Source organism: Ranitomeya imitator, chromosome 3, assembly GCF_032444005.1.
Source record: "Ranitomeya imitator isolate aRanImi1 chromosome 3, aRanImi1.pri, whole genome shotgun sequence".
NCBI classification, from domain to species: Eukaryota; Metazoa; Chordata; class Amphibia; order Anura; family Dendrobatidae; genus Ranitomeya; species Ranitomeya imitator.
Genome location: NC_091284.1, coordinates 28871091 through 29015269, shown reverse-complemented (window position 1 = coordinate 29015269; position 144179 = coordinate 28871091). Strand labels below are relative to the sequence as shown.

Here is a 144179-nt window from a genome sequence, read left to right as displayed (position 1 = left end):
GCCATTAGTCTGAGGATGAAACGCCGAAGAAAAAGATAAATCAATGCCCATCCTAGCACAAAAGGCCCACCAAAACCTAGAGACAAACTGAGAACCTCTGTCAGACACAATATTCTCCGGAATGCCATGCAAACAAACCACATGCTGAAAAAACAATGGAACCAGATCTGAGGAGGATGGCAACTTAGGCAAAGGTACCAGATGGACCATTTTAGAGAACCGGTCACAAACAACCCAGATAACAGACATCTTCTGGGAAACAGGAAGATCCGAAATAAAATCCATGGAAATATGCGTCCAGGGCCTCTCAGGGACCGGCAAAGGCAAAAGCAACCCACTAGCGCGGGAACAGCAAGGCTTGGCCCGGGCGCAAGTCCCACAGGACTGCACAAAAGCACGCACATCGCGAGACAAGGAAGGCCACCAAAAGGACCTAGCAACCAAATCTCTGGTACCAAAAATCCCAGGATGACCAGCCAACACTGAACAATGAACCTCAGAAATTACCTTACTTGTCCATCTATCTGGAACAAACAGCTTCCCCACTGGACAGCGGTCAGGCCTATCAGCCTGAAATTCCTGAAGCACCCGCCGCAAATCAGGGGAGATAGCAGAAAGAATCACCCCTTCCCTAAGAATGCCAACCGGCTCAAGGACTCCAGGAGAATCAGGCGAAAAACTCCTAGAGAGGGCATCAGCCTTAACATTCTTAGATCCCGGAAGATACGAGACCACAAAATCAAAACGGGAGAAAAACAGGGACCATCGAGCCTGTCTAGGATTCAGCCGCTTGGCCGACTCGAGGTAAACCAGATTCTTATGATCGGTCAGGACCACAACACGGTGTTTAGCTCCCTCAAGCCAATGTCGCCACTCCTCAAATGCCCACTTCATAGCCAACAACTCACGATTGCCGACATCATAATTGAGTTCCGCAGGCGAAAACTTTCTGGAAAAAAAAGCACACGGTTTCATCAAAGAACCATCAGACTCCCTCTGAGACAAAACGGCCCCTGCCCCAATCTCAGAAGCGTCGACCTCAACCTGAAAAAGAAGAGAAACATCCGGTTGACGCAACACAGGGGCAGAAGTAAATCGGCGTTTAAGCTCCTGAAAGGCCTCAACAGCCTCAGAGGACCAATTTGTCACATCAGCGCCTTTCTTCGTCAAATCAGTAAGGGGCTTAACCACACTGAAAAAGTTGGCAATGAAACGGCGATAGAAATTAGCAAAGCCCAAAAATTTTTAAAGTCCCTTCACAGATGTGGGTTGGATCCAGTCATGAATAGTTTGGACCTTAACAGGATCCATTTCTATAGACGAAGGAGAAAAAATAAAACCCAAAAAAGAGACCTTCTGAACTCCGAATAGGCACTTAGACCCCTTCACAAACAAAGCATTATCACGAAGGATCTGGAACACCATCCTGACCTGCTTCACATGAGACTACCAATCATTGGAAAAAATCAAAATATCATCCAAATATACGACCATGAATTTATCAGGATAATTGCGGAAAATATCATGCATGAAAGACTGGAACACAGATGGAGCATTAGAGAGCCCAAATGGCAACACAAGGTATTCAAAATGGCCTTCGGGCGTATTAAATGCAGTTTTCCATTCGTCACCCTGTTTAATACGAACAAGATTATATGCCCCTCGGAGGACAATCTTAGTAAACCAACTAGCCCCCTTAATCTGAGCAAACAAATCAGTAAGCAAAGGCAAGGGGTATTGGAATTTGACCGTGATCTTATTAAGAAGACGATAATCAATACAGGGTCTCAAGGAGCCATCCTTCTTAGCAACAAAAAAGAAACCCGCTCCCAATGGTGACGAAGAGGGCCGAATATGCCCTTTCTCCAAAGATTCCTTAACATAGCTCCGCATGGCGGCATGCTCTGGCACAGACAGATTGAAAAGTCGGCCCTTAGGGATCTTACAACCAGGAATCAAGTTAATAGCACAATCACAGTCCCTATGTGGAGGAAGGGAACTGGACTTGGGCTCATCAAATACATCCTGGAAATCCGACAAAAACTCAGGGACCTCAGAAGAGGGGGAAGAGGAAATTGACATCAAAGGAACGTCACTATGTACTCCTCGACAACCCCAACTAGTCACCGACATAGTTTTCCAATCCAGCACCGGATTATGTTCCTGTAACCATGGAAATCCCAGTACAACAACATCATGCAGGTTATGCAACACCAGAAAACGGCAATCTTCCTGATGTGCTGGAGCCATGTACATAGTCATCTGCGTCCAGTACTGAGGTTTATTCTTGGCCAGGGGTGTAGCATCAATGCCCCTCAAAGGAATAGGGCTCTGCAAAGGCTGCAAGGAAAAACCACAGCGCCTGGCGAATTCTAAGTCCATTAAGTTCAGGGCAGCGCCTGAATCCACAAATGCCATGACAGAAAAGGACGACAATGAGCAAATCAGGGTCACAGATAAGAGAAATTTAGGCTGTATAGTACTAATGGTAACAGACCTAGCGACTCTCTTAGTACGCTTAGGGCAATCAGAGATAACATGAGCCGAATCACCACAGTAAAAACACAGCCTTTTCTGACGTCTGAATTCCTGCCGTTCTATTCTAGTCAAAATCCTATCACATTGCATAGGTTCAGGACTATGCTCAGAGGATACTGCCATATGGTGCACAGCTTTGCGCTCGCGCAGACCCCGATCAATCTGAATAGCTAGAGACATAGATTCTCTCAAACCGGCAGGCGTAGGAAAGCCCACCATAACATCTTTAAGGGTTTCAGAAAGACCTTTTCTGAAAATAGCAGCCAGAGCCTCTTCATTCCATTTAGTGAGCACAGACCATTTTCTAAATTTCCTGCAGTATAACTCTGCCGCTTCCTGACCTTGACAAAAGGCCAACAGGGTTTTTTCTGCATGATCTACAGAATTAGGTTCGTCATACAATAATCCGAGCGCTTGAAAAAATGCATCTACATTCAATAATGCCGGATCCCCTGTTTCAAGAGAAAAAGCCCAGTCTTGAGGGTCACCAAGCAGCAAGGATATGATGATTTTCACCTGCTGAATGGGATCACCAGAAGAACGGGGTTTCAAAGCAAAAAACAATTTGCAGTTATTTTTAAAGTTCAAAAACTTGGATCTGTCCCCAAAAAACAAATCAGGAGTAGGAATTCTGGACTCTAAAGCCGGAGTCTGGACAACATAGTCCTGGATATTCTGTACTCTTGCAGCAAGTTGATCCACACGAGAAAACAAACCCTGAACATCCATGCCAAAACATATATCCTGAACCACCCAGATATCAAGAGGAAAAAAAAAGACAAACCAGGGCACAGAAAAAAAATGGCTCAGAACTTTCTTTTCCTTCTTTTGAGATACATTTAATTCATTTTTGGCCACATGTACTGTTATGATCTGGTGGTTTAGGAACAACATGAGACAAGCTCTGAAGGAGGTGGTATCTGTACTGACCGCAGACCCTGAACCTAGCAGCGCAACTAGAAATAGCCGTGGGGGGTACCTGACGCTCCCTAGACCCCTCGGCACAGCCTAAGATCTAACTTCCCCTAAAGATGGAAACAGGAAACCTATCTTGCCTCAGAGAAAATCCCCAAAGGAAAGATAGCCCCCCACAAATATTGACGGTGAGAGGAGGGGAAAAATAACATACGCAGAAATGAAATCAGAATTTAGCATAGGAGGCCAGTCTAGCTTGATAGATAGGACAGGAAAGGATACTGTGTGGCCAGTATAAAAACTACAAAACAATCCACACAGAGTTTACAAAATCTCCACACCTGACTAAAGGTGTGGAGGGTAAATCTGCTTCCCAGAGCTACCAGCTAACAGAAAAAATCCATACTGACAAGCTGGACAAATATAGAATGCACAGAACAATAAGTCCACAACATGTGAACTGAAATGAGCAAAGCCAGAACTTATCTTTGCAGAACTGGTCAGGAAACCAGGAGAATCCAAGCAGAGGTGTGAGTCCAGCCAGGAAACATTGACAAGTGGCACAGGCTGAAGAAAGAGCCAGACTTAAATAGCGGACGATAAGTGGAGGCAGCTGATGACAGCTAACTCCAAGGAGCAGCCATACCACTAGAAACCACAAGAGGGAGCCCAAGAGCAGAACTCACAAAAGTGCCACTTACAACCACCGGAGGGAGCCCAAGAGCGGAATTCACAACACCCTGTGCTTGATGCTCTAATACATGTACATGTTGTGTTTGTACTCCATACTGATATATATGCAAAAAAGTTAATATACTGTATAAATAAATTGGTACTTTACTTTATTATGCAAATTGATGCAAATTTTTAGGCAGAACAATACCACATACCTCCCTTTTATCTGTTATCTGTTGTATGTAACAGTATTTAGCTGATAGGTGTTCTTAACTCCTGAACTGCTTTCTTATCTGCACCTGCGCTAATGGGTGGCAAGATAACCCAGTCTCACTGCCGTCCCTTTAAGACATCAGTAAAGCATTGTAATGAATTGTTATGTTGTTAATCACGGTGATGTTTCATCTATTTCTGCCCATTGATCCCAATTAACAGTTCTGTCTGTTGACTTAATTATTTATTTTACTTGTAAAGATGAAACTGAAGGAGAGATGGAAATCCAATGAAGCCCTGTAGGGAAGCTGCCACGCAGTGAATCCACATAATCAATGCTTTATATACGGAATTAAAATGATGTATCTGCTCTTCTGTTGTTGTTGGGGCATAAAATAAGTCTGTGCAAACAAGAAATGCAGTCTAATCTATAGTACATATAACATCCTATGATCAGCTCGTAGCTACAGTCACCTGCTTGTCACCCAGATGGGTAATCTGACACATCAAACAACATGAGGAAAAGGTCAAATTAAAGAATAAGTAGCAACTAGTACAGGATGTGAGCATAAAACTACTGTAAGGCTATGTGCACACGTTCAGGTTTTTTTGCGTTTTTTTTCGTGGTAAAAACGCTATAAAAACTCATTTAAAAGGCATACATTATGCATCCTATCATTTAGAATGCATTCTGCATGCTTTGTGCACATGCGGAAAAAAAACACATCGCGGTAAAAAAAAGCAGCATGTTGATTAAATTTGCGGATTTTCTGCGTTTTTCCCGCTGTTCTATGCATTTGGGAAAAAACGTACAAAAAAAGCACCATAAATGCGTCAAAAACGCGGTAAAATCGCGGTAAAAACGCATGCGGATTTCTGGCAGAAATGTCCGGTTTTTGTCAGGAAAATTTCTGCAAGAAATCCTGACGTGTGCACATGCCCTACTGCTCCTATATACAACAATATAACTACCATAATACTGCTCCTGTGTACAAGAATATAACTACTATAATACTGCTTCTATATACAAGAATATAACTACTATAATACTGCCCCTATATACAAGAATATAACTACTATAATACTACCCCTATGTACAAGAATATAACTACTATAATACTACCCCTATATACAAGAATATAACTACTATAATACTGTTCCTATGTACAAGAATATAACTACTATAATACTGTTCCTATGTACAAGAATATAACTACTATAATACTGCCCCTATATACAACAATATAACTACTATAATACTGCTCCTATGTACAAGAATATAACTACTATAATACTGTCCCTAGGTACAAGAATATAACTACTATAATACTGCCTCTATGTACAAGAATATAACTACTATAATACTACCCCTCTGTACAAGAATATAACTACTATAATACTGCTTCTATATACAAGAATATAACTACTATAATACTGCCCCTATATACAAGAATATAACTACTATAATACTACCCCTATGTACAAGAATATAACTACTATAATACTGCCCCTATATACAAGAATATAACTACTATAATCCTGCTCCTATATACAAGAATATAACTACTATAATACTGCTTCTATATACAAGAATATAACTACTATAATACTGCCCCTATATACAAGAATATAACTACTATAATACTACCCCTATGTACAAGAATATAACTACTATAATACTGCCCCTATATACAAGAATATAACTACTATAATACTGCCCCTATATACAAGAATATAACTACTATAATACTGCCCCTATATACAAGAATATAACTACTATAATACTGTTCCTATGTACAAGAATATAACTACTATAATACTGCCCCTATGTACAGGAATATAATTACTATAATACTGCCCCTATGTACAAGAATATAACTACTATAATACTGCCCCTACATACAAGAATATAACTACTATAATACTGCCCCTATATACAAGAATATAACTACTATAATACTGCTCCTATGTACAAGAATATAACTACTATAATACTACTCATATGTACAAGAATATAACTACTATAATACTGCTCCTATGTACAAGAATATAACTACTATAATAAGCTCCCTATGTACAAGAATATAACTACTATAATACTGCCCCTATGTACAGGAATATAATTACTATAATACTGCCCCTATGTACAAGAATATAACTACTATAATACTGTTCCTATGTACAAGAATATAACTACTATAATACTGCCCCTATGTACAGGAATATAATTACTATAATACTGCCCCTATGTACAAGAATATAACTACTATAATACTGTTCCTATGTACAAGAATATAACTACTATAATACTGCTCCTATGTATAAGAATATAACTACTATAATACTGCCCCTATGTACAGGAATATAATTACTATAATACTGCCCCTATGTACAAGAATATAACTACTATAATACTGCCCCTACATACAAGAATATAACTACTATACTACTGCTCCTATGTACAAGAATATAACTACTATAATAAGCTCCCTATGTACAAGAATATAACCACTATAATAAGCTCCCTATGTACAAGAATATAACTACTATAATACTGCCCTATGTACAAGAATATAACTACTATAATACTGCCCCTATGTACAGGAATATAATTACTATAATACTGCCCCTATGTACAAGAATATAACTACTATAATACTGTTCCTATGTACAAGAATATAACTACTATAATACTGTTCCTATGTACAAGAATATAACTACTATAATACTGTTCCTATGTACAAGAATATAACTACTATAATACTGTTCCTATGTACAAGAATATAACTACTATAATACTGCTCCTATGTATAAGAATATAACTACTATAATACTGCCCCTATGTACAGGAATATAATTACTATAATACTGCCCCTATGTACAAGAATATAACTACTATAATACTGCCCCTACATACAAGAATATAACTACTATACTACTGCTCCTATGTACAAGAATATAACTACTATAATAAGCTCCCTATGTACAAGAATATAACTACTATAATACTGCCCTATGTACAAGAATATAACTACTATAATACTGCCCCTATGTACAGGAATATAATTACTATAATACTGCCCCTATGTACAAGAATATAACTACTATAATACTGTTCCTATGTACAAGAATATAACTACTATAATACTGTTCCTATGTACAAGAATATAACTACTATAATACTGTTCCTATGTACAAGAATATAACTACTATAATACTGTTCCTATGTACAAGAATATAGCTATTATAATACTGCCCCTATGTACAAGAATATAACTACTATAATACTGCCTCCTAGCTGTGAGGTTGTGTGTTGGTAGCTCTCCTGATGTCTGGAGCAAGCCCAGGGAGGGGCCACCCTGGGCGGGGAAGCTCCCCAGGCAAGGCCCAGGCTTCTCGGCCTACACTGGGACAAGGCTCCCAGACCTCTCTGAATGGGAATGCTAATCCCAAAGCCACTGTGAGACCGGTGAATGCAGCGGCCAAAGCTGCAGTAGTTCTGTGAAGGAAGAAAAACTTGCATGTAAAGTTTTGGGAGGAAAATCTACTCCAAGTCCAGCAAAGAAGCCAGAAGGTAAAGTGTTGGTGAGTGATGTTCCACAGCACAGTATGAAGTCCTGTAACTCCCCGGTCAGTCAGCAGCCCCTGCCTGAGGCACAGGTGAGATCGGTCTCAGCTGTACCAATCACCTCTGCTGCTTCCAGGCAGAGACGGACAAGACAGACCATCCAGGAGAACTTGCAGCAACATGGCAGTGTGGCGCTGTCAGGACGCACCCGGTCACAGTCAGGTGGCAGCGATAAACCTGCTGCGGAGCCGGCATCCAGCCGAGGAGCCACAAAGCCATCTGTGGTGGAACCGCACAAGACAGTGTTCAAAACCCCTGTACCCGTGGTGAAGACAAAACCTGAGCAGCCGGCGCGTGCACCCGAGCTGCAGCTAGCGGACGAGATACCGGGACTTGTCAGAAAACTGGGTGAGTTACAGCAGCAAAAAAAAGCGCTGCAAATGGAGGTAGACTTTATCTATAGTCTAAAGACCACTAATCCTGCCAGTAATGATGTGTATGACCTGAGACTGAACACACTGGGGGTGCAGCTGGCAAGTGTGGTGCAGGACATTGAGTCTGTGCTGGAGGGCATGGGGCCCCTGGCAGAGACCTACAGGAACCGTGAGCGGTTCGCCTCCTATAAGCAGGACTGTGCTGTAGAGACCGAGACCCCCCAGCAGCGGACACGGCCAGTGTTACAGGCTGCCCGCTTCTGCTTCCAGGAAGGAAAAAAACTGCAGCAGCAAGCAGCTGAATGTGAACAGGAGCTTGCACTTCAGACTCCAACAGAGGCACCACAGGTCCCAGAATGCCCCACGCAGGAGCCGGACAGTATATGTGAGACTGTTTGTGCTGCTGAGGCAGCTGAGTGTGAACAAGATCATACACTTCAGACTCCAGCAGAGGCACCACAGGTCCCAGAATGTCCCATGCAGGTGCAGGACATTATATATGAGACTGTTTGTGCTGATGAGGCTGAGGCACAGACTGGGGCTGGTGATGTTGTGCCCATGGGGTCAGGGGTTGGAGGGGTTTCACTTTCTGTCATGGACGTGGCACTGTCTGATAATGATGCTGCTAATGATAATGTGCATGATATGTGTGACTATCCCCCATTACCATCTAGTCCACAAGGTATTGCAGCCCCCCCTGCTTCAGACCCCTTCCCTGTCAGTCGGCCCAGTGTGACCCGGCAAGTGCCCCCCAGGAATGCCTGGAGCCGCGGCGCCCCATCCTTCACTTCCAGCGCCAGGTATACCGGCCAGACATTTAAGCGCATTAATGTGGTGCGGTTTAAGTACATAGGTGCCAAGGAGGATCTGCCACAGCGCAGGTATGTGGTGAGATAGCTGCTATGCGGCCAGATGGGGTTTGTGGCAAACGAGATACTGGCGGTGTCCAATCTTCTGGACAGACAGGGCTACGAGGTCAGCTTCAAGCTGCAGTGTGACCTGGACAGGTTCTGGGCCAATTACCCCAGGTTCAGAGATGCTGAAGGCTGGAATAAATTTATATTGGTTCCTATCTCCAGGCCGGACACTGTCACGGTAAATATCACCTTCTGGAATGAGGCCGTTCCCCCACAGGACATCGAGATGTGGCTCCGGAGACACTGTGACCTCGCCTCTGGACTCTCCAAGGTCAGAGGTGAGGATGGTATCTGGACAATGGGGTGGAAAGCTGTGGTGAAACTTCGGCAATTTAATAACATTACTGCCCATTTACCCAACTCCTTCATTGGGAGGGAGAAGGGAAGATGTTATTACCCCGGGCAGCCCAGGAAATGCTTCAAATGTGGTGAGAAAGGTCATTTGGCCAACGCCTGTACTGTGGTGAAGTGCAGCTTGTGTGGGGATATCGGCCATGTCGCTGTGGATTGCCGGGATGTTAGGTGCAACCTCTGCGGTAAGATGGGCCACCCTCACAGGGACTGTCCAGACGCCTGGCATAATATCTGCAGAGTCTTCCCTGATGAGGCTGTACTGGCAGGGGCAGAGGCTCAGGAGGATGAGGATGTGGTGGCAGGGGCACATGAGAGGGAGGATTTAATGTCAGGAGAGATGGTGACCAGCCCAGATGCCCAACAGGAGTCCACTCATAAGCAGGGTATAGAGGGTGCAGAGGGGAACTTGGAGGTCGCTCCTCGGGTCCAGCGGCCTCAGGTAGCCCCCCTTCAGCATCACTGTCTGAATCTGATGACTGGAGCATTAATCACAATAAAAGGAAGAAAAAGAGCACGTCTTCCCGTAAACCTGAGGCAGAATATGACACCGGTCAGAGTGCTACCAGGAAGGTTCAGAATTCTGCAGGAGTGATGGTTGTGTCCAACAAGTATGGAGTTTTATCGGAGTCTAATGATGATGATTATGAGACAGAGTTGAGGAAAGTTGATGCAGAGTGTGACAGGGACATAGAGGACCACCCTCCGTCAAAGCGGAAGCCTTTATCTGTGGACCCTCAGGTAGAGTCTGACATGGACACCGGTGGTGGACAGGACATCCCTGACTCATGATGATGGCAGTTACTGTGCTCCTTCTCTATTGTGTTGTGATGGCGGGGTTCTCATTAACACTGACCTCAAGTAATGTCAATAGTATTAAGGCAAGGAGGACGAGACATGTGGTGTATGAACATCTCACACATCTGGACACCGATGTCATTTTCCTGCAGGAGACACGACTGACATCTCTGGGGCTTATGAGAGAGGCTGAGAGGGAATGGCGGTGCGGTCCTTCTTTCTGGTCACTGGCTGTGGAGCCTTACGCCGGAGTCGCTGTCCTGTTTAACACCAATGATGTGACTGTGCATAGGATGACGGAGGTGGTCATGGGAAGATGTTTGGTCCTGGAAGTCACTATTTATGGTAGGCGACTCCGGCTTATTAACATCTATGGGCCACAGACAGTGACTGACAGGATTCAGCTATTTAATAACGTTAAGCCTTACCTCTTCACTTCTCCTCCGGTGGTGATGGCAGGTGACTTTAATGCCATACTGACATCGGGTGACAGTTCCTCGGGCAGGACAGTGACCAGGGACGGTAAGGTCCTACATAACATTATAATGCAGGCTGGACTGACTGACGTTTTCGCACAGGGAGGTCGACAGCCAAAATTCACATATTCATGTTCCAACAGGAGCAGTAGGATAGATTTTGCTTTTGTGAGTCCTACTGAGGCTGTTGACACCGTGAGTGAGAAGGTCGTCCCTTACTCTGATCACCTTGCCTTGTGCTTCTGTCTGGGGACCTCTAACCGTCCAGACATCGGTAGAGGGTTGTGGAAGCTCAATTCCAGTCTCCTGGATGATGCTTATGTTCAGAGTCGTGTCTACTCCCTTATCCAGCTTCATCTAGATAGGGTTGACTTCTATGATAACATGACCGACTGGTGGGAGGACGTCAAGGAGGATATCAGATCCCTCTTAAAGAGACTGTCAGTTAATAAAGGGAGGAATAAGTACAGCCAGTACCTAAAGCTGCGTAAAGAATTGGAGTCACTATATTCGGCGGGCGGGGATGACAAAGTGAAGATCGACCGACTGAAATCTGAGATAAGGCAGTATCAGTATAGTAGGTATACCTCCCTGGTTCTTGAACGGGATTATGGGTCCTTGGGGGCCCCTGATCCCTTTGAGAATTGCAGGGAGAGGGTAGTCAAAAAAATGGTCACGGGTCTCACTGACTTCCAGGGTGTATTGCAGGATTCACGGGAGGGTATCCTGGAGGTGGTGAGATCTTACTATGCTGACTTGTTTCAGAGGAAAGTTTTGGATAAAGATAAGATGGCTCAATTCTTGGAGGCAACTCCTGCGCCTGATACTAATGATCTGGACTTTTCTCCTTTGACAGCAGAGTTAACGGTGGAGGAAGTTAAGGAGGCTATTGATAAATTACATCTGAAGAAGGCACCAGGTCCAGATGGCATAACAGCAGAATTTTATAGGAAATTCAGAGACCTCCTGGCTCCAATCCTAGTGGATGTGTATAAAAGTTGTCTAGAAAATCACCTGATGCCTCCATCCATGAGAGTGTCCTCGTTGATTCTGCTGTCTAAAGGTAAAGAGCCGAGCGACATCAAGAACTGGAGGCCGATTGCCCTCTTGAATGTGGACAGGAAGATTCTAGCAAAGATCCTGTTTTCTAGATTAGTCTGTTTGTCCCCAGCACTGTTGGCAGGCTCTCAGTTTGGCACAGTAAAAGGGCGGAACATCTCTGGAGCAGTCATCTCGATACGGGAGATGTTTGAGAGATGTAAAGCTCTGCGGTGTGGGAAATATATTGTTAGTCTGGACCAGGCTAAAGCCTTTGACAGGGTTGATCATGACTATCTGTGGGCCACTTTGTCAAAGTACGGTATTCCGGGACAATTTGTGGATTGGCTGAAGACATTGTACAGAGAGGCGGTGAGCTTTCCTCTGATTAATGGTTGGCAGGGTGACACTTTTGGAGTTGAGGCAGGGGTGAGACAGGGTTGCCCACTGAGTCCCCTCCTGTACGTTTTTGCCCTAGACCCGTTTCTGAGGTCACTGCAGGAGTGTGATTTTCAGGGGGTACCGGTCCCCCATTGCCTGCCTCTGAATGTTGTTGCCTATGCGGATGATGTGACGTTGGTGATCTCTAATCCTCGAGAGGTGCAGATGTTATCTGCGTCTATCAGAAGTTACTCAGAGGCCTCCGGGTCTCTGGTCAACCTTGAGAAGAGTCAAGCTCTGTGGACATTAGATACTGATCCCAGCTATGATCTGCGACAGTTTGCCAAAGCCTCCACCCATATTAAGATCCTCGGGGTTAAATTTGGGAGGGATGATAATGAGAAATTGGAAGCCGGAAATGCAAAGGTTCTGCGATGGAAGAACTGGAGGCTGACCTATAGAGAAAGGGTCGCAATGTTGAAGACTTATCTGGTCCCTGTTTTCTTGTATGTCTCTGTCATTTTCCCTTTGCCAGAATCTTTCTCAGCGAGGCTCTTCAGCCTGTTCTTCCAGCTCTTGTGGGGGAATAGGTTGAACCTAATAAAGAGGGGAATAACGTACCTACGGCGGAGAGAGGGTGGGCTGGATATGTTGAATCCAAGGGTTTTCTTTGACTCCTTGTTTCTAAGGGTAAATTTTGGGAACATGGACTCAAACAGTAGCTCCCTGTGGGTAAATAGTATCAGGTACTGGATATTGCCTTTTGCAGAATCTTGGGTGCGAGGCGGCAGTCTCAAGAGGAGGAGATGGACAGGTGACCACCTCCCCCAGTATCTGGACTTTGGTCTGAAGTGTGTTAGGAGGTGGGGACTGGAGAAGTCTTACATTGAGAGCAGTACGAGAAGAGACCTGTATGCTCATGTATGTAGGACTTTCTTTTACTCTCCACTGGCCCTGAGAGATTGTGTCACCACCACCCTGCAGGAAAGCCTTAGGTTCCTAAACGGGAAAAGACTTCCTCCTAAACTGTTTGACGTCACTTGGCTTTTGCTGCATAGTCAGCTCTTTGTCAGGGGGAACCTGAAACACTTGAGTGTCTCCGATCGGAATTGTCCCCTTGGTTGTCAGCAGGAGGAGACTATGGAGCACTTTATATGTGATTGCTGGGGAGGGAGGAAGATCTGGGAGGAAGTGTCAGATAATCTTAAAATCCCCAGACTGCGGACTCTAAAGTATCCTGACATTATCTATGGTGTCCCCTCCACTGTTAGTAACATCGACAGAGAGACGATGTACATCATAATAAGCGTCGTCAAATACTATCATTGGCACATGAGAACCCGGGTGTCACTGCACAATGAGCTGTTTGATCACACCGCTGCGGCTGGTCAGGTTATGTCAGAACTCCGGTGGATAAAATCGCTAGAAGTTGGAAAGAGTCAGAGAAATAATAAGTTATGGAGGAATGTAAAATTCAGTTAAGAAATAAGATTTTTTTTTTTTTTTTTTGCTTAATTTTTCTTCTTCCTCCAGGGGTGGACACTTTAATTTATGTATGAATATGATCTGATTATTTAGTACTTGTGTATATATAACCTAAGTGAATTGTGTTTTGTAATTCTGGGTGATTTTTGTTTTTATTTGTATTTATGTTTGGTTTTTATAATAAAAATTGCCCCTATGTACAGGAATATAATTACTATAATACTGCCCCTATGTACAAGAATATAACTACTATAATACTTCTCCTATGTACAAGAATATAACTACTATAATACTGCCCCTATGTACAGGAATATAATTACTATAATACTGCCCCTATGTACAAGAATATAACTACTATAATACTGCCCCTACATACAAGAATATAACTACTATAATACTGCCCCTATATACAAGAATATAACTACTATAATACTGCTCCTATGTACAAGAATATAACTACTATAATACCACTCCTATGTACATGAATATAACTACTATAATACTGCCCCTATGTACTAGAATATAACTACTATAATACTGCCCCTATGTACAAGAATATAACTACTATAATACTGCTCCTATGTACAAGGATATAACTACTATAATACTGTTCCTATGTACAAGGATATAACTACTATAATACTGCTCCTATGTACAAGAATATAACTACTATAATACTGCTCCTATGTACAAGGATATAACTACTATAATACTGCCCCTATGTACAAGAATATAACTACTATAATACTGCTCCTATGTACAAGAATATAACTACTATAATACTGCCCCCTATGGACAAGAATATAGATACTATAATACTGCTCCCTATGTACAAGAATATAACTACTATAATACTGCCCCTATGTACAAGAATATAACTACTATAATACTGCCCCTATGTACAAGAATATAACTACTATAATACTGCCCCTATGTACAATAATATAACTACTATAATACTGCTCCTATGTACAAGAATATAACTACTATAATACTGCCCCTATGTACAATAATATAACTACTATAATACTGCCCCTATGTACAATAATATAACTACTATAATACTGCCCCTATGTACAAGAATATAACTACTATAATACTGCTCCCTATATACAAGAATATAACTACTATAATACTGCTCCTATGTACAAGAATAGAACTACTATAATACTGCTCCTATGTACAAGAATAGAACTACTATAATATTGCCCCCTATGTACAAGAAGATAACTACTATAATACTGTTATCTACAACAATATGATCACAATAATACTGCCTCACAGATATAATATTGAACCTCACATTCTTAATAACCAAAGATAATATCAGTTTTCATTAAAGTGAAGGATCAGACTGAGTGGAATTATCTCTATGTGTAAAAATGTGTGAAAATGTGTATGGAGATTATATGTTCTTTTCAAGTTTTCCCGAGTTTCTTCTCACAATACAAAAAAACGTGCTCATATGTAATTTAGACTATGAGCCCCAATGGGGACAGTAAGTGATGCCAATGTCTGTAATGTGAGGCAGTATAATAAATAATACATTTCAAAGAAAACCAAGTCTCTCCATAGTTTGCATTACATCTGTTTGGCGCCATACTTTCCATGCCCGTTCCTTCTTCAGGCCCCAACCCTGTAGCCAGCAGGTGGCAGCAGAGCTGTATAAATGAAACCATCACCTTGATAGTTATTTTCCTGCTGATGGAAAACATATTTCTTCATGTTACTCTTTTCGGAATCTGATAATATAGAACATTGAATCACTAAATAAAAGTCCACATTTGTCAAGATACAAAATGCCACCTAAGGCATCGACACTAAATTATAACCATTGCTGGGAGAAAAAAAAAAAGTTTTGATAAAGTTCTGATAAAGGGAAAATGTTATGGTTGTTTATTAGTTCACTACTTTCTCAGATCTCAGATATTACATGAGAAGTCTATAATACTCCATGCAGATACCACTGACACAGGTAACAGCAGGCGCAAAAACTGTGAGTGCAGTGTGCACTTATTACGCTTCAACCACTGAAAAGACACCTTCTTCATGGCCGCCTAAGAGGAGCAACATTGGTGGCAGGAGGAGTCGGGTGGAGGCTCTCATGTAGTCAAAAGAAAAAAAAAATTTTCATTAGCTAGGTAAAAAAAAAAGAGCAGAATTCTGGCATGGCATCATAAATGGACATTTAAAAAAACAAATAAAAACACAAACAGAACAGCTCACCCCATCTGCATCATTAACAATCCGGGTGCTCGGCAGTCTGAGCAGGCATGAAGATAATGTGACTGAAGAAAAAGCCGTCACTCCTTACATGTTTCAGAATGAAATTCCTTAATCATAGCTACCCTGTAGGACATAGTGAAGATTTTTTCCTCTTTTCTCCTCAAGATGCTAGAACAGATGAAATCTTGCAGAACTTTGGGAGTTTTTAGCAAAGGTGTGGAAATTTGTCAACTCTTCTAGATCAAATTAGATCAGATAGATATGGTGGACAGCAGTGTGAGCAGTCTCTTCTTAACTCAGTACCTCCAGTATTATGAGCATTAGATCCGATAGACACGGTGGACAGCGGTGTGAGCAGCCTCTTCTTACCTCAGCACCCCTGGTATCTCCAGTATTAGATCAGATAGACATGGTGGACAGCAGTGTGAGCAGCCTCTTCTTACCTCAGCACCCCTGGTATATCCAGTATTAGATCAGATAGACATGGTGGACAGCAGTGTGAGCAGCCTCTTCATACCTGATGACCATTGGTATCTTCAGTATTAGATCAGAAAGATGGGGATGACAACATTGTGAACATACTCTTCTTATCTCAGCACTTCTAGCATTATCAGCATTAGATTAGCTACACATGGTGAACAGCAGTGTGAGCAGCCTCTTTTTAGCTCAGCACCCCTAGTATCTCCAGTATTAGTTCAGATACACACAGTGGACAGCAGTGTGAGCAGCCTCTTCTTACCTCAGCACCCCTGGTATCTCCAGTATTAGTTCAGATAGACAGAGTGGACAGCAGTGTAAGAAGTCTCTTCTTAACTAAGTACTTCTTAGATCAGATAGACACAGTGGACAGCAGTGTGAGCAGCTTCTTCTTACCTCAGCACCCCTGGTATCTCCAGCATTAGATCAGCTAGACAGGGAGGACAGCAGTGTGAACAGTCTCCTCTTACCTTAGCATCCCTGGTATCCCCAATATTAGATCAGCTAGACAGGGTGGACAGCAGTGTGAGCAGCCTCTTCTTAACTCAGTATCCCTGGTAACTCCAGTATTAGATCAGATAGGCAGGATGGACAGCATGTGAGCAGCATATTCTTACCACAGTACCCCTGGTATCTCCAGTATTAGATAAGATAGGCAGTGTGGCAGCAGTGTGAGCAGCCTCTTCTTACATCAACACCTCTGCTATCTCCAGTATTACATCAGCAAGACACAGTGATCTGCAGTGTGAGCAGCCTCTTCTTTCCTCAGCACCCCTGGCAACTGCAGCATTAGATCAGCTGGACAGAGTGGACAGCAGTGTGAACAGATTCTTCTTACTTCAGCAACCCTGATATCTCCAGTATTAGATCAGCTTGACAGAGTGGAGGCTTTTTGTATCAGTGGCTTTTTCTTACCTCTGCACCCCTGGTATTTCCAGTATTAGATCAGATAGGCAGGGAGGACAGCAGTGTCAACAGTCTCTTCTTACCTCAACACTCGTGGTTGCTCCAGTATTAAATTTGGCGGACAGAGTGGACAGCAGTGTGAGCAGTCTCATCTTTTATCAATATACAAAAAAAGGTTGCACTCTATTGTGCCAAGGCATGTCAAATAATAAATACATGAAATATGAATAGCAAAATGGCTTTTGAACATTAGGAAAATTATTTATGAGACACTTTGCACAAAATTTAGCCAAATAGTGTGAGCCCATCAACCATCGTCAAGGTGGCCTCATTAATCTGATGGGTCCCTGACCTCCCAGTCCAAATGTGAACACTTACCTAAGGCTAATGTCTGTATGCATGGGTGAATGTGGACAACTCTCTCAGTAAAGCCTACATATATGGGTTGGTCAGAACGAAGTGTGATTAGATGTAATTAAAAACCAGATGGTGAAGGGACTGCTCAATCAGTAAGTAGTGTTGAGCGATACCGTCCGATACTTGAAAGTATCGGTATCGGATAGTATCGGCCGATACCCGAAAAGTATCGGATATCGCCGATACCCGATACCAATACAAGTCAATGGGACACCAAGTATCGGAAGGTGCATACCAGGAGCAGCTACCTCCATATACAATATACAAGAAAAGAAAACACAAAAAAGCACAGTAAAACCAAAAACACTCTGTTGCAAAAAAATGACAGTGGACAGCAAGTGCTAGTAAAAAGATGGAAAAAACCCGTAGACACATGTTCACACCACCAAGAGACTTGAAAACACAAAAAAGCACAGTAAAACAAAAAACACTCTATATGATTTTCAATAAAAATAATTTTATACGCTGTCCTTTTTGCACTTTTTATTTGGGATAATTTATGGATTAAGAACGTGCAAAGTTTGAATTTGCCTGCTTGTATAGATTTTCCAGGGAAATTTGATTTATAGAGAAAATATTTTTCACAATTTTACTGTATTTTATTATGGTCTGGGGTCTCTCCAGACATGAGAGCAGAATTAATGTAAGGTGCAAAAAATAAACAAAATACTTATGCTGACTTCACCAATCTTATCTTCAGCATCTCTGGTCCTCACCGTCAGCCGCACCAGTCCTTGTCATATCTTCTTATCACCACCTCAAGTGCTGAATCTCCAGGCCTCATAGGAGGTGAAAGTGCACAAAAAGTCACAACATCATGGCATAATGATGTGCGCCTGTACTGTAACACCCCAGGTTCCTGGTTGTTACAGTGGCATTGCTTTCCTCATGGGGAGAGTGATGTCACGCTTGGAAGCGAGGAAGGATTCCTTTTATCAGGTATTCACATACATGCAACAGAGTTCTGACTCCAGGCCAGAAGGGGGAGCTCTGAACCCAGTTTCAGAGGAGCTTCCCTACATATAGATATATATTCTGGTCTGGAAGAGGAGTTAGACAGTCTGTCAGAGGGATGAAATGGAGAGGAAGCAGACGGTGAGAGTCTGAGAGAGAAAAAGGGGGCCGTGCAGCCAAGAGAGGTGCTGCAGCTCCTAGAAAGAAAGAGAACAGAACAGTTTTGTAGAGACAGTGAAGGAGGGAAAGGAGCAAATGAGAGTTGAGAGCTGGAGAGAGAAGCTGCGACTGGGCTTCCTCCACGCTGAGAGCAGATACCGGTAGCTGGAAGACTGAGGTTGCGGGGGTAACTCTATGCCCCACGGCAGAAACTGGTGGACAGCAGATTGCAAGTCACCTGTCCACAATTGACACCCGAGGACACAGTAGCAGAATAGAGCCCAGGTCGCGATAGAGATCCCGTAAAAAGGCCCAAGCTACCTGTCGTATGGGCAGAGGCGTAGCTAGAGCTTTTGCCGCCCGGGGCTGTTCCCGAGTTTGGCGCCCCCCCCCCCCCGGCTCAATACACACAAAGGTTACCAAAAATGGTTTTCCTGTTTTGTAGAACTTAAACTGGGCCTAATGGTGTCACCCCCACATGCCAAACCTGTGACTTAATACCACCACACCATGACCAGACCACATAGTGACCGAATAATACTACATACAAGGGACAAATACCACAACACCATTTCCAGACCACATATTACCACTACATAGTGACTGAATACTACAATACTGATCAGTAATACAAAAAAAACACAATACTATCACCATAAGTGCCAGTATTCACAGGAGATCTGTAATTAGTAAGCAGTGTCTGTGTAGAGGTAATACAGAGATCACTGGTGGTATTATACACAGGAGCTCTGTATATAATGTATAGGTAATACAGTGATCACTGGTGACATTGTACACATGACCGCTGTATATAGTATACAGTGTATAGTGTCAGTGTATAGGTAACAATGACTCACCAGTGACGTCTCTAGGTGAAGTCCTTCATCTTTCATCCAGCACAGACCGCCATCATTCCTTCCAGCCAGGACTCGTTTCTGCAGGAAATAACACAGTTATCTCGAGCTCCGCTTGCAGAACACATTACTTAATTTTTCACAACTTCTACATTACAACACGAAGAAAAAGGCGATATAGTGTCACTCTGCACAGTAACAGGACCGCCCCCCCATTTAAAACAGTATACTCAAAAAATAAAATAAATACATCACTGCAGTAATAATATCCCTTAATTAGCCCTTATGGTAATAATATTCCCCATCTTGGCCCCGTTTATCTCATTCCTGGCTCCAGCCATATGTTCTCCCATCCTGCCCTCATGAGTATCCATTCTACCCCATATGATCTCCCCATCCTGCCCCACCAGCCTCCATCGTATCCGTCCTGCCCCATGATCCAATCCTGCCCCATGATCCAATCCTGCCCCATGATCCAATCATGCCCCATATCTACATTCTGCCCATGCCTCAAGTCCTGCCCCCAGTGTGTCCAGCAATCTGCCCCAGTGTGTCCAGCATATTACCCCCATGTTGTCCAGCAATCTGCCCCAGTGTGTCCAGCATATTACCCCCAGTGTGTCCAGCAACCTGCCCCAGTATGTCCAGCATATTGCCCCAGTGTGTCCAGTATTGCCCCTGGACAGTGTGTCCAGCAATCTGCCCCAGTGTGTCCAGCATATTACCCCCAGTGTGTCCAGCAATCTGCCCCAGTATGTCCAGCACTGCCCCCAGTGTGTCCAGCAATCTGCCCCAGTGTCCAGCATTGCCCCAGTGTGTCCAGAAATCTGCCCCAGGGTCTCCAGCATTGCCCCCAGTGTGCACAGCAATCTGCCCCAGTGTGCACAGCAATCTGCCCCAGTGTGCACAGCAATCTGCCCCAGTGTCCAGCATTGCCCCAGCGTGTCCAGCAATCTGCCCCAGTGTCCAGAAATCTGCCCCAGAGTCTCCAGCATTGCCCCAGTATATCCAGAAATCTGCCCCAGTGTGTCCAGCATTGCCTCAATGTGTCCAGCATTGCCCCCAGTGTGTCCAGCATTGCCCCCAGTGTGTCCAGCAATCTGCCCCAGTGTGTCCAGCATTGCCCCAGTGTGTCCAGCAATCTGCCCCAGAGTCTCCAGCATTGCCCCAGTATATCCAGAAATCTGCCCCAGTGTGTCCAGAAATCTGCCCCAGAGTCTCCAGCATTGCCTCAATGTGTCCAGAAATCTGCCACAGGGTCTCCAGTATTGCCCCCAGTGTGTCCAGCATTGCCCCCAGTGTGTCCAGCATTGCCCCCAGTGTGTCCAGCAATCTGCCCCAGTGTGTCCAGAAGTCTGCCCCAGTGTCTCCAGCATTGCCTCAATGTGTCCAGCAATCTGCCCCATGGTCTCCTGTATTGCCCCAGTGTGTCCAGCATTCTGCCCCATGGTCTCCAGTACTGCCCCAGTGTGTCCAGCATTCTGCCCCATGGTCTCCAGTACTGCCCCAGTGTGTCCAGCATTCTGCCCCATGGTCTCCAGTATTGCCCCAGTGTGTCCAGCAATCTGCCCAATGGTCTCCTGTATTGCCCCAGTGTGTCTAGCATTCTGCCCCATGGTCTCCAGCACTGCCCCAGTGTGTCCAGCAATCTGCCCCATGGTCTCCAGTATTGCCCCAGTGTGTCCAGCAATCTGCCCCATGGTCTCCAGTATTGCCCCAGTGTGTCCAGCATTGCCCCCAGACAGAGTCAGACATAAAGAAAAAAAAAAAAACATAAAATCCTCACCTCTCCCGTTCCCAGCGCAGGTCTGGTGCACTCGGCGTCCCTCCAGCTCTGCAGCGCTCAGGACAGAGAGGCTGAGCGGCGCGCACAGTGATGACGTCATCGCGCCCTCTGCCCTGAGACGTCGCAGAGTCAGAGGGCGCTGAAGATGCTGCAGCTGCCGCAGGAACCAAGAGAGGTGAGTATTAGAGCGGGGGCCGGGGGAGCCTGGTCGTGGCGGCGGACGGCGCCGCCCGAAGATTTAAAGGGCCCGCGTCTTTTTTTTTTTTTTTGTCTTTCTCCTCCTGCAGCGCCGGCCGCCCCCCGCATTGTGCCGCCCGGGGCGGCCCGCCCCCCCCGCACCCCCCTTCCTACGCCACTGCGTATGGGTAGTGTCCTACCTACAAGGGGGACAGAGAAGAAACGTGAGGACCTTGTGTGAGGCCTAAGGCAGCAAGGGACTACACCACAGCGCTACAGGGAAGGCTTCTAACTTCACCTGGTAAAGGGGACTCCCAACTCGCTTCCCAGCCGGCCGGATCATACCTGGACCTGTGATCTGGTATCCTGGACTGTGGCTGCCTGAATTCATCAGTAAACCAGGTAAAGAGACTGCAAACCCGTGTCCTCCGTTTCTTGCTACACAACCCACTATCTTTATCTATACACCGGGAGCCCTGGGGACCCAGCTTCACCTGTGGGAAGCCATACCATCTTAGCTGCCATAACATCACCCCAGTAGCCCCCTTTAAGCAGCGTCGGTCACCTCTGACTGAGAACCACAGGTGGCATCACGAACACAAACTTTATTCAAAACCCCTTTAAGGACATTCCCTTTTACTTGGACACCTAGGGCCATGGACCAGGTCGCTGCCACCATGACATCTCCTCTAAATACCGGACCCGGTACCGAGTGCCCCACGGCCCTGGCGGGTGTTTCATTACTATGTACGGAAACATCACGTGCCTCATCAGTGCCAAAAGTCCTGGCCTAGAATGAAGAAACCTGAATATTCAACACTTGCAGCAGTCATAAGATGATGAGACAAGAACCGGACAGGTGCTGGTTTACAACGAAGGTAAGCGGTAAAGATCCTTTAAGGTTCAGCTGAATCCATGTGGAAGTAAATTACCAAAAATTCATATTTTGGTTATTGCTGAATTTTGTAATATTCCAATATATTTCAACTGCACTGGGATATATTTGCTCATCTCTACTTAAAACAGTTGTGCAATGAAATATGTAGAAAAACTGATAGATTAATTACTTATGCTCTTTTTATTTCTGCTTTGTTCTTCCTTGTGTAGTAATGTATTATGCAATAACCTACTACTTTTAGAATCCGCACCAAGTAATAAGTTTCTATTGTATCTCCTTTTTAAAATAGTCTATTTAGAATGATGGTGCACGTTTCATTAAAAAGTTCTGTATTAGAGCTAATACGTTTTGCTCTATATATTCAGCATACAGAATGGAACTTAATTAATCATATGTACAAGAAGCAAATCGTCAATGAAGCAATAGTAATTAGACAACCTGCTTCAAAAAGGGTGAATGGAGTATGAGAAAAATAGATAAGTTTTCCCACCAACGATGCCCAATACAACACAGCCAATAAAGGGGAGAATTTAGACCCCATAGGGGTACCACTGGTCTGTAAAATTACAAATCATCAAACATAAAAAAATGATGACCAAAATGAAAGAAATTAATTGACATCAATAAGAATTGCTGGAGTTGTAAATTATATGTGTTGTACATGGCAAGACAATGCTTCAAATTATGTGGGATGCATGAACATAAGTCACCAACATTACATGAAAAAAAATCATTTTTTTAACTAGGAAAAGTTCTCAAAAGCAGTTTATACATCCAAACTGTCTCTAAGAAGAACATAACTCTACAGCCTAGAGGTTGTAAGTGACTATACACCCAGACGCTGGTCCTTTTCACACTCAATCCTCCTACAAAGGTTTTTTTTTACATTTTAAATTTGACCCGATACTTTTTTCACTTTTTACTTCTACAGAGATAGGAAAGGTTTTATGCTTTGAAAGTAAGAGCTTTAACCTCCTGTGGCTACATTAATAAAAAAACATTTAATGAAGTTCACTTCCCGGTACTGTAGGGTTCACTGTGACAGATAACAGATCATATTTCCCGCGATTCACACTGAGCACCATGTTGGAATCGTCTCCCTACTATAAACTCTATTAATATTTTAACTGGATCTTCATCTGTGATACAGCAATTTTATTTCTCAATGACATTTCCTTTACTGTGAAGATCATTATCTTTACTCTCATTCCAGACCTGATATATTAATGATACAGTGCATGTGTGGAGTGTAAATGTAAATGCTAATATAAAAACAACATTCCCAAACAATGGGGCAATTTTCACCTGCAATATGTAAAATTTTACCTTTATGTCATATGATAATTACTATATTACTGCCACACACAAATATATAACTTTTATAATACTGCCTCTAAGTAAAAGAATTTGTAACTACTATAATACTGCCCCTATGACCAAAAAAATAACTACTATAGTACTGCCTCCTATGTACAAGACTATAACTACTATGATACTGCCCCTATGTACAAGAATATAACTACTATAATACTGCTCCTATATACAAGAATATAACTACTATAATACTGCTCCTATATACAAGAATATAACTACTATAATACTGCCTCCTATGTGCAAGAATATAACCACTATAATACTGCCCCATGTACAAAAAAATAACTACTATAGTACTGCCTCCTATGTGCAAGACTATAACTACTATAATACTGCCCCTATGTACAAGTAAATAACTACTATAATACTGCCCCTATATGCAAGAATATAACTACTATAATACTGCTCCTATGTGCAAAAATATAACTGCTATAATACTGCCCCTATGTACAAGAATATAACCACTATAATACAGCCCCTATGTGCAAGAATATAACTACTATAATACTGCCCCTATGTACAAGAATATAACTACAATAATACTGCTACTATGTACAAGAATATAACTAATATAATACTGTCCCCTATGTACAAGAATATAACTACTATAATACTGCTCACATGTACAAGAATATAACTACTATAATACTGTCCCCTATGTACAAGAATATAACTACTATAATAATGCTCACATGTACAAGAATGTGAGTTCGGTTTTGTCTACATTGAGTTTAAGGAAGCGAGAGGTGAAGAAGGAGGATATGGCTGACAGACACTCTGGGATTCTGGACAGCAGGGAGGTGACATCTGGGCCAGAGAGGTAGATCTGAGTGTCGTCCGCATACAGGTGGTACTGGAAGCCATGGGACTTTATGAGTTGTCCTAGGCCAAGGGTATAGATGGAAAAAAGTAGGGCCCTAGGACAGAGCCTTGAGGGTCTCCAACAGAGAGAGGGCGGGATGAGGAGGTAGTGTGGGATTTGGAAACGCTAAATGTGCGGTTGGACAGGTATGAGGCAATCCAGGACAGGGCAAGGTCTTTGATGCCAAGGGAAGAGAGAATCTGTAGCAGTAGGCAGTGATCGACTGTGTCGAAAGCAGAGGACAGGTCAAGAAGGAGGAGGATGGAGAACTGTCTGTTAGCTCTGGCTGTGACTAAGTCATTAGTAATTTTTGTCAGGGCAGTTTCGGTGGAGTGATGGGGCGGAAGCCAGATTGGAGGTTGTCAAGGAGAGAGTTAGATGAGAGGTGGGAGGAAAGTTGACCATGGACATGCTGCTCAAGGAGTTTTGAAGCAAACGGGAGCAGTGTTATGGGGCGATAGCTGGGCATAGCAGTTGGGTCAAGGTTAGCTTTTTTGAGGATGGGTGTGATGGTGGCATGTTTGAAAGGCAGAGGGGAAGGTACTGGAAGAGAGCGATAGGTTGAAGAGATGGGTTAGAGCTGGAATAAGCATGTTAGTGAGGTTGGTGAGCAGGTGGGAAGGGATGGGGTCAAGTGCACAGGTGGTGAGGTGCGATTTGGAAAGGAGGCGAGTAAGCTCTCCTTCAGTGATGTTGGAGAGGGAGGTTATTAGGGAAGGGCAGAGGTCTGGTATATGGAGTGGTTGGGGTGGTGGACAAGTAAAGGTTTGCCTTGTTTGGTCGATCTTGGTTTTTGAAGTACGTGGCAAAGTCCTCGGAAGAGATGAGGGGAGTTGGAGGTGGCAGTGGTGGGCGGAGGAGAGAGTTAAAGGTGCTGAACAGTTGTTTTGGGTTGTGGGATAGTGAAGATACAAGGTTAGTGAAACAGGTCTGTTTAGCGGAGGTGAGGACTAATTTGAAGTCAAGTGTAGCGTGTTTGAAAGCAGTAAAGTCGTCTGGCAGGCGTGTTTTCTTCCAACGCCGCTCCGCAACCCTGGATGCTTGTCGAAGTTTTTTGGTGAGATTGTTATGCCAAGGATGCCTATTGGTTCGTCACACTCCGCCATGCATGAGAGGGGCGACTGAGTCGATGGGTGATGTGAGGGTGGTGTTATAGAATGCGGTGGCGCTGTCCGTGTCGTGGAGTGAAGATATGGAGGACAGGGGTAGGAGAGAGTCTGATAGTCTGTGTATGTCTAGGTTTGCGAGGATTCTGCGAGGATATGGTAATGGCTGGACCTGGGGGGCAGGTGAAGAGGAGAAGGATGACGTGAGTAGATGGTGGTCAGATAGGGGGAAGGGAGAGGTTGTGAGATTAGATAAGGAACAGAGGCGGATGAATATGAGCTACAAGATGTATAACTATGTACAAGAATACAACTACTATAATACTGCCCCCTATGTACAAGAATATAACTACTATAATACTGCCCCTATGTACAAGAATATAACTACTATAATACTGCCCCTATGTACAAGAATATGACTACTATAATACTGCCCCTATGTACAAGAATATAACTACTATAATACTGCCCCCTATGTACAAGAATATAACTACTATAATACTGCCCCTATCTACAAGAATATGACTACTATAATACTGCCCCTATGTACAAGAATATAACTACTATAATACTGCCCCTATGTACAAGAATATAACTACTATAATACTGCCCCTATGTACAAGAATATAACTAATATAATACTGCCCCTATGTACAAGAATATAACTACTATAATCCTGCCCCTATGTACAAGAATATAACTAATATAATACTGCCCCTATGTACAAGAATATAACTATTATAATACTGCTCCTATGTACAAGAATATAACTACTATAATACTGCCCCCTATGTACAAGAATATAACTACTATAATACTGCTGTCTATAAGAAAGGATATGGAATTCTTTAGATTAGAGTTATGTTAGATGAATCATTTATACCGGTATGTATACCTTTTTGGAGAATTATTGACTATTATTATATTACTACTTGCATCAATCACTTTATTGTCCTTCATCAACTACTCTCATCATCCACGTATTGGCGCATTAGAGGTGGAGAATGCTCGTCTTACCTCAGTACCGGTATCGCCTGATCGATACAACTAGTGATTTTGGACTTCTTGGTCACCATAGTGACTGCCCCGACTATCAGATGTCAGTGACGAGGCTCAGTTACACTGTATCGCTTGCACCGTCCTCCAGTGGAGGCGACTTCCAATACTTTGCAGTGGCAAGGAAGCAGAACGGCTGCCATATGTTATAATGAGTGGAGAAAGTGTTACAAACAGCAACCATGAGCACTGAGAAGGTAAGTGTCTGCGGATGGGATGAGCTGATGTAGCAGAGCTGGATTTATCATGTATTTCTCTGGCAGCACATAGTTTTTGCATCTGAACTACAATAACATGGGAAGCGTACCTGAGCTCTGCTACATCTGTATATTATATATGAATGACAGATTGTAACAAATCCTTGTATAAAACGACAGAGGCATCAACGTGAATCAACATTGAAGGGCCCGAAACAAGCTCCGTGATGTTTCCGTCAGTCCCAATAAAAGTGCTGGTATTGTTTGAAAGAAGAATTTGTGATTTTTTTTTTATCTTGTCGCTCCAGAAATTTATCATTTCAATGTGTTTTTTTTCTTCTCTTCTTACAATTTTTTTTGCTTTTTTTAATTTAAATATTTCAGGATTCTTTTGGGCCTTGAGACCCAAAGTGAATTGTATCACAGTCCTCTAAATTCTTCCCCTGCAGAGCTGCCACATACAAAGCTATAGAAGGTGCAAAGACAGCAGTTGTATCTGGACCTGATGGCTCAAGGGGCCCAAAGACCCCTCTGTCACATACGAGGATTTCAGTATGATGTCACTGTGGCATTGTATGCCATGATTAAGACCTTATCAGGTCGAAACGCGTCGGTTGTACCTGGAACTCTGCCATTTGTTGTATGACCATGAATTTTGAATTTTAATCAAATTGTTTGAATAAACTGGACTTTTAATCCAAGTCTTCACGCTGGAGATCTTCCTTCTTCCTCCATTTTTTTCCACTGTAGCATTGTGTCATCATTTTAGTTCTACCTGTATCTCCCTTCCCCATCTTTACATGTATCCTACCTCACTAGTTTTTTATATATCCTCCCAAATTTACATATATTCTCTCCAGCTTCCCATGTATCCACGATCCCCAGCTTTATATGTATCCTCCCTCCCCAGCTTTACATGTATCAACCCTCCGCAGATTTATATGTATCCTCCCTCCCCAGCTTTACATGTATCCTCCCTCCTCAGCTTTACATGTATCCTCCCTCCCCAGCTTTACATGTATCCTCCCTCCCCAGCTTTACACGTATCCTCTCTCCCCAGCTTTACATGTATGTTCCCTCCCCAACTTTACATGTATGTTCCATCCCCTGTTTTAAATGTATCCTCCCTCCCCTGCTTTACATGTATCCTCCCTCCACAGCTTTACACGTATCCTCCCTCCTCAGCTTTACACGTATCCTCCCTCCCCAGCTTTATATGTATCCTCCCTCCGCAGATTTATATGTATCCTGCCTCCCCAGCTTTACATGTATCCTCCCTCCCCAGCTTTATATGTATCCTCCCTCCGCAGATTAATATGTATCCTCCCTCCCCAGCTTTACATGTATCCTCCCTCCTCAGCTTTACATGTATCCTCCCTCCCCAGCTTTATATATATCCTTCATCCCCAGCTTTATATGTATGCTCCCTCCGCAGATTTATATGTATCCTCCCTCCCCAGCTTTACATGTATCCTCCCTCCTCAGCTTTACATGTATCCTCCCTCCCCAGCTTTACATGTATCCTCCCTCCCCAGCTTTACATGTATCCTCCCTCCCCAGCTTTACATGTATCCTCCCTCCTCAGCTTTACATGTATCCTCCCTCCCCAGCTTTACATGTATCCTCCCTCCCCAGCTTTACATGTATCCTCCCTCCCCAGCTTTACATGTATCCTCCCTCCCCTGCTTTACATGTATGCTCCCTCCACAGCTTTACATGTATCCTCCCTCCACAGCTTTACATGTATCCTCCCTCCCCTGCTTTACATGTATGCTCCCTCCCCTGCTTTATATGTATCTTCCCTCCCCAGCTTTACATGTATCCTCCCTCCTCATCTTTACATGTATCCTCCCTCCCCTGCTTTACATGTATGCTCCCTCCCCAGCTTTAAATGTATCCTCCCTCCCCAGCTTTACATGTATCCTCTCTCCCCAGCTTTACATGTATCCTCCCTCCTCATCTTTACATGTATCCTCCCTCCCCTGCTTTACATGTATCCTCCCTCCCCAGCTTTACATGTATCCTCCCTCCTCAGCTTTACATGTATCCTCCCTCCCCAGCTTTACATGTATCCTCCCTCCCCAACTTTACATGTATCCTCTCTCCCCAGCTTTACATGTATCCTCCCTCCCCAGCTTTACACGTATCCTCTCTCCCCAGCTTTACATGTATGTTCCCTCCCCAACTTTACATGTATGTTCCATCCCCTGTTTTAAATGTATCCTCCCTCCCCTGCTTTACATGTATCCTCCCTCCACAGCTTTACACGTATCCTCCCTCCTCAGCTTTACACGTATCCTCCCTCCCCAGCTTTATATGTATCCTCCCTCCGCAGATTTATATGTATCCTGCCTCCCCAGCTTTACATGTATCCTCCCTCCCCAGCTTTACATGTATCCTCCCTCCGCAGATTTATATGTATCCAGCCTCCCCAGCTTTACATGTATCCTCCCTCCTCAGCTTTACATGTATCAACCCTCCGCAGATTAATATGTATCCTCCCTCCCCAGCTTTACATGTATCCTCCCTCCCCAGCTTTACATGTATCCTCCCTCCTCAGCTTTACATGTATCCTCCCTCCCCAGCTTTATATATATCCTTCATCCCCAGCTTTATATGTATGCTCCCTCCGCAGATTTATATGTATCCTGCCTCCCCAGCTTTACATGTATCCTCCCTCCCCAGCTTTACATGTATCCTCCCTCCGCAGATTTATATGTATCCAGCCTCCCCAGCTTTACATGTATCCTCCCTCCTCAGCTTTACATGTATCAACCCTCCGCAGATTAATATGTATCCTCCCTCCCCAGCTTTACATGTATCCTCCCTCCCCAGCTTTACATGTATCCTCCCTCCTCAGCTTTACATGTATCCTCCCTCCCCAGCTTTATATATATCCTTCATCCCCAGCTTTATATGTATGCTCCCTCCGCAGATTTATATGTATCCTCCCTCCCCAGCTTTACATGTATCCTCCCTCCTCAGCTTTACATTTATCCTCCCTCCCCAGCTTTATATATATCCTTCATCCCCAGCTTTATATGTATGCTCCCTCCGCAGATTTATATGTATCCTCCCTCCCCAGCTTTACATGTATCCTCCCTCCCCAGCTTTACATGTATCCTCCCTCCCCAGCTTTACATGTATCCTCCCTCCTCAGCTTTACATGTATCCTCCCTCCCCAGCTTTACATGTATCCTCCCTCCCCAGCTTTACATGTATCCTCCCTCCCCAGCTTTACATGTATCCTCCCTCCTCAGCTTTACATTTATCCTCCCTCCCCAGCTTTATATATATCCTTCATCCCCAGCTTTATATGTATGCTCCCTCCTCAGCTTTACATGTATCCTCCCTCCCCAGCTTTACATGTATCCTCCCTCCCCAGCTTTACATGTATCCTCCCTCCCCAGCTTTACATGTATCCTCCCTCCTCAGCTTTACATTTATCCTCCCTCCCCAGCTTTATATATATCCTTCATCCCCAGCTTTATATGTATGCTCCCTCCGCAGATTTATATGTATCCTCCCTCCCCAGCTTTACATGTATCCTCCCTCCCCAGCTTTACATGTATCCTCCCTCCCCAGCTTTACATGTATCCTCTCTCCCCAGCTTTACATGTATCCTCCCTCCCCAGCTTTACATGTATCCTCCCTCCTCAGCTTTACATGTATCCTCCCTCCCCAGCTTTACATGTATCCTCCCTCCCCAGCTTTACATGTATCCTCCCTCCCCAGCTTTACATGTATCCTCTCTCCCCAGCTTTACATGTATCCTCCCTCCCCTGCTTTACATGTATGCTCCCTCCACAGCTTTACATGTATCCTCCCTCCCCAGCTTTACATGTATCCTCCCTCCCCAGCTTTACATGTATCCTCCCTCCCCTGCTTTACATGTATGCTCCCTCCACAGCTTTACATGTATCCTCCCTCCACAGCTTTACATGTATCCTCCCTCCCCTGCTTTACATGTATGCTCCCTCCCCTGCTTTATATGTATCTTCCCTCCCCAGCTTTACATGTATCCTCCCTCCTCATCTTTACATGTATCCTCCCTCCCCTGCTTTACATGTATGCTCCCTCCCCAGCTTTAAATGTATCCTCCCTCCCCAGCTTTACATGTATCCTCTCTCCCCAGCTTTACATGTATCCTCCCTCCTCATCTTTACATGTATCCTCCCTCCCCTGCTTTACATGTATCCTCCCTCCCCAGCTTTACATGTATCCTCCCTCCCCAGCTTTACATGTATCCTCTCTCCCCAGCTTTACATGTATCCTCCCTCCCCAGCTTTACATGTATCCTCCCTCCTCAGCTTTACATGTATCCTCCCTCCCCAGCTTTACATGTATCCTCCCTCCCCAACTTTACATGTATCCTCTCTCCCCAGCTTTACATGTATCCTCCCTCCCCAGCTTTACACGTATCCTCTCTCCCCAGCTTTACATGTATGTTCCCTCCCCAACTTTACATGTATGTTCCATCCCCTGTTTTAAATGTATCCTCCCTCCCCTGCTTTACATGTATCCTCCCTCCACAGCTTTACACGTATCCTCCCTCCTCAGCTTTACACGTATCCTCCCTCCCCAGCTTTACATGTATCCTCCCTCCCCAGCTTTACACGTATCCTACCTCCCCTGCTTTACATGTATCCTCCCTCAGCTTTATATGTATCCTCCCTCCCCAGCTTTACATGTATCCTCCCTCCCCAGCTTTACATGTATCCTCCCTCCCCTGCTTTACATGTATCCTCCCTCTCCAGCTTTACATGTATCCTACCTCCCCTGCTTTACATGTATCCTCCCTCAGCTTTATATGTATCCTCCTCCCCAGCTTTACATGTATGTTCCCTCCCCTGCTTTAAATGTATCCTCCCTCCCCAGCTTTACATGTATCCTCCCTCCCCAGCTTTACATGTATCCTCCCTCCCCAGCTTTACATGTATCCTCCCTCCCCAGCTTTACATGTATCCTCCCTCCCCAGCTTTACATGTATCCTCTCTCCCCAGCTTTACATGTATCCTCCCTCCCCTGCTTTACATATATGCTCCCTCCACAGCTTTACATGTATCCTCCCTCCCCTGCTTTATATGTATCCTCCCTCCCCAGCTTTACATGTATCCTCCCTCCCCATCTTTACATGTATCCTCCCTCCCCAGCTTTACATGTATCCTCCCTCCCCAGCTTTACATGTATCCTCCCTCCCCAGCTTTACATGTATCCTCCCTCCCCAGCTTTACATGTATCCTCTCTCCCCAGCTTTACATGTATCCTCCCTCCCCTGCTTTACATGTATGCTCCCTCCACAGCTTTACATGTATCCTCCCTCCCCTGCTTTATATGTATCCTCCCTCCCCAGCTTTACATGTATCCTCCCTCCTCATCTTTACATGTATCCTCCCTCCCCAGCTTTACATGTATCCTCTCTCCCCTGCTTTACATGTATCCTCCCTCCCCAGCTTTACATGTATCCTCCCTCCCCAGCTTTACATGTATCCTCCCTCCCCTGCTTTACATGTATCCTCCCTCCCCAGCTTTACATGTATCCTCCCTCCTCATCTTTACATGTATCCTCCCTCCCCAGCTTTACATGTATCCTCCCTCCTCATCTTTACATGTATCCTCCGCCCCCGCTTTACATGTATCCTCCCTCCTCATCTTTACATGTATCCTCCCTCCCCAGCTTTATATGTATCTTTATATATATCCTCCCTCCCCAGCATTATATGCATCCTCTCTTCCTAGCTTTACATGTAGCCTCCCTTCTCCATTTTTTCATATACAGGTCCTTCTCAAAAAATTAGCATATAGTGTTAAATTTCATTATTTACCATAATGTAATGATTACAATTAAACTTTCATATATTATAGATTCATTATCCACCAACTGAAATTTGTCAGGTCTTTTATTGTTTTAATACTGATGATTTTGGCATACAACTCCTGATAACCCAAAAAACCTGTCTCAATAAATTAGCATATCAAGAAAAGGTTCTCTAAACGACCTATTACCCTAATCTTCTGAATCAACTAATTAACTCTAAACACATGCAAAAGATACCTGAGGCTTTTATAAACTCCCTGCCTGGTTCATTACTCAAAACCCCCATCATGGGTAAGACTAGCGACCTGACAGATGTCAAGAAGGCCATCATTGACACCCTCAAGCAAGAGGGTAAGACCCAGAAAGAAATTTCTCAACAAATAGGCTGTTCCCAGAGTGCTGTATCAAGGCACCTCAATGGTAAGTCTGTTGGAAGGAAACAATGTGGCAGAAAACGCTGTACAACGAGAAGAGGAGACCGGACCCTGAGGAAGATTGTGGAGAAGGACCGATTCCAGACCTTGGGGAACCTGAGGAAGCAGTGGACTGAGTCTGGTGTGGAAACATCCAGAGCCACCGTGCCCAGGCGTGTGCAGGAAATGGGCTACAGGTGCCGCATTCCCCAGGTAAAGCCACTTTTGAACCATAAACAGCGGCAGAGGCGCCTGACCTGGGCTACAGAGAAGCAGCACTGGACTGTTGCTAAGTGGTCCCAAGTACTTTTTTCTGATGAAAGCAAATTTTGCATGTCATTCGGAAATCAAGGTGCCAGAGTCTGGAGGAAGACTGGGGAGAAGGAAATGCCAAAATGCCTGAAGTCCAGTGTCAAGTACCCACAGTCAGTGATGGTGTGGGGTGCCATGTCAGCTGCTGGTGTTGGTCCACTGTGTTTCATCAAGGGCATGGTCAATGCAGCTAGCTATCAGGAGATTTTGGAGCACTTCATGCTTCCATCGGCTGAAAGGCTTTATGGAGATGAAGATTTCATTTTTCAGCACGACCTGGCACCTGCTCACAGTGCCAAAACCACTGGTAAATGGTTTACTGACCATGGTATTACTGTGCTCAATTGGCCTGCCAACTCTCCTGACCTGAACCCCATAGAGAATCTGTGGGATATTGTGAAGAGAAAGTTGAGAGACGCAAGACCCAACACTCTGGATGAGCTTAAGGCCGCTATTGAAGCATCCTGGGCCTCCATAACATCTCAGCAGTGTCACAGGCTGATTGCCTCCATGCCACGCCGCATTGAAGCAGTCATTTCTGCCAAAGGATTCCCGACCAAGTATTGAGTGCATAACTGAACATTATTATTTGATGGTTTTTTTGTTTGTTATTAAAAAACACTTTTATTTGATTGGATGGGTGAAATATGCTAATTTATTGAGACAGGTTTTTTGGGTTATCAGGAGTTGTATGCCAAAATCATCAGTATTAAAACAATAAAAGACCTGACAAATTTCAGTTGGTGGATAATGAATCTATAATATATGAAAGTTTAATTGTAATCATTACATTATGGTAAATAATGAAATTTAAAACTATATGCTAATTTTTTGAGAAGGACCTGTACAGTGGGTACGGAAAGTATTCAGACTACTTTAAATTTTTCACTCTTTGTTTCATTGCAGCCTTTTGGTAAATTCAAAAAAGTTCATTTTTTTCTCAGTAATGTACGCTATGCACCCCATCTTGAGAAAAAAATGAACTTTTTTGAATTTATCAAATGGCTGCAATGAAACAAAGAGTGAAAAATTTTAAGGGGTCTGAATACTTTCCGTACCCACTGTATATTCCCTCCCCTGCTTTACATGTATTCTCCCTTCCCCGCTTTACATATCTCCTCTCGCCCTGTCTTTAAATGTCTCCTCTCATGGGCGGGAGCAGAATAAGTTCACTTCTGGAAAAGTTGATTTTCAGATAGAGAAAGGACATGATGTTGGAAACTTTATATTTTTTACTGTTCACTTTCCACGCCAACAAACCTATGGAGTGAATTCACCAAAGTATTTTGGCTGTGTGGATGTGTAATATGTGTGTTTTTTGTAATATATATCTACCTATTGTAGCGTTTCCCTTACTTCGGGTCTTGGGGGACACTCGCTTTGCACGGGAATAACGCATACAGGCAAGTTTTTTCCACAAAAACAGTCTATTCCGGTTTATTAAACGTCATAAACCATAACACAAACAGTTCATTATTTACATCAACGGAACACATTAACCACCGATAGTCTGTTCCAATGGCAGATCTATGTCTGCCCGTAACCCTTTGTTACCTGGAGTTACCTTACACGAGCATGGTCTCCACACACTGACTCCTGCCAGTGCTGGTTTACAGGGAAACTGCCTCACTGGGGTCACCGTCCTTGTGACCAGGGCACCTCGACAGTAGGAAATGTAGCTTCCCCAACACAGAAACCGTCTCAGGCTCTGTAGATGCAGCCTCTCCATGCGCTTCCAGGAAGACCAGTCACAGGCACTTCCAACACACAGGCCATCAGTCCATGATCTTACCAAGTGCTTACAGGACTCCAGTCCATCCGCGGACAATCCAACACTCTGACCATTCCAGGACTCACACTCTTACCAGGTGCTTGCAGGACTCCAGCCCATCCCAGGACAATCCAACACCCTTGAGCATTCAGTCCATAGCCTCAGCAGTGCTTCCCGGACTCCAGCCCACTTCAGGACAATCCAACACTCAGGCTAATGCAGGACTCACGGTTTCAGTGCTTCCAGGACTTCAGCCCATACCAGGACAATCCAACACCCTCGAGCATTCAGTCCATAGCCTCAGCAGTGCTTCCCGGACTCCAGCCCACTTCAGGACAATCCAACACCCAGGCTATTGCAGGACTCACGGATATCAGTGCTTCCAGGACTTCAGCCCATCCCAGGACAATCCAACACCCTCGAGCATTCAGTCCATAGCCTCAGCAGTGCTTCCCGGACTCCAGCCCACTTCAGGACAATCCAACACTCAGGCTAATGCAGGACTCACGGTTTCAGTGCTTCCAGGACTCCAGCCCATACCAGGACAATCCAACACTGACCGTTCATCAGGTCCACGGTCTCAGTACTTGCAGGACTTCTCCAATGCCAGGAGACTCCAACACCGACCATCCAGGACCTTGCACATGGAACAAACAGATCCATACACAGGAACATGTGATCCACACCCTGGTCACATTACATACCTGTAACCACTCCCCTGGGTGGGAGTGTGGGTGTGTGTGGCTAGTCTGACCCTCCCATCTCTCATGACTAGCCCTGCCAATCTCCCATTAGAACTTACACATTTACTTGTGGGACTACAGGTCCCAGACCACAACATAACTTTAGACTGACAGCGCAGAGTATCCTCCTCTGCAACACACCCACCGGCCATTTACACTCCTGCCGGACTTTGTCTCATCACATTTATGCCTCCAAAAGCATCTTGAAGTGCACACACAGCGCCCCCTGGCTGTAACGTGGGTCACCGCACCACACTATATAATTGTCTAAGGGGTACTTCCGTCTGTTTGTCTGTAACGGAAATCCCGCGTTGCTGATTCAGCCGCGACCAATCAGCGACAGGCTTATTTCGGCCGCGAATTGGCCCCTCCCTACTCTCCTCCAATCAGTGCCCCCTCCCTACTCCCCTCCAGTCAGGGGCAGTGTGTCGCCCAATCCTGGACCAACTTTTTAATTTGATGCAGCATCAATAGTAAAAAGATATAATGTTAAAAATAATTTAAAAAAATAAAAAATTGTGCTATTCTCACCTTCCGACGTCCACCGATGCGGTCTCGACCGCTAAGTCATCTGGGTAATTTCACAATGCATCACTGGGAACGGAAGCTGGCGGCAGCATCGCGCACATCGGCACAGCTTAGCTGGATGCCGGAGGGTGAGTATATAACTTTTTAATTTTATTTTTTTTTCTAACAGGGATACGGTGCCTACACTGCTGTATACTACGTGGGCCGCATTATATACTGCATGGGCTGTGTTATATTCTGCTTGGGGCTGTGTTATATACTACGTGGGCTGTGTTATATACTGCGTGGGCTGTGTTATATATTACATGGGCTTTGCTATATATTACGTGGGCTGTGATATATACTACATGGCTGCTATATACTACCTGGCTGCTATATACTACGTGGCTGTGCTATATACTACGTGGCTGTCTGTGTTACGTGGGCTGTGCTATATACTGCGTGGGCTGTGTTATATACTGCTTGGGCTGTGTTATATACTGCGTGTGCAGTGTTATATACTACGTTGGCTGGGCTATATATTACGTGGGCTGTGTTATATACTACGTGGCTGCTATATACTACGCGGCTGCTATATACTACGCGGCTGTGCTATATACTACATGGGCTGTGTTATATACTGCGTGGGCTGTGTTATATACTACGTGTGCTGTGCTATATACTACATGGCTGTGTTATATACTGCGTGGGCTGTGTTATATACTGCGTGGGCTGTGCTATATACTGCATGGGCTGTGTTATATACTATGTGGGCAGTGTTATATACTGCGTGGGCTGTTATATACTGCATGGGCTGTGTTATGTACTGCGTGGGCTGTGTTATATACTGCGTGGGCAGTGTTATATACTACGTGGCCTGTGTTATATACTGCATGGGCTGTGCTATATATTACATGGGCTGTGCTATACATTACGTGGGCTGTGTTATATACTACGTGGCTGCTATATACTACTTGGCTGTGCTATATACTACGTGGCTGTTTGTGTTACCTGGGCTGTGTTATATACTATGTGGCTGTTATAGACTATGTGGCTGCTATATACTACGTGTCTGTGCTATATACTACGTGGCTGTGTTATATACTACATGGCTGTGCTGTATACTACGTGGCCTGTGCTGTATACTATGTGGCTGTGCTATATACTACGTGGCCTGTGTTATATACTATGTGGCTGTGTTATATACTACGTGGCTGTGCTATATACTACGTGGCCTGTGCTATATACTATGTGGCTGTGTTATATACTACATGGCTGTGCTACATACTACGTGGCCTGTGTTATATACTACGTGGCTGTGCTATATACTACGTGGCTGTGCTAAGCGTGACATACATACATAGTCTAGAATACCCGATGCGTTAGAATCGGGCCACCATCCAGTATATATATTTCATATTTTTGTTGTGGGGGCTTTTTTTTGCAGATATTTCATCTTTATCTTTCTGTTTCATATATACTGTATGCATATACTGGGGATGTGAGAACCACAAAAAATGACCACAACTGGTAATATACATAAAACTACTTTTATTTAGAACATATACACAGTAAAAAACAGACAAAGATGAAACAAAAGTGAACACATGGTGTGAACCACCACACCGAGCCGTCACTATGCAAAAAACATACCGACTGTATGACCTAAGTCCCCAAATCAAAGATGTATCTATAGGGGGATACAGCAACCAAAGAGAGGGTATACCTATGGCAAGTATGCAACTATAAAGGTGTAACAGTATCCAGTATAACTCCGGGGATTAAGGGTAATGTCCATACCATTGTATACAAATATTCCCCACTGGGTTCTAACTGAACGACCCCAGCCCCAATATAGGCAAAAGATGCCCCAGAATACACATAGTTAACAGAGATCCGGTGCACCACACCAAAGTGCACCATCCTCATGCTACCGCCATCAGAGGCATAAGGTCAAAATTACCATGTATCTCCACTAGTCGCAAACAGCACCCGCTTAGCACAATAATATTGTTACCTCTGGTAGAGGACCCTCGGTTGCAGCCCGGTCACAGACAGTACGTCGCCCGACGCGCGTTTCGGAGAGCCTACTCCTTCGTCAAGGGGCGTGTCGAAATACACAGGAAGCAGGGTTTAAATAGCCGGCCAATGATACCAGCGGCGGCGCCAACCGGAAGTGACGCAGGTGTCACTACGGCAACCCGCGGCTCAAAGGCGGCGGTGGAGTCATGCAGGAGCGTCGCCATAACCATGGCGACCGCTCAAGCATAAGGACGCCACAGGCCGCCCGGAGCAGCGGGGCCGAGCGCGCCTGCGTACAGGCAGCGACGGCGGTGGTATCAACAGGCCCGCACTATAAAAATACCAATACAAAAAACATATATACCCCAAATAGTGGGGAGGAGGGAAAAGCCAATAAGTACCAGCTTAATATACTTCTATAGAGGCATAACACCTCCAACCATTGCCTGAAGGACACAATCCGGTCACACTACTAAACGGTACATAAATGCAACTCACTACCCTCAGGTGTGAGAAGTCCCCTAAACAAATCAAAAGAACTACCTCCCCCGCCATAATATCAAAACCCATAAAAACCTGCATAAGCATTAGATGAAAAGATCTTAAAAGTACAGGTGCGCATCACCCATAGCAACCACCCACCCATATATCGATACAACAAGAGACACCACACATAACGCATAGTAACTACAGAGAGAAGTATAACAAATAACAAGAATTACATAAATATCAATATAAATGATCCACCGCTATGGTGGTGTAATCTTGATGGGAATCTTCCAGATGTTGTTGTTCGTGGTACTTGTGTCACGTGCACCCAGGTGAGCATAGATCACATGCTCTGATCATCCAACACCTCACACTTTCCATAGTATCTAAGACAAAATAAAAACAGTAATTAAAAACAAGCACAGTGGCACCTCAATATAGGGGACCACACCACATGTACCCCCACCACAATCACAGGAATGACGCATAATTAATAGTTTCATTGAGTCCATTGGGGTGGACTGTATTTAACGTCCACATCCACCTTGTCTCAAGCTGTGCCAACCGTTGAGAGACTCTGCCCCCTCTAATATCCAATTCTAGCATATCAATCCCTTTAACTCGTAAGGCCCTGCTATCACAGTTATGGTGTAATCTAAAATGTCTCGGTATCGTTTTTAGAGTTTGTATGTCTGATACCTGTGCTGCTGCCTCAATCCCAAGGACGTGTTCTCTCACTCTTATCTTCAACTGTCGTGTTGTTAAGCCCACGTAAATCAATGGGCATGGGCAGGACGCATAATATATTACATTTTTCGATGTACATGTAATGGATTTCATTATTCTAAATGTTCTTTGCCCAGAGGAGTCCACAAACGTGTCCTCCCTCACAATATTACTGCAGGCCACGCAATGGCCACAGGCCTGACAGCCACCCCTAGGTTTATTCCTTGGGTCATCAAGAAAAGTCCTTGATGGATTGCCACTATAATGACTGCGTACCAAGTGGTCGCGTATGTTCCTAGCCCTGCGGTAAGTAATCAATGGTCGGTTGGGTAATAATTTGGCCAGCATGGGGTCGGTTCTTAGGATAGGCCACGCATTCTCCAACACATTACGAATTGACCCAACCCGAGAGTTGAAATTCGTTACGAATCTAATAACTTCCGAACCATCACTCCTCATATAATTCCCATATAGTGGAGCATTTCTGTCGCTATATTTCGCTCGTACATATGCCCGTTTAATTGCTCGGTTACTGTATCCCCGTTCTTTAAAGCGGGATTTAAGATCCTTGGCTTGGGTCTCAAATTCCTCATTAGTAGAGCATATGCGGCGAATGCGCAGAAATTGCCCTATGGGAACAGCATGTACCATATGGGTTGGATGAGAGGAGGATGCATGGAGGAGGCTATTAGTGGCTGTTGGTTTTCTATAGATTGTGGTTTGGATGGTGTCCCCACAATCCCTCGTTAACTTGACATCCAAGAATTCAATGTTGGAAGAATCAAATGTAGCAGTCAGTCTGATATTCTTATCATTGTCATTAAGACTAGTCACAAACTCAGAAAAATCCTCACCCTCACCCTGCCAGATAACCAGAATGTCGTCTATGTAGCGCGCCCATAAAAGGACGCGCTCCATAGACAACAGACCATCTGACTGTAGGAGGTCCCTTTCCCACAGCCCCAGGAACAGATTGGCATAGGCAGGCGCGAATGCTGCCCCCATGGCTGTTCCCTGGAGCTGCAGGAAAAAGGACCCCCTAAACGTGAAAAAGTTATGGGTAAGGGTAAATTGGAGAACCTCCAAAACAAATACCGCAAACTCATGGGAACAATTGGAGGTGGATAAAAAGAATTGTGTGGCCGCCAGACCATCACTGTGGCGGATACTGGTGTACAACGATTCCACATCCATTGCCCCCATGATAGTATCCTTACCCAACTTCAAATCATCAACCCTGTGTAGGAGCTGGTTCGTGTCTTTCAAAAACGAGGGGAGTTCCTCAACGAGTGGTTGCAGGATCGAATCGATCCATTTATTCACTGCCTCCAAAAATTTCCCTCTCCCCGACACAATCGGGCGTCCAGGAGGTATGGACGCATTTTTGTGCATCTTGGGGAGGAGATAAAAAGTTGCTATTGTTGGCTCTGTGACAATGAGTGCAGTACATAGTTCCTTTGTGATGATGCCCCTATCTGTGGCCCTATCGAGGATCTCCCTGAGTTGCGCGCAGTAGGCGGACAAGGGGTTATATGTCAGTTTTTTGTAGCATGTGGAGTTAGATAACTGCCGTATGGCCTCCTTCTCATACATAGACTTCGGCCATATAACAATATTACTATGGATAGTGTGAGGTGTTGGATGATCAGAGCATGTGATCTATGCTCACCTGGGTGCACGTGACACAAGTACCACAAACAACGACATCTGGAAGATTCCCATCAAAATTACACCACCATAGCGGTGGATCATTTATATTGATATTTATGTAATTCTTGTTATTTGTTATACTTCTCTCTGTAGTTACTATGCGTTATGTGTGGTGTCTCTTGTTGTATCGATATATGGGTGGGTGGTTGCTATGGGTGATGCGCACCTGTACTTTTAAGATCTTTTCATCTAATGCTTATGCAGGTTTTTATGGGTTTTGATATTATGGCGGGGGAGGTAGTTCTTTTGATTTGTTTAGGGGACTTCTCACACCTGAGGGTAGTGAGTTGCATTTATGTACCGTTTAGTAGTGTGACCGGATTGTGTCCTTCAGGCAATGGTTGGAGGTGTTATGCCTCTATAGAAGTATATTAAGCTGGTACTTATTGGCTTTTCCCTCCTCCCCACTATTTGGGGTATATATGTTTTTTGTATTGGTATTTTTATAGTGCGGGCCTGTTGATACCACCGCCGTCGCTGCCTGTACGCAGGCGCGCTCGGCCCCGCTGCTCCGGGCGGCCTGTGGCGTCTTTATGCTTGAGCGGTCGCCATGGTTATGGCGACGCTCCTGCATGCCGCTGCCGCCGCCTGTGAGCCGCGGGTTACCGTAGTGACGCCTGCGTCACTTCCGGTTGGCGCCGCCGCTGGTATCATTGGCCGGCTATTTAAACCCTGCTTCCTGTGTATTTCGACACGCCCCCTGACGAAGGAGTAGGCTCTCCGAAACGCGCGTCGGGCGACGTACTGTCTGTGACCGGGCTGCAACCGATGGTCTTCTACCAGAGGTAACAATATTATTGTGCTAAGCGGGTGCTGTTTGCGACTAGTGGAGATACATGGTCATTTTGACCTTATGCCTCTGATGGCGGTAGCATGAGGATGGTGCACTTTGGTGTGGTGCACCGGATCTCTGTTAACTATGTGTATTCTGGGGCATCTTTTGCCTATATTAGGGCTGGGGTCGTTCAGTTAGAACCCAGTGGGGAATATTTGTATACAATGGTATGGACATTACCCTTCATCCCCGGAGTTATACTGGATACTGTTACACCTTTATAGTTGCATACTTGCCATAGGTATACCCTCTCTTTGGTTGCTGTATCCCCCTATAGATACATCTTTGATTTGGGGACTTAGGTCATACAGTCGGTATGTTTTTTGCATAGTGACGGCTCGGTGTGGTGGTTCACACCATGTGTTCACTTTTGTTTCATCTTTGTCTGTTTTTTACTGTGTATATGTTCTAAATAAAAGTAGTTTTATGTATATTACCAGTTGTGGTCGTTTTTTGTGGTTCTCACATCCCCAGTTTTGTTGTCTTTCTAACGACTTGGTGTATTATATATATCCGATATAGACGCAACATTTTGAGTACTGTTACGTAATGTTGCTAAATAATACCTTTCCTTTTGTATTGTATGTATATACTGTATACTCGTATGTGATTGCCAGGTCCTACAGAAGGATCAGCAGATCCGATGAGGCAATGGGTTGACAGAGGGAGCCCATTTTCTCTGTCTAACCACTTTGATGCTGCACTCTTTGCTCACTGTGGCATCTTAGGGGTTAAACTGGGAGAAACGGTAGTCTCAGAAATCCCCACAGTTTCTGCAGGGTAGAGGCAGTGACAGGATGGTCAGCATGACATATACACAGCATCTGGCTGTCCTTACTTTTCAGTAATACAGACAAGTTTAGTAAAACTTTTTAACCATGTGTCCCACCATATCTATCTTTCTACCAGGCTCCAGAAGAAGCTCCGGCTGCCGGTATTCTAGAAGTTGTGTCTGTTTCAGAGGAAGAATTGCCGGTTGTGGAAATCGCCTTCTCTTACTTTAGGTTTTTCCTAACAAAAACCAAAGTGGATCCAGGAGAAAAATCGGGTAAGGCATGGTCGCAAGTCACAACCTCGTAAAAATTGCTAATAAACTTGGCGTCATGGCTGAAGAAAATGGATGGAAGTTTAGGTAACATTCATTGTCGGCAATGATCCATGGTAGCTACCGCCACTGGTGAAGGACTAGGAGAAATAGTCCAGGACAAAATATAGGATACAAAACAGCCAACATTTTTTACTGTGTTGGAAAAAGGCAGAGAATAGAAGCTGTTCAAAAAGTCCAAGCACATCTTTGGGGGGCTCCTTTCTGGGCCCTAAAGTAAACTTATGGAGGGTCAGATGGATGAAAGTCATGGGGCAGGGAGGTAAGGTCATAAATTAGACAGTCTACAGGAGTGTTATGATGCAGTGGTCTAGGGGCAACATGGAACGAGCTCTGAGGGAAGTGGTAACTGTACTGACCGCAGACCCTAAGCTCAACACAACACTAGAAGTAGCCGTGGAATGCTCCTAACTCTCCCTAGGCATCTCGTCACAGCCTAAGAGCTAACTACCCCTGAAGACAGAAGCAGGAAAACTATCTTGCCTCAGAGAAAATCCCCAAAGGATAGATTAGCCCCCCACAAATAATGACTGTGAGTGGAGAGGAAAAAGACATACACAGAATGAAACCAGGATGAGCACAGGAGGCCAGTCTAGCTTGATAGATAGGACAGGATGGAAAACTGTGCGGTCAGTATAAAACACTACAAAAATCCACGCAGAGTAAACAAAAAATCTCCACACCTGACTAAAGGTGTGGAGGGTCACTCTGCTTCCCAGAGCTTCCAGCAAGACAGAAAATAATTCAAACTGATAACGCTGGACAAACAAAGAAAGCACAGAATGGATAAGTCCACAAACTATGGACAGAAAAAGTAAGCAAAAACTTAGCTTTGCTGAACTGGTCAGGATAACAGGGAACTCCAAAGAGATGTGAATCCAACCAGGAACCATTTACAAGTGGCACTGGCTGAAGGAACAGCCAGGCTTAAATAGGCGAGAGAGGAGATGATAAGTGGAGGCAGCTGACAACAGCTAACTCCAAGGAGCAGCCATACCACTTGAAACCACAAGAGGGAGCCCAAGAGCAGAACTCACAAAAGTGCCACTTACAACCACCGGAGGGAGCCCAAGAGCAGAATTCACAACAGTACCCCCCCCCCTTGAGGAGGGGTCACCGAACCCTCACCAGAGCCCCCAGGCCGATCAGGACGAGCCAAATGAAAAGCACGAACCAAATCGGTGGCATGGACATCGGAGGCAACAACCCAAGAATTATCCTCCTGGCCATAACCCTTCTACTTGACAAGATACTGAAGCCTCCGCCTCGAAAAACGAGAATCCAAAATCTTCTCAACCTCATATTCCAACTCTCCCTCAACCAACACCAGGGCAGGAGGGTCAACCGAGGGAACAACGGGCACCACATATCTCCGTAACAAAGATCTATGGAAAACATTATGAATGGCAAAAGAGGCTGGAAGAGCCAAACAAAAAGACACCGGATTAATAATTTCAGAAATTTTATAAGGACCAATAAACCGAGGCTTAAACTTAGGGGAGGAAACCTTCATAGGAACATGACGAGAAGACAACCAAACCAAATCCCCTACACGAAGCCGGGGACCAACACACCGATGGCGGTTAGCAAAACGTTGAGCCCTTTCCTGAGACAACGTCAAATTGTCCACCACATGAGTCCAAATCTGCTGCAGCCTGTCCACCACAGAATCAACACCAGGACAATCAGAAGACTCAACCTGCCCAGAAGAAAAACGAGGATGAAAACCAAAATTACAAAAGAAAGGTGAAACCAAAGTAGCCGATCTAGCCCGATTATTAAGGGCAAACTCGGCCAACGGCAAGAAAGCCACCTAATCATCCTGATCAGCAGACACAAAGCATCTCAAATAGGTCTCCAAGGTCTGATAAGTTCGCTCAGTTTGGCCATTAGTCTGAGGATGAAACGCCGAAGAAAAAGACAAATCAATGCCCACCCCAGCACAAAAGGCCCGCCAAAATCTAGAGACAAACTGAGAACCTCTGTCAGAGACAATATTCTCCGGAATGCCATGCAACTGAACCACATGCTGAAAAAATAATGGAACCAGATCCGAGGAGGAAGGCAACTTAGGCAAAGGTACCTGTTCTGTCCTCACTAGCTGAGGCAGGCTCATACGTAGCTATACAGTCAGCTAAACCGCTATACCGGGGTCCAATAAGGAGACTGTGGTTGAGTCTGTGCTTTATTAAACGTAGTGGTATATTGATGCGGTGAAACTGTGAACAATGATATACATAGAATCAGTGCATGGCATAGAACAGATACATATAACACATGATATACATTATGCATAACATTTAGAAAGCTAGTGACTAAACTGGGAGTACAACTGGTTAAACTAAGCTAATATAGAGCAGGAATATCTATATGAAGCATAAAGACATACCGGCAATGCAATCGCAAGGGGGATGAAGTGAAGCGTCTTTCCTTGAAGGCAAACTGAAGAAAGTGAAAGGAAAAATGGAGGGAAATGGAGGCTGAGCTACCATAATGCATTGCAAAGGAGGAGGAGAATCAGACATGGATAATACAAAAACAAGGTTGAACTGCCAACATAACTCTGACCGCTAGAGGGAGCCAAAGCATCACAGATGAATAAAGGCATGAATATATCAATACTGTATACTGAGGAAACTGCAATTATGCAAGCAAATAATCAGGGTAACAATATTAGATGGCGGAGACAGAACACTCCCCGTCTGGCATCAACGGATGTCACTACTCCTTTCTTCCGAAGGCAACAATAGGACCAGTTCAGATACCGGTCTGGAAAATGTCTTAGGTTCATTCCCTTTGGTCATCCTTAGCTCAACTTTGCGGACGTTGCCGTCCTTGCTCGGGAACGTTGCGGTAACTAGACCAAGTGGCCACTGGTTCCGGTGAATCTGACAGTCTTTCACAAGAACAAGGTCACCTACAGTTAGATTAGGTTTAGTAGATTGCCACTTCGTCCGTGGCTGCAGGGTAGACAAATATTGTTTGCGCCACCTGTCCCAGAAAGTATTTGCAAGACTTTGTACCTGTCTCCATTGGCGCTTGTAGAGGTCCTTCGCGTCGAATCCTCCTGGAGGGGCACTGGACAGTCCCGTTTTCTGGGTAAGTAGAGTAGCTGGAGTCAATAACAAAGGCTCCTCAGGGTCGTTAGGAACTGGAACCAGGGGTCTTGCATTGATTATAGCTGCAGCTTCAGCCATGAAGGTGATTAGGCTTTCGTGAGTGAGCCTTGCTGCTCCTTTACATTTTTCCATGTCACGAGTTCTGGTGGTCCTGAATGAGCGAGCTATATGAGTCAGGCAGGTAATGGTTCGAGTAAGTGACTTCCAACTTGAAAATCTGTCGAACCTGCAAGATCCAAGCTGGATAACAGAGGTCATTGTATGTAGTGTAGACACCTGAGGGCAGATTTCAGCATCTGAGTCCTCTCCTACTAGTTCGAAGGTGTCTGGAAAACATTCCTCAATGTACAATAGTTTTGGTCCAGAGAGCCACGTTGTGCTTCCTAGTCGACTTGCGTCAACTGCTCTAGTTGCATGATCTGCGGGATTCTGGTCTGTAGGTATGTAATGCCACTGCTGTGGGTGAACTGATCTCCTGATTCGTAGCACTCTGTTATTGACATAAACGTAGAATCGCCTGGTTTCGTTGTGGATATATCCCAGGACTACTTTGCTGTCTGAGTAGAACTTGGCTTGTGTCAGGTCGATATCCATTTCGGATGCGATGAACTCCGCTAACTCAACGGCTAAGACTGCGGCACAAAGCTCTAACCTGGGTATAGTGTGCTCTGGTTGTGGTGCGAGTTTGGCCTTTCCCATGACGAAACCAATGTGGCACTGACATTTGGAGTCTACAGTTTTGAGGTAGGCAACAGCGGCAATTGCTTTGACAGAAGCATCTGTAAATACGTACAGTCTTTGGCTCTGTATCTCAGTAGATGGCACAGGGGTGTATGGTCTTGGCACATGCAGGTTGGAGAGTGCCGCTAACGAGTTCTTCCACTCTTCCCACTGGATCCTCTTATCAGGTGGCAGAGGTGCATCCCAGTCAGATGTTTCCCTAGTTAAGTCTCTTAGTAGGGCCTTGCCTTGTATAGTAACAGGAGCTGCGAAACCCAAGGGGTCGTACAGACTGTTGATGGTAGACAGGACGCCTCTACGTGTAAAAGGCCTTTCTTCCTGGCTGACCTGAAAGGTGAAAGTGTCTGATTGTAGATTCCAGAGAAGCCCGAGGCTGCGTTGCATTGGTGCGGGGTCTGACCCCAGGTCCAGGTCTCTGAGACCATTACATAGGTCTTGAGAAGGGAACGCTTCCATGAGTTCTTGGCTGTTTGAGGCTATTTTATGAAGCCTAAGGTTTGAGCAGGCAAGCATGTCCTGAGCTCTCCTGAGAAGTCTGATGGCAGTCTCATTTGAAGGCATGGCTTTTAGACAGTCGTCGACATAAAAGTCCTTTTCTATGAATTGTCTGACATCTGCTCCGTATTCTGGTTCTCCTTCCTGAGCTGACCTTTTGAGTCCGTAAATGGCGACTGCAGGTGAAGGACTGTTGCCAAAGATGTGCACTCTCATGCGATACTCTGTGACTTCTTTAGTAGGATCATTGTCTCTGTACCAGAAGAATCTTAGGAAGTTCCTGTCTCTCTCTCTCACAAGGAAACAATGGAACATTTGCCGGATGTCAGCGATGAAGGCAATGGAATCCTTACGGAAGCGCATAAGTACACCCAGTAGTTTGTTATTGAGGTCTGGTCCTGTCAGTAGAACGTCATTCAGGGAGACATCATTAAACTTAGCACTGGAATCAAACACGACTCTGATCTGGCCTGGTTTTTTAGGGTGGTAAACTCCGAACATGGGTAGGAACCAGCATTCTTCAGAGTCTTTGAGAGTGGGAGCTAGTTCTGCGTGACGGTTTTCAAAAATCTTTGACATGAAGGAGAAAAAGTGATCTTTCATCTCTGGTTTCTTTTGCAGATTACGAATGAGAGAGGAGAAACGTTGTAATGCCTGATTTCTGTTGTTCAGTAGACGTGGTCTGTGGGTTTTAAAGGGAAGAGGTGCGACCCAGCTGTTGGTCTCATCTTTAACGAGTCCCTTGTCCATTACCTCTAAGAACAACTTGTCCTCTACTGACATTGCCACTTGGTTGTCCTGTTTAGTTCTCTGGAAGACTGTGCACCCTAACTGATCCTCATAGCTTCCCGACACTATACTGCTGTCGTGAGTAAAATCTATTAGATGGTCGGGCAGTTGGATGCTGTGTGGCAGTTCCCTGACATGGAACTCATTGTTACAAGGTTGAAACAGAGATGGACGTCCTTTCTCCAATGTATTTGTCAGCATGCTTGTCACAGAAGATGGGGCGTGCATGCGTCCCAAGCATACGTTGCCAATTATGACCCATCCTAGGTCTAGTTTTTGGGCATAGGGAGCATTGTGGAGTCCGTTGATATGACGTCTCACTTTATGAACCTGTAGGATATCTCTCCCCAACAGCAGAATTATCTGGGCCTGATGGTTGAGTTCCGGTATGAGGTGTGCTATTTGTTTTAAGTGAGCGTGATGGATTGCTACATCTGGCGTAGGGATTTCAGATCTGTTGTCTGGGATCTGGTTACATTCGATGATCGTAGGTAGCGGTAGGCAGAATTGTCCGTCTAAAGACTCGATCTGGTAGTCAGTAGCTTTCCTGCCTGCTGTTGTCACAGTACCTGCACACGTCTTTAAGGAGTAGGGAGTGCTTGGCCCTTTGATGTTGAATAGGTCAAAGAACGTTGATCTAGCCAAGGATCGATTACTTTGGTCATCTAAGATAGCATACAGTCTTACAGCTTGGTCTCTATGGCCCTTCGGGTATACTTTGACGAGGCATATTTTTGAACAGGACCTACTGTCTATTGTCCCTTTGCAGACCTCGGTACATTGTGAAGTGATCTCTGGCGTAGCTGTATCAGTGCTCCTTTCCTCCCCGCCATGCTCACTGTCAGCTGGCGTGTTTTGTGTACTCCATGGAGCTGGGCCAGGGTGTAGAGCGGTGTTATGATCTGTGGTGCCACATTCTGTGCATTTTACACTGACCTTGCAATCCTTGGCGAGATGAGCTGTGGACGAGCAGCACTTGTAGCAGATACCGTTTTCTTTCAGGAAGCTTCTGCGATCTGGCATAGATTTTCCTCTGAAGGCTCTGCATTTCAGGAGAGGATGAGGCTTCTGATGAAGTGGGCACTGCTTGTCAGGGTCCTTCACCTTTGTCTCTGATTGGGAGCAGCCAGCAGACCTGTAATTAGAACCTGGAGAAGAAACATAAGTCTTGTGTACTTCCACAGATGTTCTGCGTGGATTTGCAGGTGGTGACGGTGTGGCATATGGTATTGCAAAGTCAAAGCTGGGATCGTTTCTAATTCTCGCTTGTTGGTGTAAGAAGTCTACAAAAATGGAGAAGGGAGGGAATGGAACGCTGTGTTTGTATTTGTACGTGGAACCATGTGTGAGCCACCTCTCCTGTAGATTGTAGGGCAACTTCTGGACTATAGGGTTAACACCTCTGGCTGTGTCGAGAAATGCAAGTCCCTGTAGGTCGTCCTCGTATTTGGCAACTTGGACTTCCTTTAGCAAGTCGCTTAGCTCTCTAAGTTTCTGGAGACCTTTGTTAGATATTTTAGGAAAGTCATCGATTCTTTTGAACAAGGCTCTTTCTATTACTTCTGCTGAGCCGTAACACTCATCCAGCCTTTTCCAGATCTCTTTGAGGCCAGTCTCAGGGCGGTTTATATTAATGTCTCTGATCCTTACTGCGTGTTTGACTGACTCTTCTCCCAGGTATTTGACTAACAGGTCTATCTCTTCCCTGTGTCGTAGCCCCAAGTCTCTAATGACATTTTGGAAGGAAGCTTTCCAAGCTCTGTAACCTTCAGCTCGGTCAGTGAATTTCATGAGTCCCTTGGCAACCAGTTCACGTCGTGTGAAGAACTTGGCAAATTCTGTCGTGAACCGGTTGTCAGCAGAGTATACTGGTGATGGGTCGCCCTGATAGTGATGTGAGGTGCGTTCATACCTGTTAGTGTCCTCAGGGTGGCGCCAGCCGGTGTCGTATTGCTTCGGCCTGATGTACGGTGTGTCAGCAGGGTGATTCATGTTGGTTACCTGGTGAGGGGCAAGGTAGTCATTGGCAGAGTTGTTTTGCCTCACATTTTCGAGTTTGTTTCTGTCCTGCGCCTCGTGACGACTCTCGCTCACTTCGCTGGAGGTGTCGTATTCTGGTTTTGGTACTGGTTCAGGGTTATAGTTTGGATCAGGAAGGTCATTAACATACTGAGATGTGCGTTGTGGTGAGTCTTGCAGTTGAAACTCCAGACTCGATGTACTGCTTTGGCTATGCAGCTTGGGATTTTGCGCGGCTTCTAGCGATTCTGCTTCGGCGAGGGCTGCGGCAGCTTCCCTTTTTGCTGCTAGGCTTTCTAAGGCGGCATCCACACGTGCCTTCTCTAACTGCGTTCTTCTCTCTTGGTCGGCTCTCTCTAACTGCATTCTTCTCTCTTGGTCGGCTCTCTCTAACTGCATTCTTCTCTCTTCGTCATCTAGGCGTGCTTTTTCTAATTTAAGTTGCATCTCTTGGTCAGCAAAGCTCGCTCGTATTTTGGCGGCTTCAGCATTTGCGCAGGCAATGGCGACCGCGCTGCTGATGGATGTTGTCTTTGAGGAGACGGAAGTAACAGATCTTGTCCTATGTGATTTGTGAGACATGGTGTCTTGGGAAAGTGCTTGGCTGTGCAGAGATTGCTGTAGCTGTATTTAGTCTCTGAGTAGCCGGTGACTTGAATCCCACTAGTTGGATGGCTGCCGTTTCACTGTTCTGTCCTCACTAGCTGAGGCAGGCTCATACGTAGCTATACAGTCAGCTAAACCGCTATACCGGGGTCCAATAAGGAGACTGTGGTTGAGTCTGTGCTTTATTAAACGTAGTGGTATATTGATGCGGTGAAACTGTGAACAATGATATACATAGAATCAGTGCATGGCATAGAACAGATACATAATACACATGATATACATTATGCATAACATTTAGAAAGCTAGTGACTAAACTGGGAGTACAACTGGTTAAACTAAGCTAATATAGAGCAGGAATATCTATATGAAGCATAAAGACATACCGGCAATGCAATCGCAAGGGGGATGAAGTGAAGCGTCTTTCCTTGAAGGCAAACTGAAGAAAGTGAAAGGAAAAATGGAGGGAAATGGAGGCTGAGCTACCATAATGCATTGCAAAGGAGGAGGAGAATCAGACATGGATAATACAAAAACAAGGTTGAACTGCCAACATAACTCTGACCGCTAGAGGGAGCCAAAGCATCACAGATGAATAAAGGCATGAATATATCAATACTGTATACTGAGGAAACTGCAATTATGCAAGCAAATAATCAGGGTAACAATATTAGATGGCGGAGACAGAACAGTACCAGATGGACCATTTTAGAGAACCGGTCACAAACAACCCAGATAACAGACATCTTCTGGGAAACAGGAAGATCCAAAATAAAATCCATGGAAATATGCATCCAGGGCCTCTCAGGGACCGGCAAAGGCAAAAGCAACCCACTAGCGCGGGAACAGCAAGGCTTGGCCCGGGCGCAAGTCCCACAGGACTGCACAAAAGCCCGCACATCGCGTGACAAGGAAGGCCACCAAAAGGACCTAGCAACCAAATCTCTGGTACCAAAAATCTCAGGATGACCAGCCAACACTGAACAATGAACCTCAGAAATAACCTTACTTGTCCATCTATCAGGAACGAACAGCTTCCCCACTGGACAGCGGTCAGGCCTATCAGCCTGAAATTCCTGAAGCACCCGCCGCAAATCAGGGAAGATAGCAGAAAGAATCACCCCCTCCTTAAGAATGCCAACCGGCTCAAGGACTCCAGGAGAATCAGGCGAAAAACTCCTAGAGAGAGCATCAGCCTTAACATTCTTAGATCCCGGAAGATACGAGACCACAAAATCAAAACGGGAGAAAAACAGGGACCATCGAGCCTGTCTAGGATTCAGCCGCTTGGCCGACTCGAGGTAAATCAGATTCTTATGATCGGTCAGGACCACAACGCGGTGTTTAGCACCCTCAAGCCAATGTCCCCACTCCTCAAACGCCCACTTCATAGCCAACAACTCCCGATTGCCGACATCATAATTGCGTTCCGCAGGCGAAAACTTTCTGGAAAAAAAAGCACATGGTTTCATCAAAGAACCATCAGATTCCCTCTGAGACAAAACAGCCTCTGCCCCAATCTCAGAAGCGTCGACCTCAACCTGAAAAGGAAGAGAAACATCCGGCTGACGCAACACAGGGGCAGAAGTAAATCGGCGTTTAAGCTCCTGAAAGGCCTCAACAGCCTCTGAGGACCAATTCGTTACATCAGCGCCTTTCTTCGTCAAATCAGTAAGGGGCTTAACCACACTGGAAAAGTTGGCAATGAAACGGCGATAGAAATTAGCAAAGCCCAAAAATTTTTGAAGGCCCTTCACAGATGTGGGTTTGATCCAGTCATGAATAGCTTAGACCTTAACAGGATCCATTTCTATAGACGAGGGAGAAAAAATAAAACCCAAAAAAGAGACCTTCTGAACTCCGAATAAGCTCTTAGACCCCTTCACAAATAAAGCATTATCACGAAGGATCTGGAACACCATCCTAACCTGCTTCACATGAGACTCCCAATCATCGGAAAAAATCAAAATATCATCCAAATATACGACCATGAATTTATCAAGATAATTGCGAAAAATATCATGCATGAAAGACTGGAACACAGATGGAGCATTAGAAAGCCCAAATGGCATCACAAGATATTCAAAATGGCCTTCGGGCGTATTAAATGCAGTTTTCCATTCGTCACCCTGTTTAATACGAACAAGATTATATGCCCCTCGGAGGTCAATCTTAGTAAACCAACTAGCCCCCTTAATCTGAGCAAACAAATCCGTAAGCAAGGGCAAGGGGTATTGGAATTTGACCGTGATTTTATTAAGAAGACGATAATCAATACAGGGTCTCAAGGAGCCATCCTTCTTAGCAACAAAAAAGAAACCCGCTCCCAAAGGTGACGAAGACGGCCGAATATGCCCCTTCTCCAAGGACTCCTTAACATAACTCCGCATGGCGGCATGCTCCGGCACAGACAGATTGAAAAGTCGGCCCTTAGGGAACTTGCAACCAGGAATCAAGTTAATAGCACAATCACAGTTCCTGTGCGGAGGAAGGGAACTGGACTTGGGCTCATCAAATACATCCAGGAAATCTGACAAAAACTCAGGAACCTCAGGAGAGGGGGAAGAGGAAATTGACATCAAAGGAACGTCACTATGTACCCCTTGACAACCCCAACTAGTCACCGACATAGTTTTCCAATCCAGCAACGGATTATGTTCCTGTAACCATGGGAAACCTAGTACAACAACATCATGCAGGTTATGCAACACCAGAAAACGGCAATCTTCCTGATGTGCTAGAGCCATGTACATAGCCATCTGTGTCCAGTACTGAGGTTTATTCTTGGCCAGGGGTGTAGCATCAATACCCCTCAAAGGAATAGGGCTTTGCAAAGGCTGTAAGGAAAAACCACAGCGCCTGGCGAATTCTAAGTCCATTAAGTTCAGGGCAGCGCCTGAATCCACAAATGCCATGACAGAAAAGGACGACAATGAGCAAATCAGGGTTACAGATAAGAGAAATTTAGGCTGTATAGTACTAATGGTAACAGACCTAGCGACTCTCTTAGTACGCTTAGGGCAATCAGAGATAACATGAGCAGAATCACCACAGTAGAAACACAGCCTATTCTGACGTCTGAATTCCTGCCATTCCATTCTAGTTAAAATCCTTTCACACTGCATAGGTTCTGGACTCTGCTCAGAGGATACTGCCATATGGTGCACAGCTTTGCGCTCGCGCAGACGCTGATCGATCTGAATGGCTAGAGACATAGATTCGCTCAAACCGGCACGCGTAGGAAAGCCCACCATAACATCTTTAAGGGCTTCAGAAAGACCCTTTCTGAAAATAGCAGCCAGAGCCTCTTCATTCCATTTAGTAAGCACAGACCATTTTCTAAATTTCTGGCAGTATAACTCTGCCTCTTCCTGACCTTGACACAAGGCCAACATGGTTTTTTCTGCATGATCCACAGAATTAGGTTCGTCGTACAATAATCCGAGCGCTTGAAAAAATGCATCAACATTCAATAATGCCGGATCCCCTGCTTCAAGAGAAAAAGCCCAGTCTTGAGGGTCACCCCGCAGCAAGGATATGATGATTTTTACTTGCTGAATGGGATCACCAGAAGAACGGGGTTTCAAAGCAAAAAACAATCTGCAGTTATTTTTAAAGTTCAAAAACTTGGATCTGTCCCCAAAAAACAAATCAGGAGTAGGAATTCTAGGCTCTAAAGCTGGAGTCTGGACAACATAGTCCTGGATGCTCTGTACTCTTGCAGCAAGTTGATCCACACGAGAAAACAAACCCTGAACATTCATACCAAAGCATATATCCTGAACCACCCAGATATCAAGAGGAAAAAAAAAAGACAGACCAGAGCACAGAAAAAAAAATGGTTCAGAACTTTCTTTTCCTTCTTTTGAGATGCAATTAATTCATTTTTGGCCACTTGTACTGTTATGATGCGGTGGTCTAGGAGCAACATGGAACGAGCTCTGAGGGAAGTGGTAACTGTACTGACCGCAGACCCTGAGCTCAACACAACACTAGAAGTAGCCGTGGAATGCTCCTAGCTCTCCTTAGGCATCTCGTCACAGCCTAAGAGCTAACTACCCCTGAAGACAGAAGCAGGAAAACTATCTTGCCTCAGAGAAAATCCCCAAAGGATAGATTAGCCCCCCACAAATAATGACTGTGAGTGGAGAGGAAAAAGACATACACAGAATGAAACCAGGATGAGCACAGGAGGCCAGTCTAGCTTGATAGATAGAACAGGATGGAACACTGTGCGGTCAGTATAAAACACTACAAAAATCCACGCAGAGTAAACAAAAAATCTCCACACCTGACTAAAGGTGTGGAGGGTCACTCTGCTTCCCAGAGCTTCCAGCAAGACAGAAAATAATTCAAACTGATAACGCTGGACAAACAAAGAAAGCACAGAATGGATAAGTCCACAAACTATGGACAGAAAAAGTAAGCAAAAACTTAGCTTTGCTGAACTGGTCAGGATAACAGGGAACTCCAAAGAGATGTGAATCCAACCAGGAACCATTTACAAGTGGCACTGGCTGAAGGAACAGCCAGGCTTAAATAGGCGAGAGAGGAGATGATAAGTGGAGGCAGCTGACAACAGCTACAGTAACTCCAAGGAGCAGCCATACCACTTGAAACCACAAGAGGGAGTCCAAGAGCAGAACTCACAAAAGTGCCACTTACAACCACCGGACGGAGCCCAAGAGCAGAATTCACAACACAGGAGATCAAATGCTCTTTGCATGTTTCCTCACTTGCAAAGTGCAGGTGCTTATTTATGCAGGGGAAGATAATTTCGCCTAGGTAGACTGGACCTCTCTAATCCACACCAGGGGCATCACATCCTTCTGATGGACCGATGCAGACAGGAGAGAGCCCTTGGGCAAGGACAGTATATGGGCCCTTTGTATTCCAATAGCTCATCCTAATACCCAATTTCACCTATTTTGGAGGAGGTAGTGGCACCCTTATCTCTTAGGTCCCATGCAGCTGCAGAGGTTTAAACAATGGTATGTCCACATGGGACAATGGAAATGGAACCATGCCATATGTATCTGATGCGTCACAATCCATTTTTGGATTCGCGGCAGGTCTGGTTCCACTATGTTTTAAATGTAGCTTTTTTCCTTTCAGGCCAGCGGGGGTTAATTATAGAACCAGAAACAGACTTGTTCAATGTGCAAATAGCCCATGTGTTTCTGGTTCTATAATTGTTCTCTTGTTTCTACAAGACTAGGGAGTCCACCACTCCTTATGGGTCATATGCATCAAAGCTGTTCCATCCAGCATGTCCACATGGATATTCCGTCTCTGAACCCTGCTTATACAGGTACTATACAGATGATCAGGTTTTTAAATACATCAGATAGGGATTATATACATTAGGTAGGACTGCTCTATATGGGAATACCTTGACGATTGGTGGAGCAGCTTAGTATACATTTTTTTGCAAAAAAAGTATAAACTAAATACTCTGTTTTTTCCATCTTTTGACTAACACTTGCTTATTACTGTGATTTTTTTTTTACAACAGAGTATTTTTGACCTCACTGTGCTCTTTTGTGTCTCCAGTGGGGGTTAATGTCAGTTTCCCCTGCTGGCAGCCTGCTGCAATTGCAGAGTTGCTTGGTCAACTGATGTGGGTGGTGACCACTCCCACCATCCTTTAAATGGTCACCTGATGTTTAAGCTGGCTAATGGTGATAGAGTTTCTCTATGGAGGTCAGCCTTGCAGTTGCAGCTCTCTGGATTCAGCTACTTCTGGAGTTTGGAGTCCTTTTTCTGTGTCATCTGCGGTGTGGAGCTTGGCAGCAGAGTCTGGAAGCTAAGTGTTATGTTTATACCATGTCAGTCTCGTGTTTGTCACCACCCCTTGTGTTGTACCATCTGCAGTGGTGAGGCTAGCGCCCTTGCTGGCCAGTGCACTAGCCAGGGCAGTGCGAGGTGACAGCGAACGACAAGGTTCGTAACGGCGGCGGGGGGAATCACCCGCTTACGACGTTAGGGGAGTGTAGGGACAGGCTCAGGTTAAAGCTCAGGAGGTGTCCCATCCATCATTCCCTATCGGTAGGGCCTTGATCTCCCCTATACCATCCCGTTGTGTGTGTCCTGCCATCCACTGACCAACCCCCTGTTGGGCTCTTGACATGACTTCAGCACAATCCATAGATATATCTTTGATCGTGGAACATAATCTCTTCTGTGGTTCCAAGCGCCAGGATTTTCAGTTTTCATTTTAACATCAACCCGAATTATGGATGTATCCTACACAAGTTTAGTATATATAGGATGGTGAAAGTATGCTCAGAAATATGCTGGTCCTATTATTCCAATAGGATGTTGTTGTGGGAAAATAAGACATAGATTAGAATTATACCCTGACATTTGTCCTTGCATATGATTAGCCAGCCTCCTCTCACCTAACCAGGAGGAAGGGTGATGGTTGTGGATGGGACCCATTAAAATTTATTTCCCCTAGTGGTGGCTGCAGACACGATCTTATCATGTATCTCTGTATACATGGAGCTCCCCCTAGTGGTGACTGCAGACAGGATCTTATCATGTATCTCTGTATACAGGGAGCTCCCCCTAGTGGTGGCTGCAGACAGAATCTTATCATGTATCTCTGTATACAGGGAGCTCCCACTAGTGGTGACTGCAGACAGGATCTTATGTATCTCTGTATACAGGGAGCTCCCCCTAGTGGTGGCTGCAGACAGGATCTTATGTATCTCTGTATACAGGGAGCTCCCCCTAGTGGTGGCTGCAGACAGGATCTTATCATGTATCTCTGTATACAGGGAGCTCCCCCTAGTGGTGGCTGCAGACAGGATCTTATCATGTATCTCTGTATACAAGGAGCTCCCCCTAGTGGTGACTGCAGACAGGATCTTATCATGTATCTCTGTATACAGGGAGCTCCCCCTAGTGGTGGCTGCAGACAGGATCTTATCATGTATCTCTGTATACAGGGAGCTCCCCCTAGTGGTGGCTGCAGACAGGATCTTATCATGTATCTCTGTATACAGGGAGCTCCCCCTAGTGGTGGCTGTAGACAGGATCTTATCATGTATCTCTGTATACAGGGAGCTCCCCCTAGTGGTGGCTGCAGACAGAATGTTAGCATGTATCTCTGTATACAGGGAGCTCCCCCTAGTGGTGGCTGCAGACAGGATCTTATCATGTATCTCTGTATACAGGGAGCTCCCCCTAGTGGTGGCTGCAGACAGGATCTTATCATGTATCTCTGTATACAGGGATCTCCCCCCTAGTGGTGGCTGCAGACAGAATCTTATCATGTATCTCTGTATACAGGGAGTTCCCCCTAGTGGTGGCTGCAGACAGAATCTTATCATGTATCTCTGTATACAGGGAGTTCCCCCTAGTGGTGGCTGCAGACAGAATCTTATCATGTATCTCTGTATACAGGGAGTTCCCCCTAGTGGTGGCTGCAGACAGGATCTTATCATGTATCTCTGTATACAGGGAGTTCCCCCTAGTGGTGGCTGCAGACAGGATCTTATCATGTATCTCTGTATACAGGGAGCTCCCCCAAGGGGTGGCTGCAGACAGAATGTTAGCATGTTTTTCTGTATGCAGGAACTGAGCCTTAGAAATATTTTTTATTTAAAATGTTTTCTTTTCCTGTTCAGAGTGGACTTTTGGTCAAAGGGGAACCCCTCTATGTCATACTATAACTGTCCACTATAGGAATATAGATGTGTTTTGTACTCTGGCATTTGAAGTTAGCACCCAATGGGAATCTACAACTTTTTATGACTTTCAGCATAAACCGCTGAGTTGAAGAACTTCTCATTCCCCCGTCCTGTGAGATAAACTGATAACTATAAATACAGATTTTGTTTTTTATTCAGGTTCGGGGAATTGTGCGCTGCGGTTAAATCGCTTCCCATTAATTTTCCAGCTGCTGCGTTTTATTGTCCTGTAATCTGAAGGGTTTGAATATGCAGATGTTCATTTGCTTAAACTTGTAATTTTGCCAGAGGGAGAGAAAAAAAGCTGACTACTTATCCCTACCCATCTGTCCTGGCAGCTATTCTTCCCAATTATTGGAGAAAAATGCACCCGGAAACACAGTTACCGCTCAGCGTGGCCCACAGTCACCGACAATACTGAGGATTCCACACGATCTACGGCCCAAAAATCAGAGATACCACATAAGCTTTATTTACTCACACATACAAGATGCATGCTACAAGGTAAAAGGTTTATACAGTGGATTGCAAAAATGATCACGACCCTTGTAGAAACTGGTGGACGTAATTATAATTCATTTATCCCTATAGGGCTCTCACGGAGTGTGCTCTTCGGAAACATTCTGGTATGTGCTGTGATAGACACAGACAGAAGGGGCCCCTGTGTAAGGACAATATATGGGCCCTCTGCAGTCCAAAAACTCATCACAATGCACAATTCCACCTGTATTAGAGGTAGACCTCTTGGGAGTGGCTGCATGGGTCCGCCCCTGCGGTGTGAGCATTCCTGGCAGCATACCCTATACCCTGTCCACACTCCGGACTAGTTTGCTAGTTTGTTTTGCACAGGGGAATATTTGCTCACTATGTGGTGAAAAACAGCACGGTGACTTAGGGCATGATTCTCTAAAATGGCGCTTATCATTCCCTACCCTCTGGGCCAGTCTCAGACCCTCTGCTGAACGGCGGGCATCTCCTTTCATTCCATCTGCAACAACAGGAAACCATCGGGCTCTTGCTCATGCACCTTTCACTTGGTACCACCACTTTGACAAGTACTGCAGTTTCTTTTGCAACTAGTCACCTCCCCGTTAGTCCTTCATTTATCTTTCGTGACACCAAAACACCATTGTGTGTAAGCATTGGCTTCTCCCAATTGTTTGGCGACACAACGTGCCAGCGTCACTACATACATTGCTCAGGAACAGCAGACTCCTCTATCACACCTAGTGTCCCTAGTTACTGTAAGGGGTGCACCGGGACCGTGTAATACGCCACTCCCGTCCTTAATGTAAATACTCCCTAATTGTAAAGCCTGCCTTGTGTATAGCTGCATATATGTAGCCTGCTATTTATAAGATGGTTAACATAGGGACAGTGCAGTGCCTCAGTTTAGCCACTGGAGGGGGCACAGTGTAGCTAGTAGCAATAGCCCTGTAAATAGTTAATATAGGCGGGGCCACTGAGGGATAAGAGGGAAAGCATTTCCTGATTTTAGGGAGTAAGAGCCTGGGAGATGAACAGCTGAGTGCCCAGTGACCATGTAATGTTAAGAGGGAAGCCCAGCCATCCAGGGCCAGCTGGTTAGAATAGCAGATCAGAAGCAGTGACAGCGTTAGTAAGGAATGGAGCTGCAGGAGAAGTCACAGCAGTAACAAAGGACATGTCGCTCACCATGTGGCAGATCATCGCATGGGCTGATGCCCTCAGATCCGGTGCAAAACAGCTGAGGGAACCCACAAGTGCAGAGAGTCTGAACAGGGAGGACGCTGAGGAACCGTACGATACGGTCCATCCCGGACACGTGCTGTGTGACAAGGAGGAGAGTACAGGGAAAGAGGAAGAGACGTGTAATATTGAATCTGATGTTGAGACTGTTATGAAAATGGATGATCTGCGAGAACATGAAAGTAAAGTTTTGCCCTTGAAATTTGAAACGGACTCTGTGTCTTTTAATGGAACAACAGCAGTATCGAAACTTCTGCCACCCGGAGGGAACCCCAACAGTACAGAAAGTGAAGTGCAAAGTATGCTGCAGTGGGGACACTATATTCATGTGAGGGGAGACCAGGGCACGCTAACGGGTATGCTCCCAGCCATAACTACGGCCTTGTCCCTGCCTCTCACATTACCACTACAACCTATTCACAGTAATACACCATACTACTATGCAATAAATACATTGCCGTTGATTAATTTGACCCTTTTCTATAGCATTTTTCTGCCTGGCATCTCCTGCAGTTGACCTACTTGTAACTACTTTGGAAGTCAAGACCTGGAAATTCAACTGAGAAAGTTTGAACCCTTTCCTTCATCTATAGCCCGTTTCTGCCTGCCATCTCTTGCAGACACTCATCTCGATGTGTGACTACTTTGGAAGTCAAGACTTGAGAATCCAACCGAGAAAGTTTGGACCCTTACCTTTGTCTATGTTCCATTTCTGCCTGTAATCACTTGCAGATGCTTGCCTCCAATCGGTGACTACTTTGGAAGTCAAGACTTGAGAATCCAACAGAAAAAGTTTGGACCCTTGCCTTTGTCTATACTCCATTTCTGCCTGCCATCTCTAGCAAATGCTTGCCACCAATGGATGATTAATTTGGAAGTCAAGACCTGGAAATTCAACTGAGAAAGTTTGGACCCTTTCCTTCATCTATAGCCCGTTTCTGCCTGCCATCTCTTTCAGACACTCACCTCGATGTGTGACTACTTTGGAAGTCAAGACTTGAGAATCCAACCAAAAAAGTTTGGATCCTTGGCTTTGTCTTTAGCCTATTTCTGCCTGGAATCACTTGCAGATGCTTGCCTCCAATCGGTGACTACTTTGGAAGTCAATCCAACCGAGAAAGTTTGGACCCTTGCCTTTGTCTATACTCCATTTCTGCCTGCCATCTCTAGCAATTGCTTGCCACCAATGGATGATTACTTTGGAAGTCAAGACCTGGGAACACAACCAAGAAAGTTGGGACCCTTGACTTTGTCTATAGCATGTTTCTGCCTGCCATCTCTTGCAGATGAATGTCAAAAGACTGACCATCACTTCCAAACAGAATTCAGGTGTGTACTTGTAACCTGCACACCTGATATCCATTTGGAAGTGAGGGTCAGTTTTTTGATATTTGTATGCGTAGTCTTTTTGACTGAGCACTTCACCCCTCAGGCGTTTTTAATTACAGCAGTTTTACAGTTTTAATAACAATTTGTTACCATCTTTTCAGTTAGCCATTAAAAGGTATCAACCACTGAGGACTCTCAATTCTAAATATTTTTAATTACAGCAGGATCCTACCTTTCCATTTAAATGTAGGCTTCAGCCTAAGAGAGGATTCACATTAGGCAGATTCCCAGCAATGAGAATTGCCTTATTGTGGCTGCCAGGTACACATGACTTGGCCAATTTATGCGCTAAGTAGTCTCAATTTTTCTAATTTTCTAGAGCAGTAATGCAATTCAAATAGATGACTACTACATGACTACTACATGTTGAGAAGGCTGAACTTTTAAATTCCTATTTTGCATCCATGTTCTCTAAGAAAGCAATTGTAACATCAACTGATCTTCACGGTGCCATCGAAGAAATAAAATAATTCATACTATCCATAAACGGAGAGATGGTGAGGGAACACTTAGCTAATTTAAATGAATTTATATCTCATGGTGCAGGTGAATTATATCCTAGGGTACTGAAAGAGTTAGCAGAGGAAATTGCAAAACCATTAGCCAGAATCTTTGAAAAATCATGGAAAACAGGAGACGTCTCAGAAGATTGGAGAAGGGTAAATGTAGTCCCTATCTACAAAAAAAGAAAAGAAAATGGAGCCAGGAAATTACATGTCAGTGAGTCTTTCTTCTATACCATGAAAGATCTATGAACAAATTATTAGACAGCATGTATGTAAGTACTTGGATAAGATACCCTTACCCTAACCCTAATTGACCAGAGCCAGCATGGGTTTATAGCAAATAAGTCATGTCAGACTAATCTAATTTCCTTCTATGATGGAATCACTGACCGGGTGGATCAGGGAAATGCAGTAGATATAGTATATCTCAACTTCAGCAAAACATTTGATAAAGTATCTCATACTATCCTTATTGAAAAAATGACCAAGTATGGGACTGACAAGGCTTTGGTTCGGTGTATTCATAACTGGCTCAGTGATTGTACTCAAAGAGTGGTAATAAATGGTTGCACATCCAATTGGAAGAGTTTCAAGTGGGGTACCACAAGGCTCTGTCCTGGCCATAGTGTTGTTCAACATTTTTATAAATGATCTAGATAAGGGAACTGAAGGTAAGCTAATCAAATTTGAAGACAAATGAAAGCTAGGAAGAATAGCTAAAGGTACCGTCACACTGAACGATATCGCTAGCGATCCGTGACGTTGCAGCGTCCTGGCTAGCGATATCGTTCAGTTTGACAGGCAGCAGCGATCAGGATCCTGCTGTGATGTCGTTGGTCGGTGCAGAAAGTCCAGCACTTTATTTCATCGCTGGACCTCCTGCAGACATCGCCGATTCAGCGATGTCTTCACTGGTAACCAGGGTAAACATCGGGTTACTAAGCGCAGGGCCGCGCTTAGTAACCCGATGTTTACCCTGGTTACCAGCGTAAAAGTAAAAAAAACAAACACTACATACTTACCTTCCGCTGTCTGTCCTCGGCGCTGTGCTTCTCTGCCCTGGCTGTGAGCGCCGGCCAGCCGGAAAGCACAGCGGTGACGTCACCACTCTGCTTTCCGGCCGCTGTGCTCACAGTCAGTGCAGGAAAGCACAGCGCCGGGGACAGACAGCGGAAGGTAAGTATGTAGTGTTTGTTTTTTTTACTTTTACGATGGTAACCAAGGTAAACATCGGGTTACTAAGCGCGGCCCTGAGCTTAGTAACCCGATGTTTACCCTAGTTACCGGCATCGTTGGTCACTGGAGAGCTGTCTGTGTGACAGCTCTCCAGCGACCAAACAGAGACGCTGCAGCGATCGACATCGTTGTCGGTATCGCTGCAGCGTCGCTGAGTGTGAAGGTACCTTAACACTAGAGAAGACAGAGAAAGGATTCTGAAGGAACTAGATAAGCTTGAACAATGGGCAGCGAGTTATAGAATGGGATTTAAAAGGGAGAAATGCAAGAAAAACAAAAATTACATCTACAGAATTGGAGGAATAGAACTAAGCAATAGCACGTGTGAAAAATACTTGGATCACAGACTGGACTTGAGTCAACAGTGTGATGCAGCAGCAAAAAAGGCAAACACAGTTCTAGGATTTATTAAAGGGAATCTGTCACCCCATTTTAGGCCTATAAGCTAAGGCCACCGCCATCAGGGGCTTATCTACAGCATTCTATAATCTTATCTGAAAGATAAGAAAAACATTATGCTCACCCAGGGGCGGTCCCGGTGCAGTCCGGTCCGATGGGCATCGCGGTGCCGGTCCAGCGCCTCCCATCTTCACATGATGACGTCCTCTTTTTTGCTTCCTGTCATGGCTCCTGCGCAGGCGTACTTTATCTGCCCTGTTGAGGGCAGGTCAAAGTACTGCAGTGCGCAGGCGCCGGGAAAGGTCAGAGAGGCCTGGCACCAGCACACTGCAGTACTTTGCTCTGCCCTCAACAGGGCAGACAAAGTACGCCTGTGCAGGAGCCGCGACAGGAAGCAAAGAAGAGGACATCATGGTATGAAGATGGGAGGCACTGGACCTGCACCGTGACGCCCATTGGACAGGACCGCACGTGACCGCCCCTGGGTGAGTATAATCTAACTTTTTTTTCTTATGTTTCAGGTTACATCAGGGGGTTATCTACAGCATTACAGAATGCTGTAGATAAGCCCCTGATGGCAGTGGAATTAGCTTATAGGCCTAAGATGGAGTGACAGATTCTAGCATAGAGTCTCTAGATCACGTGAAGTAATTATCCACTTCTACTCCTTGTAAAAACCTCATCTGGAATACTGGGTCCAGTTCTGGGCACCACATTTTAAAAGAGACATCGAAAAACTGAAGCAAGTTCAAAGAAGAGCTACCAGGATGGTGAGTGGACTGCAAAGTATGTCCTACCAGGAACGATTAAAGGATCTGGGAATGTTTAGCTGCAAAAAAGAATAATAATATAATAATAATAGGCTAAGAGGAGATTTAATAGCTGTCTACAAATATCTGAAGGGATGTCACAGTGTAGAGGGATCATCATTATTCTCATTTGCACATGGAAAGATGAGAAGTAATGGAATGAAACTGAAAGAAAGAAGATACGGATTAGATATTCAAAAATTCTTTTTGACTGTGATCAATGAGTGGAACAGCCTGCCACGAGAGGGGGTGAGTTCTCCTTTAATGGAAGTCTTTAAACAGAGGCTGGACAGACATCTGTCTGAGATGAATCCGGCATTGAGCACGGGTTGGACACGATGACCCTTGAGGTCACTTCAAGCATTCTATCATTCTATGATTCTGTGATACTTTGGAAGTCAAGATCTAGAAATCCAACCAAGCGACTTTGGACCCTTGACTTTGTCTATACCTTGCATCTGCCTGCCAGCACTTGCAGATGCTCGCCACCAATTGTTGACTATGGAAATCAAAACCTGGGAATCCACCGAGAAGTTTAGACTCTTTCCTTTGTCTATATCCTGTTTCTGTCTACCATTTCTTGTAGTCGATTGCCACCAATTGATAACTACTATGGAAGTTAAGACTAGGGAATCCAACCAAGAAAGTTTGGACCTTTGCCTTTGGCTATGCTGACCTTTTTCCTATAGCCCGTTTCAGCCTGGCAAGGCATCCCTTGCAGACATTGATCACCAATCAATGACTAATTTAGGAGTTGTAACCTGGGGATCCAATTTGGAACGTTTGAACCCTTCCCTTTGTTTAGTTTGCCCTTTTTTCTTTAGCCTATTTGTGCCTGACGTCACTCTCAGAATACCTGCCAACCATCGGTAACTAATTTGGGAGCGATAAACTGGGAAAGTTTGCACCTGCATGAGTGGTCTAAGGTTGAAGAATGGGATTTTTTTTCTACCTTCTCCATGGTCTAGTCATTGCCAACTCAGTTGAGGTTTAACAACATCAAATGCAAAAATTAATATTTAGGAATGGCGGTGCACTTGTTGATGTCGTCAGATGCTGCAGAAACTTCTGAATTCTTTGTATACACTTTTCTGATTTATTTATTTTTTTACAGAGAACCAAGAAAGTGATGGATCCTCCAAGTGCCATCCCATCATCCCTATGAAATATCTCATTATCATCCTTCTCGTTGTGCTGGCTATTGTCCTGGTGATTGCTACCGGCCTGATTGGTAAGTGCTATTCATTATTCAGTGGCATCTCCATTAAATTGTCAAGGATTAAATGTTTTACAAGCCACTTGAAAGAAAGAATAGAGACGGTTAGCGGCTTTTTTTTCATTAAGCAAAGCAAGTTGACCTTTCTCACCTTCATTGTCTGACGGTGCGATGAATGGCCGATGACTTGATAGCTTGTTTATCAGTGTATTAATGGCTTAATTGGACAGTAGACATTCATTATGTTGGATGAGTTTCATGCACTCTTCTACTTAGCGAAAATTCACTGTCTAACTGTGTCTAATGTCTGGTCCCTGTGCAATTCCAGAACGCATTAATCTTCTGCGGGTCTCCTCTCAAGTCTGCTCGTTTCTCTCCATAACAACAGCAGCCTGTCGAGTGGGCATTTCAGAAAATAGACTGTGTATCGATCAGGATTTTACATGGGACGTGAAGAACCTGTGTTAGATGTAGGTCTATGAGGTTCCTATATCAAAAGAAAACCCAAAAACATGTCATATATCACCCTAGAACTTAATTCCAAACCTCCTTCCTAACCTTAGACTGCTTATTTCAAGAAGACGGATTGTTTTCCCAGCTGGTTTTCCAGTTGCATCCATTTCTGTGCAAGCGTCCCCACCCTCGTAGATCTTTTGCTTGAAGATACTCTAAAGGTTCTCAATAGGGTTGAGGTCAGGAGAGGATGGTGGTCACACCATGAGTTTCTCTATCTTTATGCCCATAACAGCCAATGACTTGGAGACTTCTTTGCTGCATGACATGGTGCATTGTCAGCATGACGATGATTTTGCCCAGGTCATTTTCTCACCTTCAGGGACCCTAAAGGGACCTATTAGCTCTCTCCCCATGATTCCAATCCAAAACATGGCTCCGCCACTTCTTTGCTGACGTTGCAACCTTATTGGGACATGGTGGCTATCGGCCAACCATCCAATACTCCATCAATCTGGAACATCCAGAGTTGAAGGGAATCATCAGTAAACAATTCTGTTTTAAAATTAGTCTTCATGTCTGTCTATTCCACTGCAACCGTTTCTGCTTGTGAGCTGAGAACTGTTAAGGGGTGGCCGAATAGTGGGTTTCTTTGCAACTGGAAGCCTCTGGAGGATCCAACACTTTGAGGTTCGAGGGACTCCAGAGGCACCAGCAGCTTCATACATCTGTTTGCTTCTTTGTAATGGTATTTTAGCAGGTGATCTCTTAATCTGATTAATTTGTCTGACAGAATCCTTCCTTATTATACCTTTATCTGCACAAAAAAAGTCTGTGCTTTGAATCAGCCACAAATCTCTTCACAGTACGATGCTCATGCTTAAGTTTTTGGGAAATATCTAATGTTTTTATACCTTGTTCAATGACTAGTTTCAGTGACCCAAGACCACAAGCCATCCATGAGGTTATTAGGAAACAAAAAATTCCATCTTTATGACACTTAAATCCAATCTGCATAATAATTCGTTTTGTTCTTGCTGTTATGTTGATGCATGAAACTTTCTGAGCTTGTGGAGGGCTTATGCATTTACACAGCAGCCAATCTGAACAATAAGAGCTGCAGCTTAAAGTTTTTGGGGAGAGCTCAGTAGCCTGAGGACATGCAGCAATAGATAAAATGATAGATAGCATGACTATATTTTTTTGTCTTTCAGTTCATTACACATGTCCTGGGAAGATCCGCTGCCAATCCTCTTCAAAATGTATCCTAAAGTCCAAACGTTGCGATGGAATCTACGACTGCCCAGATGGAGATGATGAACTCAGATGTGGTAATCTCAATATTCCCTTGTTGATATTCTTCACATGACGGTTTTTAGTATTTTTCTTAAGCTCTAATTTTACACTGAGTAGATTCCCATTAGTGAACATTGGAGAACTACAGTTATTGGTCAATAACTAACGGAAAATACTCTATACTCCTCCTCCTAGACTTGTCCTCTGCTTTCGACACAGTTGACCACTGCCTCCTACTGCGGATCCTCTCCTCCTTTGGCATCAAAGACCTCGCCCTATCCTGGATCTCCTCATACCTTTCCAACCGCACATTCAGCATCTCCCACTCCCACACTACCTCCTCATCCCATCCTCTCTCTGTTGGTGTCCCTCAAGGCTCTGTTCTAGGACCCCTACTCTTCTCAATCTATACACTCGGCCTGTGACAACTTATAAAGTCCCATGGAGTCCAGTACCACCTTTATGCCGATGAATCCCGGAGTGTCTATCAGCCATATCCTCCTTCTTCTCCTCTCGCTCCCTCAAATTCAAAGTGGACAAGTCTGAAGTCATCATCTTTCCTCCATCTCATAGATCTTCCTTACCTGACCTATCTATCACAATTAACGACATCACACTTTCCCCCGTACTGGAAGTCCGCTGCCTCAGAGTAACCCTTGACTCTGCCCTGTCCTTCAAACATCCAAGCTCTTTCCACCTCTTGTCGCCTCCAGCTCAAAAATATTTCCAGAATCCATCCTTTCCTCAACCGTCAATCTACTAAAATGCTTGTGCATGCCCTCATCATCTCCCGCCTTGACTACTGCAACATCCTTTTCTGTGGCCTCCCTGCTAACACCCTTGCACCTCTCCAGTCGATCCTTAACTCTGCTGCCCGTCTTATTCATCTCTCTCCTCGCTACTCCTCCGCTTCCCCGCTCTGCAAATCTCTTCACTGGCTCCCATTCCCTCAGCGTATCCAGAACAAATTACTAACACTGACCTACAAAGCCATCCATAACCTGTCTCCTCCATATATCTCTGAACTAATCTCCCGATATCTTCCCTCACGTAATCTCCGGTCCTCCCAAGACCTCCTTCTCTCCTCCACACTTATCCGCTCCTCATCCAACCGCCTCCAAGACTTCTCCCGAATATCCCCCATCCTCTGGAACTCTCTGCCCCAACACGTCCGACTATCAACCACATTCAGATCCTTCAGATGGAACCTGAAAACTCATCTCTTCAGGAAAGCCTACAGCCTGCACTGACCCCGCTGCATCCTCATCACTACCGGAGCTACCGCCTCACCAACACCAGAGCTCCTGCAACCCTCAACCTACTGTCTCCTTCCCCATCATCCTGTAGAATGTAAGCCCGCAAGGGCAGGGTCCTCGCCCCTCTGTATCAGTCCGTCATTGTTAGTTTGTTTACTGTAAGTGATATCTGTAACTTGTATGTAACCCCTTCTCATGTACAGCACCATGGAATCAATGGTGCTATAGAAATAAATAATAATAGTTGGTCAGAACTATTACAGATATCCAAACAATAACCTCCTTAGTATAAGTAGTTTCAAAAAGAGCAGTGGTTACGTGAATTGCCAGCTTTACCATTGTCTGCATTCTGACAGTTCTTAAGGGAAGGGTCTCCCTTTTATTAAACATTTTCTTTTACCAGGTGTAAATGGCATGAGAGGCAGAAACACTAACAGTGAGCCCCAGGCTGATCTGCTGGCTATGGATGATTTTACCAAAGCCCTGAATAGCACAGCAGATTATTATTTGCAGTGATCAGTAAATGGCGACAATAAAAAATGGCACAATTCCGTCATCAGATACTAACAGCATTTGTATCACACGTTGCAGTGCGTCTGAGCGGACGGAATGGCGTGCTGCAGGCCTACGCCGCCGGCTCCTGGAGAACGGTCTGTTCTGACGGATGGAAAAGCTTGTATGGGAATCTGACTTGTAAGCAATTAGGGTTTTCAAGGTAATGAAGAGTCCAGTTAGGTTTGTGCTTTTTTTCTTTTGGAAAAATTTTGAGAATTTTCCTTTAAAGTGGGTGAAACTTTCTAATCTGCCCCTTTATTTCTGTCCTTTTCCTTATTTTGTCAGTGGAGTAGTTATGCTTGCTCTGGGGTTGCCATGAAATTAAGAAAATGGTCTAACGGCCCAAATGTGATAAAAAATAACTAATAATTACCTATTCCGATATAAATAAACTGATAAAACCCAGTTGTCAATTTATTCTGAAATTTCTAAAAGTAATAACAGAGGAACAAAAGTTAAAAAAAATTGCAAAAATTGGTAAAACTCAGTTGTCAATTTATTCTGAAATTTCTAAAAGTAATAACAGAGGAACAAAAGTTAAAAAAAATTGCAAAAATTGGTAAAACTCAGTTGTCAATTTATTCCGCAATTTCCAAGAGTAATAAGAAAGGAACAAGAAATTCTAAGAAAAAAAACCTAGAAAATGTTGTTGTAATTTTATTAAGAAATTTCTAGGAGCAATAGTAGAGTAAAAAAAAGTTATAAAAGTTGTCAATTTATTCAGAAACTTCTAGGAGTAATAGTAGAGCAACAAGAAGTTATAAAAAAAATCCTTGTAAGATCGCGTTGTCGATTTATTCAGAAATTTTCGAGAATAATTAAAGAGGAACAAAAACTTAAATGAAAAAAAAAAAAGATTTTTGACACTTTATTCAGGAATTTCTGAGAGTTAGGGTATGTGCACACGTCAGGATTTTTTCCTGACAAAATCCTGAGATTTCTGCCAGAAATCTGCGTTTTTTTTGCGCAGATTTCTCGCGGAAATTGCGCGTTTTTTGCGCGGATTTTGCGCGGATTTTTTGCGGAATTTTTGCGGATTTTTTTTTTTTCCGGAATGTCATTTTGGCTTAGAAATCCGCAAAAATTCCGGAAAAAGATAGAGCATGTCCGGATTTTTAGCGGTAAGCGTTTTTTTGCGGAAAAAAACGCTTACATCTGCACAAAAAATCCGGAATGCATTCTAAATGATAGGATGCATAATTTTAGCGTTTTTAATGCGGAATTATAGCGTTTTTATAGCGAAATTCCGCAAAAAAAACGCTAAAAATCCTGACGTGTGCACATACCCTAAGACTATGTACCCACATTGAGGATTTTTCTGCACCGTTTTTGAAAAATTCGCAGGTAAAGCGCACTGAGGTTTACCTGCGGATTTCCTGCGGTTTTTTGTGCGGATTCCACCTGCGGTTTTTCACCTGCGGATTCCTATTGAGGAACAGGTGTAAGAATTGACATGCTGCGGAAAATACAATGCTGCGTTTCCGTGCGGAATTTTCCGCACCATGGGCACAGCGGATTTGATTTTCCATATGTTTACATGGTACTGTACAACACATGGGAAACTGCTGCGAATCCGCAGCGGCCAAATCCACGACGTGTGCACATAGCCTACAAACAGAGGAACAATAAGCTACAAGAAAAAAAAAGAGAAAAACCTTATGTAACTTTATTCAGAAATTTCTAGGAGTATTAACAGAGAAACAAAAAGAAAAACTGGTAGCACCCGGTTGTAAATTTATTCAGAAAGTTCTGAAAGAAATAAAAAAAAGAAAAAAGTCATAACAGAGGAACAAAAAGTTATAAGAAAAAAAAAACTTGAAAAACTTTTGTGTCATTTTAAAAATTCCAATGATTTGTCGTTTCATATTTTCTTGCAGAAGTTTCTTTCTTTTTTTTAATTATCACGCCTGCGCTCACCTTTCTCCCTTTACGTTGCAGTTTTGTGAGCACCGGCTCCGTGCCAGTGACCGCTGTGGAGGAACAGTTTAGGAGAGAATTTGTGTCCATAACTAAATCTCCTAATCCTGACATGCGGGAAACATTGATCCAGCAGATGATACAGGGGCAGTAAGTAGTGGTGCCGATCCCACCGCACCAAGGACCATGATTATAGGTGGTCCGCTGTCTCTGGAGGACCCATGCTGTCCTGCATTACACAGACAATCACTGATTTGAATGGACCGTGCTGCTGGGAAATTGAACACCTTAGTTCCAGGCTTTGGACCGTGTAATACCTAGTTTCTCCTGCGGGAGTGCTGCTGCGAAATTGAACACCTTAGTTCCAGGCTTTGGACCGTGTAATACCTAGTTTCTCCTGCGGGAGTGCTGCTGGGAAATTGAACACCTTAGTTCCAGGCTTTGGACTGTGTAATACCTAGTTTCTCCTGCGGGAGTGCTGCTGGGAAATTGAACACCTTAGTTCCAGGCTTTGGACCGTGTAATACCTAGTTTCTCCTGCGGGAGTGCTGCTGGGAAATTGAACACCTTAGTTCCAGGCTTTGGACTGTGTAATACCTAGTTTCTCCTGCGGGAGTGCTGCTGGGAAATTGAACACCTTAGTTCCAGGCTTTGGACTGTGTAATACCTAGTTTCTCCTGCGGGAGTGCTGCTGGGAAATTGAACACCTTAGTTCCAGGCTTTGGACTGTGTAATACCTAGTTTCTCCTGCGGGAGTGCTGCTGGGAAATTGAACACCTTAGTTCCAGGCTGTGGACTGTGTAATACCTAGTTTCTCCTGCGGGAGTGCTGCTGGGAAATTGAACACCTTAGTTCCAGGCTTTGGACTGTGTAATACCTAGTTTCTCCTGCAGGATTGCTGCTGGGAAATTGAACACCTTCGTTCCAGGCTTTGGACTGTGTAATACCTAGTTTCTCCTGCAGGATTGCTGCTGGGAAATTGAACACCTTAGTTCCAGGCTTTGGACTGTGTAATACCTAGTTTCTCCTGCAGGATTGCTGCTGGGAAATTGAACACCTTAGTTCCAGGCTTTGGACTGTGTAATACCTAGTTTCTCCTGCAGGATTGCTGCTGGGAAATTGAACACCTTAGTTCCAGGCTTTGGACTGTGTAATACCTAGTTTCTCCTGCAGGATTGCTGCTGGGAAATTGAACACCTTAGTTCCAGGCTTTGGACCGTGTAATACCTAGTTTCTCCTGCGGGAGTGCTGCTGGGAAATTGAACACTTTAGTTCCAGGCTTTGGACTGTGTAATACCTAGTTTCTCCTGCAGGATTGCTGCTGGGAAATTGAACACCTTAGTTCCAGGCTTTGGACTGTGTAATACCTAGTTTCTCCTGCAGGATTGCTGCTGGGAAATTGAACACCTTAGTTCCAGGCTTTGGACTGTGTAATACCTAGTTTCTCCTGCGGGAGTGCTGCTGGGAAATTGAACACCTTAGTTCCAGGCTTTGGACTGTGTAAAACCTAGTTTCTCCTGCGGGAGTGCTGCTGGGAAATTGAACACCTTAGTTCCAGGCTTTGGACTGTGTATTACCTAGTTTCTCCTGCGGGAGTGCTGCTGGGAAATTGAACACCTTCGTACCAGGCTTCTCCACAGATTACAGCAGATTTTCAGATTTTTAAGAAATCCTCCTTAAAATTTGGGATTGTTCAGTGTGGAGAAACACAATGGGAGACAATTTATTTCACAATTTCATTTCATTTCACAATTTATTTGGCACAAAATACTAATCTTTTTATAAATGTTGGGTCAATAACAGTTTATAAATTAAAATACACCGGTGTTAACTCATTTATTTATTTCTTTAAGGGAATTCTGCTCCTCGAGAAACGTCACCACGGTAAAGTGCGTGGGTGAGTATTCAACACTGATCTGAGGGTTTAGGCGATATTTGTTGAGGAACAGCGGGAATATTTCGTTAAAGATCAGAATTTTGTCACCAATTTACCAAAAAAAAAAAATGAAAAAAAAAAATCTGATTATTAATGCAGGCTGAGATGGTGGGTGTCAGCATTTGTGCATTGTCAATAAAGTTTCAAAAAGCTTTATTGACACTCACACTTCTCCATCATTTATCGAGTTATTAATTGTTTGACAAAAATAAATAGTTTGGTGTTTTTTTTCTGAAAAATTATTATGCTGGGGGGGGGGGGGGGTGGTGGAAAGGGGAAGGGGGGTGTAGGGACTGGACCCCAGAAAATACTAACAATGGGGTAAAAAACGATTTAATCTTACCTCGCTGCTCACCGGTCCCATCACCAAATCCTCCCAGTGCAGTCCTCCTCGTCGCTCCTCTTCATTACTGCTCCACCGTACACAGCGGTTCTTCTTTGTGGCGCCAGTTAGGACTCTAGGGTCCCGGTGTGCGCCCCCGAGTCACTGACTAGGCCTTCTGCAAGACTCACGTTTACGTAATGACTGAGGAAGACGACATCGGAGCACAATGGAGCTGCACTGAAGAGGTTGAGGGAGTTATGAGGATCAGCCAGCGCCTAAGGCGGCGGTAGAGGTGGGCGGCGAGGTGAGTTTTATTTATTAATTAATTTAGCTGCTATTTTTTCTTTTTCTCCAAATCAGTAATATATGTGGCCGGCCTACATTTAGCTTAAAGTCGCACACATTAACGTTATATTATTGATCGCCGCTGATCTGTCGAAGCTTTGGGCCTCATTCTAGTTTCAGAGGCCGGGAGGATCGTCTCTACCTCCCCTGTTCCTTCTATGCTCTGATTGCCGTCACATCACATCTCTAATCCCTCTATTTACTTGCAGTGTGTGGAAATCGGCCCAGTTATTCCTCATCCACCCGCATCGTGGGAGGAAACATCTCTGCCGAGGGACAGTGGCCCTGGCAAGCCAGTCTGACCTTCCAGGGCATTCACCTGTGTGGCGGCTCGCTCATCAGTCCCCAGTGGATAGTGACAGCTGCTCACTGCGTCTACGAGTAAGTGCCGCACCGAGTCTTGTCACCAAAGTCACTGAACCTCTGTGTTAAAGGGAAAGTCTACTTACAATAGAGTGCGCCACCTGGTGTTACATACCTGTTATGGCGCCCCCTGGTGTTACATACCTGTTATGGTGCCTCCTGGTGTTACACACATGTTATGGCGCCCCCTGGTGTTACATACCTGTTATGGTGCCTCCAGGTGTTACATACTTGTTATGGTGCCTCCTGGTGTTACATACTTGCTGTGGTGCCCCCTGGTGTTACATACTTGTTATGGTGCCTCCTGGTGTTACATACTTGTTACGGTGCCTCCTGGTGTTACATACTTGTTATGGCGCCCCCTGGTGTTACATACGTATTATGGAACCCCCTGGTGTTACATACTTGTTATGGACCCTCTGGTGTTACATACTTGTTATGGCGCCTCCTGGTGTTACATACTTGTTATGGCGCCCCCTGGTGTTACATACTTGTTATGGCGCCCCCTGGTGTTACATACTTGTTATGGCGCCCCCTGGTGTTACATACTTGTTATGGCGCCCCCTGGTGTTACATACTTGTTATGGCGCCCCCTGGTGTTACATACTTGTTATGGCGCCTCCTGGTGTTACATACCTGTTATGGTGCCCCCTGGTGTTAGATACCTGTTATGGTGCCTCCTGGTGTTACATACTTGTTATGGCGCCCCCTGGTGTTACATACTTGTTATGGCTCCCCCTGGTGTTACATACTTGTTATGGCGCTCCCTGGTGTTACATACTTGTTATGGCGCCCCCTGGTGTTACATACTTGTTATGGCGCCCCCTGGTGTTACATACTTGTTATGGCGCCCCCTGGTGTTATATACCATTTATGGTGCCTCCAGGTGTTACATACTTGTTATGGCGCCCCTGGTGTTACATACTTGTTATGGCGCCCCCTGGTGTTACATACCTGTTATGGCGCCCCCTGGTGTTACATACTTGTTATGGCGCCTCCTGGTGTTACATACCTGTTATGGTGCCCCCTGGTGTTACATACTTGTTATGGCGTCCCCCTGGTGTTACATACTTGTTATGGCGCCCCCTGGTGTTACATACTTGTTATGGCGCCCCCTGGTGTTACATACTTGTTATGGCGCCCCCTGGTGTTACATACTTGTTATGGCTCCCCCTGGTGTTACATACTTGTTATGGCGCCCACTGGTGTTACATACTTGTTATGGCGCCCCCTGGTGTTACATACTTGTTATGGCGCCCCCTGGTGTTACATACTTGTTATGGCGCCCCCTGGTGTTACATACCATTTATGGTGCCTCCAGGTGTTACATACTTGTTATACCAAGCAAGTAAGAAACCCAGCACTCAACTTATTTATGGTGAGAAGAAAACAGGTGGTTTATTGTATCCCAAGCAAAAACGTTTCGGTCACACAGAGGACCTTCGTCAGTAAGGGTACCGTCACACTATAACATTTCGATCGCTACGACGGTACGATTCGTGACGTTCCAGCGATATCGTTACGATATCGCTGTGTCTGACACGCAGCAGCGATCAGGGATCCTGCTGAGAATCGTACGTCGTAGCAGATCGTATGGAACTTTCTTTCATCGCTGGATCTCCCGCTGTCATCGCTAGATCGGTGTGTGTGACACCGATCTAGCGATCTAGCGATGCGATCCAGCGATGCGTTCGCTTGTAACCAGGGTAAACATCGGGTAACTAAGCGCAGGACCGCGCTTAGTTACCCGATGTTTACCCTGGTTACAAGCGTTAAACTAAAAAAAAACAAACAGCACATACTTACATTCTGGTGTCCGTCAGGTCCCTTGCAGTCTCTGCTTCCCGCACTGTGACTGCCGGCCGTAAAGTGAAAGCAGAGCACAGCGGCTGTGCTTTCACTTTCACTTTACGGCCGGCAGTCAGTGAGTGCGGGAAGCAGAGACTGCAAGGGACCTGACGGACACCAGATGTAAGCATGTGCTGTTTGTTTTTTTTTAGTTTAACGCTTGTAACCAGGGTAAACATCGGGTAACTAAGCGCGATCCTGCGCTTAGTTACCCGATGTTTACCCTGGTTACCCAGGGACCTTGGCATCGTTGGTCGCTGGAGAGCTGTCTGTGTGACAGCTCCCCAGCGACCACACTACGATTTACCTACGATCACGGCCAGGTCATATCGCTGGTCGTGATCGTAGGTAAATCGTATAGTGTGACGGTACCCTAACTGAAAATTACATACATCAAAACAATTCATGTAATTGGGATAATGTCAACAGAAATAAAAAAAATTAAAAAAAATAACTAAAAATAAAGTATATACATAACATACACATGGACAGCCGTACATGTACATGGCAATAAGTGTATACTATGGTGCGCATCTGAGAATGGAGAGTAATGTATACATGGTGGCACGGTGAGTGAGAGAAAAGCAGAGTAAGAAATGAAAGAAGAGGAAGAAGAGGGGGGTTACGTACCAAATACTGGGATAGAGGATGAATATTAAAGGCTATAAGCGCTGCCTCTAAAAAGAAAAGAGATAGTGGCAAATCTAGTATAATACGGAAGTGTAGTGATATAGTGGATACTAGAGGTATATGAGAGCCTACCGATAGAGTCCTGGGTACAGCGCTAGTTCCAGAGGTAGAGAAATATATCCTGGTGCAGCCTAAGATGGGAGAGGGCAAATATATAGAAAACAGCTAACAGGTATAGAGTAATAAATGAATAAAGGAGTAGTGTCTCAGATAGTTTACCTATGCAAATGGCCGGTTCCGCGGCATCCACCGCTGTGTGAGTAGAGGATATGGAGAGAGGGGCCAATTTAAATACCTGTGGGCGGGAAATCAGCCGATGATGCGAGTGCCATCTGTGCTGCGGCGCGTCCTAGCCACGAGGGAAGGCGGAAGTGACGCGCTGTAGTAAACAGTGCCTAATAGCACTGTGTACACTGAAAAGATGGTGTGAAACAGATTCCGGATATGACATACCGGAAGTGGGGCACCGGACACATACAGATGGAGTCCCGTCACCATATTAGGTGAGGCAGGATATGCTGTGTGGGAGCGCTGGTATACCGGATATGACGCGCCGGAAGTGGGGCGCCGGGCGGCAGGGGAAGTGTAACGATCGCCATATTGAAGGAGGCATGTTGTGATAAGTATACCCGCTGTGGGCTACACTGCATAAAGGCGCTGGTAAAAGCGCTGGTATACGAGGAACAAGAAAAACGTCACGTGACGTACTGGAGGTGGGGCGCCGGGCGGCGAAAAGGATTAATATGTTCGCTATATCAGCAGAAGCATATCTATAGTGAAAATGCCCACAGGCAAATCTCATAGGTAGCATGGACGCAGGGGCATACAGGAAAAAGGAGCCTAAATGTATTAACCCTAAGCGGGATGGAGACTTAGACCATATGTAAAGTAGGGAAAAATGGAAAGAGGAGGGAGTACGTGATCCCTAAGGAGAAATAGTAACAGTAGAGTAAAATTATATTATATAATGCAATATGAGTATTTGACAATGAGGTGACCAGCTGAAAAAAAGGGAAAAGAAAAGAAGACAATGGGAGTAGACGTGGTAAATCCGGAGCACAGTGATAGTAGGTGGATAAGATGGTGCTCGTAATCCGTGGTGCCAAAAAATCAATACAGACGACTCTAAAAAGACAGAGAAAAACAAATTAGTAACCATACATGGCAATAGATATCAAACAAACGCCGTAAGTTCATAGTCGCGATTAAGGCCTTTGGGGGCCAATGTCTCCAAAGTATGAATCCAGAACGCCTCTTTCCTGTGAAGTGAAGCGACTCTATCTCCACCCCTCCTCGGGGGTGGTGCACTGTCAATGACCTGGTATCGCAATTGAGAGACTGAATGGCCTAATGAATGAAAGTGGTGTGGTATTGGCAATAATAAGTTCTTACATCGAATCGTAGATTTATGTTTCGAAATCCTGTCTCTTACTGGTTGTGTAGTCTCACCCACGTATAACAACCCACATGGGCATTTGATCAAATACACCACATTTTGAAAATGAACGACCCGTTTCGCTCAACCATATACACCACATAAGAGGACTCACACGTGAAGAATTGATTAATCATAAAAGTCTTGCCAGATCTGGGATGTTGGAAAGTATTACCTTTAAGTACATTGTGGCACCATGCACAATGGAGGCATGGAAATGTACCATTCTTTGGGCGTGATAGGAACAATTGTCTACGCTGATCCGCCGACCCGATATCGGCTTTAACTAGACTGTCTCTCAAATTGGGTGGCCTTCTGAAACACGGTAGAAAAGGTGACCTGAACTCAGGTACATCTGGGTGGGCTGTGGACAGGAGGTGCCAATGTCGTCTGATGGCCTTATGAAGAATGAAAGAGAAGGGGTGGTATGAGTGCACAAAGGGTATACGTTTACCATGATCTCTGGTGGGGGGCCTAGGTGGAGGATCCCTGGATTGTGCTAGAACCCTAGATGGATAACCCCTCTCTAAAAATTTAGCGGTCATGTTTTGGAGTCGTTTGTCACATAAGGTTCTGTCTGGTACTATACCCTTCACCCGTTGGAATTGTGAGATCGGTATGGAGCGTTTGGTGGATGGTGGATGGAAGCTCTGGTAATGTAACAGGCTATTTCTGTCTGTTGGTTTAGAAAAAAGGTCTGTAGTCAAGAAACCGGCTTGGTCTTTGAGTACCATGGTGTCCAGAAAGTTAATAGAATGAAAATCATGACTGATCGTGAATTTTATACCTGGCCAGGCTCCGTTAAGGAATTGGAAGAACTCTTGCAAGGACTCCAATGTGCCACCCCAAATGCAGAAAATATCATCTATGAAGCGTTTCCATAGGGAGACATTTTGGAACAGAGGATGTCTGTAGATGATTGAGGTTTCAAATTCTGTCATGTATAGATTAGCATACGGGGGTGCCACATTGGAGCCCATTGCGGTGCCCCGCTTCTGTAGATAAAAAGTATCCTGAAAAAGGAAAAAATTGTTATACAGAACAATGGTTAATAATTCCACACATAGATCGATCTGATTGGTGGTAAAACCTGAAAAAAAAACAACCTAAGTCCAAATATAAGTGGAATCCTAGACCAACTCAAAAAAACCCAAAACAAACAAGGATACCTAAAAAATAACCTTTATTATAGATCCCTAAAAAATACTCTTTCCATAAATGACAAACAAAATACTAACAAACATATAATTATGTACCTATAGGGCCCTAGGAAGAGTCTGCACTGAGACCTACCTGTCAGTGGAGGTTGGCACCCTAAGTTTCTGCGGTTGGCGCCCCCACTCCGCGTCGACTAACCCTAGGAAATCCCTGGAGGACCCTAAATAGGGAACCCTAAAAAAGACCTAGCAGATCCCTAACGGAAGACCTACCTAGCAGTGGGGGTTGGCACCCTAATGTGAAGCGGTAGGCGCCCCCACTCAACGTCGACTGACCCTAGAAGCCCTAAACTGTCCCTAATAGGAATAGAATAAAGAGAATGTCCCACAAACAAACCCAAACACCCCAAAATGAAGAAAAAATAATAAATAAAAATAAAACAAAAAAGCAGAGAGATATAATAATCAAAAATATATAAAGGATCTGATGCATTGCTTGGATATACGTCTATTTGATATAATAGACAGTTATGTCTATAGTAATATCCATAAGTAACAAAGAATTCACAAAAATGGGGTGAATGAATAAATATTAGTATTGTCCATATTTGATATAAACATGCGATCCTTATCTGGCTAAAGGAGTAGAGAAATATTTGAGGTGTATAGTCAAATGCTATGGTATACAGACATGGTCACCCGCTATACAAAAAGTCAACCATATAGTACACTATCATCAGACACCTCAATTAAGCAGCAAAATACAGCAGCTAGAAAATCAGATAAATAACTCCTAAAGCCCAAACAAAGAAGCATCAATGCTTAATAAAGATTGCCCGTAGTCACATTTGAAACAATATTTAACACTAAGTCGCACCAAATTTGCGTATGCTGTTTTTATAGTAGCAATATATATCTCACAAGAGCAAGTGTTACTGTTTCAATATGAGTTTCAAAGTGACAGATATCGTCACAGCCCACCACAAAACCTCCATAGGTGCACCAAATGATGGGGCAGGACACAATAATCCCCCTCACAAAAAGCACAACAGAGAGCGATCAATACTCATCTGGAAGCCCGTAGTAGATATGGGGTGATGTTGGATAGATACAAGTAGCCCGGGTCCGTGGTGGGTATACGGTTTCTTCAGATGAATCCGGACATCTAATTAAGCAGACAACAGCAGTCTCCCCGACCAGTGCCCGACGCGTTTCCCCCCCATGTGGATGGAACGGGGGTTCATCAGGGGTATTGTAGCCGCAAGCAAGAAAAAAGATGAATGCTGTAGTGTACTCACCAGATCTGCCCATATAAATACATGTGGGTAAGTGTGGAGCACGCCAACTAAAGACTACCTCCGGAAATGACATCATCCAGAGGAGCCAGCGCTAAGTAAGACGCATAATGCGTTCCATAATAGAAAATAGGACGGCGCATGCGTCGCGTAACGCCACGCCTCCAGAAGAATCTCAGAGCTGTGGTATAATGTAGCGGATACCCCGATAGTGGAGCGCAACAGTGCGTTCCATGTGGCGCATGCGTGATGTATAGAACAAATATCACTCAGGTACAAGATATAGGTCATAATAGAAACAGACAGCGCATGCGATGTGGGAGCGCTGAATAGATGCGCCCTCGTATAAAGCGCTGTCAAAGCACGATGTGGGCCATAATAGGCACAGAGAGGATAGCTCATAGAAGCGCTGGAAAAATGCGCCTACAAATATAGCGCTGTCAAGGCACAATCATTAAAAAATAGGAATATAACCACCTAGGCAGCATATGTAAATTCAGCGAAAAACACTGTTATTAACACTAAAACCAGAGTGTACGCCACATAGATACGAAGATACACACTTGTATATAATGACCCACGTATATGAAAAAACGGCCTAAATTGGCCATAATCAAGATAGATAAATCCATATACCAACGTGAGTAGATACTACAGCACATTAGGACAACAGACAGAAGAAAACGAAAAGAGAACTAAATCAATATAATGTCCCAAAAATGAGACACACAATAGAAAATGTATAAATATACCTGGCTATAACATTGATATCAAAGGACTCGACAGAGGGCTAGATAAAACCAGTAAAGGTCAGCTGTTCGTTGAGGCCCAGAGGGCTCATCGATCTCATTAAATAAATCCATCTTGTTTCGCGCTGAATGATTTTTTTGTCCCAGTCACCCCGTCTTACCGAGGGAGGGATAACTTCAATAACCCTAAAGCTAAGGGAGCTTGGATCCCCACCATGTGTATTGAAGACATGTCGTGCAATTGGAGTATCCCTTCTGTGCCGGATATCCCCAAGGTGTTCGCCTATCCGAACCCTGAGTTCTCTTTTCGTTTTGCCCACATAATCCTTGGGGCACGAACACGTGCAGAGATACACGACCCCTACTGTTTTGCAGTTCGCAAACTGCCTCATGGAGAAGATCCTATTTGTGGCTGAACTCTGGAAGGTGTTGGAGACGCACATAAATCTACAAAACGAGCAATGTCCACATCTAAATGTGCCGGTTGATCTATTTTCCAGCCAAGTACCCTGTTTTTTAGGGGGCACAAAATGGCTATGGACAATGCTGTCTTTGATTGACCTTCCCCTTCTATACGTGATCGATGGATGTGGAGAGATAAACCCACTAACATCCGGGTCAGACCTCAATATTTGCCAGTGTCTTTTAAGAATGTCAAACACTTTTTTTGACTGGTCATCAAAGGTACCAATGAGACGTGTAGTAGACGTCACATCAGTCTCAATCTTTGGTACCAAAAGAGACGTCCTGTTAGAGTCCAAGGCTGTCTTAAATGCGGAACCAATCACATCATCGGGGTAACCCCTATTCCTAAAACGATGTTTAAGTTCAGTGGATCTACATTTAAAGTCACTAAGGGACGAACAGTTTCTACGTAAACGAAGAAACTGTCCCTTCGGGACACCACGTTTCAAAGGGAAGGGATGATGACTCTCCCATCTTAAAAGGCTATTTGTGGCTGTTGGTTTTCGATAAATGGACGTACCGAGAGAGCCATCACTAAGCCTTTCAATGAGGACATCAAGAAAGGTGATACTGTCACCCCCTATCTCAAAGGTAAAGTATAGACCTTCCAATGTGGTGTTTAGATACCTCAGGAAGTCAGAGAATGAACCTGCATCCCCCTTCCACAGGACAAGGATGTCATCTATGTATCTGCCCCAGAAAATAATCCTGGGGCACCATGTGACATCCTCGTCCCTAAAGACAAAAGTGTCTTCCCACCAGCCCAGGAGCAAATTAGCATATGTGGGGGCACAAGGGCTCCCCATTGCTGTGCCCCTGAGCTGGTGCTACCACTTCCCATTGAAGAGGAAATAGTTCCGTTGAAGTACAAACTCCAGAAGTTCAATCAAAAAGGCGTTATGTAACGCAAAATGGGTACCTCTACTGCTTAAGAAGTATTTTACTGCTCTGAGACCATCCTGATGACGGATACTGCTGTACAGTGCCTCCACATCAATGGAGGCAATGATGGTATCAGGTTCTATTACAATGCCCTCCAGTTTCGTCAGGAGGTCACTTGTATCCCTGATGTAGGAGGGTAGAGCAGTAACAAAAGACCTAAGTAGTTTATCCACATATACACTCGAATTTTGTGAGAGGGCATCCGTCCCTGACACAATGGGGCGTCCTTTCAAGGGACTAAGGCCCTTATGTACTTTGGGGAGTGCATAGAAAGTTGCCACAGTTGGAAATTTGGGTAACAAAAAATTGTGTTCATTACTCGAAATAAGTTTAATCCCAATTGCTCGATTGAGAATGCTCTTTAGCTCCAAGGTATAGCCCACAGTTGGGTCATTTTTTAAAACCTCATAGGACGATCTGTCCGACAAGATGGAATAACACATGTCCACATATTGGGAGGAGTCTAAAATAACAATATTTCCGCCTTTGTCAGACGGTTTGATGACAATTAAATTGTTATTTTTAAGATTATCAAGTGATCTCCTCTCAACTGCTGTCAGGTTAGGGTGAGTAGGGTCCAGATCAGGAATGATGTTATTAATTTCCTGCGAGACCAGTTTTTGAAAGATCTCAATACTTCCATAGTCGCTAGGTGGCGGCAACCGTTTACTCGCTGGTTTCAGATCTGTGAATGGACCCTCACCAGCTGCTCTCACCCCTTCCTCACTAAGTTCAGTCAATATATCAACATCAGTCAGATCATCCATGGAGATACCCAATTGTTGGCATCTCTGGAGGTCATTCCTTTGAAAGAAACGTCTCCATTTGAGTTTCCTCGTAAAGAGGTCCAAGTCCTTGATCCATACAAAAGGATCGAATCTCATGGTGGGGACGAAAGAAAGGCCTTTACTCAAAACCTGATTCTCATTATCTTGCAGTTGATAAGAAGACAGGTTAATAATCTGATTACTGTCATTCATAGTAGATAAGTTCTTTTCTGTTAGTTGTTGGAATTCCGAGTCCGTAGGTGGTAAATACTTCCCCCCCGATCCTCTAAAAAAGAGGAAGATGAGGAGGTAGAGGGTTGATATCCCCTGTCTTGCCTTTGGTTTTGCCATCGTCGCCCACCTCTCCTGCCACGATTCCTGGGTTTCGTGAATTGTGTCACCAAATAACCCCTTGATGCTGAGTCTACGTCTGAGGAGTCAATATCCGATGAGGATACGTCAGTAGTTGGTACTGCGGGGACTTGTAATGAAGGATACGCTCTTTTCTCCTTAAACTCAGAACAATCCTTGATGAACCGTTTATGTTTCCTCTCCTTTATTTCCAGGTGGAACTTTTCCACCGCGTTTTTGAGAGACTCTTCTCTATTATTAAATTCTGGATCGCTCTTAAATTTCAAGATGGAATCTATGTGTTCCTTAAGTTTAATCGAAGAGCTTTCCAAAGTCTTTTTTTCCTCCTCCAAAAGTATCTGCATAAAGCGCAGTGAAGATGAAATTGATTCCTCCTCCCACTTACCAAGTAGTGTGGGGGAAACGCACCTAGGAGCTGGCAAGAGATGTATCCTGAGGCCACGTGGAACTATCCGATGTTTAATATAGTTGTCCAAGGACTGAACCTCCCACCAGGATTTAATGTTATTTCTATAAATTGTCAAGAGATCAGCAAATAGGTTTCTCAAAGTGGGGGTAGATGATGAACCTCCCATGCCCTCAACGTCCGAAAAGACCTCCCTAGCATCATCAAGCCACCTCTTATTGTCTACAGGTCCTGAAAGAAAGCTAGCCATGTCCTAGATCAAAAAAAAAAAAAACAACCTAAGTCCAAATATAAGTGGAATCCTAGACCAACTCAAAAAAACCAAAAACAAACAAGGATACCTAAAAAATAACCTTTATTATAGATCCCTAAAAAATACTCTTTCCATAAATGACAAACAAAATACTAACAAACATATAATTATGTACCTATAGGGCCCTAGGAAGAGTCTGCACTGAGACCTACCTATCAGTGGAGGTTGGCACCCTAAGTTTCTGCGGTTGGCGCCCCCACTCCGCGTCGACTAACCCTAGGAAATCCCTGGAGGACCCTAAATAGGGAACCCTAAAAAAGACCTAGCAGATCCCTAACGGAAGACCTACCTAGCAGTGGGGGTTGGCACCCTAATGTGAAGCGGTAGGCGCCCCCACTCAACGTCGACTGACCCTAGAAGCCCTAAACTGTCCCTAATAGGAATAGAATAAAGAGAATGTCCCACAAACAAACCCAAGTGGGGGCGCCAACCGCAGAAACTTAGGGTGCCAACCTCCACTGATAGGTAGGTCTCAGTGCAGACTCTTCCTAGGGCCCTATAGGTACATAATTATATGTTTGTTAGTATTTTGTTTGTCATTTATGGAAAGAGTATTTTTTAGGGATCTATAATAAAGGTTATTTTTTAGGTATCCTTGTTTGTTTTGGGTTTTTTTGTGGTGGTAAAACCTGCAATGGTAAGAGAATGGTGCACTGCGTTAATCCCGTTAAGGTGGGGAATAGATGTGTACAGGTCCTTGACGTCTAATGTGACCAAAATAGTATCCACGGGTACCCTCTGTTCGTTTGATTTGATAACACTCACCCTAGAGCATTTTCATAAAGCCATCGACACCAACGCAGCCAGGATTAAAAGCATCGAGACTCAACTCGCCACCACAGGCACAGCGGAGGAATTGAGCTCGTTAAGGGCTCAGGTCCAGGAGCGTATCGACTTACACAAAAGGGACACCGAGAACCGTAAATGGAGCAAGTTTTCTCGCGACACCATAGACTACGAGACCAACCAAGTGTACCGGTGGCAAGACAGTTCTTCTTCTTCTCGACGTCAGCCTCCACGAAACCACAGATCTTCCACGGATTATTCCACCTCCGGCTCAGAACCAGAGAGGAGCACTAACCCCTCCACCTCGGTTCCTTTTTTAGGACAACGGCGTCGCTTCCCAAGAAGAAGACCCGACGGAGCCAATCAAAGAAGGGATACCACGGAACAGCGGATCACCAGATCCAAGGTACCGAATCGTTGGTAGTCAACATTTCCTCTAGGTCATTGGGTGTCGCTGAACTCAGGGTTCTGCAGAAGGGCTTGTCATTTTGTCCTTCGTACCATTGTAAAACGTTTGACCTAGAAATGGATTTACTACGCTTTTTTCGATTGTTAAGACTCAAAGCCCATTTTGCCACCACTCCTATTGCTCCTACGGTTTCATGCACTAACCCCATGTCCATTATGTCCTTGGGGTTACGTAACAAAAGTTCCTTCCGTCCACCTCATGGGTCCCACACGGTTGAAACCTTCATAGGCTTTATCCAAGACTCATTTTACACCTTGCGTGGTGACATAGAAAAGAGTAGGTTACATTACCCCCCCAATCTTACTCCTGCTGAACATCAGGCATTAACGACACTACAAAAGGATCCCACCTTAGTCATAAAACCGGCTGATATGGGGGGTGCACTCGTGGTAATGGACAAGATCCAGTATATCATAGAAATCCATCACCAACTGAATGACATCTCTGTCTATGATAGACTCGTAAGGGACCCCACCTCGGAGATTAGGGGTAAAATAGACATCGTGATATCCAAATATACTGATCTAGGGATTATAGACACCAAGACCAGTGAGTTCCTTAGAAGAAACAATCCAATTACACCAGTGTTTTACACACTGCCAAAAATTCACAAGGACCTGTCTAATCCACCGGGCAGACCAATTGTCGCTTCCACCAACTCCATCCTCTCTCAATATACCTGGAAAAAATCCTGACTCCCATCACTCAGACATCACCCTCCTTTATTCTAGATACAGGGGATTTCCTAAAGTGTATTAGGGCGCTACAGAGGGTACCCTTGGATACTATTTTGGTCACATTAGACGTCAAGGACCTGTACACATCTATTCCCCACCTTAACGGGATTAACGCAGTGCACCATTCTCTTACCATTGCAGGTTTTACGACCAATCAGATCGACCTATGTGTGGAATTATTAACCATTGTTCTGTATAACAATTTTTTCCTCTTTCAGGATACTTTTTATCTACAGAAGCGGGGCACCGCAATGGGCTCCAATGTGGCACCCCCGTATGCTAATCTATACATGACAGAATTTGAAACCTCAATCATCTACAGACATCCTCTGTTCCAAAATGTCTCCCTATGGAAACGCTTCATAGATGATATTTTCTGCATTTGGGGTGGCACATTGGAGTCCATGCAAGAGTTCTTCCAATTCCTTAACGGAGCCTGGCCAGGTATAAAATTCACGATCAGTCATGATTTTCATTCTATTAACTTTCTGGACACCATGGTACTCAAAGACCAAGCCGGTTTCTTGACTACAGACCTTTTTTCTAAACCAACAGACAGAAATAGCCTGTTACATTACCAGAGCTTCCATCCACCATCCACCAAACGCTCCATACCGATCTCACAATTCCAACGGGTGAAGCGTATAGTACCAGACAGAACCTTATGTGACAAACGACTCCAAAACATGACCGCTAAATTTTTAGAGAGGGGTTATCCATCTAGGGTTCTAGCACAATCCAGGGATCCTCCACCTAGGCCCCCCACCAGAGATCATGGTAAACGTATACCCTTTGTGCACTCATACCACCCCTTCTCTTTCATTCTTCATAAGGCCATCAGACGACATTGGCACCTCCTGTCCACAGCCCACCCAGATGTACCTGAGTTCAGGTCACCTTTTCTGCCGTGTTTCAGAAGGCCACCCAATTTGAGAGACAGTCTAGTTAAAGCCGATATCGGGTCGGCGGATCAGCGTAGACAATTGTTCCTATCACGCCCAAAGAATGGTACATTTCCATGCCTCCATTGTGCACGGTGCCACAATGTACTTAAAGGTAATACTTTCCAACATCCCAGATCTGGCAAGACTTTTATGATTAATCAATTCTTCACGTGTGAGTCCTCTTATGTGGTGTATTTGATCAAATGCCCATGTGGGTTGTTATACGTGGGTGAGACTACACAACCAGTAAGAGACAGGATTCTTACGATTCGATGTAAGAACTTATTATTGCCAATACCACACCACTTTCATTCATTAGGCCATTCAGTCTCTCAATTGCGATACCAGGTCATTGACAGTGCACCGCCCCCGAGGAGGGGTGGAGATAGAGTCGCTTCACTTCACAGGAAAGAGGCGTTCTGGATTCATACTTTGGAGACATTGGCCCCCAAAGGCCTTAATCGCGACTATGAACTTACGGCGTTTGTTTGATATCTATTGCCATGTATGGTTACTAATTTGTTTTTCTCTGTCTTTTTAGAGTCGTCTGTATTGATTTTTTGGCACCACGGATTACGAGCACCATCTTATCCACCTACTATCACTGTGCTCCGGATTTACCACGTCTATTCCCATTGTCTTCTTTTCTTTTCCCTTTTTTTTCAGCTGGTCACCTCATTGTCAAATACTCATATTGCATTATATAATATAATTTTACTCTACTGTTACTATTTCTCCTTAGGGATCACGTACTCCCTCCTCTTTCCATTTTTCCCTACTTTACATATGGTCTAAGTCTCCATCCCGCTTAGGGTTAATACATTTAGGCTCCTTTTTCCTGTATGCCCCTGCGTCCATGCTACCTATGAGATTTGCCTGTGGGCATTTTCACTATAGATATGCTTCTGCTGATATAGCGAACATATTAATCCTTTTCGCCGCCCGGCGCCCCACCTCCAGTACGTCACGTGACGTTTTTCTTGTTCCTCGTATACCAGCGCTTTTACCAGCGCCTTTATGCAGTGTAGCCCACAGCGGGTATACTTATCACAACATGCCTCCTTCAATATGGCGATCGTTACACTTCCCCTGCCGCCCGGCGCCCCACTTCCGGCGCGTCATATCCGGTATACCAGCGCTCCCACACAGCATATCCTGCCTCACCTAATATGGTGACGGGACTCCATCTGTATGTGTCCGGTGCCCCACTTCCGGTATGTCATATCCGGAATCCGTTTCACACCATCTTTTCAGTGTACACAGTGCTATTAGGCACTGTTTACTACAGCGCGTCACTTCCGCCTTCCCTCGTGGCTAGGACGCGCCGCAGCACAGATGGCACTTGCATCATCGGCTGATTTCCCGCCCACAGGTATTTAAATTGGCCCCTCTCTCCATATCCTCTACTCACACAGCGGTGGATGCCGCGGAACCGGCCATTTGCATAGGTAAACTATCTGAGACACTACTCCTTTATTCATTTATTACTCTATACCTGTTAGCTGTTTTCTATATATTTGCCCTCTCCCATCTTAGGCTGCACCAGGATATATTTCTCTACCTCTGGAACTAGCGCTGTACCCAGGACTCTATCGGTAGGCTCTCATATACCTCTAGTATCCACTATATCACTACACTTCCGTATTATACTAGATTTGTCACTATCTCTTTTCTTTTTAGAGGCAGCGCTTATAGCCTTTAATATTCATCCTCTATCCCAGTATTTGGTACGTAACCCCCCTCTTCTTCCTCTTCTTTCATTTCTTACTCTGCTTTTCTCTCACTCACCGTGCCACCATGTATACATTACTCTCCATTCTCAGATGCGCACCATAGTATACACTTATTGCCATGTACATGTACGGCTGTCCATGTGTATGTTATGTATATACTTTATTTTTAGTTATTTTTTTTAATTTTTTTTATTTCTGTTGACATTATCCCTATTACATGAATTGTTTTGATGTATGTAATTTTCAGTTACTGACGAAGGTCCTCTGTGTGACCGAAACGTTTTTGCTTGGGATACAATAAACCACCTGTTTTCTTCTCACCATAAATAAGTTGAGTGCTGGGTTTCTTACTTGCTTGGTATTACGGTTTGGGAACCTACCCATGCACCTTTATAGGTTGTGCACACGTTGATCTATCATTACATACTTGTTATGACGCCCCCTTGTGTTACATACTTGTTATGGCGCCCCCTTGTGTTACATACTTGTTATGGCGCCCCCTGGTGTTACATACCATTTATTTTGCCCCCTGGTGTTACATACTTGTTATGGCGCCCCCTGGTGTTACATACTTGTTATGACGCCCCCTTGTGTTACATACTTGTTATGGCGCCCCCTGGTGTTACATACCATTTATTTTGCCCCCTGGTGTTACATACTTGTTATGGCGCCCCCTGGTGTTACATACTTGTTATGGCGCCTGTTATGACCTGGTGGTTAGGAGCACCGGGAACGACCTGATGGTTAAACTAACACAAAACAAGCTCTGGGAAGTGGAAGCTCTGCTGACCGCAACCCCTACTCCTATCACACACATTAGAAATAGCCGTGGAGCGTACCTAACTCGGCCTAGACGCCTCTTCACAGCCTAAGAGCTAACTTGCCCTAGAGATAGAAAATAAAGCCTACCTTGCCTCAGAGAAATTCCCCAAAGGAAAAGACAGCCCCCCACATATATTGACTATGAGTTAAGATGAAAGTCACAAACACAGGAATGAAACAAGTTTCAGCAAAGGGAGGCCAGACTAACTAAACAGACAGAGGATAGGAAAGGTATCTTTGCGATCAGCACAAAAAACTACAAAAGACCACGCAGAGTGTGCAAAAAGACCTCCGCACCGACTTACGGTGCGGAGGTGCCACTCTGCATCCCAGAGCTTCCAGCTAGCAAGGCAAAATCATGATAGCAAGCTGGACAAGAAAACAAAGAACAAATAATAAACTAGCAGGGACTTAGCTTCTGCTGGAGTAGACAGGTCACCAGAAAGATCCAAGAGCGAACTGAACCAATGCAGAAACATTGACAGCTGGCATGGAGTAATGATCTGAGTGGAGTTAAATAGAGCAGCCAACCAAAGAATAAACTACGTCACCTGTGGAAGGAACCTCAGAAGCAGCAGCTCCACTCACAGCCACCAGAGGGAGTCCATGGACAGAACTCGCCGAAGTACCATTCAAGACCACAGGAGGGAGTTCGATAACAGAATTCAGTGGTGTTACGTACTTGTTATGGTGCCTCCTGGTGTTACATACTCGATATGGCGCCTCCTGGTGTTACACACGTTATGGCGCCCCCTGGTGTTACATACCTGTTATGGCGTCCCCTGGTGTTACATACTTTCTATGGCGCCTCCTGGTGTTACATACTTGTTATGGCGCCCCCTGGTGTTACATACTTGTTATGGTGCCTCCTGGTGTTACATACTCGTTATGGCGCCTCCTGGTGTTACACACGTTATGGCGCCCCCTGGTGTTACATACCTGTTATGGCGTCCCCTGGTGTTACATACTTTCTATGGCGCCTCCTGGTGTTACATACTTGTTATGGCGCCTCCTGGTGTTACATACCTGTTATAGTGCCTCCTGGTGTTACATACTTTCTATGGCGCCTCCTGGTGTTACATACCTGTTATAGTGCCTCCTGGTGTTACATACTTTCTATGGCGCCTCCTGGTGTTACATACTTGTTATGGCGCCTCCTGGTGTTACATACTTGTTATGGTGCCTCCTGGTGTTACATACTCGTTATGGCGCCTCCTGGTGTTACACATGTTACGGCGCCCCCTGGTGTTACATACCTGTTATGGCGCCCCCTGGTGTTACATACTTGTTATGGCGCCCCCTGTTGTTACATACTTGTTGTGGTGCCCCCTGGTGTTACATACTTGTTATGGCGCCTCCTGGTGTTACATACTTGTTATGGTGCCTCCTGGTGTTACTTGTTATGGCTCCCCCTGGTGTTACATACTTGTTATGGTGCCTCCTGGTGTTACATACCTGTTATGGTGCCTCCTGGTGTTACTTACTTGTTATAGCGCCCCCTGGTGTTACATACCTGTTATGGCGCCTCCTGGTGTTACATACTTGTTATGGCGCCCCCTGTTGTTACATACTTGTTATGGCGCCTCCTGGTGTTACATACTTGTTATGGCGCCCCCTGGTGTTACATACTTGTTATGGCGCCCCCTGGTGTTACATACTTGTTATGGCGCCCCCTGGTGTTACATACTTGTTATAGCGCCCCCTGGTGTTACACACTCGTTATGGCGCCTTCTGATGTTACATACTTGTTATGGCACCCCCTGGTGTTATATACTTGTTATGGCGCCCCCTGGTGTTACATACTTGTTATGGCGCCTTCTGATGTTACATACTTGTTATGGCACCCCCTGGTGTTATATACTTGTTATGGCGCCCCCTGGTGTTACACACTTGTTATGGTGCCCCCTGGTGTTACACACTTGTTATGGTGCCCCCTGGTGTTACATACTTGTTATGGCCTCCTGGTGTTACATACTTGTTATAGTGCCTCCTGGTGTTACATACTTGTTATGGCGCCCCTGGTGTTACATACCTGTTATGGCGCCTCCTGGTGTTACATACTTGTTATGGCGCCCCCTGTTGTTACATACTTGTTATGGCGCCCCCTGGTGTTACATACTTGTTATGGCGCCTCCTGGTGTTACATACTTGTTATGGCTCCCCCTGGTGTTACATACCTGTTTTGATGCCTCCTGGTGTTAGATACTTGTTATGGTGCCTCCTGGTGTTAGATATTTGTTATGGCGCCTCCTGGTGTTACATACTTGTTATTGTGCCTCCTGGTGTTACATACTTGTTATAGCGCCCCCTGGTGTTACACACTTGTTATGGCGCCACCTGGTGTTACATACTTGTTATGGCGCCCCCTGGTGTTACATACTTGTTATGGCGCCTCCTGGTGTTACATACTTGTTATGGCGCCACCTGGTGTTACATACTTGTTATGGCGCCCCCTGGTGTTACATACTTGTTATGGTGCCTCCTGGTGTTACATACTTGTTATGGCGCCTCCTGGTGTTACATACTTGTTATGGTGCCCCCTGGTGTTACATACTTGTTATGGCGCCCCCTGGTGTTACATACCTGTTATGGTGCCTCCTGGTGTTACATACCTGTTATGGCGCCCCCTGGTGTTACATACCTGTTATGGTGCCTCCTGGTGTTACATACTTGTTATGCTGCCTCCTGGTGTTACATACTTGTTATGGCGCCCCCTGATGTTACATACCTGTTATGGCGCCCCCTGGTGTTACATACCTGTTATGGCGCCCCCTGGTGTTACATACCTGTCATGGTGCCTCCTGGTGTTACATACTTGTTATGGTGCCTCCTGGTGTTACATACTTGTTATGGTGCCCCCTGGTGTTACATACCTGTTATGGCGCCCCCTGGTGTTACATACCTGTTATGGTGCCTCCTGGTGTTACATACTTGTTATGGCGCCCCTGGTGTTACATACTTGTTATGGCGCCCCCTGGTGTTACATACTTGTTATGGCGCCCCCTGGTGTTACATACTTGTTATGGTGCCTCCTGGTGTTACATACTTGTTATAGCGCCCCCTGGTGTTTCATACTTGTTATGGCGCCCCCTGGTGTTACTTGTTATGGCGCCCCCTGGTGTTACATACTTGTTATGGCGCCTCCTGGTGTTACATACTTGTTATGGTGCCTCCTGGTGTTACATACTTGTTATGGCGCCCCCTGGTGTTACATACTTGTTATGGCGCCTCCTGGTGTTACATACTTGTTATGGTGCCTCCTGGTGTTACTTGTTATGGCGCCCCCTGGTGTTACATACTTGTTATGGCGCCTCCTGGTGTTACATACTTGTTATGGTGCCTCCTGGTGTTACATACTTGTTATAGCGCCCCCTGGTGTTTCATACTTGTTATGGCGCCCCCTGGTGTTACATACTTGTTATGGCTCCCCCTGGTGTTACATATTTGTTATGGCGCCCCCTGGTGTTACATACTTGTTATGGTGCCTCCTGGTGTTACATACTTGTTATGGCGCCCCCTGGTGTTACATATTTGTTATGGCGCCCCCTGGTGTTACATACCTGTTATGGTGCCTCCTGGTGTTACATACTTGTTATGGCGCCCCCTGGTGTTACATATTTGTTATGGCGCCCCCTGGTGTTACATACCTGTTATGGTGCCTCCTGGTGTTACATACTTGTTATGGCGCCCCCTGATGTTACATACCTGTTATGGCGCCCCCTGGTGTTACATACTTGTTATGGCGCCCCCTGGTGTTACATACTTGTTATGGCGCCCCCTGGTGTTACATACTTGTTGTGGCGCCCCCTGGTGTTACATACTTGTTATGGCGCCTCCTGGTGTTACCTACTTGTTATGGCGACCCCTGGTGTTACATACCTGTTATGGCGCCTCCTGGTGTTACATACTTGTTATGGCTCCCCCTGGTGTTACATACGTGTTATGGCGCCTCCTGGTGTTACATACTTGTTATGGTGCCCCCTGATGTTACATATTTGTTATGGCGCCCCCTGGTGTTACATACCTGTTATGGTGCCTCCTGGTGTTACATACTTGTTATGGCGCCCCCTGATGTTACATACCTGTTATGGCGCCCCCTGGTGTTACATACTTGTTATGGCGCCCCCTGGTGTTACATACTTGTTGTGGCGCCCCCTGGTGTTACATACTTGTTGTGGCGCCCCCTGGTGTTATATACTTGTTGTGGCGCCTCCTGGTGTTACCTACTTGTTATGGCGACCCCTGGTGTTACATACCTGTTATGGCGCCTCCTGGTGTTACATACTTGTTATGGCTCCCCCTGGTGTTACATACGTGTTATTGCGCCTCCTGGTGTTACATACTTGTTATGGCGCCTCCTGGTGTTACATACCTGTTATGGCGCCTCCTGGTGTTACATACTTGTTATGGTGTCCCCTGGTGTTACATTCTTGTTATGGCGCCCCCTGGTGTTACATACTTGTTATGGCGCCCCCTGGTGTTACATACCTGTTATGGTGCCTCCTGGTGTTACATACTTGTTATGGCGCCCCCTGATGTTACATACCTGTTATGGCGCCCCCTGGTGTTACATACTTGTTATGGCGCCCCCTGGTGTTACATACTTGTTATGGCGCCCCCTGGTGTTACATACTTGTTGTGGCGCCCCCTGGTGTTACATACTTGTTATGGCGCCTCCTGGTGTTACCTACTTGTTATGGCGACCCCTGGTGTTACATACCTGTTATGGCGCCTCCTGGTGTTACATACTTGTTATGGCTCCCCCTGGTGTTACATACGTGTTATGGCGCCTCCTGGTGTTACATACTTGTTATGGTGCCCCCTGATGTTACATATTTGTTATGGCGCCCCCTGGTGTTACATACCTGTTATGGTGCCTCCTGGTGTTACATACTTGTTATGGCGCCCCCTGATGTTACATACCTGTTATGGCGCCCCCTGGTGTTACATACTTGTTATGGCGCCCCCTGGTGTTACATACTTGTTATGGCGCCCCCTGGTGTTACATACTTGTTATGGCGCCCCCTGGTGTTACATACTTGTTGTGGCGCCCCCTGGTGTTATATACTTGTTGTGGCGCCTCCTGGTGTTACCTACTTGTTATGGCGACCCCTGGTGTTACATACCTGTTATGGCGCCTCCTGGTGTTACATACTTGTTATGGCTCCCCCTGGTGTTACATACGTGTTATTGCGCCTCCTGGTGTTACATACTTGTTATGGCGCCTCCTGGTGTTACATACCTGTTATGGCGCCTCCTGGTGTTACATACTTGTTATGGTGTCCCCTGGTGTTACATTCTTGTTATGGCGCCCCCTGGTGTTACATACCTGTTATGGCGCCTCCTGGTGTTACATACTTGTTATGGCTCCCCCTGGTGTTACATACGTGTTATTGCGCCCCCTGGTGTTACATTCTTGTTATGGCGCCCCCTGGTGTTACATACCTGTTATGGCGCCTCCTGGTGTTACATACTTGTTATGGCGCCTCCTGGTGTTACATACTTGTTATGGCGCCCCCTGGTGTTACATACTTGTTATGGCGACCCCTGGTGTTACATACTTGTTATGGCGCCCCCTGGTGTTACATACTTGTTATGGCGCCTCCTGGTGTTACCTACTTGTTATGGCAACCCCTGGTGTTACATACTTGTTATGGTGCCCCCTGGTGTTACATACTTGTTATGGCGACCCCTGGTGTTACATACCTGTTATGGCGCCCCCTGGTGTTACATACCCGTTATGGCGCCCCCTGGTGTTACATACTTGTTATGGCGCCCCCTGGTGTTACATACTTGTTATGGCGCCCCCTGGTGTTACATACTTGTTATGGCGCCCCCTGGTGTTACATACTTGTTATGGCGCCTCCTGGTGTTACATACTTGTTATGGCGCCCCCTGGTGTTACATACTTGTTATGGCGCCTCCTGGTGTTACATACTTGTTATGGCGTCCCCTGGTGTTACATACTTGTTATGGCGCCCCCTGGTGTTACATACTTGTTATGGCGCCCCCTCGTGTTACATACTTGTTATGGCGCCCCCTGGTGTTACATACTTGTTATGGCGCCCCCTGGTGTTACATACTTGTTATGGCGCCCCCTAGTGTTACATTCTTACATGGCACAGTATGATTCATTCTTGTCCTTGGATGTAGAATCTCTGGAGAGATTGTGACAATGGTCTAGACCTGAAACACGAGGACTATTACAGATATCTGCACATCCCCCATATTGGTACACTGTACAGAGACATCTCCAATGATATGGGAACGGTAACACCCAGTTGTCACTTCCAGGAGGCATCAACTCGGGTGTTTCCAGGAAGAGTAACAGAGGCGCGGTACAACACTACATTGTATGAAAATTTGTTCTTTCTCCATTTTGAAGCAAGTATTCACCAGAATAGTCGCGTCAAGAGAAGGAGAATGTGTGAATCCTAATGTTGCCCCGTCTCCAGCCTCTCCTCTCCCAGAGCTCTGGATATACAGATTATAGCTGGAAAACCATCATAAGAATCCTTTGCTTTAATTGAAATGTCATCGGAGTGTTATCTGAGACGTCTGCGCCATGGCTCTCGGTATCTTACACCTCCAGCCGCCGCTCATTGGAGGCTCCTTGTTCTATAAAGGACAGAAATAACCTAGATGTGGCCAATGTTGTAATACGCTGCGAGTGTACGGACGATCCACCGTGATGAAGGACGCACGGAAACGCATTGATGTAGCAGAGCCGAGTGTGTGGGTAATAATGCTCCTATAGTAGACAAGTCATTCTGATTGTCCCTGGTCTCCAACCATTGCAAAACTAAAACCGCCACCATGATCCCGCCAGCTGCAAGATCCTGTCTCCTACAAATCCTCGATTCGTTCCATTACTGTCTGAGGAGTGGAGTTTAGGATTTCTGGATTCCAGCTGCAGACATAGCGGTGGAGGGGTACTGCTGCCGCTGGTTGTCTGAAAGCCAGACTGAAGTTCTGAAGACAGCGAGGGGTTAATCTCTTGGTGTCATATATTGAAGAAACGCACAAATAAATCATTATTTCTGTATCTCTCAGTACTATATCAATCATGTGTCGTTACTAGAAATTCAGCACTGCTACATCTGTGCACGGAAAATTGCAAAAATAGTTATAAACCACAATGCAAAATTGATAGATCAATAGAGTAGGACTACTGCTGCAGCCAGTTGCCTTATAGCCAGACACATTTTGCAAGAAAGTGCGTTAGTTAATTTTTTGGGACACATATCGAAGACTTAGTAATGGCATATATAAATTCTGCCTTTTTCTATCCACATTACTACAACAATAATGCATTGCAAGTATACGTTTGGCACTGTATAAATCACTCTCTAAAATGGATAGATTTGTGGAGGAGGGCTACTGCTGCAGCCAGTTGCTTAACAGCCAGACTGAGTTTTATCTTTTAATGTTATTATTTTACTATATGTATATAACGCCATCATATTCCGCAGCACTTTACAGACATCATCACTGGCCCCATTGGGGCTCACAGTCTAAATTCTCTATCAGAATGTTTCTGGGGTGTGTGAGGAAACTGGACAAATATTAATGTTTTTAATTACAAATTCAGCATTTCTAAATATGTATATGGAATATTGTGAAATTCATTATAGACTACATGCTAAAAATCATCAGTTGAGGAGGGCAACTGCTGGAGCCACCTTATGGACAGACTGACTGCTTTGGCCAGTTGCCTAACGACCAGACTGACTGCTTTGGCCAGTTGCCTAATGGGCCGATTGACTGCTGCAGACAGTTGCCTCATGGCCAGACTGACTACTTTGGCCATTTGCCTAACGGACAGACTGACTGCTGTGGCCATTTGCCTAATGGACAGAGTGACCTCTTTGGCCAGTTGCCTAATGGCCAGATTGACTGCTGCAGACAGTTGCCTCATGGCCAGACTGAGTGCTATGGCCAGTTGCCTAACGGCCAGACTGACTGCTGAAGCCAGTTGCCTCACGACCAGACTGACTGCTTTGGCCAGTTGCCTAATGGCCAGATTGACTGCTGCAGACAGTTGCCTCATGGCCAGACTGACTGCTATGGCTAGTTGCCTAATGGCCAGACTGACTGATTTGGCCAGTTGCCTAATGGACAGACTTACTGCTGTGATGGCCAGTTGCCTAACGGCCAGACTGACTGCTTTGGCCAGTTGCCTAATGGCCAGACTGACTGCTGTGGCCAGTTGCCTAATGGCCAGACTGACTGCTGTGGCCAGTTGCCTAACGGCCAGACTGACTGCTGTGATCAGTTGCCTAACGGACAGACTGACTGTTGTGGCCGGTTGCCTAATAGACAGACTGACTGCTTTGGCCGGTTGCCTAACAGACATACTGACTGCTGTGGCCAGTTGCCTAACAGCCAAACTGACTGCTGTGGCCAGTTGCCCAATGGCCAGACTGACTGCTGTGGCCAGTTGCCTAATGGACAGATTGACTGCTTTGGCCAGTTGCCTAACAGACAGGCAACTGGCCACAGCAGTCAGTCTGGCTATTAGGCAACTGGCCACAGCAGTCAGTATAACGGCCAGACTGACTACTTGCCTAATGGACAGACTGCTGTGGCCAGTTGCCTAACGGCCAGACTGACTGCTGTGGCCAGTTGCCTAACGGCCAGACTGACTGCTGTGATCAGTTTCCTAACGGCCAGATTGACTGCTGTGGCCAGTTGCCTAACGGCCAGACTGACTGCTCTGATCAGTTGCCTAACGGCCAGATTGACTGCTGTGGCCAGTTGCCTAATGGTCAGACTGACTGCTGTGGCCAGTTGCCTAATGGCCAGACTGACTGCTGTGGCCAGTTGCCTAACGGCCAGATTGACTGCTGTGGCCAGTTGCCTAATGGCCAGACTGTCTCCTGTGGCCAGTTGCCTAATGGCCAGACTGACTGCTGTGGCCAGTTGCCTAACGGCCAGATTGACTGCTGTGGCCAGTTGCCTAATGGCCAGAATGACTGCTGTGGCCAGTTGCCTAACGGCCAGATTGACTGCTGTGGCCAGTTGCCTAATGGACAGACTGACTGCTTTGGCCGGTTGCCTAACAGACATACTGACTGCAGTGGCCAGTTGCCTAACGGCCAGACTGACTGCTGTGGCCAGTTGCCTAACGGCCAGACTGACTGCTGTGGCCAGTTGCCTAACGGCCAGACTGACTGCTGTGGCCGGTTGCCTAATGGCCAGACTGACTGCTGTGGCCAGTTGCCTAATGGCCAGACTGACTGCTGTGGCCAGTTGCCTAACGGCCAGATTGACTGCTGTGGCCAGTTGCCTAATGGACAGACTGACTGCTTTGGCCGGTTGCCTAACAGACATACTGACTGCAGTGGCCAGTTGCCTAACGGCCAGACTGACTGCTGTGGCCAGTTGCCTAACGGCCAGACTGACTGCTGTGGCCGGTTGCCTAACAGACATACTGACTGCTGTGGCCAGTTGCCTAACGGCCAGACTGACTGCTGTGATCACTTGCCTAATGGACAGACTGCTGTGGCCAGTTGCCTAACGGCCAGACTGACTGCTGTGGCCAGTTGCCTAACGGCCAGACTGACTGCTGTGATCAGTTGCCTAACGGCCAGATTGACTGCTGTGGCCAGTTGCCTAACGGCCAGACTGACTGCTCTGATCAGTTGCCTAACGGCCAGACTGACTGCTGTGGCCAGTTGCCTAACGGCCAGACTGACTGCTGTGGCCAGTTGCCTAACGGCCAGATTGACTGCTGTGGCCAGTTGCCTAATGGCCAGACTGACTCCTGTGGCCAGTTGCCTAATGGCCAGACTGACTCCTGTGGCCAGTTGCCTAACGGCCAGATTGACTGCTGTGGCCAGTTGCCTAATGGCCAGACTGACTGCTGTGGCCAGTTGCCTAACGGCCAGACTGACTGCTGTGGCCAGTTGCCTAATGGCCAGACTGACTGCTGTGGCCAGTTGCCTAATGGTCAGACTGACTGCTGTGGCCAGTTGCCTAATGGCCAGACTGACTGCTGTGGCCAGTTGCCTAACGGCCAGATTGACTGCTGTGGCCAGTTGCCTAATGGCCAGACTGTCTCCTGTGGCCAGTTGCCTAATGGCCAGACTGACTGCTGTGGCCAGTTGCCTAACGGCCAGATTGACTGCTGTGGCCAGTTGCCTAATGGCCAGAATGACTGCTGTGGCCAGTTGCCTAACGGCCAGATTGACTGCTGTGGCCAGTTGCCTAATGGACAGACTGACTGCTTTGGCCGGTTGCCTAACAGACATACTGACTGCAGTGGCCAGTTGCCTAACGGCCAGACTGACTGCTGTGGCCAGTTGCCTAACGGCCAGACTGACTGCTGTGGCCAGTTGCCTAACGGCCAGACTGACTGCTGTGGCCGGTTGCCTAATGGCCAGACTGACTGCTGTGGCCAGTTGCCTAATGGCCAGACTGACTGCTGTGGCCAGTTGCCTAACGGCCAGATTGACTGCTGTGGCCAGTTGCCTAATGGACAGACTGACTGCTTTGGCCGGTTGCCTAACAGACATACTGACTGCAGTGGCCAGTTGCCTTATGGCCAGACTGACTGCTGTGGCCAGTTGCCTAACGGCCAGGCTGACTGCTGTGGCCGGTTGCCTAACAGACATACTGACTGCTGTGGCCAGTTGCCTAACGGCCAGACTGACTGCTGTGATCACTTGCCTAATGGACAGACTGCTGTGGCCAGTTGCCTAACGGCCAGACTGACTGCTGTGGCCAGTTGCCTAACGGCCAGACTGACTGCTGTGATCAGTTGCCTAACGGCCAGATTGACTGCTGTGGCCAGTTGCCTAACGGCCAGACTGACTGCTCTGATCAGTTGCCTAACGGCCAGATTGACTGCTGTGGCCAGTTGCCTAATGGCCAGACTGACTCCTGTGGCCAGTTGCCTAATGGCCAGACTGACTCCTGTGGCCAGTTGCCTAACGGCCAGGATGACTGCTGTGGCCAGTTGCCTAATGGCCAGATTGACTGCTGTGGCCAGTTGCCTAATGGCCAGACTGACTGCTGTGATCAGTTTCCTAACGGCCAGACTGACTGCTGTGGCCAGTTGCCTAATGGACAGACTGACTGCTGTGGCCAGTTGCCTAATGGCCAGACTGACTGCTGTGATCAGTTGCCTAACGGCCAGACTGACTGCTGTGGCCAGTTGCCTAATGGCCAGACTGACTGCTGTGGCCAGTTGCCTAACGGCCAGACTGACTGCTGTGATCAGTTTCCTAACGGCCAGACTGACTGCTGTGGCCAGTTGCCTAATGGACAGACTGACTGCTGTTACCAGTTTCCTAACGGCCAGACTGACTGCTGTTACCAGTTTCCTAACGGCCAGACTGACTGATGCAGCCAGTTGCCTCATAGCCAAACTAAAGGTTTTTTTATTTTATTTTCTGGGACACATATAGAAGCTCCTATATATAAATAATGTATTTTTCTTCTATCCATAATACTATTTTCAATAATATCTTCAGTCACAAATCCGGCACTGCTTCTATATGGAATATTGTAAGAACAAGTTATGTTCCTAATGATCATTCTAACCTTCCTTTATTGAGCCTTCTTTCCCTTGATTTGCAGCTTATATTTTCCAGAATCTTGGAGCGCGCAGGTCGGGCTGGTGAATCAACCTCTGGAGCTTCCGACTAATTCGGCTCTGGTGGAAAAGATCATTTATCACAGCAAATACAAATCCAGCTCCATGTCCAACGACATCGCCCTCCTGAAACTGGCTGCGCCCTTCACTTTCAGTGGTAAGTGGGGTAGCTGGTGCTCCTTTGCGGAGATCTAGCCGCTTTAGGGGAACCTTATAGGCAGTCATCCCTGGGGGGGAAGTATGCAAATTAGCTCTCCTCAAAAAGGACGCCAGCTCTCTCTCCAGTGTCGGAGATCCTTAGTCATGTATCCAAGTTCTTTTATGGGTCAGACATTGACTTACAGCGCAGCTACCAATAGGTGGCAGCAAAGAGACAGTTTTCTTCCTTCTGGAGGAGAGCTAATTTGCATAATGAAGTTCCAGTATTCTTTACCAATGGTGGAGGCGGAAGATGTGGGACGGCATGGAATGGTTGGATAGATGGCACAGAAGGCAAAAAACAGTAAATGTATAGGAGTCAGTACCCCCAGCTTTAGGGGCCACGCATTTAACCCCATTAAACCCTGTGTACTTTTCCCAATGTTCCCCAAAAAATGTATTAAACCAATAAAATATAAAAAAATATATAACATGTATTACTGTAATCGTCCTGACCTCACACTGCCAGGTCATTTTTACTGCGCAATGAAAACCGTAAAAAAAAAAAAAAACAATGGTGAAAAATTGGGTTAAAGTGCAGCTATCAGTAGAAAAGATTGTTTCTACCTTTTTCTTGTTCAGGAGGATTTGCCATATCAATGAATGACGCAAAACCATCGAGTAACAAAAAAAAAACAACAACAAGCAATTAAAAGAAACCAAAGCATAAAACTGTGCAATGCTTCATTTCTCCTGCGGGGGCGCTGTTGGCAAATTGAACACCTGGTGCCAGGTTGTTTAGATTTAGATTATCATGTTGAGTTTTCTGAAAAAAACAAAAAAAAACAAAAACAAATCACATTAAGAGGTAAAATACTGCAAATAATATAATAATAAATAATAACAACAACAATACAAAAGATAGTTATAATGAAAAAATAAAAACGATAATAATAATATTAATAGCAAAATATTGTTATTAATAGTAATAATAAACATAATAATAATTGTAATAATAGCAATAATAAAAATAGAATGATTATTATTAATAATAAATAATAATAATACAAAGAATAGTAAAAAATACAAATAATAAAAATATTATTAATAATAATATAATATTATTAAAAGTAAAAATAAACATACTAATAACAATTGTAATAATAAAAATTATAATAGTAATACAAACAGCAATTAATAATACAAAGGATAACAGTAATAGCAGTAATAAAAAGAAAAAAAATATTGATAATAATAAAATATTAACAGTAATAAGTATAATAACAATTGTAAAAGTAGTAATCAAAATAGTAATAATAATATCAACCTCAATTACAATAATAATAAACAGAATAATAATAATACAATAATAGTAATAGTAAGAATAATTGAAATATTATTGATAACAATATCAATAATATTAATAATGACAATAAAAGTATCAACAAAATATGTAATACAAATAATAATTGTAATAATAAAATAATAAATATTATTAAAATAAAACAAATGATTGTAATAACAAAAATATAAAATAATAATAATATTATTATTATTAATAGTAATAATACAAATATCAATAAAATTAATAATAGCAATAATAATATCAATAGTAAAATAAAAATAAAAATAATACTGATAGTACAAATATCAATAAAATTAAGAAAAATATAAAAATATTCATAATATTAAAATCAATAATAACCCTAATATTATTATTAATAAAATAATTAATAATAATAATAATAACAATTGTATGCTATATTATGTAATTGATCTCAGTATATAGGTTTGTCCTTAGTTTAAGATATCTTAAAATAAAGGACACAAACCTTCCCTTAGGAGGGGTGACAGCTGCATCTCTTAAAGGGGTTGTACAGAATTTAAAAAAAAAAAAAGGCTGCTTCCTACCAAAGCACAGCGCCACACCTTTCTGCAGGCCGTGTGCGGTATTACACATCTATCCAATTCGCTGTAAAAAGTATTTTTTCTGCTACTTTTTACCATTTAGTCTTCAGTTATTCTATGGATATATTAACAAAAATGTATTATGGTCAGAGCTCGTTCACATGCTGCATTTTTTTCTGCACTTTATTTTATAGTAGCAGCAAAGCGAAAGAGATTTCTGAAATCTCCTGCACACTCTGTTTCTTTTTCCTGTACTAATTTGAATCAATGCGGGGTTTTTTTTGCGTTTTTCACCCATTAAAAAAAAAAAATGCACATATATATATATATATATATATATATATATATATATATATATATATATATATACTGATAATGGTTCATAAATAATAATACAATTACATTGTAAATCTTAATATGGCAGAGACAGATCGCGGTAATCCCAGGCGATAACCACATAGTGCACATAAATGACACCGCACACTGAGGACTCGTTGTCATTCTGTGACACATCGCCACCTAGTGGCTTGCAGGTATAATTACAGCCTCTCACATCCTTTATATTTCTCTTATCAGGCTTTATACAACCAATATGTCTCCCACATTATGGAGAGGATTTTCCCGAGGGTAAAATCTGCTGGATATCGGGATGGGGAGCCACGGAGGAAGGAGGTACGATGTGTGATAAAACATACATTAACGGGGCTGTAAATAATAAGAAAAAAAACATGATAATTTTTTCAAAACCCGCGCCACAGGAGTCCACAGGGTGTGTGCGGTATTGCAGTTTTGCCTCATTGATTTGATTTTGATCGTTAAGCTGCAATTCCAGACACAACCTATAGACAGGTATGGCGCTGTTTCAAGAAGAATGAAATGAATCAGAATTACCAGGGCGACCCGTGAGCGGTATTATTGCCAAAGAACAAGAAACTGAATCGGGAGCTTTTGTAGGATGGAAAATGGCAGGAATAAAGCTGGGAAACTGAGGCTAAAAAGATTTCAGGGCAGCAAACTTTGCTAACACTGGAGGAGTCTACGACGACTACATCCAGTGATTATTTAGTGTCACAGTGTGGCGGTATTATTGGGGCTTGTTTGGTAGCATCACTGCTAATATTGTTCTTCGTCACGCGTTTTTTTCACTAACGCTATAGTAAAATCCTAGGGTCGCTATATGGAGGTATTGGTATAATATCATGGTGTGGCGGTATTATTTTTTCTTGTATAGTGGTATCATTATTAATATTGGTCTTTATGAAGTAACTGTATGTTATATTACTGAGTCATTCATGGTAATGGCACAGGGTGTAGCTGCATTATTTACCATTTGTATTGTTAGATCATCGTTAATATTGGTGGTTTTATTGTGTATTATTCGATAATTATACGGATACACTATGAAGTGGTACTGGTCATGGCGGTATTATTTGAGTTTTGGCATGTGATATTATTGGTAATATTGTGCAGGAAGAAACAGCGGTAAGACCTGTCACACCACCACAGTTCACAAAGTAACGGCATCAATTAGCATAAGCCAGGATTTATTGTAATAAAGAATTGTCGCAGACAATGGTGTGACTGTAGAATCAAAATTGAACGACAAGTGGGAATATATCAAGAGGGAAAAGGTAGTTAGGGTTCACATCCCATCAATTAATACACATTCCCAGCTACAGAAAAGCTGCCACTCTGTATGTATGGGATAATATTAGTCTTCTATTAATCCGGAGTTATACATACGTGGTCAAAATTGTTTGTCCCCCTCGTTTAATGACAGAAAAACCCACAATGGTCACAGAAATAACTTCAATGTGACAAAAGTAATAATAAATAAAAGATCAATGAAAATGAACAAATGAAAGTCAAACATTGCTTTTCCACCATGCTTCCACAGAATTTAAAAAAAATGAAACTCCTGAAATCGGCCTGGACAGAAATGATGGTTCCCCTGAAAATACTGTGACAAAAGGGACATGTTACATCGCGGTGTGTCCACTAACGAGCATCACAGGGGTCTACAATCCTGGAATCAGTGCGTGGCCGGTATATAGGGCTACAGATACTGTGCTGTGTGGTGACATGGTGGGTATCACAACATGGACCAGAGGAAGCGAAGGAAAGAGTCGTCTCAGGAGATTAGAGAGAACATTGTAGAGAAACATGTTACAGGTAAATGTTATACGACCATCTCCAAGCAGCTCGATGTTCCTCTGACTACAGCTGCACATATTATTCAGAGATGTAAGATCCCTGGGACTGTAGCCGACCTCCCTGGACGTGGCCGCAGGAGGAACATTGATGACAAATCAAAGAGACGGATAATACGAATGGTAACAAAAGAAAAACTTCTAAACTGATTAACGGGGAACTTCAAGCTCCAGGAACATTAGTGTCAGATCGCCCCATCCATCATGAGCCAAACTGGACTTCATGGGAGACGACCAAGGAGGACACCATTGTTGAAAATAAATCATAAAAAAAGCCAGACTGGAATTTGCCAAACTACATGTTGACAAGCCACAAAGCTTCTGGGAGAATGTCCTATGGACAGATGAGGGAAAAAAGGAACTTTTTGGCAAGGCACATCAGCTCTATGTTGACAGACGGAAAAATGAAGCATATCAAGAAAAGAACACTGTCCCTACTGTGAAACATGGAGGAGGCTCTGTTATGTTCTGGGGCTGCTTTGCTGCATCTGGCACAGGGTGTCTAGAATCTGTGCAGGGTACAATGAAATCTCAAGACAATCAAGAGATTCTAGAGAGAAATGTGCTGCCCAGTGTCAGAAAGCTTGGTCTCAGTCACAGGTCATGGGTCTTGCAACAGGATAATGACCCAAAACACACAGCTGAAAACACCCAACAATGGCTAAGAGGAAAGCATTGGACTATTCTGAAGTGTCCTTCTATTGGCCCTGACCTAAATCCTATTGAGCATCTTTGGAAAGAGCTGAAACAAAAGGCAACCTTCACACACGAGACAACTGGAGCAGTTTGATCTTGAGACCAAAATACCTGTTGGGAGGAGCAGAAATCTCATTGACAGTTACAGGAATCGTCTGATTGCAGTGATTGCCCCAAAAGGTTGTGCAACACAATATTAAGTTAAGGAACCATCATTTCTGTCCAGGGCTATTTCATGAGTTTTATCTTTTTTTAATTCTGTGGGAGAATGGTTGAAAAGCAATGTCTGACTTTTATTTGTTCATTTTCATAGATTTTTTATTGATTATTACTTTTGTCAGATTCAAGTTATTTCTGTGACCATTGTGGGTTTTTCTGTCATTAAACGAGGGGGACCAACAATTTTGACCACGTATGTACTCCAGAGCTGCACTCACTATTCTGCTGGTGCAGTCACTGTGTACATACATGAGTTACATCCTGTATTATACCCCAGAGCTGCACTCACTATTCTGCTGGTGCAGTCACTGTGTACATACATTACATTACATTACTGATCCTCAGTTACCTCCTGTATTATACCCCAGAGCTGCACTCACTATTCTGCTGGTGCAGTCACTGTGTACATACATTACATAACTGATCCTGAGTTACATCCTGTATTATACCCCAGAGCTGCACTCACTATTCTGCTGGTGCAGTCACTGTGTACATACATTACATTACTGATCCTCAGTTACCTCCTGTATTATACCCCAGAGCTGCACTCACTATTCTGCTGGTGCATTCACTGTGTACATACATTACATTACTGATCCTGAGTTACATCCTGTATTATACTCCAGAGCTGCACTCACTATTCTGCTGGTGCAGTCACTGTGTACATACATTACATTACTGATCCTGAGTTACATCCTGTTTTATACTCCAGAGCTGCACTCACTATTCTGCTGGTGCAGTCACTGTGTACATACATTACATTACTGATCCTGAGTTACATCCTGTTTTATACTCCAGAGCTGCACTCACTATTCTGCTGGTGCAGTCATATGTCCCTATATTTAGTGTTGTCACATGTCTCATATACAGTGAATTAACATGTTCCCTATGTACAGTACAGTCACAGTTAATGTTCCTTTTAGTCTTATTCATATTACAGGCAGCATGCACATCATAACGTTATGTTCCCCAGTGTTCACTTAGTTGTTTGCAGTCAATATTTATCTTTATCTATTACTGAATTTATCTTGTTGTTTTTTGATTTCCTACTATTACCAAAGTGTCCAAGCAAAGATGCAGTGTAAACCAAAGGGGAAGTATCTAGTAGCGGCATGAGCCTCTGATAGGAAGTATATCTCCTATATACAGTACAGTACACCCATACAGTTATGCTCAAGTTTACATACCCCGGCAGAATTTTTGCTTTCTTGGCCTTTTTTCAGAGAATATGAGTGATAACACCAAAACTTTTTCTCCACTCATGGTTAGTGGTTGGGTGAAGCCATTTGTTGTCAAACTACTGTGTTTTCTCTTTTTAATCATAATGACAACCCAAAACATCTAAATGACCCTGATCAAAGAATTGTGAACGGATCTACGGGAAAAGGTAGTTGAACTGTATAAAACAGGAAAGGGATGCAAAAAGATATCCAAGGAATTGATAATGCCAGTCAGCAGCATTCAAACTGTGATTAACAAATGGAAAATCAGGGGCTCTGTAAAAACAAAACCACGGTCAGGTAGACCGGCAAAAATGTCGTCCACAACTGCCAGGAAAATTGTTCGGGAGGCAAAGTAAAACCCACAAATAACATCAGCTGAAATACTGGACCGTTTCAAGATGCACAATAAGGAGGCACTTGAAGAAAAGTGGGCTGCATGGTCGAGTCACCAGAAGAAAGTCATTACTGCGCAAATGACACAAAGTATCTCACCTACAATACGCAAAACAGCACAGAAACAAGGCTCAAAACTTCTGGAACAAGCTAATTTGTGTTATGATCAGGTGACCTTGGAGCAGCATGAAAACTTTCACTGGAGTAGGTGGTAACTATACTGACCGCAAACCCTGATCTTATCACCACAACTAGAAGTAGCCGTGGGGTGTGCCTAACAAATCCTAGACACCTCGACACAGCCGGAGGACTAAATACCCCTATAGATGGAAATAGGAATTCTACTTTGCCTCAGAGCAGAACCCCAAAGGATAGGCAGCCCCCCACAAATATTGGCTGTGAGTAGTAGAGGAAAAGACACACGCAGGCAGGAAACAGGATTTAGCAAATGAGGCACACACTAGCTAAATAGGAAACGATAGGACAGGATACTAAACGGTCAGTATTAAAAATCCTTCCGAAAATATCCACAGCAGAAAATACAAAAACTCCACCATCTAACTAAAGATGTGGAGCGTATATCTGCAACTCCAGAGAATCCAACAAGACTGAGAAAACACTGACACAGTCTAAGCTGGACAAGAGAAAACAAATGAATAGCACAGAATATAAGCACACCGCATGTGTGCCACAGAAACAAAAACAAGACACTTATCTTTGCTGAATTGACAGCTCAGCAGGAGAAGCCAGAAAGTGATCCAACACTTCAGAAGAAACATTGACAACTGGAAAGGACTAATGAATCCTGCACACCTAAATATCCCAGTCAGAACTGCAATCAGCAGATACACCTGGCCAGGACTGCGACTCAGAGACAACTGCATTCCCACCTACAACCACTGGAGAGAACCCAAGAGCAGAATTCACAACAAATTTGGAGTGATGAGACCAAAATTGAACTTTTTGGTCACAACCATAAACGTTACGTTTGGAGAGAGGTCAACAAGGCCTATGATGAGAGGAACACCATTCCTACTGTAAAGCATGGAGGTAGATCGCTGATGTTTTGGGGATGTGCTAGAAAGGCACAGGGAACTTGGTTAAAGTTGAAGGAGATATGAATGTAGCACGTTATCAGCAAATACTGGAGGCAAATTTTCACTCATCAGCCCGGAAGCTGCGCATGGAACGTACTTGGACGTTCCAACATGACAATGATCCAAAACACAAGGCCAAGTCGACCTGTCATTGGTTACAGCAGAACAAAGTGAAGGTTCTGGAGTGGCCATCTCAGTCTCCTGACCTCAATATCATTGAGCCACTCTGGGGAGATCTCAAGCGCGCAGTTCATGCTAAAGAGCCCAGGAATTTACAGGAACTGGAGGCTTTTTGCCAAGAATAGTGGGCAGCTTTACCATCTGACAAAATAAAGAACCTCATCCACAACTACCACGAGTGGCGCCTCCTCTCAGACCCCGCTCTGGGCTCATCACTCTCACGTCAGTTTCTGAAAAGTGTTCCTTTACATTTCTGGGTTATTTTTTTCTTAAAGAGGATACACACAAATAAAAAATAATTCTAGAACAGTCATTCAGAATGAGCTTTTGTGATAAGTTTAATAGTTCATCGCATCATCTTGTGTAAATGGCCGGCTCAGCGCTGGGAATCGGTGTTGTTATTTTTCTGCTGTTTTTCAGAGTTTTTTTTTTCTATTTTTTATGTTAATGGTTGACCTGCGCAGCAATTTTGTTTTTGAGTGAAAGATATTTAAATGAGGGATTAGGAAGCCGCTTATTCTTCTCCTTAAAGCCTGCTGCCGAATTCATTGCATCACGCACGGTCGCCATGGAAACGGCTGTGTTATTACCGATTCAGCGCAGCAATGGGATCGCAGCAGGTGGCGAGAAGGTTTCACTGCTCAAGACAAAAAGCAAGAAAAAAAGAAGAAAATAACATGTGAGGCACAAAAGTGCGGCTCGTTCCATCTCCCTCCCTGATGAAGAATTCACAAAAATGAGGAGATTCATGAAATCTAAGGAAAAAGAGTAGATATAGAAAATTCTGTCTACTTTTATCCTCAGATCCCCCATAACAGTGCGTCATCCACAGATCCCCCATAAAAGTGCATCATCCATAGTTCCCCCATAACAGTGCGTCATCCACAGATCCCTAATAACAGTGCGTCATCCACAGATCCCCCATAGCAGTGCGTCATCCACAGATCCCCCATAACAGTGCATCATCCACAGATCCCCCATAACAGTGCATCATCCATAGTTCCCCCATAACAGTGCGTCATCCACAGATCCCCCATAACAGTGCGTCATCCACAGATCCCATAACAGTGCATCATCCATAGTTCCCCCATAACAGTGCAACATCCACAGATCCCCCATAACAGTGCATCATCCATAGTTCCCCCATAACAGTGCATCATCCACAGATTCCCATAACAGTGCATCATCCACAGATTCCCATAATAGTGCGTCAACCACAGATTCCCATAACAGTGCATCATCCACAGATCCCCATAACAGTGCGTCATCCACAGATCCCCATAACAGTGCATCATCCGCAGATCCTCCATAACAGCGCATCATCCACAGATCCCCCATAACAGTGCGACATCCACAGATCCCCCCATAACAGTGCATCATCTGCAGATCTCCATAACAGTGCGTCATCCACAGATCCCCATAACAGTGCATCATCCGCAGATCCTCCATAACAGTGCGTCATCCACAGATCCCCATAACAGTGCATCATCCGCAGATCCTCCATAACAGCGCATCATCCACAGATCCCCATAACAGCGCATCATCCACAGATCCCCATAACAGTGCGTCATCCACAGATCCCCATAACAGTGCGTCATCCACAGATCCCCATAACAGTGCGTCATCCACAGATCCCCATAACAGTGCATCATCCACAGATCCCCATAACAGTGCGTCATCCACAGATCCCCATAACAGTGCATCATCCACAGACCCCCATAACAGTGCGTCATCCACAGATTCCCATAACAGTGTGTCATCCACAGATCCCCATAACAGTGCATCATCCACAGATCCCCATAACAGTGCATCATCCACAGATCCCCCATAACAGTGCATCATCCACAGATCCCCATAAAAGTGCATCATCCACAGATCCCCATAAAAGTGCATCATCCACAGATCCCCCATAACTGTGCGTCCTCCACATATCCCCCATAACAGTGCGTCATCCACAGATCCCCCATAACAGTGCGTCATCCACAGATCCCCCATAACAGTGCATCATCCATAGATCCCCCATAACAGTGCATAATTCACAGATCCCCCATAACAGTGCGTCATCCACAGATTCCCCATAACAGTGCATCATCCATAGATCCCCCATAACAGTGCATAATTCACAGATCCCCATAAAAGTGCATCATCCACAGATCCCCCATAACTGTGCGTCCTCCACATATCCCCCATAACAGTGCGTCCTACACAGATCCCCCATAACAGTGCATCATCCATAGATCCCCCATAACAGTGCATAATTCACAGATCCCCCATAACAGTGCGTCATCCACAGATCCCCCATAACAGTGCGTCATCCACAGATCCCCCATAACAGTGCGTCATCCACAGATCCCCCATAACAGTGCGTCATCCACAGATCCCCCATAACAGTGCGTCATCCACAGATCCCCATAACAGTGCATCATCCACAGATCCCCCATAACTGTGCGTCCTCCACAGATCCCCCATAACAGTGCGTCATCCACAGATCTCCATAACAGTGCGTCCTCCACAGATCCCCCATAACAGTGCGTCCTCCACAGATCCCCCATAACAGTGCATCATCCATAGATCCCCCATAACAGTGCATAATTCACAGATCCCCCATAACAGTGCGTCATCCACAGATCCCCCATAACAGTGCGTCATTTTATCCATGATCTTTTCTCTTTGCATTATTTTACAGGGGACACATCGCAGACAATGGACTATGCTGGGGTTCCTCTCATATCAAATAGAGTCTGTAATACAAAATATATTTATGGTGGAGTCATAAAGCCATCCATGCTCTGCGCCGGCTTCCTGGAAGGTGGAGTAGATACCTGTCAGGTACAGCAGCAGCCTTTATTAATTAGATATAAAAGACTTGTAAAACGCAGATAAAATCAATAACCAGATCCTCCCTGCTTATCAGAATCGCATCATCCACCGTGCGTGGGACATTGTCATCAATTAGTCACAGAGCTTTTATTTCACAACTGGAATCATGAGCTCTCATACCTATAGTATTAGTATTCTCTAAAATGTACAAGTATGAAACTATGATATTACTGCCCTTAGGTGAAAACTATAACTACCGTAATACTGCCCTCTATGTGCAAGAATGTAACTACTATAATACTGCTCCTATGTACAAGAATATAGCTACTATAATACTGCCCCCTATGTTCAAGAATATAACTATAATACTGCTCCTATGTACAAGAATATAACTACTATAATACTGCCCCTATGTACAAGAATATAACTACTATAATACTGCCCCCTATGTTCAAGAATATAACTATAATACTGCTCCTATGTACAAGAATATAACTACTATAATAATGCTCCTATGTACAAGAATATAACTACTATAATACTGCCCCTATGTACAAGAATATAACTACTATAATACTGCCCCCTATGTTCAAGAATATAACTATAATACTGCTCCTATGTACAAGAATATAACTACTATAATACTGCTCCTATGTACAAGAATATAACTACTATAATACTGCTCCTATGTACAAGAATATACTGTAACTACTATAATACTGCCCCTATGTACAAGAATATAACTACTATAATACTGCCCCTATGTACAAGAATATAACTACTATAATACTGCCCCTCTGTGCAAGAATATAACTACTATAATACTGCCCCTATGTACAAGAATATAACTACTATAATACTGCCCCTATTTACAAGAATATAACTACTATAATACTGTCCTATGTACAAGAATATAACTACTATAATACTGCTCCTATGTGCAAGAATATAACTACTATAATACTGCCCCTATGTGCAAGAATATAACTACTATAATACTGCCCCTATGTACAAGAATATAACTACTATAATACTGCCCCTTATGTTCAAGAATATAACTACTATAATACTGCTCCTATGTACAAGAATATAACTACTATAATACTGCACCATGTACAAGAATATAACTACTATAATACTGCTCCTCCTATGTACAAGAATATAACTACTATAATACTGCCCCCTATGTACAAGAATATAACTACTATAATACTGCACCATGTACAAGAATATACAGTAACTACTATAATACTGCCCCTATGTACAAGAATATAACTACTATAATACTGCCCCTATGTACAAGAATATAACTACTATAATACTGCCCCCTATGTTCAAGAATATAACTATAATACTGCTCCTATGTACAAGAATATAACTACTATAATACTGCCCCTATGTACAAGAATATAACTACTATAATACTGCCCCTATGTGCAAGAATATAACTACTATAATACTGCCCCTATGTGCAAGAATATAACTACTATAATACTGCCCCTATGTACAAGAATATAACTACTATAATACCGCCCCTTATTTTCAAGAATATAACTACTATAATACTGCTCCTATGTACAAGAATATAACTACTATAATACTGCCCCTATGTACAAGAATATAACTACTATAATACTGCCCCTATGTACAAAAATATAACTACTATAATACTGCCCCTATGTACAAGAATATAACTACTATAATACTGCCCCTATTTACAAGAATATAACTACTATAATACTGTCCTATGTACAAGAATATAACTACTATAATACTGCTCCTATGTACAAGAATATACTGTAACTACTATAATACTGCTCCTATGTACAAGAATATACTGTAACTACTATAATACTGCTCCTATGTACAAGAATATAACTACTATAATACTGCTCCTATGTACAAGAATATAACTACTATAATACTGCTCCTATGTACAAGAATATAACTACTATAATACTGCCCCTATGAATAAGAATGTAGCTACTGTGATACGGCCATTGTTAGCTTTATATCTAGTATTGTGGATCACTCTTTGAATAATCGTCACTTTTGTTGATATCTCTGTGTGTATTTTTGGTGTTGTTCTAGGGGGACAGTGGGGGTCCTTTAGCCTGCGAAGATAAGAAAGTGTGGAAACTGATGGGAACTACAAGTTGGGGTGTCGGCTGTGCTTTGAGGTACAAGCCCGGAGTCTACACTCGAATAACATCTTTCCTGGACTGGATCCACATGCAGATGGAGGTAATAAAGTTCTTATCCCTATACTATTATAGGAATGCTGATACATGTCAGAGGGGCGGGTGTATGGAACCAAAGGTGCGTATAGGAAAAATTAGTGTAGGTGCACTATGGCTATTAGGGTAGGAGCACTGTGGCTATTGGGGTAGGAGCACGGTGGGTATTAGTGTAGGGGCACTGTGGCTATTAGTGTAGGGGCACTGAGGCTATAAGTGTAGGGGCACTGTGGCTATTGGGGTAGGAGCACGGTGGGTATTAGTATAGGGGCACTGTGGATATTGGTGCAGGTGCACTGTGGCTACTAGTGTAGGGGCACGGTGGCTATTAGGGTAGGAGCACGGTGGGTATTAGTGTAGGGGCACTGTGGCTATTAGTGTAGGGGAACGGTGGGTATTAGTATAGGGGCACTGTGGCTATTAGTGTAGGAGCACTGTGGCTATTAGTGTAGGGGCACGGTGGGTATTAGTGTAGGGGCACTGTGGCTATTAGGGTAGGAGCACGGTGGGTATTAGTATAGGGGCACTGTGGCTATTAGTGTAGGAGCACTGTGGCTATTAGGGTAGGAGCACGGTGGGTATTAGTGTAGGGGCACTGTGGCTATTAGTATAGGGGCACTGTGGCTATTAGTATAGGGGCACTGTGGCTACTAGGGTAGGAGCACGGTGGGTATTAGTATAGGGGCACTGTGGCTATTAGTATAGGGGCACTGTGGCTATTAGTGTAGGGGCACTGTGGCTATTAGTGTAGGGGCACGGTGGGTATTAGTATAGGGGCACTGTGGCTATTAGTGTAGGGGTACGGTGGGTATTAGTATAGGGGCACTGTGGCTATTAGTGCAAGGGCACTGTGGCTATAAGTGTAGGGGCACTGTGGCTATTGGGGTAGGAGCACGGTGGGTATTAGTATAGGGGCACTGTGGCTATTAGTGTAGGGGCACTGTGGCTATTAGTGTAAGAGCACTGTGGCTATTAGTATAGGGGCACTGTGGCTATTAGTGTAGGGGCACGGTGGGTATTAGTATAGGGGCACTGTGGCTATTAGTGTAGGAGCACTGTGACTATTTGTGTAGGAGCACTGTGGCTATTAGTGTAGGGGCACTGTGGCTATTAGGGTAGGAGCACGGTGGATATTAGTATAGGGGCACTGTGGCTATTAGTATAGGGGCACTGTGGCTATTAGTGTAGGGGCACTGTGGCTATTAGTGTAGGGGCACGGTGGGTATTAGTATAGGGGCACTGTGGCTATTAGTGTAGGGGCACTGTGGCTATTAGTGTAGGGGCACGGTGGGTATTAGTATAGGGGCACTGTGGCTATTAGTGCAGGGGCACTGTGGCTATAAGTGTAGGTGCACTATGGCTATTAGTGTAGGGGCACTGTGGCTATTGGGGTAGGAGCACGGTGGGTATTAGTATAGGGGCACTGTGGATATTGGTGCAGGTGCACTGTGGCTACTAGTGTAGGGGCACTGTGGCTATTAGGGTAGGAGCACGGTGGGTATTAGTGTAGGGGCACTGTGGCTATTAGTGTAGGGGAACCGTGGGTATTAGTATAGGGGCACTGTGGCTATTAGTGTAGGGGCACTGTGGCTATTAGTGTAGGAGCACTGTGGCTATTAGTGTAGGAGCACTGTGGCTATTAGTGTAGGGGCACTGTGGCTATTAGTATAGGGGCACGGTGGGTATTAGTGTAGGAGCACTGTGGCTATTAGTGTAGGGGCACGGTGGGTATTAGTGTAGGAGCACTGTGACTATTCGTGTAGGAGCACTGTGGCTATTAGTGTAGGGGCACTGTGGCTATTAGGGTAGGAGCACGGTGGGTATTAGTATAGGGGCACTGTGGCTATTAGTATAGGGGCACTGTGGCTATTAGTGTAGGGGCACTGTGGCTATTAGTGTAGGGGCACGGTGGGTATTCGTATAGGGGCACTGTGGCTATTAGTGTAGGGGCACTGTGGCTATTAGTGTAGGGATACGGTGGGTATTAGTATAGGGGCACTGTGGCTATTAGTGCAAGGGCACTGTGGCTATAAGTGTAGGGGCACTGTACCTATTAGTGTAGGGGCACTGAGGCTATAAGTGTAGGGGCACTGTGGCTATTGGGGTAGGAGCACGGTGGGTATTAGTATAGGGGCACTGTGGATATTGGTGCAGGTGCACTGTGGCTACTAGTGTAGGGGCACTGTGGCTATTAGGGTAGGAGCACGGTGGGTATTAGTATAGGGGCACTGTGGCTATTAGTGTAGGGGCACTGTGGCTATTAGTGTAGGAGCACTGTGGCTATTAGGGTAGGAGCACGGTGGGTATTAGTATAGGGGCACTGTGGCTATTAGTGTAGGGGCACTGTGGCTATTAGTGTAGGGGCACGGTGGGTATTAGTATAGGGGCACTGTGGCTATTAGTGTAGGGGCACTGTGGCTATTAGTGTAGGGGCACGGTGGGTATTAGTATAGGGGCACTGTGGCTATTAGTGCAAGGGCACTGTGGCTATAAGTGTAGGGGCACTGTGGCTATTAGTGTAGGGGCACTGAGGCTATAAGTGTAGGGGCACTGTGGCTATTGGGGTAGGAGCACGGTGGGTATTAGTATAGGGGCACTGTGGCTATTAGTGTAGGGGCACTGTGGCTATTAGTGTAGGAGCACTGTGGCTATTAGTATAGGGGCACTGTGGCTATTAGTGTAGGGGCACGGTGGGTGTTAGTATAGGGGCACTGTGGCTATTAGTGTAGGAGCACTGTGACTATTCGTGTAGGAGCACTGTGGCTATTAGTGTAGGGGCACTGTGGCTATTAGGGTAGGAGCACGGTGGGTATTAGTATAGGGGCACTGTGGCTATTAGTGTAGGGGCACTGTGGCTATTAGTGTAGGGGCACTGTGGCTATTAGTGTAGGGGCACGGTGGGTATTAGTATAGGGGCACTGTGGCTATTAGTGTAGGGGCACTGTGGCTATTAGTGTAGGGGCACTGTGGCTATTAGTGTAGGGGCACTGTGGCTATTAGTGTAGGGGCACGGTGGGTATTAGTATAGGGGCACTGTGGCTATTAGTGTAGGGGCACTGTGGCTATTAGTGTAGGGGCACTGTGGCTATTGGTGCAGGGGCACGGTGGCTATTAGTGTAAGGGCACTGTGGCTATTAGTGTAGTTGCGCAGTGGCTATTAGTGTAGAGGCACTGTGGCTATTAGTGTAGGGGCACTGTGGATACTAGTGTAGGGGCACTGTGGCTATTAGTGTAAGGGCGGGGAGGGGGCCCGGGGCAGTATGCTGGACACGGGGGCAGAATGCTGGGCACGCTGGGGCAGAGGAGATGCTGGACACAGGGGCAGAATGCTGGACAAAGGGGCAGAAAGCTGGGCAGAGAAGATGCTGGACACGGGCAAAATGCTGGACAAAGGGGCAGAATGCTGGGCAGAGGAGATGCTGGACACGGGCAAAATGCTGGACAAAGGGGCAGAAAGCTGGACACAGGGGCAGAGGAGATGCTGGACACGGGGGCAAAATGCTCGACAAAGGGGCAGAAAGCTGGACACAGACAGGGGCATTATGCTGGACGCAGGGGCAGAATGCTGGACACAGGGGCAGTATTCTGGACACAGGGGCATTATGCTGGATAAAGGGGCAGAAAGCTGGACACAGAGGCATTATGCTGGACACTGTGGCACTGTGACTATTAGTGTAGAGACACTGTGGCTATTGGTGCAGGGGCACTGTGGATACTAGTGTAGGGGCACTGTGGCTATTGGTGTAAGGGCGCTGTGGCTATTAGTGTAGGGGCACTGTGGCTATTAGTGTAGGGGCACGGTGGCTATTAGTGTTGGGGCATGGTGACTATTAGTGTAGGCGCAGTGTGGCTATTAGTTTAGGGGCACTGTGACTATTAGTGTAGGGGCACTGTGACTATTAGTGTAGGGGCACTGTGGCTATTGGTGCAGGAGCACTGTAGCTACAAGTGTAGGGGCGCTATGGCTATTAGTGCAGGGGCACTGTAGCTATTAGTGTAGGGGCACGGTGGCTATTAATGTAGGGGCACGGTGGCTATTAGTGCAGGCGCAGTGTGGCTATTAGTGCAGGTGCACGGTGGCTATTAGTGTAGGGGCACGGTGACTATTAGTGTAGGGGCACTGTAGCTATTAGTGTAGGGGCATTGTGACTATTAGTGTAGGGGCACTGTGGCTATTAGTGTAGGGGCATTGTGACTATTAGTGTAGGGGCACTGTAGCTATTAGTGTAGGGGCACTGTGGCTATTAGTGTAGGGGCACTGTGGCTATTAGTGTAGGGGCATTGTGGCTATTAGTGTAGGGGCACTGTAGCTATTAGTGTAGGGGCACTGTGGCTATTAGTGTAGGGGCACTGTGGCTATTAGTGTAGGGGCATTGTGACTATTAGTGTAGGGGCACTGTGGCTATTGGTGCAGGGGCACTGTGACTATTAGTGTAGGTGCAGCGCGCCCAGAGACCTGGTCGTTGCAGTAATGTCGCTCTGCCGCTAAGGGGAGTGATGGTACGTCTGACGGCACTAAAGGAGTTCATCTGACCGGGTATCACCAGCACACATTACACTTCACACTCCGGCCACTAGGGGGAGCAAAAGGTTATATTTATTAGGCCACTCCTCACACTGGTAAAACTAGGGGTTGGATAGGAAGTTAGTCAGAAGCTGACTGGGTTTTGTCCAGGCAACATCCCGTGGCAGGGGGTGTTGCGGGGGAAGATTCATGGGGGTCCCTGTCAGGCGTGGGAACCTGGCAGGCACCTAGCGACAAGGATAGAACGTTACGGAGCCACGCCTGCGCTACCCTGCGGCGGCATCCAAAGAAAGGACATGAAGCGAAGGATATTTTGGACAGTGAGAAACGAAATCAAAGCACAAAGGAGAGCCAGTATGAGTCGTGCCCGGAGAACGGCAACATCCTACTGAGGCGCGTAGCCGGTGCCCAGAACACCGAGGAAGTAACTGACTTTATGCCTTACTTCAAATACCACAGGACAGTTGATTATAGGTTGGCTGTCTACCTTACATCACCTAAGCAGACATAGGGGGCAACGCGTGGAGAGGGGTGTCTCTAGGGTCCCGGAAGAGCTCCGAGCCTACCCGTCAAACGGGTGCGTCCTAGCCGTAACAAACCTGGGGGACAGAGAATAGAAAGAACGAGAAAGAACTAGAAAGAATGAGAACAGAAGTTGTGAGGACTATCCTGTGGGAAGGTATACCATCTAGCTGCCATCACATCACCCCAGTGGACCCCAAGCAGCGTCGGTCACCCTGACTGAACACCACAGGTGGCGTCACGAATCCTTGACAGACTTGTATCACCTTTTATTGGACGCTCCTTAGCAGGGTCACGGACCGGGTCCAGCCACCGTGACATCCTCAGAACAGAGCCAGAGAGGCCCGGTACCGAGTAACCTGCGGCCCTGCGTCTGGGGGCGCTCCATAGGGGCAATGTGGCTATTAGTGCAGGGGCACTGTGGCTATTAGTCTAGGAGCACTGTGGCTATTAGTGTAGGAGCACTGTGGCTATTAGTGTAGGAGCACTGTGGCTATTAGTGTAGGAGCACTGTGGCTATTAGTGTAGGAGCACTGTGGCTATTAGTGTAGGGGCACTGTGGCTATTAGTGTAGGGGCACTGTGGCTATTAGTATAGGGGCACTGTGACTATTCGTGTAGGGGCACTGTGGCTATTAGTGTAGGAGCACTGTGGCTATTAGTGTAGGAGCACTGTGGCTATTAGTGTAGGAGCACTGTGGCTATTAGTGTAGGAGCACTGTGGCTATTAGTGTAGGAGCACTGTGGCTATTAGTGTAGGGGCACTGTGGCTATTAGTGCAGGGGCACTGTGGCTATTAGTCTAGGAGCACTGTGGCTATTAGTATAGGGGCACTGTGGCTATTAGGGTAGGAGCACTGTGGCTATTAGTGTAGGGGCACTGTGGCTATTAGTGTAGGGGCACTGTGGCTATTAGTGTAGGGGCACTGTGGCTATTAGTGTAGGGGCACTGTGGCTATTAGTCTAGGGGCACTGTGGCTATTAGTGTAGGGGCACTGTGGCTATTAGTATAGGGGCACTGTGACTATTAGTGTAGGGGCACTGTGGCTATTAGTGTAGGAGCACTGTGGCTATTAGTGTAGGGGCACTGTGGCTATTAGTCTAGGAGCACTGTGGCTATTAGTGTAGGGGCACTGTGGCTATTAGTGTAGGGGCACTGTGGCTATTAGTGTAGGAGCACTGTGGCTATTAGTGTAGGGGCACTGTGACTATTCGTGTAGGAGCACTGTGGCTATTAGTGTAGGGGCACTGTGGCTATTAGTCTAGGAGCACTGTGGCTATTAGTGTAGGGGCACTGTGGCTATTAGTATAGGGGCACTGTGACTATTCGTGTAGGGGCACTGTGGCTATTAGTGTAGGAGCACTGTGGCTATTAGTGTAGGGGCACTGTGGCTATTAGTATAGGGGCACTGTGGCTATTAGTGTAGGGGCACTGTGGCTATTAGTGTAGCAGCACTGAGGCTCTAAGTGTAGGGGCACTGTGGCTATTGGTGCAGGGGCACTGTGGCTACTTGTGTAAGGGCATTATGGCTATTAGTGTAGGGGCACTGTGGCTATTAGTGTAGGGGCACTGTGGCTATTAGTGTAGGGGCACTGTGGCTATTAGTGTAGGGGCACTGTGGCTATTAGTGTAGGGGCACTGTGGCTATTGGTGCAGGGGCACGGTGGCTATTGGTGCAGGGGCACTGTGGCTACTTGTGTAAGGGCATTATGGCTATTAGTGTAGGGGCACTGTGGCTATTAGTGTAGGGGCACTGTGGCTATTAGTGTAGGGGCACTGTGGCTATTAGTGTAGGGGCACTGTGGCTATTAGTGTAGGGGCACTGTGGCTATTGGTGCAGGGGCACGGTGGCTATTAGTGTAAGGTGCAATGTGGCTATTAGTGTAGCGGCACTTTAGCTATTAGTATAAGGGCATTGTGGCTATTAGTGGTTTCACCACTGGATTGTACTGTCATTTCTTCAAATATTATTGGGGACTAGTTCATCTCGTGTGGTGCCACTTTGGCTGCTATTGGAAGCCTATTGCTTTTTCTGGGGGCCCTGTTTCTTGAGATTGTTATGGGGTCACATGTCTGCTTTTTTTTAAGACTTTTTCCTCAACCATAAGCAGATCACAGCATCTTCGGTTCTCCAGCAATCTGCAAAGTGGAGACATCTGATAGTTAGCGTTCAGTTCCCATGCAGCTCCACCACAGGGGAAATAATGTATTACATAGTACCTAATCAATCAATAGGCTGCCAGGATGCTCAGATTTGCCATTACTCTAGAGAAAGACGCCATTGTAGCCATCTTCTTAGGCCGGCGTCACTCTACCATAGAATACGGGCGAGTGCTATGCTAGAAAACATCGCATAGCACTCGGCCCAGTGTTAATCTATGGGGCAGCTCACATCACCGTTTATATTCTTGGACGTATTCACTGTGCGTATAAAATCGCAGCCTGCTGCGATTGTCACCTATACTCGGCCGAGACTCACCAATGCAAGCCTATGGGGGCAAGAAAAAAAATCGCACTCAGACCATGCGAGCGCTGTCCAATTTTTACGCACTGATGTCCTTGGAAAAGCCGGCAATTCATCTGCTGCATACAGTAAAATCACAGAGTGACAGGTTAGAATAGAATACTTTAGATATATACACATAGAATACATAGATATATAGATGTCAGTGATACACACACACACACACACACACATATATATATATATATATATATACAGTGGGGCAAAAAAGTATTTAGTCAGTCAGCAATAGTGCAAGTTCCACCACTTAAAAAGATGAGAGGCGTCTGTAATTTACATCATAGATAGACCTCAACTATGGGAGACAAACTGAGGAAAAAAAATCCAGAAAATCATTGTCTGTTTTTTTTTAACAATTTATTTGCATATTATGGTGGAAAATAAGTATTTGGTCAGAAACAAAATTTAATCTCAATACTTTGTAATATATCCTTTGTTGGCAATGACAGAGGTCAAACGTTTTCTGTAAGTCTTCACAAGGTTGCCACACACTGTTGTTGGTATGTTGGCCCATTCCTCCATGCAGATCTCCTCTAGAGCTGTGATATTTTGGCTTTTCGCTTGGCAACACGGACTTTCAACTCCCTCCAAAGGTTTTCTATAGGGTTGAGATCTGGAGACTGGCTAGGCCACTCCAGGACCTTGAAATGCTTCTTACGAAGCCACTCCTTCGTTGCCCTGGCGGTGTGCTTTGGATCATTGTCATGTTGAAAGACCCAGCCACGTTTCATCTTCAATGCCCTTGCTGATGGAAGGAGGTTTGCACTCAAAATCTCACGATACATGGCCCCATTCATTCTTTCATGTACCCGGATCAGTCGTCCTGGCCCCTTTGCAGAGAAACAGCCCCAAAGCATGAGGTTTCCACCACCATGCTTTACAGTAGGTATGGTGTTTGATGGATGCAACTCAGTATTCTTTTTCCTCCAAACACGACAAGTTGTGTTTCTACCAAACAGTTCCAGTTTGGTTTCATCAGACCATAGGACATTCTCCCAAAACTCCTCTGGATCATCCAAATGCTCTCTAGCAAACTTCAGACGGGCCCGGACATGTACTGACTTAAGCAGTGGGACACGTCTGGCACTGCAGGATCTGAGTCCATGGTGGCGTAGTGTGTTACTTATGGTAGGCCTTGTTACATTGGTCCCAGCTCTCTGCAGTTCATTCACTAGGTCCCCCCGCGTGGTTCTGGGATTTTTGCTCACCGTTCTTGTGATCATTCTGACCCCACGGGGTGGGATTTTGCGTGGAGCCCCAGATCGAGGGAGATTATCAGTGATCTTGTATGTCTTCCATTTTCTAATTATTGCTCCCACTGTTGATTTCTTCACTCCAAGCTGGTTGGCTATTGCAGATTCAGTCTTCCCAGCCTGGTGCAGGGCTACAATTTTGTTTCTGGTGTCCTTTGACAGCTCTTTGGTCTTCACCATAGTGGAGTTTGGAGTCAGACTGTTTGAGGGTGTGCACAGGTGTCTTTTTATACTGATAACAAGTTTAAACAGGTGCCATTACTACAGGTAATGAGTGGAGGAAAGAGGAGACTCTTAAAGAAGAAGTTACAGGTCTGTGAGAGCCAGAAATCTTGATTGTTTGTTTCTGACCAAATACTTATTTTCCACCATAATATGCAAATAAATTGTTAAAAAAAACAGACAATGTGATTTTCTGGATTTTTTTTTCTCAGTTTGTCTCCCATAGTTGAGGTCTACCTATGATGTAAATTACAGACGCCTCTCATCTTTTTAAGTGGTGGAACTTGCACTATTGCTGACTGACTAAATACTTTTTTGCCCCACTGTATATATATGCATATTTATTGCATATATAGAAGAAAAGCCGGAAATTCAGCAGCTGTGTACTGTAAAATCACAGCAGGAGTCGACAGGATAGAATGGATGAATTACACACAGTAAACACACATAGAATTGATAGATATACAGATGTCAGTGACGTATACAATTAGTGTAGTGTGTGTGCAGCTTACTGTACATTTAGTTAATAAAAGATCATTTTTCTGAAAAAAAAAATGGCGTGGGCTCCTGTGTAATTTTCATAACCAGCAGAGGGAAAGGCGATGGCTGGGGGCAGATATTTATAGCCATGGAAGGGGGTAATACCCATGGAGCTTCCCAGGCTATTATTATCAGCTTACAGCTGTATAATTAGCCTTTACTGGCTATTAAAATGGGGAACCCCCCCAAAAAATGATGTAGGATCCCCCTATAACTAATAATCAGTAAAGGCTATGCAGGCAGCTGTGGACTGATATTAATAGCCTAGGAAGGGGCAACACACACTGTAGTAATTGTATTTGACACTGTCATCTCTATATCTAAGTATTCTATTTGTATTTACTATATGTAATCCATCTTTTCTATCCTGTCGACTCCAGCTGTGATTTTACAGTATGTGGCTGCTGAATTGCCGGCTTTTCTTGTATATCTATCTATCTATCTATCTATCTATCTATCTATCTATCTATCTATCTATCTATCTATCATCCATCTATATATCTATCTAATATTCATGTGTGTTTCACTGACATCTATGTATATATCTATGTATTCTATGTGTATACAGTATATCTATTTTAGCTATTCTATTCTAACCTTTTACTCTGTGATTTTACTGTACGTGGCACATGAATTGTCGGTTTTTATTCTATCTGTATATATCTGTCTATCTGTCTATCTGTCTATCTACCTATCTATCTATGTATATACAGTATGCACTGCTCAAAAAAATAAAGGGAACACTTAAACAGCAGAATTTAACTCCAAGTAAATCAAACTTCTGTGAAATCACACTGTCCACTGAGGAAGCAACACTGTTTGACAATCAATTTCACATGGTGTTGTGCAAATGGAATAGACAACATATGGAAATTATTGGCAATTATTGGCATATTATTACCACTCAATAAAGGAGTGGTTCTGCAGGTGGGGACCACAGACCACATCTCAGTACCAATGCTTTCTGGCTGATGTTTTGGTCACTTTTGAATGTTGGTTGTGCTTTCACACTCGTGGTAGCATGAGACGGACTCTACATCCCACACAAGTAGCTCAGGTAGTGCAGCTCATCCAGGATACAACATCAATGCGAGCTGTGGCAAGAAGGTTTGCTGTGTCTGTCAGCGTAGTGTCCAGAGGCTGGAGGTGCTACCAGGAGACAGGCCAGTACACCAGGAGACGTGGAGGGGGCCGTAGGAGGGCAACACCCCAGCAGCAGGACCGCTACCTCAGCCTTTGTGCAAGGAGGAACAGGAGGAGCACTGCCAGAGCCCTGCAAAATGACCTCCAGCAGGCCACAAATGTGCATGTGTCTGCACAAACGGTTAGAAACCGACTCCATGAGGATGGTCTGAGTGCCCGACGTCCACAGATGGGGGTTGTGCTCACAGCCCAACACCGTGCAGGACGCTTGGCATTTGCCACAGAACAGCAGGATTGACAAATTCGCCACTGGTGCCCTGTGCTCTGCACAGATGAAAGCAGGTTCATACAGAGCACATGTGACAGACGTGACAGAGTCTGGAGACGCCGTGGAGAGCGATCTGCTGCCTGCAACATTCTTCAGCATGACCGGTTTGGCAGTGGGTCAGTAATGGTGTGGGGTGGCATTTCTTTGGAGGGCCGCACAGCGCTCCATGTGCTCGCCAGAGGCAGCCTGACTGCCATTAGGTACCGAGATGAGATCCTCAGACCCCTTGTGAGACCATATGCTAGTGCGGTTGGCCCTGTGTTTCTCCTAATGCAGGACAGTGCCAGACCTCATGTGGCTGGAGTGTGTCAGCAGTTCCTGCAAGATGAAGGCATTGAAGCTATGGACTGGCCCGCCCGTTCGCCAGACCTGAATCCGATTGAGCACATCTGGGACATCATGTCTCACATCATCCACCAACGTCACGTTGTACCACAGACTGTCCAGGAGTTGGCGGATGCTTTAGTCCAGGTCTGGGAGGAAATCTCTCAGGAGACCATCCGCCGCCTCATCAGGAGAATGCCCAGGCATTGTACAGTAGGGAGGTCATACAGGCACGTGGAGGCCACACATACTACTGAGCATCTTTTCTTTGTCATGCGGCATTTCCACTGAAGTTGGATCAGCCTGTAATTTGATTTTCCACTTTGATTTTGAGCATCATTCCAAATCCAGACCTCCATGGGATATTAGTTGTGATTTACATTGATAATTGTTATGCTTTATTGTATTGAACACATTCCATTCTGTAATGAATAAAGATTTACAACTGGAATATTTCTTTCAGAGATATCTAGGATGGGGTATTTTAGTGTTCCCTTTATTCTTTTGAGCAGTGTATATACATATGTGTGTTTTGATGAATATTTTTTTGAAAACAATGTATAAATGACAGAGAATTGCTGTATGTAGAAGCTCATGTTCAAATCACACTGCATTTGGATGTAACTCGGATGCTAGGTGGGAAAAATCGGATTGTACTCGCATTACACTCGTGCGACTCTCGGCCGGGAGACTCGGACCGATTTTTCATACATTTAGTCTGACCTTACATGTAGTGTGCACAATCCTGTCCAACTTACAGAAAACGGAAGGAAAAGTCAAAAATATGTTGTTGGGTGTTCGAAGAAGGGTGTGAGGACTGTGAGGCATTGTTTATCTGCTGAGGCCGGGCCCATAGTAACTGATATCGCCCTGTGTGCTCACACTGTAGAGATACTGAGCCGCACACCATTATTATCTTCTGGCTCAGGTGGATCAGATTGACGTGTTTGGATTGTGGGGCCGGTGACGTTTATCTCACAGGAGGTTAGTCACCATCATGTGGACAACAGCAACCTGAAGTCCTGTAAGGGAAATGTTTCCTAAAAAATATTTTTTTTTTTTTAAAGTTTAACTGCACAAACAAAAAAGTTTGAAAAATTACGAGTATGCCTGATTTCACCCCAGAATTTGTAAAACTTTTTTGCTTGCGTAGTTAAACTTTAAAAAGGACTTAAAGGAACAGAATTTGTTACAGGGAGTTGATATATAAGACGGTGTTTGATGGAGTCTGTAAATTGTACAAACTGCCAGCCAGAGGACAAGGTAGTCATCGGAAATTTTCTTTTCAGTAGTATTTAAATGTCTTTAGGTGATTAAATCCCATAGATAATTTAAATCATGCAAAAAAAATATTTTTACAAAGATTTTTCTCAAAGATTTTGAAATTAAAAAGCAACTAAAAGATTGAATTAATCCACTTTCTCATTTATTAAATGAAAAATGTTAAAAATAATAATAAAAAAAAATGTGGTATCGCGACGTCAGTAAAAGTCACAACTGTTAAAATAGAAAATTATTAACAATCAATGTTGTTTTTCTGCCATCTCACTTCCCCACTCCCCCCCAAAAAAAAGATCAAATAGCTGTATGTTCTCTACAGCTCTCACAAAGTGCAAACATTTTTTTAAAGTTTATTGGTCTCAGAATGGGGGAAAGCAACCCTTTTGAGTCGCCCGCCGGGGCTGTGGGGTATTCGGTACCGGGTCCGGTACCCACAGGCGGATGTCACGGTGGTGGTGACCCGGTCCGTGGCCCTGGGAACCCATGTTAAAGTGAATGTCTTTAAAGGGGTTTTGAGAATAAAGTTTGTGTTCGTGACACCACCTGTGGTATTCGGTCAGTAGGGACTGACGCTGCTTAAACGGGTAATCTGGGGTGATGCTATGGCAGCTAGATGGTATAACTTCCCACAGGAGAAGTATGTCCCCAGGGCTCCCGGTGTGTAGGTGAAGATGGTGAATGATGCAGTAAAGGACGAGGACACAGGTTTGCAGTCTCTTTACCTGGTTTACTGTAGCTTCAGGCAACCGCAGTCCAGAGTACCAGATCACAGGGCAGGCAGGGTCTGGCCGGCTTGGAAGTGAATCCAGAGTCCCCTTTACCAGGTGGAGATGAAAGCCTTCCTCAAAGAGCAGTGGCGTTGTAGTCCCTTACTGCCTGATAAGGTCCTCAAAGTTTCTCTGTCCTCCATATAGGTTAGGACATAAGCCCGTATGACAGGTGACTCAAGCCTTTTTATAGGGTCTCAATCACGACCCGGGCTCTATGTGCCACCGTGCCTCCTGGGTATTAGGGTGGACAGGTAACTTGCAGTTCAGCTGTCCTGCCGATTTCTCCTGTGCCTCCTAGAGTCCGACAAAACCTCGGTCTTCCGGCTACCTGTATCTGCGCTCTCCAGGGAGGTAGCCCAGTCGCCGCTCTCCTCCCCTGGTGCCTGTCTCCTGTGCTTTGCTTTCCTGCACGCTTTCTACAAACTGTCCTTTCCTTCTTTGTTCTCTTTCTCCAGGAGCTGCAGCAACTCTGGCTACATGGCCCCTTCAGTCCTTCTGACACTCAATGTCTGACTGCTGTCTTCTCTGTCCTCTGACAGACTGACTGACTTCCTTTCCCTCCAGCCCAGAATATAGGGAAGTTCCCCTTAACCCCTTCACACCACGCGCCGTACTAGTACTGCGCTGCCGGCACTGCATTTGTGCCAGCAGCAGTACTAGTACGGCGCACCGATCACCGCGGTCTCGCGCTGAGCGCCGCGGTGATCGGGTGCGGGTGTCAGCTGTATATGACAGCTGACACCCCGCAGCAATGCCCACGATCGGCGCTATCGCCGATCGCGGGCATTTAACCCCTCTGATGCCGCTGTCAGTAGTGACAGCGGCATAGAGGGGGATCGCGCAGGGACGGGGGCTCCCTGCGCTCTCCCACCGGAGCAACGCAATGAGATCGCGTTGCTCTGGTGACCCGGAAGGAGTCCCCGGATCCAAGATGGCCGCCGGACTCCTTCTGGGTCATGAAATGACCTGGCTAGCCGGAGCCTGCTGAGAGCAGGCGCTGGAAAGCCAGCTAAACTGCCTGTCAGATCGTTGATCTGACAGTGTGCTATGCACAGTGTCAGATCAACGATCTGATCTAATACAGTGATGTCCCACCCTGGGACAATGTTAGAAAGTTAAAAAAAAAAAAAAAATAGAATGTGTAAAAAAAAAAAAAAAAAATCCCCAAATTAAAAAAAACAAAACATTTCCCAATAAATCCATTTATTTATGTAAATTAAAAAAAAACAATAAATGTACACATATTTGGTATCGCCGCGTCCGTAACGACCTGCTCTATAAAACTATTCCACTAGTTAACCCCTTCAGTGAACACCGCAAAAAAATAAAATAAAAAACAAGGCAAAAAACATTGCTTTATTATCATACAGGCGAACAAAAAGTGGAATAACACGCGATCAAAACGACGGATATAAATAACCATGGTACCGCTGAAAACGTCATCTTGTCCCGCAAAAAAAAAAGCCACCATACAGCATCATCAGCAGAAAAATAAAAGTTATAGCTCTCAGAATAATGCGATGCAAAAACAATTATTTTTTTATATAAAATAGTTTTTATTGTGTAAAAGCGCCAAAACATAAAAAAAATTACATAAATGAGGTATCGCTGTAATCGTACTGACCCGAAGAATAAAGCTTCTTTATCAATTTTACCACACGTGGAACGGTATAAACGCCTCCCCTAAAAGAAATTCAGGAATTGCTGGTTTTTGTTCATTCCGCCTCCCAAAAATCGGAATAAAAAGCGATCAAAAAATGTCATCTGCCCGAAAATGTTACCAATAAAAACGTCAACTCGTCCCGCAAAAAACAAGATCTCATATGACTCTGTGGTCCAAAATATGGATAAATTATAGCTCTCAAAATGTGGTGATGCAAAAACTATTTTTTGCAATAAAAAGCGTCTTTTAGTGTGTGACAGCTGCCAATCATAAAAATCCGCCAAAAAAACGCTATAAAGGTAAATCAAACCCCCCTTCATCACCCCCTTAGTAAGGAAAAATAATAAAATGTAAAAAAATGTATTTATTTCCATTTTCCCATTAGGGCTAGGGTTAGGGCTAGGGTTAGGGCTAGGGCTAGGGCTAGGGCTAGGGCTAGGGTTAGGGCTAGGGTTAGGGTTAGGGCTAGGGTTAGGGCTAGGGTTAGGGTTTCAGTTATAATTGGGGGTTTCCACTGTTTAGGCACATCAGGGGGCGTCCGATCTCAATTCCAGCCAATTCTGCTTTGAAAAAGTAAAACAGTGCTCCTTCCCTTCCGAGTTCTACTGTGCGCCCAAACAGTGGTTCCCCCCAACATATGGGGTATCAGCGTTCTCAGGACAAGTTGGACAACAACTTTTGGGGTCCAATTTGTCCTGTTACCCTTGGGAAAATAAAAACATAGGGGATAAAATATCATTTTCGTGGAAAAAAAATATTTTTTATTTTCACGGCTCTGCGTTCTAAACTGTAGTGAAACACTTGTTGGTTCAAAGCTCTCACAACACATCTAGATAAGTTCCTTGGGGGGTCTAGTTTCCAGTATGGGGTCACTTGTGGGGGGTTTCTACTGTTTAGGTACATCAGGGGCTCTGCAAATGCAACATGACACCTGCAGACCAATCCATCTAAGTCTGCATTTCAAACGGTGCTCCTTCCCTTCCGAGCCCTGCCATGCACTCAAACGGTGGTTCCCCCCCACATGTGGGGTATCAGCGTACTCAGGACAAATTGGACAATAACATTTGTGGTCCAATTTCTCCTGTTACCCTTGGGGAAAAAAAAATTGCGGGCTAAAACATCATTTTGTGGAAAGAAAAAATGATTTTTTAATTTTCACAATGCTACATTCTAAACTTTAGTGAAACAATTGGGGGTTAAAAGTGCTCACCACACATCTAGATAAGTTCCTAAGGGGGTCTTCTTTCCAAAATGGGGTCACTTGTGGGGGGTTTCCACTGTTAAGGCACGTCAGGGGCTCTCCAAATGCGACATGGCGTCCGATCTCAATTCCAGCCAATTTTGCATTGAAAAGTCAAATGGCACTCCTTCCCTTCCGAGCTCTGCCATGCGCTCAAACAGTGGTATATCCCCATATATGAAGTATCGGCGTACTCAGGACAAATTGCACAACAACTTTTGGGGTCCAATTTATCCTGTTACCCTTGGAAAAATAAAAAATTTGGGGCAAAAAGATCATTTTTTGTGAAAATTAATATAAAATTTTTTTTACGGCTCTACATTATAAACTTCTGTGAAGCACTTGGAGGTTCAAAGTGCTCACCACACATCTAGATAAGTTCCTTAGGGGGTCTACTTTCCAAAATGGTGTCACTTGTGGGGGTTTCCACTGTTTAGGCACATCAGGGGCTCTCCAATCGTGACATGGGCTCCGATCTCAATTCCAGCAAATCTTGCATTGAAAAGTCAAATGGCACTCCTTCCCTTCCGAGCTCTGCCATGTGCCCAAACAGTGGTTTACCCCCACATATGGGGTATCAGCGTACTCAGGACAAATTGTACAATGACTTTTGTGGTCCAATTTCTCCTGTTACCCTTGGTAAAATGAAACAAATTGGACCTGAAGTAAAAATTTTGTGAAAGAAAAGTTAAATGTTCAATTTTTTTTAAACATTCAAAAAATTCCTGTGAATCACCTGAAGGGTTAATAAACTTTTTGAATGTGGTTTTGAGTACCTTGAGGGGTGCAGTTTTTAGAATGGTGTCACTTTTGGGCATTTTCTGTCATATAGACCCCTCAAAGTCACTTCAAGTGTGAGGTGGTCCGTAAAAAAATGGTTTTGCAAATTTTGTTGCAAAAATGAGAAATCGCTGGTCAACTTTTAACCCTTATAACGTCCTAACAAAAAAAAATTATGTTTCCAAAATTGTGCTGATGTAAAGCAGACATGTGGGAAATGTTGTTTATTAACTATATTATGTAATATAACTCTCTAATTTAAGGGCATAAAAACTAAGAGTTTGAAAATTGCTAAATTTTCATAATTTCCGACAAATTTTTGTTTTTTTCACAAATAAATGCAAGTCATATCGAAGAAGTTTTACCACTATCATGAAGTACAATATGTCACGAGAAAACAATGTCAGAATCACCAGGATCCGTTGAAGCGTTTCAGAGTTATGACCTCATAAAGTGACAGTGGTCAGAATTGTAAAAATTGGCCCTGTCACTTAGGTGAAAACAGGCTTTGGGGTGAAGGGGTTAATCTGGGTTCAGAGCTCCCCCTTCTGGCTTGGAGTATGAACATGTTGTGTGTATGTGATTACCTGATAAAAGGAATCCTTCATCGCTTCCAAGCGTGACATCACTCTCCCCATGAGGAAAGCAATGCCACTGTGACAACCAGGACCCTGGGGCATCACACTTTTATTTTTTAAGTATTAAAATATATAAAATTGTTGTTTATTTGGTGTCACCATATCCCTACTGACCAATAGAATAAAATTAACGCATCTTTTTTTACTGCAAAATGAGCATCTTAAATATGAACCCCCAAAATAATGTCATAAGTGCGTTTTTTTTTTTTTTTTCATTTCTCTCTACATACAATTTTCTTTTTCTTTTGTAATACATGTGCATGGCAAATAAAATGTTTTCACTAAAATATCACAAACAACATCACATGTAAAATAGGACACCTGTCACAGAAGTACACATAATTGGTATCTGTGCATTACTAATTACCCATAAAATCATGTTAGTCTACAGTGAGATCATCATAAAAAAAGTTAAAAACAACGTCCAAAAATGTTTTTTTTTTTTTTATTTACATATGGCCTCAGAAAAGAAAACCTATATAATAAAAATCAATCAATATGTTGTAGAGATAATAGAATTGATTCAATGCACATTGAATTCTGGTTGAAATTTATGAAATTCGCAAAAACAGCAAAAAAAAAAAGCCCTTCGCCTATTTACACAGTATAGAAGATTGCATCAGTCAGATAAGACTGACATTACATAGGGCGCAACAGCACTGGCTTCCTCATAATGTTTTACATCTGCCCTATCACATGATATAGCTCAGCCAATCCGGAGGAACTATCATAGCCTGTAGAAAAGCAAAGGCAGGGAATGCAGCAGCCGTTGTAGAGTGATTTTAGCGATGGCGATAGCAGAGAAAGCAATATAATATTGAATTATTATTCAGACAGTAATTAGTTGTGTAACTGAAGCACTGAAGATGAGTAATACATAGAGTCATTTGATAGGGGAAGAAAGATAGCAGACGTGAAAATAGCAACAGAGCCATGCTCACTGTGATTGATCAGTGATATGATGCTGCTGGCATCCATCCTGCTGCGTTTGAATGATAATTGCACATTTTTTAATTCATTCCTAATGCACTAGAGAGCAGCAGCATGCCAGCACAATAATTATTACAGCAACTGTACAGAGCTTTTGAATTTATTGTGCAATCATTTTTGTGAAGCGTGGAATAATTGGGTTTTTTTTTAACCCTTCACTCCTGGCCAATTTTATGTTTTTCATTTTCTCATTCCCTTCTTCCAAGAGCCATAACTTTTTTTTAATTTTTACATCAATATAGCCGTATGAGGGCTTGTTTTTTTTTTTTTGCGGGATGAGTTGTACTTTTTTGAATTACACTATTGATTTTACCATGTAGTGTACTGAAAAACAGGAAAAAAAATTACAAGTGTGACAACAAAAAGTGCGATTTTTTTTTTTTTTTTTTTAGGTTTTTTTTATTTACGATGTTCACTATATGGTAAAAGTGACCTGCCATTATGATTCCCCAGATCTGCATGAGTACACAGATGCCAAATATGCGTAGTTTATTTAAGTGATGAAAAAAAATTCCAAAATTTGTATGAAAAAAGTTTTTGCGTTTGTCGCCATATTCTAAGACCAGTAGTGTTTCCATTCTTAGGGATCTGGAGCTGGGTGAGGGCTTATTTTTTACACTGAGGATAAATTGAACTTTTTTTTTTTTTTTATATATTTTTAAAAAACTTTCTACTTTATTTAACAATCCCCTTAGGGGATGTGAAGCTGCGATTGTCCTGCATCACTCAGGATTGACTTTCTGCACAGCTTTAAATGTTCTTAATCTTTTTGGTTTCTTGTCACAGAGAGAAGAGAGGAGGATGAACTGAGGATATATGAAAGGAGCCCACCGAGCCGAGACCACCGACCTGTGACCAAGTGACCCTTATCTCCTTGTATCAGTATATACGCTGTCTCCGATCCTCTGCAGGCAGAATAATCTATTCCTACACTCTCCTTACAATAAACCATAGAAAAATGTATTTTACATTTTCGTGAAGATATTTATTTCATCTCGCTTTCTGCCATCTTAAGCATACATTTGGGAAAAAATGTGTATGGTGAGGATGCCCGGTTTCTGCCCTTGGCAGTGAGAAGAACCTATAATTTGAACCAAAAGAAAAAAAATTAAAGGCACAGGGGATAAAGAATTTAGTCATTTGAAATATACCGAAATGGTGCAAAAATCCAATCTATAAGTACAGTATGTAAGTAGTCTCTTACGGAGCAGGTACACAACAAGTGCTCGAAGGAAAATTAATGTAGACCAATGGCCGGCACCCCTGCATGGTGTTCTCTTCTCACTCCAGGCAGGGGTGCCGGCTTACTCACTGCCCCGACCCTGCTGCGTGGTTCCCTCGGAGCGCTCCTGCCTTGTCCTGGTGTGTGCGCCTTAGTTCTGGCGACACTCGCTGCCCTCATCTAAAAGGGGGAGTTGCCAAGCAATGAGTTGAGTCATTAGGTAGTTGGTGTTCTACCAGTGCAGTTGTGAGGTCCCCTGGTGCGGCCTGTATCCTGAGCCCGATTCCCTGGTCCTGGTGTGGCCAATCCAGTTTTCGAAGTCCCCTGATCCCAGTGAGACCAGTGCCTGAATGTTGTCCTCTGGTTCCGGTACGGCCAGTCCTGTATCCGAGACCAGTCCGGTTCACAAAGTCCCCTGGTCCTAGTGCAGCCAGTACCTGGACATTGTCTCCAGTCCGTGTGTAGGCCCTTATCCAGTATCCTAGACCTATGTGTCTAAACATATCCCTAGCCCATGACAGTGAAGACAGAACAGCTCCGCTCACTGTATACTGGCCATTCCCAGGATTGCAGCTCAACTACCATTGAAGCGAATGATATCTGAGTTGCAGTACCTAATAATGTCCACTTCACAGTGTATGGAGCTGTGGCCACTCCACTTCCAGCTGAGGTGGAAGCTTCAAACATCTAATTGGTTGGGGTGTTGGGCATAGGACCCCCATTGATCTGACATTGATGACCTTAGCTACTTATCACAGGAGGAGGCATAGTCGGACAAGTGCTCATGTGGCAGCTAGCTACAGCAATGATAATGTTCTAGTGATAAAACCTTACATAGTAACATAGTAACATAGTTAGTAAGGCCGAAAAAAGACATTTGTCCATCCAGTTCAGCCTATATTCCATCATAATAAATACCCAGATCTACGTCCTTCTACAGAACCTAATAATTGTATGATACAATATTGTTCTGCTCCAGGAAGACATCCAGGCCTCTCTTGAACCCCTCGACTGAGTTCGCCATCACCACCTCCTCAGGCAAGCAATTCCAGATTCTCACTGCCCTAACAGTAAAGAATCCTCTTCTATGTTGGTGGAAAAACCTTCTCTCCTCCAGACGCAAAGAATGCCCCCTTGTGCCCGTCACCTTCCTTGGTATAAACAGATCCTCAGCGAGATATTTGTATTGTCCCCTTATATACTTATACATGGTTATTAGATCGCCCCTCAGTCGTCTTTTTTCTAGACTAAATAATCCTAATTTCGCTAATCTATCTGGGTATTGTAGTTCTCCCATCCCCTTTATTAATTTTGTTGCCCTCCTTTGTACTCTCTCTAGTTCCATTATATCCTTCCTGAGCACCGGTGCCCAAAACTGGACACAGTACTCCATGTGCGGTCTAACTAGGGATTTGTACAGAGGCAGTATAATGCTCTCATCATGTGTATCCAGACCTCTTTTAATGCACCCCATGATCCTGTTTGCCTTGGCAGCTGCTGCCTGGCACTGGCTGCTCCAGGTAAGTTTATCATTAACTAGGATCCCCAAGTCCTTCTCCCTGTCAGATTTACCCAGTGGTTTCCCGTTCAGTGTGTAATGGTGATATTGATTCCCTCTTCCCATGTGTATAACCTTACATTTATCATTGTTAAACCTCATCTGCCACCTTTCAGCCCAAGTTTCCAACTTATCCAGATCCATCTGTAGCAGAATACTATCTTCTCTTGTATTAACTGCTTTACATAGTTTTGTATCATCTGCAAATATCGATATTTTACTGTGTAAACCTTCTACCAGATCATTAATGAATATGTTGAAGAGAACAGGTCCCAATACTGACCCCTGCGGTACCCCACTGGTCACAGCGACCCAGTTAGAGACTATACCATTTATAACCACCCTCTGCTTTCTATCACTAAGCCAGTTACTAACCCATTTACACACATTTTCCCCCAGACCAAGCATTCTCATTTTGTGTACCAACCTCTTGTGCGGCACGGTATCAAACGCTTTGGAAAAATCGAGATATACCACGTCCAATGACTCACCGTGGTCCAGTCTATAGCTTACCTCTTCATAAAAACTGATTAGATTGGTTTGACAGGAGCGATTTCTCATAAACCCATGCTGATATGGAGTTAAACAGTTATTCTCATTGAGATAATCCAGAATAACATCCCTCAGAAACCCTTCAAATATTTTACCAACAATAGAGGTTAGACTTACTGGCCTATAATTTCCAGGTTCACTTTTAGAGCCCTTTTTGAATATTGGCACCACATTTGCTATGCGCCAATCCTGCGGAACAGACCCTGTCGCTATAGAGTCACTAAAAATAAGAAATAATGGTTTATCTATTACATTACTTAGTTCTCTTAGTACTCGTGGGTGTATGCCATCCGGACCCGGAGATTTATCTATTTTAATCTTATTTAGCCGGTTTCGCACCTCTTCTTGGGTTAGATTGGTGACCCTTAATATAGGGTTTTCATTGTTTCTTGGGATTTCACCTAGCATTTCATTTTCCACCGTGAATACCGTGGAGAAGAAGGTGTTTAATATGTTAGCTTTTTCCTCGTCATCTACAACCATTCTTTCCTCACTATTTTTTAAGGGGCCTACATTTTCAGTTTTTATTCTTTTACTATTGATATAGTTGAAGAACAGTTTGGGATTAGTTTTACTCTCCTTAGCAATGTGCTTCTCTGTTTCCTTTTTGGCAGCTTTAATTAGTTTTTTAGATAAAGTATTTTTCTCCCTATAGTTTTTTAGAGCTTCAATGGTGCCATCCTGCTTTAGTAGTGCAAATGCTTTCTTTTTACTGTTAATTGCCTGTCTTACTTCTTTGTTTAGCCACATTGGGTTTTTCCTATTTCTAGTCCTTTTATTCCCACAAGGTAATAACCTTGATTATAAGTAAACAAAAGCCCACACCTTAAAGGAAACCTGTCACCTGAATTTGGCGGGACCTTTTTTCGGTCCGATGGGCGGTGTTTTCGGGTGTTTTATTCACCTTTTCCTTTCCCGCTGGAGGCACACTGGCCGCAATATTGGCTTGAAGTTGATTTGCTTTCCTCCGTAGAACACGCCTGTGCAAGGCAATCTTGCCTTGCGCACGCACAGTATGCTTTTCCCAACTGCGGGCAAAGCCGAAAAGCATTAGTGCGCATGCGCCGGCGCACTATGTCCCGGAAGTATATGGCTGTGTACTACGGAGGAAAGCAAATCAACTTCAAGCCAATATTGCGGCCAGTGTGCCTCCAGCGGGAAAGGAAGGGGTGAATAAAGCACCCGAAAACACCGCCCATCGGACCGAAAAAAGGTCCCGCCAAATTCAGGTGACAGGTTCCCTTTAAAGTGACACATCTCTGAATTCTGTGTTTTAACCACTACCTCATGCTGTCCTCAGATTACATAGCTTTAACCCTTTCATCCCCTAGTCTGTTTTCACCTTCCTATCCAGGTCAAATTTTTCAATTCTGACCAGCGTCACTTTATGTGATAATAACTTTTGAACATTTCAACATGTCCCAATGATTCTGATAAAGATGTTTGGGATATGTCATGCTTCATTATAGTGGTAAATTGCGGTCGATATGATTTGTGTTTACTTATGAAAATATAAAAAATTTGACAAAAAAATTGAAAATTTCACAATTTTCAAGCTTTAAATTTTGAATTCCTTAAACCAGATAGTTAGGCCACACAAAATACCGTAGTTAGTACATAACATTTCCCACATGTTTATTTTACATCCGCATCATTTTTCGAACATAATGTTTTGCTGCAGTTTTGGCATGCTAGGTTTGTTTTTTTGCATGCTAATAAAGTTTAGTGTTGAAAAAAAAAAGTCCTATTCTATAGAATCAGGTTTTGGCACACAAAACGCAGCAAAGCCTGATACCTGCATTTTTGGTGCGTTTTTTCAGCGTTTTTCACCACCCATTCATTTCCCTGTGTGAAAAATGCTGAAAAAACACTGAAAGAAGTGACATGCTCCATTGTGCAAAGAACCGTTGATATCACAAAATCCTGATGACTAGTGTTGAGCATTCCGATACCGCAAGTATCGGGTATCGGCCGATATTTGCGGTATCGGAATTCCGATACTGAATTCCGATACTTCCCGCGTATCGGATACCGGAATCGGAAGTTCCCAGAATTCAAATTGAACGCAGCAGCCAATGAGGAATGAATGAAAGTGTGGGCACATCCTGTTTAGCATGGTGGGCATGTAAGTACTGGCAAGGCTTGGATTGGCTGCTGAAATGATGTCACTCTGCACTATAAAAAAGCGCTGCCGCCATTTTGCGCTCACTCTGCTGTGATTTCAGTTAGGGACAGGACGCTGTGTTCTAACTGAGGGCCAGTTGAGCTAGCTAATTGCTTTATTTTCCTTTCCAAAGGCTAATTTAGCAAAACGCTGTGTGTTCTTCACTGTTCACCTTGCTCTTGCCTTGCAGCGCTGTTTTAACAGCGTTCTGCAAGGTCTCTGTGTGTGTGTGTGTGCAGCTCACTCTGTAGTCTGTGTGCAGCCATATACCCGGTTGTATTCAGCTCAGGGGGGGTTCACACTGCCTCACACAGTTGTTCTTTTTTGCTCTTAGTGCAGCCTGCTGCACATTTTTTCTCAAATTTCCTATTAGTGTTTTTCCACCAGTCTCCAGCTCTATTGTGGAAAAACACTACATAGGATAACCTAGAGGGGGGTTTTTGGGCCTTGCAGCGCCGTTTACGGCTGTCTGCACGGTCTCCGTGTGAGCCCAGCTCGCCCTGTAGTCTGTGTGCAGCCATAGCCGGTTGGATTCAGCTCAGGGTTCGTTACTGGCTCATACCTTGAGAAAAATTTTCCTTTTTTTCAAATAGTGCAGCCTGTTTAAAATTTGAAAAAAAAAATTCCTATTAGTGTCTTTCCACTCGTATCCAGCTAAATAGTGGAAAAACACTATATAGGATAACCTAGAGGAGGGTTTTTTGGCCTTGCAGCGCCGTTTACGGCTGTCTGCACGGTCTCCGTGTGAGCCCAGCTCGCCCTGTAGTCTGTGTGCAGCCATAGCCGGTTGGATTCAGCTCAGGGTTCGTTACTGGCTCATACCTTGAGAAAAATTTTCCTTTTTTTCAAATAGTGCAGCCTGTTTAAAATTTGAAAAAAAAAATTCCTATTAGTGTCTTTCCACTCGTATCCAGCTAAATAGTGGAAAAACACTATATAGGATAACCTAGAGGAGGGTTTTTTGGCCTTGCAGCGCCGTTTACGGCTGTCTGCACGGTCTCCGTGTGAGCCCAGCTCGCCCTGTAGTCTGTGTGCAGCCATAGCCGGTTGGATTCAGCTCAGGGTTCGTTACTGGCTCATACCTTGAGAAAAATTTTCCTTTTTTTCAAATAGTGCAGCCTGTTTAAAATTTGAAAAAAAAAATTCCTATTAGTGTCTTTCCACTCGTATCCAGCTAAATAGTGGAAAAACACTATATAGGATAACCTAGAGGAGGGTTTTTTGGCCTTGCAGCGCCGTTTACGGCTGTCTGCACGGTCTCCGTGTGAGCCCAGCTCGCCCTGTAGTCTGTGTGCAGCCATAGCCGGTTGGATTCAGCTCAGGGTGCGTTACTGCCTCATACCTTGAAAAACAATTTCCTTTTTTTCAAATAGTGCAGCCAGTTTAAAATTTGAAAAAAAAAATTCCTATTAGTGTCTTTCCACTTGTATCCAGCTAAATAGTGGAAAAACACTATATAGGATAACCTAGAGGAGGGTTTCTTGGCCTTGCAGCGCCGTTTACGGCTGTCTGCACGGTCTCCGTGTGATTTAAACTAGCTCTGTAGCCCGATCTGCACCAAAAAAAAGGTTAAGTTCACCAAACACAACTTACACTTGTGTAGGCCACATTTGAAAAATAATAAAGTTTAGTCCACAATTTACAACATTAGTGTTTCTTACACCTGTTAGGAGGAGCATTACAGGAATAAGCACACTAAGGCCTTAGTACTTTTCTGCTTATCTTTATCTGTCAACCAAGATGAAGAGGGCAGGGAGTAAGGCACGTGGGCGTGGGCGCGGAGCAGGGAGAGGAGCAGGGAGAGGACGTGGTGATTCTGTGCCTGCTGCGGGCGCCGGTGACTCGTCGTCACTCAGTTTCAGCAGGGAACAGTCCTTCATGCGCAGCTTTGTCGGAGAGCGCCGTGCACCGCTGCTGCGTGAAGACCAAATTGAAGCCGTTGTCGGGTGGATGGCAGCTAACGCCTCGGCATCGACTTCAGTTAGTGCCACATCCTCTCAGGCACAGAGCACTGGAGAGCAGCCATCTGTCTCTTCACCACCTGCCAAATTGGCCAGGCAGTCAGAGAGCCCAGGACAGGAGCCGTCTCTACTTCTGTTCTCTGAATCTCTTGGCTTGGAAACAGGGGGCCAGCCAAGCAGCATTGGAGAAATGGAAGAAGAGGCAGTGTGCAGTGATGCCCAACACCTTTTTCTCTCTGACTCTGAAGAGGCAGGTGGGCCAGTGCCTCCGGTGACCACAGCGCAGTACGCATCTGATGATGAAACTCAGGTGCCGCTTTCTCGTGCGTACTGTGCTGCTGAGACTACCCAGGAGGAGCAGTTGGTGGCAGAGGGTAGTGGAGATGATGAGGTCCTTGACCCATCGTGGCGTGAGGAACAGGAAGGTGGTGGGAGCAGCTCAGAGGAAGAGCTTCCTCTTACGGGCCAAAGAGGGAGAGGGAGGGGGAAGACTGCGGAGCCTGTAGCCTCCACTTTGGCACCCGTTAGGAGCCTGTCTCTTTCCAAAGCCAAAAAGGGCGCTCCCAAGACTTGCAGTGCCTGGTCCTTTTTTGACACAGTTGCAGATGACATTTGTTTTGTCAAATGCAAGCTGTGTCATCATAAAGTAAAAAGAGGGAAAAATGTCAGCAACCTCAATACCACAAATATGTGGAAACATGTGCGGACCAGGCACGCGGTGGAGTTACAGAAACACACTGAAGATGTAGGCCAACCAACAGCGGCAGCTACCACCTCTTCAGCTCGTGTTGCCTCTTCCTCCAGCTCACGCACAGCTGGTTTGGCTTCCTCCCAGAGACCTTGTGTAATTCCACCCACAGCACCACCTTCCCAGTCATCCTCACACTCCCAGTCTACTCTACAGCCATCGGTAGTACAGGCATGGGAGAAAAGGCGGGCATTCTCGGCCAACCACCCCCGAGCACAGGCTCTGAATGCAGGCATTGCCAAACTGTTGTCCCTAGAAATGCTCTCGTTCAGGCTGGTGGAGACTGACAGCTTCCGTGACTTGATGGCATTGGCAGTCCCACAGTACAAGGTGCCCAGCCGCTTTTACTTCAGCAGGCAGGCTGTCCCTGCCCTGCACAGGCATGTTGAGGCAAACATAAAACATGCGCTACTGAACGCCGTCAGTAGCAAGGTCCACCTCACCACCGATGCGTGGACCAGTCAGCATGGACAGGGGCGATATGTTTCCCTCACTGCCCATTGGGTTAATGTTGTTGAGCCAGGTACAGATCGTGCGAGTGGCGCAGGACGTGTCCTGCCCACTCCAAGGATTGCAGGAATCCAGTCTGTACGCATCGACTCCTCCTCTTACACCAGTTCCTCTGATTCCTCTCTGCAGGATCCGTCACAGTCCACCCCCACATGGACCCGTGAACGTTTACCTATGACCGACATGAGCACAGCCGTGGCCAAACGTCAGCAGGCCGTCTTGAAACTAGTTTCATTGGGGCATCGAAGCCACACAGCGCAGGAGCTCTGGAATGCCATAAAGCAGGAGAGCGATGTGTGGTTACTGCCAGCGAATCTCCAGCCAGGCATGGTAGTGTGTGACAATGGCCGAAATCTGGTGGCAGCTTTGGCCCTTGGCAACCTCACTCACATCCCATGTCTGGCACATGTGCTCAATTTGGTTGTGCAGAGTTTTCTGAGGGACTATCCGGATCTTGATGCCCTGCTGCACAAGGTCCGCCTAGAGTGTGCTCACTTGCGGCGTTCCAGCTTGGCCAGATCCCGCATTGCTGCTCTGCAGCGCCGATTCCGCCTTCCGGAACACCGCATCATATGTGACCTACCTACCCGGTGGAATTCCACGTTACATATGTTGGAGCGGTTGTGTGAGCAGCAGCAAGCAGTTATGGAGTACCAGCTGCATCAGGCGCAAAGAAGTCGCAGTCAGCGCCGATCAGACTTCACAACCACAGAGTGGGCCACTATGAAGGACGTCTGCCAGGTTTTGCGTCCTTTTGATTATTCCACGCGGATGGCAAGTGCAGATGATGCACTAGTCAGCATGACTGTCCCCCTTATCTGCCTGCTTCAGCAAACTTTGCAAGGGTTAAGGGATGATGTGGTGGAAGAGGTGGAGGATGAGGAGTCACCTTTTCCATCAGCTTCTGGAGAGTCAGCGCCACGTGGTTCCTCACAAAGGGGTACGCAGGGGCCAATTTGTGAGGAGGATGAGGAGGAGTCAATGGAGGAGGAAGAGCTCCGTCCAGAGGAGGGAGCGACACAATTGTCCAGTGGTCAGTGTGTACAGCGAGGGTGGGGTGATGACGAGCGGGCAGAGATCATGTCTCAAGCAGGGGACAGCGTTTCTGGGCCGGTTGGCACTCTGCAGCACATGGTGGATTTCATGCTGCAGTGCCTGAGAAACGACCGCCGCATCGACCACATTCTC

General features: G+C 44.8%; 1 protein-coding gene across 1 annotated transcript; it reads left to right on the top strand.

Annotated features, from left to right (window-relative positions):
- Positions 1-41042: 41042 nt before the first annotated feature.
- TMPRSS3 (transmembrane serine protease 3) lies at positions 41043-135220 on the top strand. Its single transcript, XM_069759715.1, has 13 exons — positions 41043-41099; positions 43494-43632; positions 66337-66453; positions 68106-68222; positions 70035-70158; positions 71937-72065; positions 73769-73812; positions 74731-74902; positions 102398-102570; positions 105036-105131; positions 113164-113306; positions 115389-115541; positions 135063-135220. Exons 1-13 carry the CDS (start codon positions 41043-41045, stop codon positions 135084-135086), a joined length of 1488 nt encoding a protein of 495 aa, XP_069615816.1. The 3' UTR covers positions 135087-135220.
- The last annotated feature ends 8959 nt before the right edge of the window (positions 135221-144179 follow it).

Excerpts from the sequence above, each read along its gene's own strand:
- TMPRSS3 (XM_069759715.1), top strand. The coding sequence starts at position 41,043 with ATGGCTGTTCCCTGGAGCTGCAGGAAAAAGGACCCCCTAAACGTGAAA. Across the intron at positions 72,066-73,768 it reads CAGCAGATGATACAGGGGCA|GGAATTCTGCTCCTCGAGAA; the intron begins GTAAGTAGTGGT and ends TATTTCTTTAAG. Across the intron at positions 102,571-105,035 it reads TGCGCCCTTCACTTTCAGTG|GCTTTATACAACCAATATGT; the intron begins GTAAGTGGGGTA and ends TTCTCTTATCAG.